The sequence below is a fragment of the Photinus pyralis genome, unplaced genomic scaffold (genome assembly GCF_008802855.1).
Source record: "Photinus pyralis isolate 1611_PpyrPB1 unplaced genomic scaffold, Ppyr1.3 Ppyr1.4_LG7, whole genome shotgun sequence".
Lineage (NCBI taxonomy): Eukaryota > Metazoa > Arthropoda > Insecta > Coleoptera > Lampyridae > Photinus > Photinus pyralis.
In genome coordinates this window covers 38,920,551-39,059,580 of record NW_022170738.1, presented here as the reverse complement: position 1 = coordinate 39,059,580, position 139,030 = coordinate 38,920,551, and the positions used below count along the sequence as shown (strand labels likewise).

The window sequence follows — 139,030 nt, the reverse complement described above, 5'->3', positions numbered from 1 at the left end:
CCGATACAAAGAAATGATCGAAGGTCCTCAGTATTACAATCACTATTAACGACAATTATTTTAATCTTACAAAATACATTTTAGTTACAAAAATGCATCAAAATTAATGTCTTGGCATTTGAGATAATGCCTTTGTTTTTTTTGCCCAACGATCTTGGTGCTAATAACGATTTTTGACATGTTTTGAATAAAACAATGTGGTCGCAAAAATAAGATCAAATTCATGTTCTTTGGTTCATTGAAATAATGCTCTGGTTCTTTTTCTAACCATCTTGGTGCATAAATAACGATTTTGACATTTTTGATCAAAATCCATGTGGCCTCAGAAAAATAATTTAAATTTTTTGAATCACAGCACTTGGGGTTATTCAAACGCTGCACGTTATTTCAAACTTTTCAGCATCAAGATAATGCCGTTGCAAGAGCTTTTACAACTCTAAATTCATGTGTAAAGGTACATTTTTCTCTTCTAAAACTTTGACCTAGACTACAGAGAAAGAGTTATATTGAATATGTTACACTTCTAAGGTCATAGGGAATAATCTAGCGAAAGTCCGAACTCGATACATGACCTAGGGAATGAAAATTTGTTGATTTCATTATATTGAGTTCGCAGTTTTTCCCTGTTCCCGATTCACTATCCAAGTCTATAACTTTTGTTCCCTGTTTGAACCAGCTTCCTGGAAAATCATATAGCGTCAGCGTCCTTAATGTCCAACGTCATCCTCACCAAATTCAACGCAATCGGCACTTTTAAAAGAGTTAGAGCGCACACGAACGGATGGACGCAATACAAAACTATAAAGGAATTCTGAGGATCCTTTAATAAAAAATATAACAAGAAAAAAATGGGTATGAAAACACGTATTACAATGCTTTATTTTATACTGAAGCGGAGCACGTGAGTGTCCCACAAGGATAGTCGTATTAAAAGGTCGCTTGTTAACACTTGTCTTTCAATTATACATTTTTTGCTAAAAATGTTACACTTCGACATATCAACTTTTTCACTAACGAGTAAAATATATATATATACCTTTTTTTTTAATAATTGAGCTTATTCAGTATTCACCTAGATTAATATCAATATTCAAAACTGACAGTTGCAAACAACGTATAAAAATTCTTTACCTAAGGGATACAATTGTTATATCAGAGAATTCAGAATAAATTCTTCTATCGAATAAGGAAATACAAGTTAAAAAAGTAATCGTAAAACGATTTACATAAAAGCCATTTCCCATCGCATTCATTTCCCATTTGTAAGATTGCAACTTCTGTTAATCGTAAAAAATCCGGCCCAAATATGAAAGATAGCGTTTGCACATGGGCAATCCATTTTTGACATGCATACTTCAATTCTTTAGTTCAATTGAGAAGAATTTCATTTTCAATGCTTTTCTAAATAAGAAAGTTGGAACTGCGCATGCGCAAACTAAATTTTAAAACTAATGTTTAAGAATTTTTCTTTGTTCATTGCGCCTAAGTATCAATTTCAACCTCATATAATGGGCTCCATAGATTAAAAAAGTTGCACTGCACATGCGCAAATGAAAATTTTGAAACTGGCCTAGATTTTCCTTTATTCCAAGTGCCTATGTTCACATTTCATTTAAGTTTCATTCCAAAATAAAAAGTTGACACTGCAGCATGGCGCAAAACCAAATTTTGAATACGGCGTTTGATTTCCCTTTATTGCAAGTGCCTTATGATATTCAAATTTTCGTTTAAATTAATTCCTAAAAATAAAAAGTTGGCACTGCGCATGCAGCAAAACCAAATTTATGAAATTGGCGTTTGATTTCCCTTTATTCGACAGTGCTTATGTATCAAATTTCGTTTAAATTCTTCCATAAATAAACAAGTTGGCCACTGCGCATGCGCAAAACAAATTTGAAATAGGCGTTTGATTATCCCTTTAATTGCAATGTGCCTATGTATCAAATCTTCGATTTAAAGTTCTCCATTAAATAAAAAAAGTTGGCACTGCGCATGCGCAAACGCAAAATTTTTTGAAACTGGCGTTGATTTTTCCTTTATCTTCAAGTGCCATGGTAATCAAATTTCCATTTAAATTCTTCCATAATAAAAAAGTTGGCACTGCGCATTGCGCAAAACAAATTTTTTGAAACTGCGTTTTGATTTTCCTTATATCTCAGTCCTATGTTATCAATTTCATTAAATTCTTCCATAATAAAAAGTTAGGCACTGCGCATGCGCAAACCAAATTTTGAAATTGGCGTTTGATTTTCCCTTTATTCCAAGTGCCTATGTATCAATTTCATTCAAATACTATTTATAAGGTAAAAAAGTTTGCAATTCGGTTAATAATGGTCGAGATGCGAAAGGGCATGTGAATTTTGAATCGATTCGATTCAATAACTTTTGGCATTGCGTATCTGATATCGGCTAAAGTATGGCCCATATTGAATTTCATGCAATTCAGTTTCATAACTAACGGAGATGTAAAAGCGACGAACATTTCTAAAACACAAGTTATCGTTCACACGGACAGATAGATGGACAGACAAAGGAACGACGGACAGACGCAGACGGAACAGAAGCAATGCAAATTTAATAAACGATCTCTAGGATCGTTAATAAACGGCAACAAGTGTAAATATTAGGAACATGTAAAACACGGTTTTTTTGTTTTTTTTTAGAATAATTTTTTTTTGTAACGGTACAGGAAAAATATTCCTTTCCTTGGTGCAAGACTCGACACCATAACGAACAGAATCACGAAAAAAGGTGAACAATAGCTCTAGAATAAAGACTAGTAGCGTCGGGCAAAAACGAAGCGGCACGGACGGACGGACAAAGTGGCGCCATAGCGGCATTTGTTTTTTTATGTTTTGTAAATGCGCTAAAAAGATATACTAGTTCCATTCTAAAAATTCAAAGTCTGATATCTACAGTAGGTATGTTTAAGGTATGCACTTTAGATTTTGAATATTGATGAGCCTCTTTTTGGACTAGCGTTACTGTAGCGTTGGCATCTCGTCCACTTAGAGAATCACCCGTTGGCGACTTTTATTGAGATTATGAATTCTTCTGTTCAATTTCCAAACTTATTGTCGATAAATAATAAGTGACGGTCACTATGGTTGGTACCAAGAGCTTTTTACTAACTAATGTAAGTTGGAATTTCCCGAGTTTTGTCAGTTATATAAATGCACCATTTGAGATCGGAGCAAAAGCATATGCGAGTTGATCGAAAACCCATTACAAGATTAATTTAGTTCCCTCTTTGCATAGCTACTTGTAGTTCGGCAGTAATAATGGGCAATAGAAATTGTAACTATCTAAAAAGCTCTCTCCACATCCACTGTGTCCTGTACTATATTGAAGTGATACCCAATTATAAAGCAGAAATCGATGTTGCTTTTCCTAAGATATTGTGAATATCGAATTAGCGTTATTTGATAGTTTGAGATAAACAGGGATGTGTATAACCATTGAATTTATACTATATAAATTCAATTGGTTGATAACTACTTTCCAAGAATATTGGTATAGGTAATAACAGTAGTAAAACGCAAAATGAGCTCACTCACGCCCTGTAAATTAAAACGCTTGAAGGGTGGAGGAATTGCAAAGCAAACTGCCTTTGTGTACGTGTTGGGAACTTATGAGAAAAAAAAACCATCGATAAATTAACTATTTAGTAATAAGTACTATCGAAATGAATCAACTATCGAATGAAATTTTTTGAATAATTTTTTTCCTTTAATGTGTATTACTTATACAATACAATGGATCTATAATTAAATGTATAAATTGAACAACCTCGTGAAACAACATATCGAAATAAAAAATGGTAAATCACTCGACTTTTTTCACTTTGCTTATGCGTATAAATTATTATAATGCGTATTGTGTATGAGTAATTACTACGAGTATTAGTAAACGACGCTTTATATGTTTATGTAGGTATTAAAAATTTTAATTCCAATCCCAAACGTGACAATGGATTAAGAAATAAATAAATATTTACATTTTTCAACGTAACATAACAGGTATTTAGTATTTATGAACTGTGTGTGCAATTGCAAATAATTCGTTCATTCAGACAATTCATTCATGAATAATTACTTGTCCACTATCGAACTTATTCGAATTGGTTTTGCGACTAGCGAATAGTTCGATAGTTTTTCATCGAATGCGCGCATCACTACTTTGTTGTAGGGATTAAACAAGTTAAAGTCAATGTTGAAGGCATTGATTTTGTATTAGCCTCCATATATTCACCACCACAAACATTTTACCGGCTATCAATTTTTCGTTAAAAAATCTAATAAAATTAGATTGTTCTATGCGCGAGAATAAATTTACATTCAGGTTCTACCCTGTTTAATGTCGACGTATAGCAACTATGCAGAAAATCGCGATAACTTTTTTTATCTCAATTTCTAAACTTAATGCTATGGCTTGCATCACAAACGTTGGAAAACGGATTCAATTTTTATTATTTTTAGGAATAACGAAAATGAATTCATTATTGAACAACTTTTCCATTTCGCGGAATTTTGGATATTTCTTGAGATTAATCGGCACCGTAAATTTTTCCGAGTCGACTTTAAAATAACAGCAAATAACTTGGGTGATTTGTTATTGATATCTTGTCTTTATATTCTGATTTATGTTTCACATTTTATTGCTAACCTCACCCATTATTTTGCAAATTTGAACACTGTACGTAGATGCTTCCTAGGAAACATCAGCTTACGCTAGGTAAGTAGGGCCTTTTTATGCGAATACTTAAACATTAATTATTGTCATACTTGGGCGTCACTCCAGAGCTCACACTGTTCATTTATGATAGCTTCCTCCGCTTTCATGGAAAAATCCTTATCTTTTTCAATTTCGGGTTCGGATATTGAAAGAATAGGAATTTAGAATGGACCAGAAGAGATTGTGCAAACGGTTTAGTGGAATATGTAATGGGGAAAGAGCCGATATTCTTTGTCTTCTCACATGCACCCACTTCCAATGAGAAATAAGTGTATTGTAGATTAATCAGGTGAAAGAAATTTCAGTTTTCGATATCTCGGAGAGGCACTTGAATGTTTTCGTTGCCGTGATAATAATTTCTTAAGTACTAAAAAATAACCGAAATTAACACGAATTACTGTACATCACGCTTGATCTTCTTAGCTCTTATATATAATAACGATTCCTCTATATAATTTCAAGATTTGCGTCATTATAGAAAATACTATGGCGCTATTATCCAAGGTTTGAAATTAAAATTTACCCCTTAGAATGGAATACTGAAGTAAATTAATTCCTTTTTCGTCATTGTGTCAATGAGTTTTTCAACAATGATTCAGCTAATTCACAGTCGAAAAAATCTATTTTCTAAAAACGGAACGGTATATTTTATCTTATTTGATTCTGATCATAATTATTACAATATACCATCCCACGGCCCCTTACAATCTTTGTCTACTATTCCCTAAGTGAAATTGAAAGAAGATTGCGAAAATAATAACATTTCGAACAATTGCCGTGGATTCTCTGTAGGGTTAATAGTGCCGTTTTACTCCAAAATTTTCAAAATTTTATATTATTAAAATTCACTATCAGAGTAAAATTTACAAATACTGTAAAAAGGAGTATTGTTGAATTTTTTGAAAACGAGGAGAAAAGTTTATGGCAATTTTGAAAAGGTTGACCACTGTGTGACAAAGCAGCTTTGCACAATTAGGTTTTTATGATACTTTTGATTGTAGATCTACACATAATCGTGTTCAGGGTTAACGGGATCCATCTCAAAAACTCCACCTGATGTGAAGTTGTAGTGAAATGGGCGGGCACATAAATATTGCGAAATTTGCAAATGCTAACGGTCTGACCACGGACGCAATCGATATTAAAACTGTTAATTATACTCAGAAAGATATCAATAATTCGAATGACTTGACACTAGGAAATAAGCAAAAATTTTTTAGCCGAAACACGGTTATCCTTTACAATTGTGTTATATGTTACGCGGCAAACTGCGAAATCTGGCATTTTGCAAATCCCTAGGCAATTTTGCAGAAATGGGCCAATTCAGCAGGCAAGCGATAAAATGTAACTCGGAGTTCGCACTTCTCCTGCCTCTCTTTAGGGATTCGCAAAATGCCTAAACGTTCCAAGGGGCCCCCAAAAAAGTGGGAAGAAAAAATTCCTCGGGGTTTATTTTTTTCCACAGAATTGGCGGCGACAGCGGTGCCAAAAGTTAAAACCAGTTCGCGTTAGTAACTTCCCCTTCTGATATATTCTCCACAGCCAAATCCAAAGCTTGACTCAACAGAGAACCCATAGAAAATTGCAGTTATAGCGTGAGCGGCAATATTTAGCGAGTAGGTTACTTAAATAAAATCGCAATCGTCGGCGTCATTTTACCAATCCAATGGGCAACTGCTGCATGCGCATTCTGTGGGAAATGACGAAGCCTTCGTACTTATGCCTGCATGTTTAGGCAATTTGCGAATCCTAAAGAGCGGCAGGCAAAGTGCGAACTGGCAGCTCAGTTTCCCACTTTGTCTGTTGCATTCCTCATTCGCGAAATGCGGATTTGGCAGTTTTGCCGGTAAACACATACCATATAATTTTAATACGCTGCCAAATAACTAAAGTTTAGAGCAGGTGGGTAATTTTAGGCAGTGTGTGATTATATATGAGATCGGGTATAAGAGTCTAAATACTTATTTAACCAAGTCAATATATGTTTAACGCGGTCTTAAAATAATAATAAACCATAATCTTCCTCGCGAGGTCTCAAACGAGATCTGCACTCCCAGACGGAGACGAAATTAACGCGGGCGTCTTGAGAAATGTCTAAAAACAAAAAAATGATTTGCTCAAATAAAAAATAGTTATTTGTTTCATTAGTCAAACAATGTCAGTTTCGGACGAGGAAGATAGTTGCTGGACGACGCGTTAGCGGAGTCCAGCAACCTTCCGAGTCCCGAAAACGCATTTTTTGTACGAATAAACATAAATTTTTCTCCAACCCTCTTTACTTAAATTATATTCGAGTTTATTCGTTCACAATTCAAACTTACTAGTTTGAGAACTTCTGCTTTCGTTGTCTCACGTGTCATTTGCCATCTTAGTTTTTTAGGTTAACTTATAACCTACTATTCGTTCTTACTTCTCACCTCTCGCGACTTTGTAGGGAGGCAAAATCTTAAAGTACAGTTTCTGGCGTTTCTATAATTTCTGGCGGAGTGCAATAATCCAATGTCGCTATCAGTTTCAGTCCATTTCTATTGTAGGCTTAAAAATTAACATTTCTTATATTTTGTATTGAAATAAAAAAACTTACCATACAGTTTTTTAATTAAAATAACTTGCAATTAACCTTTTTCAATTTTTGATTCAAAATGGACAGATAATAGTGCAATGGGTCTGATAGTAGATGGCGTACGCGCGACGGCGTGGTTGTATACTATTAAAAATTACGTTCATCGAATTATGTAAATGACGTTACACATGGTTTAAGATAAAAATAGGCGAGCGTAAATCAATTTTCAATTACATGTACATACGTGAGGTAACATAATTATTTGGCATTGAATATGCCAAAATATTTGATATGTTTTGTATAGAAATATCTTACAACCTTGCAATGTAAAACGCATTTCAATGGTGACATTATCTCCGTGATTGGTAATTTTTTAATTTGGCAACTTTATCAAGGTCAATTTCTTTTACTAGGACCAAAAGTATCAAACTTTTTGTACAGTTGCCATAGTGAATAGCGATTAATCCTGAAACGACCAACCTTTACGTACCGAACATGTCACAAAATTACGTCTTTATTCAGGTGGGTTGGAGAAAAAAGTTTTTTATTTATCGACGCTGGCATAAGATTAAGTAATGACTGCTATGATTTAATCATTCGACTACGGGCCAAAAATAATGCCAACACCGATGAACATTTCCGTGCATTAAATATTCATAAATATAAATTTCATTTTAATTCCACTTCAACGCCGCCGGCCAAGGAAATTACGTGCGAAATATTTGTTATCACCTTTAAAAGTAACAAATTCCATATCTGTTTCAAATGTCAGTGAGTTTTATGAACCTGGGATTCATCTGCAGGATTAAAAGGTGCTTTGTGTCCGTTCTGATTATGACTTTAGACAATATGCGAACAACAGAATGGTGCTATAAACGAGATACGGATTAAAGCTGTTTCTATTGCAAATACGTTACCATCATCAGCTTTGTGACGTTTTCGCATTTTAATTGTAATAGTAGCCGAGAGCTTGAATATTCATCAATCTCGATCTCAGTTTCAACCTCGATATTAAACTCAGAAGTGTTCAAATCGATGAATTCTCTGTGTTCAAAAGTTTGCTAATTTTATTAACTTATAGACTGTCAGGGGAAGTTCACTATTTTTGAATTTAGGCGTACTTTTAGCTGTAATATTCTTGTTACCGTCATAAATATTATATTAGGTATGGAGTAAAAGAGAATTTTCTTTTTAATGGGACAAACCTCAAAGCTTAGAGATGGCACTTAAATAGGCATATAATAACAACATGACAGTCAACATTTATTTTACGTTGACATTAAGGGTTTTCGCGTTCTTCATAAACAAGTTTCAAGTAAATTATTCACGTATCATTAAAAAAAACTATTTGAAATTAATTCACCTTAATTCAAAACCTAATTCACGTACATTCAAATTCATTCACGTTAATTACAAATTCATTCTCGTTTAATTCAAAATTTAATTTTCACGTTTAATTCAAATTAATTTCACGCTAAATTTTCAGTTTATTCAAATTAATTCAAGTTAATTCACTTTATTCACAATTGCGTCGTAGAACTTCGGCTTAATGTCACATTTGAACGGCGCGTGCTTTACCCTTCTATAAGCGTCTGATCGAAGTTTAATATGCAAATTCCAATCCGAATCTTTTAGTTGACGTTAACGCTTCCTTCGATCGGATCAGGAAGAGTTTCGGCGCTTCCGCGGCGTGCAATGAAATGGCGAAACTAATTTAGTGAGGCGGACTGTTAGCGTGAATGATATTGCAAAAAAAAACATTTAGAAGTAAATTTTTTCAGTTGTTTAAACAATTTTTAATAATTATAATCAACGACTGCGGGAGCCACTATTGAACGAAATTTGATAAAAACTATGACATCTTTATAAATACCATCGTTGAAAGAAAGAAAAATAATAGAAAAATATTTAAAAAATTATATATATTATTGACTCGACTATAGTGGTGGGACCGGACGGAGATCCTTGCCCATCACTCTTTTCAATGAACCGCGAGCCTATTGCCGTGTCTGCCTAGATTTACAATATAAAAAATTAATTTAAATGTTTTCGTAAATACAAAAGTTGGTATGCGCGCGCAGAACAATTTTGGAAATGTAGATATGCGTTTATTCTACGTATCAAATTCATTAAATGCTTTTATAAGAAGTTCCATACGCACAATCCTTGCACCAAGCCCTTTCAAATGAGCGGTGTACTCGACAGTACTACGAGTACTGATATATGGGACGTGATAGCTATCGTGTACTGGATACCTTCCGATCACGCAGAATATTCCCAAAGTATAGATGCCAGAAGGATATGGAATTTCTAATCGCATTAATAGGTACGTTGCGTTACGGTTCGGCATTTTGTTAATAATGGCATTTCCTGTGTTGACGTATAGTTATTTTTTCATATTTTGCATTCAAACCTTCTTTGTTCATTTTTGTTAGTGGGTAATAAGGGAATTTATATATTTATTAGATGACCCTGGGGTATTACTTGCAAAGCTTTCGAGGTACTACATTATTTAGCGCATTTTTTGAAAAAAAATTGCGCTATTATATCGTTATGGCTGACTGGCTGGCTTGTCGGCTGAGATCTCAAGGATTACAATTGCTAGGACTTTTACAATTTTCCACTAAAATTCTGTTTAGTGTAGATGTGCAGGCTCTAGGTCTATTTTGAGATTTATCGTGAAGTCGCTATTTTAAACTACTTAAAACCATGATCTGCATTACCAAAATGCGCTTTATTCATGCATATGCTTAATTTACACTTATTTATTTTTACATTCCAGAAGGATCAGTTATATATTTTCAAATGGTATTAAATCTCTCTTTTTATTCGTAGATACATTTATTTATGGTGGATGTGTAAACTGCTGATTTGGAATGTATTAAGTTCTTCGTGTACCAAAAATCAAGGAAAACACATAAATTTTACGTAATTTGATTTCACATCTGATGATTTGACGTTGACGTCTTGGCGAACTGCCAACTTAGAGATGAAAAGTTACCAAAAACAATGTTACAATGGAACTCATTGAAACACTGTTTTTGCCGAAAACAGTTGCACAAAATTCTCATTGTAACACCGAAATAGAAAATAGTTATTTGTGTACCAAGGCCGTAAAAGTGATCTTTTTTGGCCGAAGCTGCTGTTTGTGGCCGAGGCGGTAGCCGAGGCCGCAATTCAGATGAGGCCTAACAAATCACTTTTGGCCAAGGTGCACACAACATTTTTTAGGCGATCATCAAAAAAGAATTCAAAAATTTGCTCATAAACATATTTTTTCTGAAAATCATAGTTATCTTAGACAATTAAAAACAAAGCATTTCCTGTCATATGTAATAAATTATAATTAGCATCTTTGCGTGTGTTTTGTGCGTATCAAAATGGGTGATAGCGACAGTTCAGATACCCCAAATGAAATTTTGGAAGCTGCAAGCGTTGCGACCCTAAGTCATATAGGTATGATATAAGAGCAGGCGTTTGAGAGTAAAAGTACAATCGCAACTTCCTCCGTTGCACAAGATTTTAATAATGTCAAATGCAATAGGTCCTTCGTAACTGTGGCTTCCAAGACCTTATAGTTAACATGCTGTACAATTATTAGAAACCTGATTACCTACTTTGATGGCAGGTATAGGTAGCTACTTGTGTTCTCGGTTAATTGCTGGTGATTCTTCGCATAATAATGTAAGCAATAACATCTTCCTCATGTTTTGGTTCTACACTTCAAAAAGGTCTGCAAGCAGCAAAGATTGAAACGTCAAACTATAATTTTAAATGTGAACATTGTGATTATGCAAAATAGTGTGAAACATTCCTACAAGTCCGAAAATGAAAAAAACGCACGTGGATGGCCCAATCCTTGATGGGGCTAGACCAGATAGACGCTTTGTATTAAACAGATTACTGTTTCTCAAACATCAGTTTCAAATAAGTACAGTTTGACAGATGTGTACAATAAAGTAAAGTTTGACAGAAGCGTACAATAAAGTAAACTTTATGGCCGCAAAAGCGTCCACAAAATCAACGTTTTTGTGATGATAGCCTAAAAAATATCTTTTTATTATACCTGAATCACAATCTCCGTTTTAAACACTCAAATGCGTGCGAAAAAGGGCCTTTAAAACACACGTGCTTTAAAGTTGCTAAGTAACGATACTTCAAGTATGACTTTTGAAACTTTGCGTCGTGCCCTTAAACTCGTTGCGCGTGCTTTAAAGACTTGATTATAACACTTGTATCTTAATATACTATTTTTCACGGTTAAAATATATCGGGAGAAAATACAGTTACAACCTCGTTAATCCGAATTGATTCGGACCACCGACCTTTCGGATTATCAAATTTTCGGATTATCGCGAAACTAGTGAAAATAATAAATTTGGACACAAGCATTAAGAAATAAACTTTATTCTTTTCAACAAAACATAAATTTAACAGACCAAGGACAGAAGTCAGTTAAATACTGCACGTAAAACAAAATTAAACTTTGTCCTTGTAAAAAAGCTTAAGTTAACATTCATATGTATTTATGAGTACAGTATGTACTATACACATAAATCTTTCGGACTATCGCGATTTCGGACTAGCGTGTATTCGGATTATCGAGGTTACACTGTATTCTAAAGGAGAAGTACCAACTAACATACGCTGAAGTCCTAAAGTTAAACTTTTTTTGTGTTAAAAGAAATCACTCCGGCAATTTTCAAAATTTCAATCAGGGGTAATTTGATTTTTTTAATGGAACTACGAAGTTTTTTTTATTGCATGAAATGTAAAATTTTATTACCTTTCTAACGATATAAGCAGGTCGGTATGTTTCTCTTACCCTTACCTACCTATTTTTTGTAATTCAACAATTTCTAATAATACAGTGTTTTTGCGATTTTAAAGCTTCTCGGTAATCAGTAGGCCGTTAACAATTAAGAACACCAATTTAAATGATAAAACATCATTTACCCCCAACAAAACAAAACAAAAACTTTTGTTTGTCGTAGCCCATTTTGTTTGCATTTAAACTTAAACCAATGCGTGAACTTATAAATAAATCAATTTGAATAGTAAGCCACGAAAGGTCATATTAGAATCAGTTTAGTTTATTAGCATTTACATTTCTGTTGTTGATTGTTGTGTTAGAAAAATGGAGTTTAAATAACATATTTTAAGTAGGTACTCTTTTTTTTGCTCTTCTTCAAAATGTTCTGGTGCACATTGTAGAAGAAATGTGGTTTCACCACTATGGTGTCCTACCTCATTTTGCTATAAACGTTAAAGAATGGCTGAATCAACAATTTCCTGGGAGGTGTGGTCTTGAACATTTATTGAAATAATTATTTTTCTCTTATTTTTATTTAAACTTTTTATTTTGATTTTTTTAAGTATTTTATTTGGAGTAAATTTTTTATAAATTCAATTGTTTATAATTTTTAACGGCCTATTAATTACTGAGAGGCTTTGGAAATCGAAAAACACTGTGAATTATTAGAAATTGTTGAATTACAAAAAATATGTAAAAGATAAATATCGACATGCTTATATTGTTAACAAGGTAATAAAATCCTACATTTGATGCGATAAAAAAAACTTGGTAGTTCCATTTAAACAAAATCAAGTTGCCTTTGATTGAAATTTTGAAAATTGACGGAGTAATTTCTTTTAAGACAAAAGAAGAATTTAGTACATTTCATGATTAGTAACCACTGCAAAGTCAGGGCCTTCTAAGTTTTATGATAACTGCGATATTCAATTTTTACTGGACATCTACTTTTTGAAAAAACGACGAATTGCGGCTAAACGAATCATTTTAGACATCATGTGTAATACATAAAGTCACACTATAATTGATCAAGGAATCCAAATATGTAACAATATACAGAGGGTTCCATTAAAAAAAATGAAAGTTTGTTATAAATCACCCTGTATAACAATTGCAATTACGTTGAAAATATTGTAGGTTGTAGCCTGAAGGGTCTTTCAACATTGCCCCACAATGAATTTTAAGTATGCGCGTTAATAAACCCACAATCTTCCACCCACACACTAATGGCCCACCCTGTATATGGAGTATAGTATATATCTCGGTAAATATCAACTGTATACAACATTTTTCTATATGCAAGTTGTTTAACATTTGATTTCCCATACTAATGCAACATTCAGTTGTTTTTATTTCAGAAATCAAATGAGTAACTAAAAACAATTGAATTTTGTTAAATGGCAGTGCACCTTTTCATTAGGCTCATTTGATAGAGATTTTTTTCTCTTTTCGATGATAGGTATAACATGTTAGTACTCTTATACAAGAAAATTTTTCAAAAAAATTTATAATAATCACATCAATAACATTAATCTAGATATCCTACATCAAAATAAAACAAAGTGTACGTGTCTTATTAAACCTTGAAGGCAAAATGAAATTAGCAATAAAATGGTAACAAACGTACACATTCATTTGTTTTATTTTGATGTAGGATGTCTAGATTAATGTTCTAGATGTGATTACAAGTTTTTTTGAAAAATTTTCTTGTATTAGGGTACTAACATGTTACATCATCGGAAAGAGAAAAAAAATCTCTATCAAATGAGCCTAATGAAAAGGTGCACTGGCATTTTAAAAAAATCACTTTTTTTTGGTTACTCATGTGTTTTCTGAAATAAAAATAACTGAATGTTGCCTTATTATGGAAAAAAATTGATCACAACATATGCTTTTTAGGGTCGAGCTGAATTTTACAATAAACCTAATTAAATACCCGATGCCCCCCACCTCATCCCCCCAGCTATAAACTCTGTCGCATAGCTAACATCAGATCAATGTATAAGACGAGGAATAAGAGGTTGGCACAAAGCCAGAAACTGGATTTTGTGTGGGAATCGGGTGGTAGTGGAGACAGTGTTTAATAACTCCCGAGGTTTTATCCCTAATTAACATTGGCTCAGTAAAATGGTTCAGGGATAATTCAGAAATCGTCTCCGTCGAGGTCTCCGTGATACCTATGTGTTTAAATCAGGCCAGAGGCATTATACGACTTTGAGGAAACGTGATTGTAGTGCAAAAGGAAGACATCCGAAGATCTGGAGGTTTAAAATTGACACTATTAACCAAAAACGTAAAGGAGGAAGGAGAAATGCGTAATTGGTGAAAATAACGTGAAAAACGCGTAACAAACATGATGAAAGAATGCATAAAGAAAGCACACGTGAACGAGGGGCGAAGAAGAAGTGAAAACGTTGTAAAGTGGATTTGGGTAGTGGTAAAAGGGGGAGGTGAGGAATTCAGGCGTGAAGAAAAGGAAGAAGTCAATGAATAAAGAATACCAGGAAGGAGAATATCAACAATATACATGCGACCACGATGGCTTTTGCAAATGGCGGACAGTAGTTTCCTGTTCCAGTGGCGTACCTACCTTACAGTTGTAGAAGGATACAATTATAAAGAATTTTACACGAAAACAATGTGTCTACTCCGCCTATGACTTTTGTTTAACTAACCTCAAACTACATTCCGATAAAAAATTTGTAAATTTACATGTACCTACTATATAAAAATAATATTGGTATCAATACTTACACATGAAATGTAATTCCCAAACTTTTATTTTTTTCCGTTTTGGAGCAACCACAAGCACAACAACTAACCATTATTTTATGTCACTGCAAAAACCACAACAAAAATGAGTCATAAGTGGCTTTTGCAAATGGCCGACTTCCGTCTCACTCTCTCTTGTATACAACCTGAGTAATGCTCCTTCCTGGTATTCTTCATTCATTGGAACAAGTATTAGAGAAAGAAAAGCCTGGAGGGGAAAAGGTGTGAAAACAGGAAAAACGTAAAAGTGGGAAGTGAAAGCTTAAATGTCCGGGAAGGAAGGGGTGAGGGTACAGTTTTCAGGTAAATTCGTACATGACAGCCAAATTAGAGTACAAAACAAATACAATTAAACTATTTACTTAGAAAGTACCATTTACTTAGGTATATAATTAGTTAATTCACGAGATATGTATTGGACGACACCCTTTAACCTTTCAATTTCCCCACTTAAGTGAAATCTATAATAAAGTAGCGTATCGTCAGAAAGAAGCGTAGTTGCTACTCCAACAGGTTCGTGATGCTCAAAACTTGCTTGTTACTGTTGTTGGTAAAAATGTCGATACAGTGTGAAGTTCCCAGTTTCAAAAACAATATAATAGTGGCAAATGGTGATACCCCAACAACGATAAGCGGTTGTATTTCGCCTGACACCATTGGATTTACATCAATTTTCCGAATAAGTGCAGAAAATCAAGCTATTCAAGATTTAAATCACGGTGCAGTGCAGGGAATTTCGAGCAAATTTGAGATCGACTTTCACAATACCAGCGTCGAGATTATAAGAGAGGGGGCCTTTTTGGATCTTCCCCAACTTATTCGAATATATTTCATGGAAAACGAACTCTTCTGGATCAGTGAAAGTGCATTTCGGAATTTGCCTTTGTTAACTGAAGTGCACCTGGAACATAATAAGATCACAGATGTGTCGCCGCGTGCCTTTAATAATCTTCCGAACTTAACCACAGTGTCTCTTGAGAGAAATAAATTGGAAAATTGCGACCAATCTTGGTTTTATAAAACGCCAGTGCTTCAGTCCTTAAATTTGGGCGAGAATCGCTTGCGGAAGATTCCACGAGCTGCCTTTATCAACCTGCCCTCAATTCAGAGACTGTATTTGGATCTAAATCAAATAGAGATCGTCGACAAAAACGCCTTTATGGGATTAAGAAATTTGAAACGTTTGGATTTGTCTGATAACAAATTAAAAAGTTTTGAGTTTAATTTCTACGCCCCTTCGAAATTGACGTTTGTTTCTATTAACAATAATAACATAACGTACATATCTGATGAAGTGCTGGACGTAATACGACCCCAATTATCGGAACTGATCATAGTCGATAATCCTTTGCAGTGCGCATGCTTGGAGAAAATAATAAAATGGAGTGACACCTTTAATATAAGTGTTCCACAGTGGGAATTTGAACAGTCCGGCGCAGTTTGTACAGTTCCAAAGAGAAAACCAAGCCAGTGTCTTGAAAGAGGTGATGATGATTTCGAAGAGGGATTTTGGGTTAGTTTTGTACGTGAACGCATACACGTTGTTAAATAATTCCGATCAGAAGTTTGATCACAATAACATTGTATTCTACTTCTGGTGGAATTCTCATTTGTTGTCCATTGCGCAATAGTGTTAAGCAAAAGGGTTGAATTCTGAATATTAAAAAGTTATTTCTAATAGTTACTTGTCTTGAAAATAAATTATAATAATTTATAAAGTTGCTCAATGAATGTACTGTTGGTTAATAGACTAATAGACAGACTGAAACATTCCAAAAAATAATCGTATCCGCATTTTTTTATACAGTGTGTCCCGCACCATAGAATATGCATTTGAAGTTAGCGTTCAACGTACGTTATTGCTGATTTGGCTGATGCTAGAAAGAGATTGGAGTAGTAACGTTGAACGCTTTCAAAGGCCTCTTGAATACTTCGCGAAAAAATACGTTGCCGTTTCCGTAGAGAGATGGACTAGCTCCCTTCGCTTAAGCACATCTCGCACAAAGTGATAGCGTATGTCAATCTGGAGTGATAGGTTCGATTCCCTGCTAAAGCCAAAGAACCACGATTATCACCGAACACAATCAAATCGTATGAATTGCTAAATCCTAGTTTGGCAAGGAATCTTCTCAAGAATATGGTTTTTTGACACCCTCATATAAAGCTCCCGGCCCTTGCGCAACGGAAGAATTCAAGATTGCGCCTTGTTTCGTTTCCGTGGAACACGCGTTTTTGTCTTCTCTGCCCTACATTCAAATGGCCCATAATTTACAATAACATCATAAGGCGAGACAAGGGCAGTTAATGATACATATCGACCGATGACCGCGCGTCGGTATTAACAATTTTCGTCTACGATTTGCTTAAAGGTGAAATTTAGACAGAGGTATTTGTGGTTTTGTTGAAGGCAGAAGTAATTTTTACGTTTCGAATAGTGACGTATTCGATTTATCTTTACGCCTAATGCATCCATCTAGTAATTATATGATCGTGTTAGATTATTTGGGCAATTAACGCCATTCCCGTACAGCAGGGGTATTGTCATTTATAACTCATTCTAAATACAAATGCCCTTGTATGGGTCTACTGATCATACTTTGAATTAAATGCAAGATTCGATTATGTTTTCTACGTAAACATGTTGGTTTTCAATTTACAGTATCCCTTTGTTCCTAGTGCTGGTTTTACCTGCCAACCCGCAATATGAATTACTGACCGATTTACGTTTTTTATTTATATGTGATACAGTATGTTCTCTTAGGGATGATATTCAATACGAGTATGCAGAATTAAACGATGTAATAAATATTATAGCGATTCGTGGAAGATGCTGTATTTGGAAACACCGATACTACATGTTTAATTTATAACTGAATTTCTTACAGCACACTTCCTTTCTTTTACATGAATTTGTTATTGTTTATTTACAGGGTGCTTCGTCTGGGGGCGAGTGACGTACGTTAGGTTTGTTACATATTACACTTGGCATTGAGAATTAATTACTTTATACTAATGTTTTGCCACGACTGTTTTGTTGTAATGTGATACTTAACGTTATGCTCCTACTATTTATTTGAACCGGGTGATGTACTGTGCTATATTTGATATCGACAATTAATCTCGAATTGACGTAGCATATAAGCACACTAGACACTTGCCTAGGGGCGGCAGTATTAGGGGGCGGAATTTTTTTGCACTATATGTATTTTAGCTCGTATTTTAGATATTTTAAGTTTTAAAATAAGTCCCCTAACAAGTTACAAATGAAAAAAATTTTAATTAAAATTATGAAATAAATTGGAATTGGTAGATAGTTCAAACAAACTGTAACTATAAGAACGATAATCGACAATGCAAGTTTTGCCGTGTGTGAAATTGTAATTAGGTATACTGTATTTCTATTCATATTAGTTTTAAAAATTTCAAGTTATAATGTGATTTTTATTAGCATCTTAAAATTTATTGAAATTTAAAGATTATTTTTCGAAGGGCGTATATCATTCGGTGTGCCTAGGGGCGCAAAAAATTTAAATCCGCCACTGGCACTGGCTAAGCCCGGCCTCACTTGCGCAAGGACGAGGGGGTAGTCTCTGGTATTCCCGTGGTAGTTTCTGGTATTCCTGTGGTAGACACTGGTATTCCGAAGGTAATCAGTGGTAGTCTCTGGTATTCCCATGGTAGTCAGTGGTAATCGCTGGTTTTCTGGTGGTAGTCTTTGGTATTCCTATCAGCATTTACTAACTTTTTTTATTATTTTCCATTTTGCTTGTATGTAGGTAGGTATTTCCGGCATAAACTATGGTTTTTGTGATTTTGTCTATCAAATCGCATACTTTTTAAATTAATTGGATTGATTATTGCAGTGCTGGTGATTGAAGGTGACGATTCAGTTTTAAAGGTGGTAGCGATTCAATCAGTAATAATGTATTTGTGTTGTATGTTTAAAAACATGCCAAGGTCGAGGCCAACGTTTCCATGATAATCACATATATCTTAGATCTGGATCTAGACCCTTTTTAGAAGATGATCTTGTATCTAGATCTAGATTATATTATAGTAGACGAGATAATAGATCTTCCACTAGTAGATCCAAAGATCAATTTTAATTTATTTATGTTATAAATGTTTTTAACATTGGCGGAGTAAATCCTTTCTATCTCGCCTTTCTATATTAAGAATAAATGTGTTCCATTCAAGTTTTTGGGATTTACCATCCTTTTAAGAGTAGACAGCTTTAAGCAGAAAGTCAATACTCATTAGCACAATGGGTAGTTTAGCTTAGGGGGTAGTATCGGTAATTGTTTACAGTACAGGGTGAGTCAACGATTGCGCGGAATAACTTAATGCCTTGAAGATAAGATTTTTCGATAGAGTGCATTTGTATTATGATATGGTTGAATATTCTCCACATTTTAAAAATATTTGGAATTATACAGGGTGCGCCCACAAAGTAGGGCGCCCAAATGGTACATTTTTTAAAATAGAACCCCCTGTATTTGAATGCATTTTTGAATTCTACGTGTAATTGTACGTCTTTTTTATTATATGGTTAATATCCGAAAAGCTAGTAGTTTTAAAGATAATTCGATTTTTAAGAAAAATTGGGCATTTGCAAGCGTCAGTATATTGTCATATATTACTTAAATTTTGATTCCAGGTTTTATATCTTATCCTGGGTTAAGTAAAAGTCAAATAAATACATCTACTATGAAACATTAAAAATATAGCTTACAGGGTGTTTTTTTTGGTAGGTCCAAAGTTGCAAAGCTTCATATTAAAAAACCTCACTTTTTAAATGGAACACCCTGTATATTTTTCTGTCAGCATTTAGCTCCTCCAAAAACCTTCAACTTTTGATAATAATGTCCTATACATATCTCTGATAGTTTTCGAAATATCATGGTTTTCCTGGGTTTTATATTCTGATCTTAAATAAGTTATATGTAATTTACATAATAGTGAGGTCATGCAAAAAAAGGCAATTTTAATCTATCTCGTCCAAAACGAAAATCATATCGATTAATTTATTTTTCAAACAATTTATTTTGAGTCCAAAAACTGGAGAATAAGTAAAAACATTTGACTACAAAGCAAATTTATTTTAACTTCTAATGTCATCCAGTCAGTGATATTAGTTTCATTTTTTTTTCATATTCAGCTCGTTATTATGTAAAAGTAAATTAGAACTTATTTCAGATTAAAATATAAAAAGTAGAAAAACTAACATATTTGTTTATGTTTTTACTATCAAATTTATTCTCTAGTTTTTATAGACTTAAATAAATTATTAGAAAAATGAATTAATAAATATAATTTTTTTAATGTTTTATAGTAGATGTATTTATTTGACTTTTACTTAACCCAGGATAAAAGATATAAAACCTGGAATCAAAATTTAAGTAATAATTTTGACAATAACCTGACGCTTGCAAATGCCCAATTTTTCTTAAAAAAATGGAATTATCTTTAAAACTACTAGCTTTTAATAATAATATATTTGCTTATTATACAACATGTACTCACAATAAATTGTCAAAAATATATAAAGTATATAGGTACAAATCGAGGTACAAATATAACAGTTGTGTAAAGTAAAAAACATGAACATTATGATATGACAAACTACATAGAATACATTAAACAGATTTATCACACTTTATCACATATGGTACTATTTAAGAATTCTTCACAGTGGTAGCAAGGATTGTTTAGCAAGTAACTTTTGATTTTACTTTTGAGACTGAATTCATTAAGTGTGCGCCAATTATATGGCAATTTATTGTATAATTGGTAAGAAAGGTAAATAGATTGAGTTTTTGACATTCTCTTAAAAGGAATGTATGTTCGAATATGAACCATGTAATAAAAAAGACGTACAATTAAACGTAGAATTCAAAAATGCATTCTAATACAGGGGGTTCTATTTAAAAAAATGTACCATTTGGGCGCCCTACTTTGTGGGCGCACCCTGTATAATTCCAAATATTTTTAAAATGTGGAGAATATTCAACCAGATCATAATACAAAAGCACTCTATCGAAAAATCTTATCTTCAAAGCATTAAGTTACTCCGCGCAATCGTTGACTCACTCCTCGACTCACCCTGTACAACTGATTCATGGGCATGCCGTCGCCGGTGTACCCGAATTATCCGAAAAACACTTTATTGTTATGTAGGTAAGCACACCACTTTGCCTTAAGTAGTAATTCAGATGTAGGTGGTAATTATAATTTTCAAAAAAGGACTTTTTCACAAAAGTTGACGCACCATTTTTCTTGCTGTTTTGCGAATTTTGCATAGATAAAAGTAAAACCTGAAGGGGTTACACAGAATGAGAGATAGATAAGTACCTAAGCATTTTCCGAATAATGAATCAAATCCACCGATGTAAATCAGATTTACATATGAAGGATCTATAAAGGATCTAGATCATTCTAGGACGAACTTGATCTAGGTGCGGATCTTTGATCTGGATCTAGATCATTCAATTCAATTTAATTCTTTTCCTTTGGCATACAACAGTACACAGGACGCGTCATACATAAAAAAAACATGAAACTCATCATGATTTTTAATGTATCTGGAGGTGTATCTAGATCTAGAATTAAAGGATCTTACCCAACACCGGCCGCCAGTCCAGGTACAACTCCTTATCTCGCTGCCACCTGTGTGGTAGTCTTGAGTAATCACTGGTATTCATGTGGTAGTCTCTGGCATTCATTGGTAGTCTCTGGTATTCATGGGGTAGTCTCTTGTAGTCACTGGTAGTCGTATGGCAGTCTGTGGAGTCTTTCGCAACTGGTAGTCTTTCGTACAACATTTTGCTCATGTATTACCCCCTCGCGCAAGGATGTGCTAAAAGCGTGCGGCGTGTTCTCATTGTGCCCTTTTGTTTTTTGTATCCTTCCTATGCTCTTCTGAGAGGCCAACTCCTAGCGTTTTCCTACAATGCCATAACCAGACTACTCGGTGTGAGATTTGGACTGGCCATCCAATATCCAAACTTAATATGCGAATTTATTGTAATGTTTTAATGATTGTTTTTTTTATATTATGTGTCAAATATTAATTCTTTATGGAATTCCAGTGGAGTCTATGATGATTCAACATTATATTAAATTACTTGACAACCATCATAATATGCATTCATGCCATTACAGACAACTAATTTTGCTATACAGTTTAATATTAATTTGTTGGCTGGTTTTTTTCTCGGTCAGTTCTTTTTTTCCCCAGCCTATTGCTCTGTACTCGGTCAACTACCATTTTCTAAATTTAATCTTGCAATGTGAATTATTTGGATTAAATCTCCGTTTTTAAAGCATGTATTTGTATTCCTTACTTGATCCTCACTCTGACAAGCATCACATAGCTTGCAGCGGCTCTTAAAAACACAACGTAGTAAGTAGTCCTATTATTTTGTTATTCAGGTTAGGTAGCTTTGTCTCATGTGCCACAGGATTCAGTTAGTTTGGGAGGGAAAGTTTTGAATTTAAATCTTGAGTTGCGCAGTCTTTCGGGGCTGGCCTGGGTACAACCTTTACCGATGTAGAAGAAACATGGATCGGACTTCGATGGAATGAGACCTCGAATGAGACCTAAATTCTTCATGTCTTTCTTGTCACCACTTGTTTCCGTGACAGTTGCGTCACTTGCGAGTTTAAGCATGCCGCGTCATCGCAATACTGCGGTTCATTGGTCGCACCACTGTCCACGTTAATACAGACGACATCCACCAGACCACCACCATCCCGCTCTCTTTCTTGTGTTTCGGACACACGTTTGTTTTGTGTCCTGACTTTTTACATTTAAAACAACTAATCGTTTTTGTCATTTTGTGGTCGTCACCTTTTCGTTGCGGATTCTGCGACCCGTCGTATTTCTTTACAAACAAGGTGCCCGACGTTTAACAGGCAACGTCCATGTTTATCTAATATATCTGGAATATTAGGTAACGGATAGCGATCATCTTACGTTACATTATCCATATTTAATGATTTGATTGTCGAATGATTCCGTCCTGTAACATGTTGCCTGTTTACTTCTTGTTTATGTATGTACGAGTACCTGTAAGACTTCGTAGAAACCGGTAGTTCGTCTGTTGTTTTAATTTAGTGATTTGTTTGATTAGTGAATGTCAAATGGCCATTGTCTTGGTGGAGCTAAAGTTATTCTTCGGCATTCAGGTGTTCAGTACGTAAATTGTCTTGATCAGGAACGGCTTCGAACTTCAATTCTGCCCACTTCCACGTTGAGTAGCTTCGTTTTTGTGGGTATAAGATAAATGGTGGAAACCAACGGTCAAGAACAGACATGTTTTAATTCTACCTACCGATTGCGCCAATTATTTAATTGGATTTAAAATTAACACGTTCGCTTTGTAATTTATTTAAAATTAATAGATCGTATATATTTGCTTATATGATAAACTACAGTGGCAAAAAGTTCAACTCGTGCCTGATAGTAAAATGAGAGTACAAAAGTCTACAAAAAACAATTTTCTGTTATTGGATAACCTTTAAATTTCCCCAATCTGATAAAATCCACAATAAAGTAGTGCATCGTCAGAAAGATACACAGTGCTAGATTTCCAAATGTTTCGCTATGTTCAAAACGTGGGTAATACTGTTCTTGATAAAGCTTTCGGTGCAATGTCAAGTGCCTAGTTTCGACTACAACATGATGGAGGTAAACGGTGAAAGTCAAGAAATAAATGGTTGTATTTCACCTGACAAAATTCTTTATAAAGGTGAAATTTCCAATATAAAAGTAAAACATCAAAATATTCAAAATTTAAATTACGGTGCGGTTCAAAAAATTTCAAGCAGATTTTTTATCGACTTTGTCAATACCAGCATCGCGATTATAAGGGAAGGGGCGTTCTTGGATCTTCCCCAACTGCATCTAATAAATTTCGAGGGCAACGACCTCTCTTGGATTAGTGAAAATGCATTCAAAGATTTGCCATCGTTAACGGAAATATACCTGGACCATAATAAGATCCAAGATATATCGCCACGTGCTTTTAATAATCTTCCAGAGTTAGCTAAAGCGTCCCTTAGGGGAAATACATTGGCAAGTTTTGACCAATCTTGGTTTTATAAAACGCCAGATCTTCAGTTTTTAAATTTGGGACAAAATCGATTGCGCAACATTCAACGAGGTGCCTTTATCAAGCTTCCATCTCTTACGCGTCTATGGTTGGATAAAAACCAAATACAGTTTGTCGACAAAGACGCCTTGAAAGGGTTAAAAAATTTGAAATATTTGAGTTTGACTGAGAACAAATTAAAAAATTTTGACTTTAATTTCTACGCCCCTTCAAAATCAATTAGTGTTTCTACTAACCACAATAACATAACGTACATATCTGATGAAATGCTGAACGTAATAGGATCCAAATTCTTGTACCTTCTCATAACCGGTAACCCTTTGCAATGTGCCTGCCTGGATAAATTAATACAATTGAGTGACACCTTTAATATACATGTTCCACAGTTGAAATTTACACAGTCCGGTGCCGTTTGTACAATTCCAAAGACAAAACCAAACCAGTGTCTTGAAAGAAGGGATGATGATTTCCAAGAAGGATTCTGGATTAGTTTTAAACGTGAACATACATCAACCGAGACTCTCGATTAAAAATAAACCTGATGACAATAGTAGTGTTATTTCTGAGTTTGTGAACGTGTCACTAATTTTGACTGGTGCTCCATGTCTTAAAAAACTAAACTGCGTGATGATGGACCATTCTAATATTATATTGTTATATATGTATTGCTAATGTTTTTATTTTGTACATTTACAAATATGTTCAAGGATATTTTATAACGTAGTATAAATATTTAATTATTTAGTTAATATTTTCCCAGTTGAATGTCCCAATATTTGTAAGTATTGCAAAGATATTCAAAATAGGAATTGAATACATATGAAACAAGTAAAACCAAAACTAAGTACATGGATATTTCCAGCGCAACCCACTATCATAGGCGCCGCGATACGAGGTACGATTTTGACATTTTTTTTGCCAAAAATACACATGGATCACTTTTTGGGTAACGGTCGAGCAATCGAGTTTGGTTTTTTCCCAAGAAAATTGATGCATAAATAACGAATTTGACATATTTTGGGTAAAAATGTATATGGATCACTTCTTGGGCATCAGGAATAGGGTTTAGTCATTTTCCCAATAAACTTGATGCATAAATAACGATTTTGACAGACTTTGGGCAACAATGTGATGGATGCCGAAGTTAATTTTTGATAGTTGCACATCTGGAACGCCTAAGGTTTAATATATGGAAAACACGAAATCGATACGAGGTCTAGGGACTCAGCTATGGCGCGAAACGACGGACAGACGGTCAGATGTAAGTACAATACTAATTTTGTTCTTGGGTTGTACATGTATATACAGGGTAAGTATAAAGTCGTCGAACATTCGATTATCAAAGCTCTCACGCTCGAACCGTTTGAAATTATTTCACATCTCATTTCACATATTTTGAGGATAAAAATGACACATGGTTTTTGAGTGCGACCGCCATCTTGCATTTTTTTTAAATAGCAACATAGGTCATGTGAGACGTCAGTAGGAAGCCAACTTTTTTCTCTTTCTTACTACCTTGAATCATAAATGTGTTAATTTAGGAAATAATGGAGAAAAAAATCTGTCAAATGTCCATAATTTCACAAAATTTAAGATTTAGTTCTCACGAAAATTCAAGATGGCCGTCGCACTCAAAAACCGTGTGCAAAAAATGTTTTTTACTTATCTCAAAATATGTGAAATAATTTCAAATGGAATCACTTTTCGAATAAAACAAAAACCGAACATAAATAAAACTTATTATCTAGTTTGTTATTCTGCGTCCGATAACAATAAAATACACAGGGTGTTGCATTTAATAACAAAAAGTTAAACCCGAAGTCGAAAACAGAACACATTACGATTATTAAATGCACCAATATTTGTTACATAAGCAATTGTTAAAAAAATTGTTTCATCAAAAATGGAGATAATAATAATAATAATAATAATTGTACTTTATTGACTGAATATATGTAGAATACAAAAAAAAAGACGTATATATAATGTGTAAGTAAACAATCTCAGCCAAAAAGATCAATTCGCCTAATTGCAGAAAGGTCTGCATCAAGCGTTCTACCATTGACCTTGACAAACGAAAAAAAAAACAAAAAAAAAACTCGATACACTCGAAAGTAAAGGAAAGATAAAGAAACAAGAACAAAAAAAAAAGAAACTGTTGACAGTAATTCATACTGGTCGTGTAGCCAATATATGCGTTCCGAGTTTTTTCTCGAGTTTTTTTTAACTTGCCCTGTATATTAAATGATTGCAAAAATTGTGCATACTGATTATCAAAGTTCAACTCGTGCATACTGCATTACAGTAAAATGAGAGTGCAAAAGTCTATACAAAAAAATTTGTGTATACAGGGTGTAGCATCTAAGATCCCTCGGATCATAATTCCTTTACCATAAAAGATATTGAAAAAAGCAAAATTGTACACAATTACCGTCGCCATGTTTCAAAACTATTTTTGGCCATGGGCGTGCTGTACTCCAGTGGCGTATCCAACTTGCATTTTTTTAATGAAACACCATATTGGATTGCAGATTTAGAAAGTACTCGAAAAGTAAGTATATATAACTTAACTTTGTAACTTTCTGCCTCCAGTCAACCTGAATGGCATCAAAATAAACGAATTTTCCCTCGTATTTTATTTCTAGAACGCGATGTTGCGGGCGGCTAATATTTATTCAATACATACTAACGGATGCAGGTATAAGAATTACAGGAAGATTTCTCCTCAACTTTAATTTCAAGTTTTTACTGGACCCGGCACAAGTGCATATAACCCAGACAGTAGTTCACTTAAAAGGAAAAGAATATTGCCTCGATGGTTCCCAAATAAGGTCGGCAAGGATTTATCTGACGACAGCCCTTAAAGTAAACTTCCGCCCGGTTCAAGCGACTCCTCCTCAAAGTCAGTTGAATCGAGCGGCAAGCACGGAGATGATACTTGGGTTCAAGTCTACAAACAGTCTACCTACAAAAAATAAAACGGAAAGCTCTCTGTGAATACAACAAAACAGGTTTCTAATCTGGCTTGGAATATGGTTCTGGTTTCTGGTCGGTAAGAGGTGCAGGCATTAAGATCCGAAGTCTTCACAGTCACATTTTTATAGGAACAAGGAGAAGCACAAAACAAGAGGGGAATTAAAAAGGGATTAATCGGTGACATCTAACGGAGGAATTTTACAACACATAATACACCTACCGATTGCGCCAATTAAGTTTTATTATTTAACTGAATTTAACATTGACACGTTCGCTTTTTAAATTATTAACGATCCTCGAGATCGTTTATAATTTGGCGAGTAATTTGGTATTGCGTTCTATCTGTCTGTGTGCCCGATAAGTTTATTTACAAACGTCCGATGGCTTTGAAAATTGTACATACATTCATAAGCATATAAGAAACGTCGCTATTGTTTTGCAGCTACGTAAATTAACGAGCCAAAACGTGACAGCCCAAAAACTGCGCAAACATTTAAAAAAATGTGTTTCTTCATTCTTGTTACAAAGAACATATGAATGTGAATATTACCAGCGCAACCTACTTAAGTACATAGGCGCCGGGGTACGAGGTCTTTTCCCAAGAAAATCGGTACATAACGATTTTGAGACATTTTTTTAGCCAAAAAGACACATGGATCACTTCTTGGATATCGATCGAGCAATCGAGTTTGGTCATTTTCCCAACAAAATTGATGCATAAATAACGATTTTGATCGGCTTTGGGCAACGACGTGATCGATGCCGAGGTTACATCTGGAACGCATAAGGTTTAATCTCGGTCAGATGTGAGTACAATACTAATTTTGTTCTTAAGTTCTACATATATACACGGGTTAAAGAGTAAAAGTCCCGGAACATTCGACTATATCCGTTATTTAAGCATTATCTTAAATTATTGCTGGGCTTATACAGGGTCGCTATTAAAGATGGAAGCAAAGCTCTCACGCTCGAACCGTTTGAGATATAGACATAAAAACGAGCATAAAAATTAGAACACTTCCATTTGAAATTATTTCACATATTGTGAGGTTAAAAATTTGGCTTTTTGAGTGGGACCGCCATCTTGAATTTTTTAAAATAACAACATAGGTCATGTTGTACGCAATTACTGTCGTAATGTTTCTAAAATATTTTTGATTACCAGGGTCGTGCTGTATCCCAGTGACGTATCAAATTTGCATTTTTTAAATGAAACACCCCATATTATATTGTAGATTTAGGAAGTACTAGAAAAGTTATACCTGGAGTGTTCCATTTAAAAAAAATCGCAAGTTTGATACGCTACTGGAATACCGTACGCCCCTGGCGATCAAAATTATTTGGGAAACATAGCGACGGTAACTGTGTACAAGAATTAAACAAACAAAAGTTGGAAACGGTTGGTTTTAACAAGATGGCGCACCCGTAGACAACGCCCTAATCGTTTGAGAATACCTATCGGACCTATTTTCCATTTTCCAGGAAATTTGTCCGATAGGTATTCTCGCACGCAGGCGCACCATCTTGTTGAAACCAACACTTTACAGTTTTTTTTGTGTGCCATATATCAAATTCGTAATAAAAATGCTACACAATACAGTATGTACTTTTTTTACGGACCATATATAAAAATAAAGTGTTTTTTTTAGAATATTTTGAGAACAAATTAAAAAGTTTTGACTTTAATTTCTACGCCCCTTCGAAATTGGTCAATGCTATTATTGAGAGTGACTGATTAGTTCTCGATCGCCACTTTGGGTTCAGCGAGCACTATTATATTTTGTACAAAAGCCCTTGAGTTTCAGGGAGGTGGTGAAAACTCGAGGGAAACTAATATTGTGAAGACAACACTTACCTTCGGCGAGTGCGTAGATAACGAAATAAAAAAGCACAATAACTTAACACAAAAGCATTTGTTGTTGCGGTTTTAAAATCATAATAGTTAAACGTTCGCAAAATGTCCTCCATTGTCACATTTACAAAATTTTTAAAAATCGTAAAAGTATTTTTTTTCTAAAACATTTCCCTCATATTTTCATCACTTTTGAAATATTTTTAAATTTTTTTAAATATGTACATCTCGATGTACATATTTCCAAAATATCATTTTGCACCTTGCAAACCGATTTGCAAACATTTTCTACACGTTTTTTGAAAAGTTTCCAAAACGTTTTCAAAATTGTTACATATTTTAGATAATTTCTAAAATCTCCTGCACAGTTCCAAAAGTTAGACACATTTCTTTTAATTTTTTTTAACTTTTCCACAATATCGTTTTTATACGTTTCTAAATTTCTATAATTTCACACAAATTTCCCAGCATTTTTGAAACACTTTCTAAGTATTTCCAAAAAATTTTAAAGATTCTAGAAACATTTTCAAACCTTCCTGCATTTTCTTCTTATTCCTAGTGCATTGTACATATTTTTGTCTCTAGGTCATAATAGAGCAGTCCAGATTTGGAACACGTTTTGAAAATTTTTGAAACCTGTTAAACATTTCCACCCTACTATTGCATTTCTGAAAACTGAAGCATTTTCTCAAATTTTCTAAGCATTCTAAAACACATTTACAACTTGAATTAATCCTAGATTCTTACACATTTCCAAGATTTTTTGGCACATTTTTGAAATATTTCCAAAATTTCCTACACATTTTGAAACATCTTCAATATGTGTACAAGTTTCTGATATACCGGGTGGTGCACGGTAAGTAGGAACATAGGGATTTAACATGGGAAATTAGTTTTATGCGAGGTTTTATGCAATATCCTGCCCTCCTGTACATTTTACAGAAAAAATGTACAGTTTAAAGTTGTTCATAATTAAAAGGTGCATACAAAACTGTTTTTACATGTTTTATTAAGCTTTTGGTATACCGGCAAATTTAAAAATTTCAACATTTCTGTTATTAATAGCAATAGCCATGACTTTTGTTGTTTTATGAATTGCTACTAAAGATATGTTGAAATTTATTTTTAAATTTGCCGGTATACCAAAAGCTTAATAAAACATGTAAAAACCGAGGTAAAAACAGTTTTGTATGCACGATGCACCTTTTAATTCTGAACAACTTTAAATGTACAGGAGGGCAGGATATTGCATAAAACCGAGCATAAAACTAATTTCCCATGTTATATCCCTATGTTCCTACCTCGGTTCCTACTTACCGTGCATCGCCCGGTATGTATTTCCCGAGGTATTTCCGATACAGATATGGCGAGGGGTAGGACACTGATTGTTGAATAATCTCCCATTTTCAAAAAAGTATACGGGGTCAGGTAAAAAAGTTATTGGACCTAACCTCATTTTTTTAGTGCAATATCCTATATCTTTTATTCTAAAAATAAAATTCAGTATTGGTTCAAAAATGCGAAAGACTTTTCAAAAAATTAAATATGTCTAAAGCCGGCCATACACGGCCCAACGCCGTCGTACGATCTTGTCGAATTCGACTAAGTTGTACGATTTTTGATTGTGTATGGGCACATCCGACTAAGTTGGTTGGATGAGAATGAATATCAAACTTGTCTGACTGCTGCAGTACAATCGAGTTGTATGCGACGCAGTTGGACGAAATTGGATCGTGTATGCGCGCTTACAATCAAGTCGGTCCGACAGAATCCGTGTACACAGCGAAATTAAAAACCTTTATTATTATCATATTGTGTTAATCTGTTGAGTACAGTGTGAACGATCTTTTAAAAAAAAATCACATCCAACTCTATCGTACGACGTTGTTGGAGCGTGTATGGTTGTATTCAATTTTCACGATTTTCGTACGACAATTCCATCCGACATTGTTGTACAACGGCGTTGGACCGTGTATGGCCGGTTTAAATCATATGAACATTTTTTTTTAAATCTTTGAAATTCCTTGGATCACTTGTATTTTTTTAATGTCATCTCTAGTGTGATATTTTTACAGAGAGAATTTAATATGCTTATCCTCGTGCTTATCTTTAGTTCAATATATACAAAATATACTTATCGAGATACTTATTTTGAAAACGACAGATTATTCAGCAAGTACTTTTGTAATAAACCGAGCAATAAACATTTTTGCTATTTAGCGGAATTTAAGTGCATTTAATGGAATTTCATTGTATTTAACGAGATTTAAATGTATTTAAGGGAATTTATACGTAATTAACTAATGGGATTTAACGTATTTATTGGATTTAAATGTATTTATGAAATACTTATATTTAATACTTGGCTACACAGGGCTTAATGTCCACACTAGGTTTTTTGTGAGAAATAATAAATTGATGTGTCCGCGTTATTTTTTAATCATCGTTCGTTGGTTGCCAATTTTTTCAAGCGGGATCGCTTTAGTTATACGCATACCGGTGACGACGTCACACTTTTGCCAACTTTATGGATCAGACAAGTTTAACTGCAGGAGCAAGAAAAACCAGCCTTTCCATTTTTTGAAAGAATTTCTTTGAAAGTCCCTAACGACCGGTTGCAGGAAAGCGAATTATAATCAAATCCTACATTATTTGCCAAATCTGAGTTTAAACAAGAATTTTGGCATTTGATTGGCTGCCTACTGCAATATAAAGTCAATCAAATGTCTTAATACCGGATTAAACAATAATCCTGGATTCTTTTTTTTGTGCAACTGGCCGTAAGATTTCAAAAATTCGGTTTATAAAAGCCTCGATAAAAGCCCAAGAATGTCACATCCTAAAATGTTTTGAAAAAGGTGTTTGTACAGGATTACCCTTTTATCGTCTTAAGGTTGATATTTCGTTTCAAATTGTAAGTGGTTCCGGATGTCACACGTGTTTATTATCTAAAATGATTTTGGGGCAGTTTTCGAGCCTTCGATTATTTAAATTAAAATTTTAAAACAAAATAGAAGCCTTATTTCAAGGCAAGCTACGACCCTAAGAAATAAACCGGAAACAAATGAATGAAGAGCTTTACGCGATTTTTTCACGCACTTCGTAAAAACAAACCCTTCAACCCCATTTCTCAGGTAGCTGCTCTAAATATAGATAGGTACTCATTTCATTCTATAAATTTGATTCCATTCTCCGAATAGGTATAGAGATAAAGAAGCTCAAACAGAGCAGATAAGGTACACACAACTAGATCACTTTACGAGTGCGATAAGCGATAACAAAACGACACTACGCTATTAAACTAGTTAACGTTATCTCACACGTTAAAACAAATAGAAATGCGATAAATACACAGCCGGCATTTTTGAAACGCTTACCTGCTAAAGACGAAGTTAAAATTCCGAAGATCAACAGCAAACCATACAGCAACGACTGAGAAGCCACAATTTTCTTCTCGATAAAAAATCCCTTGCGCCTTTCCTTCTCTTCCATAATAAAACTTCTGTGTTCCTCCGCCGCTTCGCACATAACTAGAATTAGTCAAAATTGGCACTAATAACTAACTAAAAACACCTCGTCGTAGTTAAAACAAGAAATTTCACTCTCGCCGTTACTAAAACGTGCATTTTAAAACCGCCGCCGGTAACCATAACGACTTTGTCGTCGTCGGCAAGTTTCAAACAGCATTAAACACCTGTGGCATAGGTAGGTAGAAGGTACGCGATCACCGTTACCGATCTCTTCATGCCATTACCGCACTTGGCACATTATTTTAACGGACGCGACGGCTATCAAATACGCTTGAGCTGAGCAAGTTTAATAATTTTTTGCGGCCGTTTCGATTCGTCGACGTAACATTTCACGCGCGAAAGAAGGCAATAAATTACACTACCATGACGACGTGCACAGCGCGAATGCACCGCGAGCGCTTAACAAACTTGGTGCGCGTGCGCGGCAGCTGCGAACTTTACAACTTTTTCCAATGTGAATGCCCCCTAGCGCACAGGTAATGTATTAATTTTCGTAATTGATACTCCCGCGTTTATCATTTACAAAGGGCGATCAATTTGTTACATAATTTGACAATTTCGATTATATCCAAGCTGGTCCAAACCAGGCCCCCTCTAAAAACTATGGATTTAATGGTTCCCTTCTTACAGAATACGAAATGTAAACCTACCTAACGGCCAACTCGATTTACAAATTACAATTAGACTCCAAAGTCAAACAAGGAAGCAAAAACAATTGATGTTATGTAAAAGTGAATGTTTACAGAAAAACTTGTAAGTTTTGCAATAACGAGAGAGTATACCTTTTATGTGCGCTAAACGGGTGGCTTGTGGTTCCTGTAAACAAAATCAAACAAGGAAACATAAATATTTGCAGTACCAACAAAATTACAACCCTGAACCCTTACAATTAATCGGCGAATCGTTACGTAAAAGTAAATTGTTTAATTGTTATTCATACCTACCGCCTTTGGGAAATCGTCGTTTTTCCCGTATACCCCATTCCCGTTTTTTCCTCGTTCCCGTGAGCACTTCAGGAAGTCTCTTTCGGAGTACACCTTAATGCCTTCAAATGTAAATAAAATCAAACAAAGAAACATAAATATATGAAGTACCACAAAAATTACAGCCCTCCCAATAAACGAATGGTTATGTAAAAGTGACCTTACATAAAGAATTTATAATTGTTGAAATGGGGGGAGGTTATAACGGGCGATCAAAAAAGGATCGACGTCGAGTCGCCTTTGGAAGTTCAAGTTAAATATGACTTCCCATGCGAACAAAAATTCCAAAGGTGACTCGACAGAAACTCTTTTTTGATCGCACAGTATACAGGGTGTTCATTTGAAATCTTCCCACTACGGATTTATCGCAAACCACTGATTAAAGGAAATAACACCGAGGCACGCCAAAAGATTTGTCAGGGAGGGACAACTTTTTAACCAAAAACTTCATCCCCTTTCACGCTCTGCCCCTCCAGGGTCATTCCCCTAAATATTTTAAATGACAAGTGCTATCGAGTAATAAGTTGTTTAAAAGGTCTTTCGAAGTCCTTTATTTTGACGTTTGATTTTTTTAAAATCGGACGATTCGTTTTCGAGAAAATGAGATAAATATTTATTTAATTTATTTAATCGGCCTATCAGGTAGAGAGTGAAAGGGAGTAAAGTAGTTTTTGGTTAAAAAAGTTGTCCCCCTTACCAAATCTGTTGACGTGTCTCGGCGTTAATGAAATTAAACAATAAAACAGAAATAGTACCACAAAAATCACAGCGTTCGTAATTTACAGATTGTTAGGTAAAGTGAGTTTTCTCAAAAACATTTTTTTTGAAACAGAGAAGACCTATACTTTCATGTGCATTTAAAGGGAGAGGACTAAACAAAATCATACAAGAACCTCTTAGAATAGAGCAATTACCTATGTAGATCATTTACTGATCTTATTAAACTATCAAAACAAAGCGTTTGTGAATTACTAGGTATATGTATATGTATAGGTACCTAGGTTGTCACACGACACGGAAGTAAATGCCAAGGGGCCGAACCTAGGCGACCTTCAAAACAGCAATTTTTTTCCTAATATACATGGTTTTTGAGTGCAACTCCCATCTTGAATTTTTTTTAATGGTAATATATAGGCCTTGTGATACGTCGTTAGAAAGCTTATTTTTTCTCTTTCTTACTACTTGAAACATGTAAGTATTGCTGTATGGTGTTAAATTAAGAGGCAATTCAGAAAAATTAGAAAAACCTTGCCATAGCTATGGTTCAAAGCTGGGCAGCGCTTGAGGGCTTTATGCTTGTAAAAGGGCTTCAAGTCCTTTCAGGACTTTCAAGCCCTGAACTTTAAGCACTTTCTTGTGTTTGTAATTAGGACTTGGTAATTGAATGACTTTTCCAAAGTGCTTGGGGCTTTGAACTTCAAGGAAAAGTGCTTCAAGCCCTTTTTTCCTCTACAAGACCTTTGCGCTTGGAAAAGTGTTCAAGTCCTTTCAGGGCTTCAAGCCCTCAAATTGTGAACAAGCCTTGTCCTAAAGTGCCTTGTGCTTAAAGTTCAAAGCCCTTTTAGAAGTAATTTGTAATTTCAAGTCTTTCTGATGACCGGTAGTAATTTGGGCTTGAGTATCGAAGCACATTGACTAAGGGCTTTGTGCTTAGAGCTTCAAGCCCTTTCAGTAAGGGCTTTGCCCAGCTCTGCTATGGTTGGATAATGCATGCATTGCACTTTAAATTTAGATACCTTTAAATTAACAGAACGTCAAAAATTTCCAAAAAAGCAATGAGCAGGTGTTTAATAAGTGACAGAAACATAGTATGTGAGAAATAAATCTGAATTTTGTGAAAAATGGACCAGAGTTTTTTTCTCTTTCACTTTCCAATTTAACATATAAAGCGAGCTAGAACTCCTCAATCCTCTTTAAGTCCTCTAGCAACAGCGCAACCACTTCACTCTGTCGAACATGCCGACACAGTTTTCTCTTGGTTGGCATTTGTTTCCTATCTGGAGAAACGTTTAGTGCTCTTTCACACGATCAGGAGCGCACCGTACGGGGCTCGCCTGATGCGGCGTTAGGCTATGGGAGTAGATGAGTTGTTTCACACAACATCCGGCGGGCGCCGCATGGTGCAGACGCCGCGCGGCTCGCAAATTCCCGCTGGACTCCCCTACGCCGGACATGCGGCGTCCAGCCAGTATGTCGATTTTGAAGCAATGGGTGACTCCAAAACCGTCTATTTCTTCCTCTTCGCCGTCTCCATACCAAGTACATTGCTTGCACTTTCTTCTTCCGCGCTGTTAACATTTCAATAACTGAGCCTCAACTGAGTCTAAATACGGGAGCGGCGCGCGCCGGACGAAACCGACGTCGTATGAAAACATCACGCTTATCAGGCGTGTGCCGCGCGGCGGTCTCCGCAAGACGCAGGCCGGTTCGTGTGAAAGAGGCTTTAGCCGGACGGATGTTTCGGAGGAACGCGTTACGGCGGATTATATACAGTGATATTTACTAAGAAGTAGACATAATGTATTGTTTTTCCCTATATCTACTGCTTTTAAATGACAAAATCGCTTCTGACGGCCGCCTAATTTTATGCAACCAAAATAACTTCTTAAAACAAATGAAGATCTAAAGATTCTATTTTTATTTTCTTTCGTATGCGATGCATTCAACTGAAGAACAAGTTAATATTGTCAATCGGCGTAGTGCTGGTAACAGTTTAACGAAGGTTAGGGATTTATTTTATGTAAAGGCAAAGCAACAATTCAAATTAACAGCCAGACGTTTATTTGTTTCAAAAATCTATTATGGACGCATAAAGTTAAGCGCCCTTTTTTTGCCTTTTGAAAGTAGAAATAGGGAAAAACAATTCATGTAAATCCCTATGTCTACTTCTTAATAAATATCACATGCTGATTTAGAGCAATTGCGAATTAACCAATCGCATTAGGAATAAGCTTGAGTACTGGCGACAAATAATCCAACGATAATCCGAATCCGTAGCCGATCACATACGGATTGATGGCGTTGGAATTATGCGAGTCAAAAATTTTAATCCTAATCTGATCGACGATGACATTGGAATTATCTATGAGTCTAAACGTCACTCCCGCCAGAACGCCTCGCCGCTGGACTGCCTCGCGGGCGAAACGCGCACCATGCTGAACGTTGGTGAGAATGTGAGTACCTACATCATCCTCAATACCCACGTCCTCTATCTCGACTTCGGTATCATCATCATTCATCATCATCATCAAACGCAAATCTCGAAATCTGCCAGTTGAGTGTAAATTCATTTTTACCACCCACGCTTTAGTAAGGGAGGTATTGCACTGGAGTGAAAAATAACCTTCCACTTTTTTACGGAAATATACGTTTTGAAGCACCAGGAATCCGAATCAAACAAAATCTCGATGATGCGGTCGATCGGTCTGTCTGCCTGTACTCTCATTTCCGGCTAAACGGCTGAACCGATCTAAACCAAATTTGGTACACGCATATTCTTAGACATAAAAGGAAGCGCTGAATAGCTTTTGGGAAGAATCGCGCATGCGCAAGTGTGTCAAACTCTTATTTCCGGCTAAACCGATTGGAACCAATTTGGCACACATATTCTTATAGACATAAAAGGGCAGAATCATGCGCATCAGGAGCGCGGGTGATTTCTGTGACACCCTTGAGATTCTTTAGTTTCTGTAGATCTTTCAAACCCCTCAAAACGAAGAGATTATGGATACTTCCGTTTCTGTGCACTTTTCAAACTCCTTCCGTTGATAAGATTCATTTCCTCGGATGCTTGATATTCTTGAGTTTTAGACTCTTCGGATTTTTCAATTCCGGTAGCTACTTCGAGTTCTTAGGGTTTTCAGATTCTTTTTTCTGTTCCTCAGATCATCAGGTTCTTCGAATCAGGCATCTAAGGTGATCGCCGTACTATACGCGGGCTCCCGGATGACACGGCCGCCATCTTGAAGTGCCTCCAGAATTAAAATCGTAGTTTCAGGACACAGTTCCGTTTTTGTCTCCCCACTAAAGATCGGAACCATTGACATCACTATATAAAATACATTTTAACGTGAAGTCTTGAATAGACGAAATTCTAGTCCATAACTTTTGATTGAGACGTCCGATCGAAAAAGTACGAATTGTTTTGGATTCTACGCACCAAAATTAATAAGAAAAAGTGTTTTCCCCAGAAATTTTGGTGCAGTCGATTTTTGGTAAAAAAGGAAGGTTATACACTGCCTTTTTTTGAGCCCCGAAAAAAAAATTGTCTCAGATCGACCCGAAAAAAAATTTTCTTATAGAATGTGGCCTGTAGAATCCATAATTTCAAACAGTTCCAAGATTGGGCTACTAGTTCAAAAGTTACAGCCCTTTGAATTTTCTTTCGAAATTGGTTTCTAGTCCCATAACTTTTGATTGAGAAGTCTGATCGAAAAAGTACGAATTGTTTTGGATTCTGCGCCCCAAAATTAATAAGAAAAAGTGTTTTCCCGAGAAATTTTGGTGCAGTCGATTTTTGGTAAAAAAAGAAGGTTATACACTGCCTTTTTTTGAGGTGATGTGGGTTCAATGTTTTTGGGGATGGGAAGATTTCTTTCGATGTGGCTAGTAATATGAAGTGCTTGCGTGGGGTTGCAGATATTTAATGGTGAGAATACCTTTTCTAGGTGAGTAGCGAACGCTTCGGATTTTTCGGCATCTGTGCTAAATATGTGTGTTCCAGAGGTAAGGGTTGGCATGGCAGTTCGTCGTTCTGTTTTAGTATTCGTTTAGTGGTTTTCCACATCCCTGGATCTCCGGGGCCGATGTCTGCGATGTATTGTTTGTCGCTTGATTTCAGGGTTTCGTGTTCGTTGCCACTGTCTTTTTACTTGGCTCTTCTCTTTAATCATACTGATTATGTAATTTGGAGGACGATTGTGGTCCGTCCATGAGCGTCTGATGGTGATGGTTCAGATGGATGATTTTACTGCTTCAGTTATTGAGTTCGTAATGTCTGATACCGTAGAATCAATGTCCTCGTTAGTGTTTAGATTATTAGGCTTCTTTAGATTTGCATCTAATTGATCTTGAAAAACTTCCCAGTTTATTGGCCCGCATTGATTAGTTTAAGAGGAGGCTGTCTTAGTTGGGGTATGCTTAGGAAGGACACTAAGACGGGTAGGTGGTCCGAGCTTAGTTCGGTTATTACTCTTTGGCTTAGTTGTTTTGGGAAATTTGTTTGTAATACAATATCCAGGATGTCTGGTTTGTGATCGGTACGATACGAATAATATGTATACTCTTTGGGAGTCATGACCTGGAAGGTGTATTTAGTAGAAAACTGCTCTAGCTTGATGCCTTCCGTATTGGTTGCTCGGCAGCCCCATAGTTTGTGCTTTGAATTTAGGTCTCCTATGATTAATGTTTGTTCTCTTGTGTCGGAGTAGCTGTTTTAGATCGTTCTCGATAAGTTTCTTGTTAGGTTGTCTGTAAGTGCTACGGATTGTGAGTTGGCTGTGATTGCTGAGTTGTAGTTTGATGCCGGTGGCACAGATAAGGGTATTTTATCTGTGCCGGTGGTTTCCAGGCTGTTATTGTGTAGATCAGGAAGTTTGGTATGTTCCAGGTCAACTAAAGCAGAAAAGCGTGCCTCATATAAAAGAATCTATTAAGCCGGGTTTATTTAAGAGGTCTCCACCAGGTGGAGGACTCCCCTTATTATAAGAGAGGGACAGCCAAATGAACCTATATTGGGACTTATGTCGATAGAAGAATTGAGTCTTATTTTAATGGCCGATTTATGTTTCAGAAATCTTGTGGCTCTAAGACTTCAGCCGAAGGATGGAGCAAGCACTTGCTGTTCTGGTAGGCCTTACTATCCCCCGTAACGCTCAGAAGAGGTTTCACCTACAAGGGAGCTAGTTGGTTTGAAACTGTCCAAATAGTGGACTCCGTCTTGTGAGGTTGACTCTGATGCCAACGTAGCCCTCTAAAGGTTACCATAGGAATATTATGTTCCAACTAAACCTGTTAGAGCGGCTGGATGGACAGCCTTTGCTCTGTCGGAAAGCGGGGAAGGTGGAAGAGCTGGCCGTTAGGCCGCATTATACTACAATATAAGTCACAATAACAGCATCATAATATGATAGCAGCTGTAAAGCGTAGGTAGACCATTCAAGAAATGAAGAGAACACCTTGGTGAACTCGGATCACAAAAAGGTTAGCAGGCTGCTTAATAGGGCTAACTCAAGGTCCATTGATGCTAGCCCTAATCATGGGATCAATGCCCAAAATCGATTACCAATAGAAAAAATTCTTTCCAACCTTTGGAAAGACAACGGGACAAAAAGTGGTGACACCGAGGCTTTCATTGGGCAGATATACGCCTGATACGAATAAGGTCCTCACTTGTCTCTTGGAAACACACTTCCTAGGCTCTAGGGACCGTATAACTTCGGAACCACCAAAAAAAAGCTATCCAGGTTCAACACATTTAGCTATTTGCTGGTTGGCTATATCTGTAACTTCACATGGCCACCTTCTCTTAGGTTGAAGAAAATTGTATTTCTTGGACTCATTTAAATTGATTGAAAAAATGCAACACAGAAAATACAAAAAATGTTTTTTTATTGTCAACAATTACAAATTAAGTTACAAAAATATAATGGAAGAATTAACCACTTCAATTGTCTCAACCCTTCCCACCCTCAGCATAGAACTCTAACATTTTTTCCATTATAGACATGTTTCTTTGAACCGTACATTTGCCTATGCCTATCCATATTATCTTTTCGACGAGTTTCATATCCGCATTGCTCACATCTCAACAAAGTCGCAAGGTGTTGGGTTCTCACATGCATCTTTAAAGCGGTACTGGATAGCGACGTATAAATGCAATGTTCACACTTAAACACCACCACACCGTGTTGTCTCATGTGAAAAGTCAACTCATATTTTAGCGCAGTCCTATAATTACACTGGTTGCATTTGTGTTTTTCTAAGTTATGTTTTTGTCTCAAGTGAACATTCATATGATCTATTCGATGAGTTTCATATTCACATTGCTCACATTTTAACAAAGTCGAAAGGTGGAAGTTTTTGATATGTTTCAATAAAGCAGCTTTAGACACCGACGTATAAATGCACAGTTCACACTTAAATACCACCGAACCGTGCTGTTTCATATGAAAAGTTAATTCATGTTTTAGCGCAGATGTGAAACTACATTGGTCGCATTTGTTTTTTTGTGGGTTATGTTGTCGTCTGATGTGTTGAATTAGAACAAATTTTTGGGACGTTACGTATGGGCAATGAAAACACTTGATTACTTTTCGACCGTGAACTGATATTCTGTGTCTAGCTAGATTTCTTTTCAAATTCGTTGTGTAATCACACTGATCACATTTCACTCTTTTGCAATTTCCATTTTGTAAATCGTGACATAGACTGTGTTCGGCTACTCTTCTTTTGAGCTTCGCCTTAAAAGTGCAATGTTTACAATGATACTCCATTGATCCATGTTGAACATGGATGTGAGTGGTTAAATTCCTGTTAGTTGCCGTCGTATATTCGCATTGGTTACATTTAAGTGTTTTCGCACCATGGCACGCTCTCCAGTGTTTCATTAAACTCTTCTTTAATTTTGTTATGTAATGACAGTCATTGCACAGGTATCGTTGTAGACCGTGTATTGTTTTTACGTGCTGACGAAATGTAATTTTCCTACCAGTTACGTAATCACACTGTTCACATTTAAACTTTACTAAACTGTGATGCATTTCGTTGTGCGCCACTAAATTGCTCCTCACTTTCGTGGCGAAATCGCAGTGGTAACATTTGTATTCTATTGAACCATGTTGTCCTAGGACGTGACGTTTAAAAGCATTTTTCCACACCGTTTTGTAATCGCATTGTCCACATTGAAATCCGCCTGAGCCATGACGTGTTGTAATATGTTGTCTAAAGCACTTTTCCGAGGTGGTTTTATAACTACAATGTTCACACTTACGTTCGATCACGTCATGTCGGTTTTTTATATGGTTCAGTAAATAACGTTTCCGTGCTGCTGTATAACTGCACTGAGTGCAATGAAACGGTTTTGAATTCTCCTTTTCACACTTGATTGAACCACGTGGTATGTTTTTCCATTCGGTTGTAACACTCTGACCCACTATTGAACTTCCTAGCACATGCTCCTGCTTAACGTGTTTACTGTTTGAGGTAACGCCATTGAAGCTGGTCGAATTGAACACATCCAAGTTGTACAGTTTTATATCTAAATCCTCATTGACGATGAAGTTATCTGGTGAATGCAACGAAATTGCTTCATCTTCCTGCTCCTGTTTAATTTCAATTTTATGCAAATCTATTTCTGAAACTGGAAACTTTTCTTCTCTTTCATCTTCCACCTCTTGTTTAAATACAGTCTTTAATACCTCCATTTCGAATTCGAGTTTTGTCACAGAATTACAAAAGAAAAGATTTTCCCCTCAACAACAATAACAACCGTTACTTTTCGTTCATTTTGCCCACTAACACATTAGAACTACCAGATGCTAAAGAGAACTACTAACCCACGACAAATTATACAGGGCGCGTCATAGTAGAATGTTCTTAAGCTCTTCAGACTAATTTTCATGTTTTAGTGTTTGACTACAGAAATAGAAAACTCGCAAGTACTCGTGACCCCACATCTAGTTGTACCTCCCTCTTAAGAAAGGGCTATTAAAAGAATTGAAGTTTTACTAACTTTTTTCAACCCCCACTCCTATCAACTTTCCTTATACGTGGTCATATTATTATACAAAACATGTTTAGGGGGTTTAAATTATGTATATATATTTTGGGACAATGCTGATCAACCCTATTATCATAGCATAAGTACACTAATCAGTATAGTGAATATGAAAAACATACAAAGCCAGTTGCACAAAAAATCCAGGATCATTGTTTAATCCGCTATTAAGACATTTGATTGGCTTTATACTGCAGTATGCAGCCAATCAAATGTCAAATGTTTAAACTCAGATTTAGCAAATAATGTAGGATTTTGATAATTCTTTCCTGAAACCGGTCGATAATTGCATATCAATATCGGGCATTCTCTCCTGACAAGCATAATAGATCTCCATCACTATTAATTAAATGCCACTCAACAGTGGAGAACAACTGTTTATGGAAGGCAATTCCGTAAGACCTACCACGTTTGTATTGAAGTCAAATATATTAATAAAGATGTTTTATTTTAATTAATCATACATTAAAAGAAAAATCCCAGTATTTTGCCACCAAGATGTTTCCTTCTAGCTTCCTCGTGGTCCATAATACCTCCACTTGTGGTCAACACAATATAACTAAAAACACACATGAAACCACACTATAACATTACGACTATGTGCCACTTACCCGAACTGACGAGACGGCAGTAAGTTATTCGTCCACTTTTCAATATGTGTAATCGGTACGTCAAATCTAGGCGAAATAACACCACATTTATTTAATCTACCGGTTAGATTAACTACAACCTTCCCCGATCTGTGATCGTCGACAATTTCGAATTCGCCGATGTATCCATGTTTCATCATAACAGTTAGAAACTTGACGATTACCTTCGAGCACGGGCGAATTAGCACTTGTCTTTTGCCACGTTTTTCGGCATTATTGATCGATTTAAGGGCGTCACTCAATACGTTCATCCGCACCATGGCTAAAAACAGGTACACTTGTCATAAAAGTAATGGAAATTATGGAAACGGGGCGAACATGATTTCTAACCTAAAAGTGATTATTTATATCGACACAAATGACTGAAAATATTATTAAAAGGGGTAACAGGAGGGTGAATCTTTGGGTTATTTGATGTTTTAATTATAGGATGATTGAAAAATACCGTAATTACCTGCGATTTATTTTGTATTTACAGCAAAACCATTTACTGTTTAGAAACGAAGGAAAAAGGAAGTTGTTGACAACCTGGACGATGGGTGTCGCTGCTATCGCGTGACTATTGCTACGTTCAACTAGCATATCGGGATACATTCGGTTATGCGTATTAGGACCTGTTCACAATGCGCTATTCACATACGTTCATAATTTCGAAAATTAAAAAAACTAGTCGCAAAGCTTTGGAAGTTTTCTATTCTTGAAATTTTAGTGTGTAGTATGGTGGAGTCATGTCCCGTTGAAATAGAACCAAGACAATTTTATGGTCATTTTTCACTCTCTACCGGATAGAATACGCCATAACCTAGACAAGGGGAGACTACAATCCAAGGTCAAAGATTTTTTGACCAAACATGCTTTCTCAGTATTGCTGAATTTCAGGCTCAGGCAACGGTGGAACCTGTCGCACATGGCCCTTCACTGCATTTAGGCGGCTATTTGTATCGGAAAAAGGGCTGCCATCTTGTCTTATGGCATCTACCGTGAGTTTGAAATTAGTGAGGTTTACTGAAACAAATTCAAACTGAAATTGCACAAATTTATTCCAACTGGTACTACTATCAACAAATCGGCACAATATAAGTAACACGGGATAAAAATTGCCCTTAATGATTAGAAAAATATAACTTTAGGATGTGTTCATGTAACAATTTCGCTTAAAATCTATATTATTTAAATATTTTTGCTCTACAACTAATTCACCGGTATCACACACACAAGCAATCATCCTTACCCATTACAGAACACATCCGACTTTTTTGAAAATTTTAAAATCAGATTTGATTTAACTGATAACAAAAAGCAACAACACAATAAATTAGTTATAAACTAACTACTACAACAACGCACCTTAAGACTAGACAAAATAAGACAAACGCCGCCGTACGTGATGTCAAATCTTACATAATTTACAAACTTAAGACTAAAACGGTTAGTATACAAAAATAATATTGTCGATTCCTACAGAATTTCTCAAATATTAGTGTCAAATTTGGCGACCTCTACCTCCTATATTACATACTAGGCGACCAACTTTGCCCTAATATTTAAACACGATCTACACCAATTGGATTAAAAATGAATTTGTACATTTTTCGACTTCCGCCTCGTTTACACTACCTCAAAACTCTCTCGGTAGTATTTAATACTTTCACGACGAAAAATCCGAAGGCGGTGGCGATTGCGATACCAATTCCAGCTTTCCACCAGGCGGTCGTATCAGTAGGCACGAGACCGAAGTTCCGAATGTTCCTTGGAAATTGCAAACAAGTTTAGTAATTCGCATTGGCGCACCGATCGGCATGCGGCAACACTAACACTTAGGACTATTTTTAAAAAATCAAAAAAGCGTTAAGTTATTACAAAAAAACCACATGCAACACAACCTGTTAATAAACTAGCTAACGAAATTATCACACTGCGCATGACACATTAAGAAATGCAATATATTTGAATAATAATGGTAACCTGTAAAATTGATTAAACCATTCTGATGGTTGAGGTCGTAATAATAGCATATGAACCATGCGACGCAGTGGACTGGAAATAACGTTTTGTTTAAGAACCTACACATCGTTTCTCTTCGGCAAAAGGAAAAACAAAATCGGTGCGAAAATGAGAAAACATCACGCAAATTATACGAAATGATCTTAGTAGAAAGTTTGGAAACAAACCTGTGTCTATAAAACAATATCCACGCCGCTTGAAATCGACTAAAGCAAATAAGTTTCTGTGTATTTTTTGTTTCGATGCTGCTCCCTGAATAACTCAATTTCACGCCCCTTTCCCTTACTAAAGCAATGGTAAAAATGTCAAATTGAGTTACACAAGGTTGCTTGTAATGAAATGGCCAAACGCGATTGGTTTGAATTTGCACGTGCGTTTCGAAAATGATGAGACAAAAGCGACGAATCCCGAGTGTTTTAATCGTAAATACTTACGGGAATGCGGCCATCGTGGCCAGCTTGACGTAAACGTCCTTCCGCACGTGTCCTTTCGCGCTGAAAGGCTGCGGAGGCAGTATTCGATATTTCTCGCAGAACGCCTGCGGTTGGAGCAGATAGTCCTGCTTCTCCTCCGGCAGATCGCTTTTGCCCGCCACGACCAGCACGGGTATCTTGCTTTCGGCGAAGTATTTCTGAAAGTTTTATCAAAGCGGGCTCGCAAAAAAAAATCAGCTCACAATGTAAATCCGCGCGATGTACTCGAAGGATTTCGGGTTGCTTACGTCATAAACTAGACAGGCGACGTCGCACTGTACTTCGTGGGGGAGTAGGGGATCGGAGACGTTTCGCACGTTTATATCGCGAAGGACCATTATTTTGTCTTGACCGTAGACTTGGACCATATTTACAGTGCAGTTGGGACTTCCAGTGATATCAACTCGCGGGTTTTTCTATAAAGATTAGTCTACATTAAATCAGGCGAAATTTTCATTGAAGCAAAACCAATTTTTTTTTGTTATGTAACGGGTCGCCTTGCTCATCTCGCATCTTACATTATTTGCAATGAAAAAGCAGCATTTCTCTTCGAAAATCCGCCGCCGCCAGACCTTCGTCAGATTGCATTTCTCCAGAGAAGGGATTAGCAGCCTTACAATCGCTTTCGAAAGCGAAGATTTAACATCGTCGGCGCAGACCAACAAGAGAAATCATTTCCGGTGGCAGAAGAAAGTTTGTTGGAAGACCGTTGACCAATCGCGAACCACACCACGTAGGTAGGCTCAGAAATTTTACATTTTCCAAGAAATTTGTCCGATATGTATTCTCGCATGATTAAGGCGTTGTGCGCAGGTGCACCATTCTGTTGAAACCAACACCCTTTTGCCCCCCCCCCCTCGCCCCAATAACCTATATGTTAACTCTATCTCGGAAATACAAAGAAATACAATCAATTAAATAAATAGAACTGCCCGCCCAATTAACGTTTATTTTATAGCAGATGTTAAATTGACTATTTAGTAGGTTTGAATGAGTAGCGTAAGTGTCTTTTTAATCCTAAGGGTAGATAAAGTAATCACTTTAATGGCAAGGGTAGATAAAGTGAAACAAAGCCTTGTGCATTCCAATAACATGTCATTTTTATTAAAAATGGGACGCTGAGCACGAAATAAAAAATTAAGTTCGGAACATAATACAATATTGTTTCCATGGAAACGACAGGAGAACCCAAGCTTGCTATTTTGGAAGCCGAAATTAAATACCTATAGAATTTTTATGCCTTCTGCTATTAAATACAGTTTTGTATTATACACGACGATAAAGGGAAACTAATCTCGTGAAAGTTAGTTCACTTAAAGATTAAAACATCTCTTGATCGTTATGTATAATAAAAACTATTCGAGATTATTCCAAAACTAAAAGACGATTGCGCGAAAATAAATTTTTTTCATTTTCACTCAGAAACCGTAAGAGGTACAAACCCGCTTAAATGGGAGAGGTATAGAGAATTTTATGGTGATTAATTTTCCCTTTAAAAGTTTCTTGAAGGTCTGCAAATAGCGAAGTTATGGCCAAAAAACCGAAAAGTGTCATTATCGATATTTCGTTGGCATTCATTTATTTTCAAAAAACAATTCTAACAAAATTTTTCTCAACTTTCTGACGGTGCTCAAAAAATTGTTATGAGTTATGGCCCATAAAATATTATAATCAGACATTGCAGCCATAACATGAATGGTTTTTAGTTCATACGAGATGTCTTCTGTTATAGCACCATCATAAATCGCACGTTCACTATCATCTGGCAACATTGTGCAGCATCAGTACTTTCATCGGCATAAAAATCGAATTTACCAAATTGCAGATATGTTCTTATTTGTGTAAGAATTGATCAAATACAATTTTACATAAAAATATACCTAATATAAGTATTTTAAAGGTATATATTGCCTCAAACACATCAGGGATCTTGCGCCCCTCTTAACAGCACCTCGGCCCCCCCCTCCCGCCTCCCAGTTGCGGGAAACACTTGTCTAATGCAAAAATGTTGGCATGAGTACAAAAAAACAAATTGCTTTTTGTGATCATAATACAAACGCACTGCAACAACATCCAAGACCAAATCTCAATGTATTTTAAGATGATGATGAGATCTTTACAGTATTTTAAGTTTCTGATTTTGACCTTTACTCACATCTGTAGGTGACCTAATAAAATTCCGACAGAATAGCGATTTTCCAGAAGACGCCGGCCCGATAACGTGACACTGATACACGTTCCGACTTGATTGCTTTTTGGCCAGATCCAACTTTTTCTCCCTCGTCACTGAAAAGCAAGCGGCGTTATTACCACACCCGTACACACACACCACCCATTTACCTTGCACAGCAGTCACTTGACAATCATTTTCGTAAATATTATAGCCGAGATAGGCGAGATATTCGAACGCGCGCGGCAAATCGACGAGCGTCATTAGCGCCCACTGACACATATACCCCTGATATGTTATCCAGCCCCTCTCGTTTGTCGGCACCATCGCGCTGACGTCACTGGCCCAAGCCGGCGTGGGGCACGTCGAGAATAAGTCCTCGTACTCCCTTGGCGAGAGCGCCTGGTCTCGATCCTTGTCGTACCTCTCGAACATGTGCGATAGAAACTGCTGCCCTCTGTAGGATAACTCTGTCGTACAACCCGAAGGGACCTTCAACCTAAAATAAACTAGATGATAAAACGGTGGAAACCGTTAAGAAAGGTTTCCCAATATAGTTTCTAAACCAGTTTTCTGTCATAATGGTGGTATCCCTAGCTACATGATTGACCTCTTTGAATGAAAACTGGTATAAAAATCAAAATTTACATCACCACTCAGGAATCTGTTATAGAGAAACTAATATAATTGGCATTAATTATACCAGTTCTTTTCTACCGCAGCTATGAAAAGCTGAGTCTATTTTATGAGATTGTTGGTATACGGGCGCCTACCTTCTCGAGTTGGTTTCTATTAAACTTTTCCGTAAGTTACACAAATTTCTAAATAACGACTGCAAATTTGGCAAAATCTTATACATGTATAAGCGAGCTGTGGTGACGTGGTGCACTGAGGCGAGCAACTACCGATTTTCATTTGGGATATGATTCATTTATAGCTCGCAAAAATTTGGAATTCTTTTGATAGTTGTGTCAAAGCAATTTATTGTATCAAAAATCAATAACTAAATCTATATGCTTACAAATAATTTACAGTGGCATAATTAAGAGGGCCACTTTTTTAATGGAAAGCACTATTTTTCGTGAGGTACTATTAAAGAATAAACCTTTTTATAATATGATACATAACATAAAAAACATGACATAACTAATAAAATTATAAAATTAATTAACACAACTATTTTCTCATAAGTTCCATTATGTAATATAAGTTTTTATGCTGCTACTCTTTAATATGTAATGAAAGCTAGATATATTTCCTATTAAAAAAAAAAGCCCCCCTTGTCTATGCAGAAGTACGCCACTGACGGCAAATTTAAAGCACGTAGCTTTCAAATTTCAAAATGTTCACTCAGTTGCTATTTAAAAAAAATATGCCCCCCTTGTCTATACAGAAGTACGCCACTGACCGCAAATTTAAAGCACCTAGATTTGTAGCATATTTCAAAATGCAAAATGTTCACCCTGTATATGTACATTAGACAAGACATTTTGGAGAAGTCTAAATTTGATCACTAATTGCGTTATGGCTGTGACAAAATACACTTTATTATTAGTAAGTAGGATTTTTTTTGAAAAAACACAAATTTTTGGCACCCCACGAAATATTTTGAACCCTTTGTTTATTTGGAAAACATTATTATAAACAATTGAATTTATATTTTTCTAACATAAGAACAGCAGATCCATATATCATACTAAAGTAGCAATGATACTCTGTTTCTGCCACAGATTGACCAGCATGGTTTGCGAACCTATACCGAAACCATATATTGTGTGGCGCAGTTCAGTTAAAGCTGGACTGTGGTGCTAAGGGTCCCTGGTTCGAATCCGGGTTCGGGCATGGATATTTGTAAATGTATAGTGGGTTGGGTTGGTAGAGCAGCCTTGGCTGAAACCCCGCCCACTCAAAAATAAAGGCAAAATAATAAATAAAAAATATACGCCACAACAAAATGGCGGTGCCGAGCGAAAGAATCGGACGCTGCCACTATTATGTTGCATGGTTCTGGATTCACACAGAAATTTTGGGCTGAGACCGTGATGAGAGCTGCGTGAAAAAGGCATTCTGGAGTTACTTTCTTATAGCTTTGCCATGGTTTATGTCTATTCTTATTGCGTATTAAAAAATAAAAAAATATACAGTATGTTGCAATAAAAATTAGTAATTAGTGGGGGCAATTTTCAATTAATCCGGAAGTATTAAAAATTGACATTACAGATAATAGGTACATTCTTCGTTCTTCACAAGATAAACGTGCCAAATTTGAAAAATATTGATTTGCATATAACGGAGGTAATTGATCGTTCCAGGAGTTCTGCATACCCTGTTTTAAATAACTAACCTCCGCTAACTGTAACCGGTGGTCGCTTTAGAATTTCAGAAGTATTTTTTTTCGAATTTGTATTTTATTCAACATAGGAAAATTTACACATATACCGCTTCACAGCGAACGTGAATAAAAGTATGTCTGGAAATAAAAAGTGATAACGCGTGCATTTTCGAGTTATAATGTCACGTACCATTTTAGGTGCGCTGAAATTTTCGTTTGATGAAAGTTTATCTAGTAGCGGTAAGACATTGCCAGCTTTATTTTTAGTGAAAAAAAATACAAGAACACTGCAATTTTTCGTTAGCGTTAAATGAAACCAGATTTGTGACAAGTGCGCGTTACCGGCAAGCTTGGTTTTGCGTAAAGACCCTAAGTACCCTAATTCGTAACACAGCCGTTTATTTACGAGTGGTAAAAATTACGCGAAGGAACATTTTCGAGTCGCAAAATAGAAACGGGATTAAATAAACTAAAGATTGAAATTCATAAACAACGAAGTTTTTTCGGATCGCTAACAGTAACAGTTGATTTAAAGTCAGTTTGCAATAAATAAAAATTGTGTGTACAAAGGCCTGCGGCAGGGAATTTAAAGACATTTGATCAGTACATTTTACCTACCCTGAAACCTAGTTAACAAATTGGGCAAAATAAATATCAACACTCAGTAGCGGTCCCAGGATTTGGTAAAGGGAGGGGCCCAAACCCGAACTTTGTCCCAATACGGAAAAAAATAAAAGAAATCTGATGAAAAAATGGACAATGGGGGGGCCGGGCCCCCACGCCCCCCCCTCCCGGGGCCGCCACTGTCAACACTGGCTTATTCACTTCTGTGCATAATCATGATATCGAGTACCAATTTTACAAAATTGAAGCCAGTCTCATTGAACTCGGGATTCATCCGAATTTTTCTTCTGTTCGTCACAAAGATAACGTTACCAGGGTGGTGCAAAAAGTCAATAGGTCCGACTCTCTGCCTGTACCCTCATTTCCAGCTAGACCGCTGAACCGATTGGAACCAAATTTGGTACACATATCTTTAGAGATGAAAAGCTTTTAGTAGGGGAGCCCAATAGGAGATTTTTGGGATTTTCTCAAGCGCGTCAGATTAAAGTAAGGTGGGTTAACTACATGTTGAAAAGTGTGCACTTCAATAATTTGTAAGAATATGTAGCTCACACATGACTTTCGGTTTATTAGGGAAAAATTCTTGTTTTTTTCTCCTTTACCAACTAATGCTTCTTTACATACTTACAGGTTACCCTTTATATAATTCCTGGATTTTCAGACCTTTAAAGGCTACATGACAATTAAATGTATTTTCTTGGAGCCTTTTGAAAACTTTTGTTTTAAAGACTCAAAGATTCATAAATATCTTTAAAGGCCCCTGGAGTTTCTTCAAGCTTTTTTAATACTTTAACACTCTTTTTACTATGCTGTTAAACGTGAAGGAAGAATGCACAGACTGATCATTGTTAGCTAGTTTTGGAGACCCATAAAACCTCCTAAAGACTCAGCTCTTGCAAACTCTTAAACCATTAATAACCTTACAAGCCCTGCACAAATAACAAAGTTAATTTTTTTACGACAAGTAGACACAAATTATACCACTTTTTCTCTACAACAGAATCCCCTAACCCGTGAAGCAGACTTACAATGGAAACAAGTAATCCTTGGACACGTGCAAATTATCATTATACCCAAACTTCCTCAGCACAGTCCAGGTGGTTTCGTTTCTACCTCTTTGAATAAATAAACTGTGAAGGTAGAGGAATCCCTTTAACGTGACACTGTTGTGATGTATCCCATCGTCGAGGTTCTTCCTCAGTACTCCTTTCACGTCGTCTAATACTTGCGGTTGCAATGGCGCATTAAAGCACCTACTTTGGAAATTATTAAGCTCTATATCGTTTAATAGTCCATCATTATCGATGTCACAAATTTTAAATATACGAATTAACGCCTTCTGACAACCCTCGGTTAACTATAAAATTATGTAAGTAACACGATTGGAAACGGGGACACTTACGTCTGCTTTCTCAACGTTATACAGTGGACCGGTGGGATGCAAAACGGCCTTTTGTGCGTAATAAAACATTTCTGATATATTTTTTAAGGTTTTTGCAGAGCATTCGATACAAGTTTCTATCTCCGCATAATCTTCCATTAACGCATAGACACCCTACGAGAATATTAAACGAGGCTGCGGTCAATCAAAGTACTTACTTCAATAGTCGAGTAGTCGACCAGATCAATTTTGTTCCCGACAAGCACCACCGGGCAGGTGTAATCGGGATGATGTTGTCGAATCAGCGGTAACCAGTAGGTCGACACACGGTCTAAGGAGTCGTCATTATCAACGGCGTACACCACACAAATGACGCTGGCTCTCTTAATTTGATCATTGAGCTGATCGTCCGTTTGCTCGATGGTCGAGTAATCCACAATGTTGGTCGGGACCTGTTCGGGCGTAACGTCGGCGGGTATCGTGATCTCCTCGGCCTTGGCGGGTACAGTTTCGGGGAACTCCTCGCTGACGAGCGATAGGATTAACGACGTCTTGCCGACACCTCGATCGCCCACCAGGAGAATGCGGACATTCCGTTTCAACGGCAGTTTTACAACCATAGCCTGGCGAATTTTAATTATATAACGAATAAAAGGAAAATGTAAACCTAACTGTTTATTTTGCTCCTTTGCTGCTTGTAATTCACATGATTTTTAACCGTATGATTTAGCTCGCTATAACGGTGAAATTTGGTCCTGTGAGTCGCTGTAATTAAACAGATTATTTAAAAAACGGTGGTGGAGTTCACGAATTTTTAAATAAGGGCAAAAACTACCACCGTCGACCACCTACAGCTCGCTTTTTGACATTTGAAAGAGAAAGAAACAAAACGCGCTAACAATTTTTATACAATGTACTTGTCATACATTGACATTACACCTACAATACGATCAATGCCTTAGTTAGATCATATGATCTAAGATCAATGCAATGAAATTATTTAAATAAAAATAAGTTATTTATGTTTAGATGAAATTTTTAACGTTCCTTAAATAGATTGATTTATAACAATAACAACCCAATATTGTTATCTAAAATGGCAAAGGTCACTAAACCACCCGCACCAGTCCAGCTAGCTCAATATTAAGGACATGTACTAATAAAATCTTTAAAAAAATATATATAATTTTTTAAAGGCACGTCCAGCTTCCGCCACGACAAAAATCTCGATATTAATCAATTTACAAATTTTCAATTAACACCTGATGTATATAATTCTGGGTATGAAATAGAAAAATGCAACTTGAGACTCCTTATCTGGGGCGTAATTTGCACTCTATTAATCACAAAACCAACCATTACCAGATGAACAAATTTATTCGAGATAAAACAATCAAATAAACTGAAAGAAAAACAGTCACTCAGTGCTAGAATAACACACACACCGCACGCAACCATAGAACAATTAATTAAACAAATCTCTTCATGTAAAATCTGATCCCACGAGAGAACTCTTTCAACAAGACCTATTATGGTAAATCGGTTAGCTATAACCGATGTTACATTCACTCCCTTAAATAGATGTTACCCTTCCTCCTCTCATATTTTATACTACTGCTAGAGCAATATGTGCTGCATCAAAATAGATGCAAAATTAATACAAATTGTGTGCAATGTATTTATGCTGTTGTTGGGTATATTTTAGGAAAAAAGACATTTTTTTTAACTTAATCATGAAATCGTACGCCCTGTATGCGCAACCTAAAAGCTTTGGAAAAATAATTTCCAGCCATTTTTCTTAACCTCTTTTGTTAACATTTTTTTTCCCGACCTGTGTTCACATAGTAGGCGTGTGACCATATTGAGACCCACTGTAACACAGTAGTGCACAGTGAAATGTTCCCATCAATGCCCTTTAGAGTGTTACTCAGTTGAGCGGTGGTTGTGGTGTTTCCAGTAAAATGGAGGGGGGGGGGTGGTCCACGGGTCACTCATGAACCGATTTTTTAAAAATTTGATACGAAAACGCAGTTTCAACGCTCAAAATTGTTAAAAAACGTGTTTGCCGGATAAAATACGAACTTCAATTCCGCCTTTGATGATAATTATATGTCTAGTGGGCTTTAATTGAGAGCCTTCCAAACTGCAGTCAATAATATGAACCATTTCAGTAGGCGACCTTACTACTGTCCCTGTCCCAATAGCCGATTGTGTAAAAAATTTGGGCATTTCTATTGATTGTAAATTAAGGTTTACTAAGCACATTGACAACCTTATTGCTTCGGCTTATTATCAGTTAAGATGCTTGTATTCTAGTCGTCACATTCTTGGCATCAAGCAGAAGGCTGTTCTTTGTGATGCACTGGTTCTATCACGGTTCAATTATTGTGACGTGGTATATGGACCGTGCTTATTACTCAAAGACTGTGATAGAATCCAGCGTGTCCAAAATTCATGCTTGCGCTTCATATTTGGAATTAGGAAGTTCGAACGGATTTCACATACCTTACCAATGCTAGGCTGGCTCAATATGATGGAAAGAAGGCTAGTTCACTCTTCTTTATTTTTTCATAAAATATTAAACAGTAAAATTCCCCCGTATCTCTACCGCAAAATTACCTTTCGTACAGACGTGCACCACTTAAATTTGAGGCACAGGGGACTTCTATCTGTTCCTATGTTTAAATTATCATTATTCAAACGATCTTTCTTATTCAACATCTGTAAATTTTGCAACAACCCCAAAAATACAAAATTACTGTATCTGCCTGCTGCAGTCTTCAAAAGAAACATCAAACATCGAATCATTAGAGAGCGAATGTTAATGCGAACGTAATTGAAACCACTACGATGTTTCCGTTGCATTTCCAAACGATAAGCTGCCTGTCAATAATTGTTTACTTTACAAATAACTTAACTATTGCAGAATAACTTTATTTATTTGTATTTACACAAGGGGGTTTCAAGGGGAAGAACAGGTGACCATATCAACGGGTTTACCTGACCTTGTGCCCATTGGTTATGGTGTAGGAACCATTATTTAACCAATAAAAACCATTATTATTATTATTATTATTATTACTGTTCCTTTACATACTTATATCAGATAATTTTTTTTTCATTTTTCAAAAAAAAGGTTAAATGTTTGCATCACTAGAAAGAGAAAACAAGACGCTTTCCAATGATGTATCGCATGACCCATGTTGTAATTAAACAAAATTCAAGATGACGGCCGCCCTCAAAATTGGGTAATGCAGAAATTTGTTTTTCATTCCGAAACATGTATGTATAACAATGTCCTCCAAATTTGAAATCAATACCTCGAACCGTTTCAGCAAGAGAGCATTGTTCCATTACTTTCTAACCAACCACCCTGTATAGACGTGCACATCTTATATGCTTATTCGAAAAGTTCGTATTTACCCATTTCAATAATATAAATATTTCAGTAAAATTAATTGTCTGTTACTCCATTGCTCCGTATGTACCTACATAATCAACGAACGGCACTTATTTGTGAGCGCCCCTACCGCCCCCCACCCTGGAATCAGCGCCCATTGGGAGGCGGTATCATCCTCGTTGGGAACCTAGGCCCTATGGGCACACCACTGCCTATGCAAAAAAAGGCACTTTTTTATGTACACCTTTTAACTAATAAGAATTTCTGTACTTAAATGCAAAGTAATCGAAGAGATGGCGCACCACGTCGTCGTGGTAATTTAATGCTAGCGCGACGCATGCGCGAACATGCAACAGGCTGGTTAGAAGATACGAGTATTGCCGCACTAGTATTGCAAGAAGTTGTAATTTGGTCCGTCTTAAATTTGCGTTTAAACCAGTTTCGCGAAGTATCTCTCGCCAATCGGCCTTAAGCGAACAGGTGCGAAATAAATTGCAGAAAAAAAAGTTACGTGTGCTATAAAGGTCGTACGTTACGTTCGCGCAGAAAAGTGCGAGTGCGAATTTGATTTTTTTAAAGTGAGAAAGTGAACTAAACTTTTGTTTGTTAAGTTTGGGCAATTAATGAAAGTGCAAATTGAGATTTTCTTTTTTTATTCGCCGCCGTCGCTTGTTTACTTCGTTCTAAAATCACGTGATGTTTCGAATTGCGGCCGCTTTTGAAAAAGTTCACAAGAAAGTTGATTAAAGACGACGTACGCCCCTTTGGCTGTATTTATATTTCTAAACACATGGTAAGTTGACAAACTTGTCTTTATATTTTTGTCTCCAAGGTCAGCAACGTTTGCCCTTCGACTAAGTTTACTGGAGTTTATCGTAATTATTAGTATTTCTGTTTGACCTGCTGACTGACGTGTTGTTTTCAATCTTGTCGGCACGTGGAATTAACATGTACTATCATTTACATAAAGTACCATTTTTGGAACGTGCCCATTTCTCCCGAAAAAATCGGTAGCGGGGAAAATCCCTATTCGAATCTGCTTCATCATCTTACATAAACATTCTAAATTTAAACAGGCGAAAAAACCTACGAAGAAAAATGAAAATTTTGTAGGCCTAACCAATTAAGTACGCTATTCGACGTATTACTCACAATAAAGAATGAGGTAATTAGTCGCCAATTAAACGAATTTACTTAAAGATACCGATTGTACGGTTACGAAAGTACCGCGAGGAGCCAAATGTAAAGACGTAGTCCGCCCGAAAAACAAACAACTTTTATTATTTTTTTAGGCCATATTTTGCATCGTAAATTTGTTAATTATTCGCGCGATAAAGCTATTCAAATAAGATATCAATTGTATCAGTTCGATTATTGGGGCACGTGCCGGATTAAAACCCCTTTTGTTTCGTATATTTAATTAAAAATACCAGAAAGCCAGAATTTGGAAAACTCGCAGAGAAATGACTGGACTACTGCGATTGCAGATCCACTATAGACATCGTAGGGGAAGATCGGGATGATTGGGTAAATTGCAAGAGAGAACTCGTTGATAGGGTAAATTCGTGCCCGGAAAATTCGTCTCAAAAGGAAATTCACACCCAAGAAAACTTTCCTCGTGATTTTTATGTAAAAGTAGTTTTTTTTTAAAATAAATTATGCAATTTTACATAAACAATGCGTTTCTTTCTTATTTCATTTGTTTTTATAAATGGGGGGGGGGATTCCTAGGTAGACCTTCAGAGATAAACAATTGAAGTATTGCAAATTATTTGAGTATTTGACACACTCCATGAAAATAGAACAGTTCTATTTTTCCTCATCTTTTTCAGTCGATTTTTCATCATCAGTGCTACCAACCAACAAATTTTGTTAGAATAGGGAGAGTGAGGGTATGTTCTGCTATTTACAATTGACAAATGCTCATATGGCCTTTTTTAAATTAATTATGCAATTTTACAACGACAATACATTTCTTTCTTATTAACGAACTCCTAAGCGAGTTCATGATTTTGGACTTTCTGTCCAAAGGAAGAACTCATTAAATTTGCAATGACCCGGAAGCTCGTTTGCTATATTTGGTACAAGTTTATTTGTTTTTATAGAAAGGGGTTGCAAGTGAGACCTGCAGGTGTAAACAATTAAAGAAATAACAATTTTTGACACTCCCAGAAGTTAACCGTTAGCAGTTCTTGATTTTTACGTAAAAGTAGTTTTTTAAAAATAAATTATGCAATTTTGCAACAGTGCGTTTGTTTGTTTTCATAGGAGGGGGTTGTTAGTTGGACCTGAAGTAGTCAACAATTAAAGAATTAAACATATTTGACACTCTAGACGAGACTCTAGACGTTAACCACTAGTAATTCGTGATTTTTATGCAAAAGTAGCATTTTTTAAATAAATTATGCTAGCTTGAACTAGGTGACTATTGAGATCACCGTTTTTTTGGACATATCCTCGGACATATCAATATTTGTACAATGTGTGTGTTTCATACCTACTAATCTATGATTTTCTGTGTGACTTGTCTATTGTAAAATAGCAACAAAGGTTTAATAAATTATTATTATTATTATTTAGATATTTTAAGCAACTTTTAAAGAATAATTTTTTCCATCTGTATGTATGTACAGTTGTTCTGTTTCATAATGGGAGAAAAACCCTACCCTAAAATTTCAGGATTGGTTCACAATAACGAATGTGGGTCTGGATACGCGCAATGTTTTTAGTCAAATCGGATTGCGCATGAGCAAAACAAATTATTTGATTTGGAATTGGTTTCACCTTTATTCTAGCCTTTATTCGAGATGCCTGCATACAAAATTTCATTTAAGTATTTTAACAAATAAAAAACAGACCGACGGACAGAAAGACAAATAGACTGACAGACAGGTAGACAGCAAAAATTCCTGCCTTGGTGTAAACCTCGACACCATAACGAACCAAACAGTGAAAAAAGTAGAACAATAGCTCTTAAGATAAAGACCTAGTAGCGACCGAATGACCGTAGGGACGGACAGACGGAAGGATGAATTAGCCACAATAGTGCATTTTTTTAATTTTTGCGCCAAAAATATAGACAAATATTTATTATCGTTTATTATGCTATTCAATTCAATTCAAAGTAGGTGTATGAGCGAATGTGTGGGTATGTATAACAAACTTCAAGACGAAGCATTTTTTAAAAATCTTTATCTTTTTGCCATTTTTTGTTGAAACATCGTATACCTTTGTAGCTTGTTGGTTCGCGTCACCGTTAAATGAAGATCATTCACATCAGTCGAACAACCAAACACTGCAACTGTTGCATATGGCCCGAATTTTTTTTAAAAAGCGTTTTTTTGATCTTATAACATTTTGAAAACATTTTGCAATAAACTCGATGTTCAAAAACCTAACTGGCCTACAGTCTTTTGTTTTTGAGTTATGGACTAAAGTTGAATTTTTGGATTTTTAGATAAAAGCGAGGATAAAAGCGTATACTTTCTTTTTTTAATTAAGTTATAGAAAATGTGTTTATTACAAAAGTTTCTTTGTAATAATTGTTGCATAATCTATCGTTTTCAAAGTAAGTATGTATACGGGATCAGGTAAAAAATGTATTGGCGAGGGTATTGGACCTAACTTCATTTTTTGAATTCAATTCAACAAGATTAAAAAGAAGTTTTCAAAGAAATTAAAAAATTCAAAAATTGTGCGAAATTTTTTTACATTTTTTTAAATCATTTGAACCTTTTTTAAATCTTTTTTTGAGTTCCTTGAATCATTTTTTTAATATCATCCGTGATGTACTATAGTTTTGAGGTCTGTTTCGGGTCTGTTTAGACAAAATTATACAGGGTGTTGCATTTAAAAAATGAGGTTAGGTTTTTCGGGTTTTTTACTTGGCCCCGTATATTTATTTCGCCGTCAATTTTTTTCTATCACTTATAGTTTAACAGTTACCCATAATAACGACCAAATTTGGCCACCCTACACCTACAGAGAAAATAATTTATGCAGAAATGCGAAATTCTCCAATTTTAATACCTAGTTGACATAATTCCGAATACCAAGCAACTTTCTTTATATTTGATCTCGATTTGATCATTTATGAGCTTGCTATATTGCATCATATTGTAACGTAAATTTAATTACGTGCCTTATTTATTACAACTGATTAACAATAAATATATAACAGCCTTGAAATTGATTATTAATTTATAACAGTAAAAATATTATTCATCACTCACGAACACCGTGAACTATTTATTACTTCGGGGTCGAAAATGGAACTCACTGGAACGCAATTCGATTCGCTTATGTAGTAAACGCCCCCTCCTCGAGCGCTTCCGAAGGCACCCGACTATTCTAGAAGGTTCTCAAATAAACACGTCATATTTTTCGGAAAGATTACGTCACATCCACATAATCTCTCATGGCGCCTCGACGTCCATCGCGATTTCTGGAATATTTAAGCAATTTTCAAGAGCGAGAAAAGCGGGTTTCCTGCTCTTGTTGGCTACGGCCTTGAGAAATACATTGTTCGCCGAAACTAATCTTTCATGGCGCCTCGATGTCTATCAGGATTTCTAGTTTATATTCGGCAAAGCTCGGCCCCAAACGATCCTCGAAACGATCATAACAGAACTCGCTTTTGAAATCGTGTGCCAAAATTCGCTTCCGAATATTCGTCCTCAAAGGAACTCTTCTCTATGTACGTAAATACGCCTCCTTGATTTTGCCCTTGCAATAATTACTTGCTACATTCTACAAGACAAAACTAACCCCTTCCTTGAGTTTCGGAAAACTATGAGGAAACTTCGTTTGAAACCATCTAAGAAGAAGTGAAGAAGTGACATTATAATTAAAGAATCCACATGGAAGAATTAAATGAATTCGAAGGAACAGAATCGGAAGTTAAAATTGAAAATTCAATGGCATAGAAAAAGTCGAAAAATCCAGTGGGGCCTGAAAGATTTGGTGGATAAGAATAGTGTGAAGAATCTAAAACGTTTGAAGAAAATGGAAAGTATCCGATGAAATGAAAGATTTTGAAAGAACTGATGGATGGGAAAATTTAAAAAACCAATAAATTTAAGAGTGAACACAAACATTGAAAGGAGGATGTGGATTTATGGCTTGAGAGTAGGTTTTATTTGACTAAAATCGAATCAAAAAAAATTTCAAAAACCTCTGTTTTTTTAATTAAATTCTATACATTTGGTCATGGGAATTTCAGAAATACCCCCATCGCCTTATGCAAAAGTGCACAGTTTAGGACGTATGGGCAATTTTTCATTTTTTTAATTTTGCGTCCCTTATAAAAGATGTATTTTTTTATTAATAGTTAAGGTATTCGAACGATTCATATGGGCGTTCCAAAAAGAAAGCATTGGACTATCATATGGCACATAAAATATTGAAAAGTATTTTCGCAAAATGGCACCAAAGTGAAAGTGAAAAATTTAATGGAAATGGGCATTTCCAGGTGGAAATCTGTGAACTTTTGGACTTTGGCGACCACCTCTTCAAAAGACGCTTCTCACTTGGACAGTACACTGTCCCAAGTAGGTTAAATCTGTCCATAAAAAATTTAGAAATTCGATTTTTGCTAAAATGGCCGTTTAACCACGAAATTAAGTGAATGCAAAAGTTTGACTGGGATTCGAGATTCCTGAAACACATTTTCGTGGTCTGAAAGACTGATATTGACAAAAAATTGGATTACGTTTCAAATGATCCGAGATTGAAGGTCAGTCTGACGGGAATAATCCATAGTGACACATTGAACATGTTTATTTGCAGAATCCGAGACGGCGAGTTGAATTGAAGTTTCCATAAAAAGTCACTTTATGTACGTGGTATTGAATTGAATAAAAAAGTCGTTCGCAATCGACAGAAAAAAAAACTGATACAAAAATGTTACTACCGGCACGTAAGAAGGCGAAATATGAAGCATCCCCACTATTCTTGCACCGCCACGGAGCCAGTTGGCTCCTCCTACAGACCGTCGTCTACCTATTACTGAAAACAGAATTGAAAAATTCGAAACAGTTCGCGAGTTACCACGTACACAGACGGACGGACAGAAAGTCCACATGCCCAAAATTTAATCAGTTAGTCCCTTGAACATCGTCTTCCTATTATTAAAGACAGAATTAGAAAATTCGAAACAGTTCGCGAGTTACCACGTGCACAGACGGACGGACAGAAAGTCCACATGCCCAAAATTTAATCAGTTAGTCCCTTGAACATCGTCTTCCTATTATCAAAGACAGAATTAGAAAATTCGAAACAGTTCGCGCGTTACCATGTACACAGACGAACGGACAGAAAGTCCATGATGTAATGGAATGTCAAATATTTCCTCTTTTCTTTCAACGTAAGTCTACTTGATCTCGCAATCGGAATTAGTCAATTTTTCCCCTTTCGTTCCATAGCCACCTTAATAACTTAAACGCCCTGGGTAGGATTGTGCTGTTGAAACATTTTAAAGAAGTAATTATCTATTAATGTTTAACTAAAGCACTCTTTCCTGTATAAATAAAAGTAGGTAATGGACCAATTGCCCAAGGCGCTTGTGTAATTTGAAGATTCAGCGAGTGTATTTTGTTGGGGCGTGGTTAAATGCAAAATTTTAAACGGTGATTGGCTCATTTCTAAACGAACTGGTCAAAAAGTAGGTGTCCGGTGTGTTAAAAAGAACGTTATTATCACCACGTAAACACATTTAACCACATTTTTTATTGCTATACATTAGTGACACAAGCAGACTGTAGGTTTTATTGCATAAGTAATCAACCCTTTGCAATGGAAACAAGGGTGCGAATTAAGTACCAAGCGGCGGATTACGGCAACCGCATTTCTTTCAATATGGAAGAACGAATTACGCAAGTTTCTACCCAGCTCTCTGTTTCCAAGTTTAAAATTAGCGATACAACCGGAAGGACTTCCTTTTATTATTTACATGAATTAAATAGATATCTCGAGAAAAATACATAAAAAGGTGAGTCAACGCGTGTCTCTAGCTTTTCTAAGTACAACGTAATAGTTCTTATCTTCGCGTCCAAATTTAAAACGCCGAAAGGAAACTGAAAACCTCTAAACGTGACGTTCGCGCGGAACCGCAAGATGACTGTTCGGCTCGAAGGACCACGCTCGCCCTTTTTTTTTGGTCGACGTTATTTTAAAAATCGATCACTCGCACGTCGGCGGCCGTCATTTTCGCTTACTTCCACCCGAATAAATCGCCGTACTTTTCCAAGACACGATAATTGATCCGCAAAGAAAAGCGCCGGGCGAAAAGTAAATGTTTACACAAAGGATTTCTCGTCCGAAATGAATTTATCGTTTGTTGACCAAATACTACGTGCAGGTCAGTATTAAGACGGTTTTTATAAGCGCGCGCGATACGCAATAAAACTACTCGAGGCGGCTATTTTTAGCCGCATAAAACTTGTTTGTTTAGAAATGTGTGGGAAGGAATTAAATTGTCACAGAGAAGAGAGTGTATAGCGTAGTAGAATTTATTAAAATCGTTTAATGGTGCGCGCACATCACGCCAAGTACGAATTGGACACATTTACATACACTTCCATGGTGTAAGTGTAAGCGACCTTTATACGACCAGATAAACCAAAGCTAATAATAAACTGCAGCGCTCTTCGTTACGCGCGCGGTTATGCATGAGAGTTTTTTGTACGCGATTTTAATGTCGTTATCGAGGAGTGTCTTATCTCTAACATGTTTTTCAATGGGAAACTTGTTCGATCGATTCCATTAGCGTTACACATTAAATATTTACACAAGCAAAAAAATACTCATCGATTCTTCAGTTTTTCTATACATTATTATGTATTACATATTTTCGGTTTTGCTGTATGTAGTTCACCAACGGCCTCCTTGGAGGAGAGGGTAGGAGCACCCTGGGCTTGAACGAAACGGGACAAATCATGAATTCGTATACTGAATATTCCGGCGTAGACTAGCTAGGAAAGTCAGTGTGGGAAGAAAACATGCTCGAGGAAAGAAGAAAGTTCTTACGATTAGTTTTGTCGCCCGAAATTGACAAACGTTAGATATTTCTCGCACTTTATATGCCGCGCTATTAGTCTTATCTCTTTTGTTTTGTGTTTTATCCGATTGCAGATTATTGGCAGAAAGCGCCCTTCTGAATTCAGACGGCCGTAATCTACAGATACCAACATTCTAGCCCTCGTATCATAATTCTGGTTGAGATACTTAAACAAAATAAAGTTTACGAGGTGTTCAATAGCGTGTAGAAAGAAAAGAAAATAATGTATTCCTAGATGATCATCTTTTACATCTAACTTGACTTTAATATCATAGTCACTTTGACTCTTTTTTTAATCGCTGTTAAACCTAAATGGGAACGAGTTCACAAACCGAAGCTTTGATATGACGAGGAATTACAACTCGTTAAAAAGAACCATTCTCAATTAACGAGATTATTTGAATACGCCGTAGATGTCTGGGGATTCCTGCGGTATGAATACATTACTCCCATGTGGTGATCATAATATTCGCCAGTGTATGAAGGTTTATAAACAAAAGCGTACCACAAGTCCATTTTATCTTTAGATCATACATATTAACGTGGATGGAGCGATACAGCTACGCGAACATGTTCTGATTCAACACTCTACGCACTTTTGTGCTGTATCTCTCTTTACAATTTGTATGTTCTTATTGCACATACAGTTGCAGCGATGTAACCAGTCAGAAAATCTAAATCCTTAACCTCAGAGTGTTAATAATAAATGCAATATTTATTTTGTAGGGTAAAAAAATGTTGAATACATGAATAAATATATCTTTATATGGAAATTTACTGATACAGAACTGTATAAAAATTTTACTTTGATATAATCATGTCATTTCAAGCGAGGTTCTTCCATCGAAAAAAAACACGTCTGCATTACCTCTGCTACTATACCATGGTTCTTTCTGATAAATTAACGCGCCATTTGGAACCGATTAATTTCTACGTCGCGGATTATTTATCATCTCTACCTGGAAAAAACTGCACGGTTCACAATTAAGTCGCTTCTCCGAACTTTACACCTTAACCGTGTTTTGTCTTCACTCGACTCTGCTTTTGCAACTATTAAAACGCGCGGACGAGATGTACACTTTCACAGATGCTATCTGGCTGTGCGTTTCGCTATTTATATTGAGCCCAAAACGGAACCAACGGAATTACCCCAATCGGCGTCCCGTTTAAACGAATACTAGACCAGCATCTTTTGTTTATACTGCAATTTTGTCTCGCCCTAGACTCATTGAAACTCCATGGGATCATCAAGTCGAGCGTCAAGTAATAAACCTGTCTAGTGATAGGACCTACGTCGTGTTGTGAAACGAGTTGCTCGAGGATGTGTGTGTCGCTCGGAGGATCGTTTAAATAAACATAAATAAAACGCAAGAAATTGAGTTAAATCAGTATTCAAATAACAAAAATGTTACTTGGCATTTATGCACAGTAAGATAGTCGCAAAATACCACCGTTTTGTATTGCCATATCAACTTCAAAAGGAAGGTAACGCGATCATAAATTTCGAACAGGGGTGAGGTCTGTTTTCTATCGAATCAGGAAGAATGATTCTCATTCACATGCCCGGTCAGTTCTGAAATTGCATTACTGGCAACCATGCTAAGGAGATCTGAGGGTTTATTTTGAAAAGCTCGAAAACCAATTATGGCTATCTTTCAACAAAATTCGACCCATCGCCCAAGCCGATAACATAAATCGTTACTTTCCTGCGAGTTGTTAAAATATAAAATGCTAGGTACGCATGGGGAAAAATTACACCCTATTTAAGTACACGTGAACGTATCTATGGAGGTTTTTTTGGGCTCGATTAGAAAGGCAGGGTGAGGAATGAGTTGGAGAATTAAAAAAGAAAGTGAAATTGGTTGGGTGAAGTGTTGACTGAGGGACCTGAAGGAACTGTGGGCGGAAAGGGGAGTAGATGAAAAAGGATGATAGATAGATGCTGTGCAGAGATGAAGGGGAGGGTACGTAACAACGAAGTACAAGATCGAACGAGGTGGAGGAAGAGCACTAGGACCTCGACTAGGACTTACGATGCAGAAAACTGATGATAATGACAAAATAGGAAAATAGGAAACTCCCTTTTATAATTCTGGGTCAGGTTTAAGATAGTGTTAGGATGTCCCCCCCTCCCACATCAGAAATTGAGTGTGTTGCTATTTTTTTTGGTTCTGTCAATATTAAATCTATTTTGCAAGTGCACTTTGTTTGTCACTGCGCTTGTATTCGGGAACCAGACTTTTGATCCGGCTCATACTCAATAGCACTGATCTTTGAACTCGTAGAAATCGATCGGCGAAGGTTTGACATCGCTGTCTCTTTTCGTTCTTCGAGTTGGACGAGGAACAGACAGACGGACAAAACCATCACATATAAATATGTAGAATTTTTTCCTTTCGAAAAATTCCCCTAAAAAGTAACTATAAATTTAGTTTATGAGGCAAAATGTACAGGGCGTTCCAAATTCGCGGGGGTGGTAAAATGAAAGCCATACAAAGTCTGTTAAATGAAGGCGCATTTTGGTGCCGAAGCTTGCACTGATTAGAAATACAGCAGAGCCCCGATTATCCGTGCTTCACGAGACCGGACGAATCATGGCTAATTGAAATGCACAGGTAATTCAAATTAATATTTATTTCTTACATATGAACATATTGTATACATATACTATGTATGTACCGGGTGACCCAATAAGACTGTTCCTCGGCCATATCTCGGGAACCGTTCGTCGTATGACTTAGGGGTAAAAAAAATTATTGGGTAAATCGGTCATGAAGAATCGCTGGAAAATATTTTCAAGTTCTAAAAATGACCACCAGAGGACGTAACTGCCATCTTAAATTTTAAAATTGCATTTTCTTTAAATTTCGCATAATAAACTATCATTTTCGTAAAAACAAAAACTCACTTATTTCAAAAACAAACATGGCGTGGCGCGTTCAATTGTTTTTGCAATAACCTGCTTTAACGTCTTAACCGTTTGATCGATTTTAACAAATTTGATATGGTTGAAAACAACATTCCTTGGGCAATGAGAATCAAAATATAGTTAATTTAGTTGAATCCTTCTCCGCCAGGGGGCTAGTTTTGACACTAAATCCTAAAAAAATCAAATGGAATGATCTGACTTTTTCTTTAGGAAAAAGTAGCCAAATAACATCCAAAGAGGCCAGTGAAAACCGTTTTTCAAAATCTCGTTCATAACCTCAAATATAGAGAAGATGAGATTAATTAATTAATTAATAATGTATCTTAAATTAATTTTTGCTGTTTCCTGACCTGGTATCGCCCGCGGTCTCGAGGGTGATTTCGCAGCAGGTATCGATGGAGATCGTAATATTCGTAAAGATCATGTAGAAAAATAAAGGAGAAACGGGAATGAAAGGGAAAGCGACGGGCCTAAAAGTTTGTTTTACAAGTCAACCAGACTCTGGTTTTTGTACAGGAACAGTTTTGTGCAAGGGAAACGCCATGGAAGGGAAAATCGATCAATATGATCGAAGTACAGATTGATACTTTGCGTGATCTCTAGTGGCAGAATAATGAACTCTACACCAATATTTACCTAAAAATTGTACAGATGGCGTAAGGAGTATCTGAAATGGTTATTTAAATGGCAAAAATGTTGAACTATAGTCGGAAGCAAGAAAAAACGCTACAAATCTTGAGAGCACCAAAGTTTCAAGTCCCAAGATACGTCAACACAAACACTGCTAAAACAACGAAGACATTTTTAATTGAATACCTAAGGCCGGCGCCATTAATTTTTGACAAACTTTTCGTAACAACATCAATTCTTGAAATCAAATCACAATAAAAATAAAGTTACCACTCCGAGTTGAGCTGGAAAACGCGAGGGAAAGGACAAGGTCCTTCAAGTAGAACAATTACAAGAAACGAGAATCGGAGAATTTTTAACTAAGTTCAATTAAACCGGCCAATTTATAATTTAGACCGATCAATCATGTTAAAGAAGTTATTTAATGCCAAAATGGTTACGTAATATAAATTAGCATGTTCAATGTGACCGCTTCAGGGAAGAAGTAATTACCGCTATTTACTACATAGAAAACTAATTTCCCTTAATGAAATATCAAGGTAAATAAATAAACTTGTATAAGAGGCCGAGCGATAACTTCAAAGTTGCGTTTTATTTTAATTAAAATGGCGATTAATGGAGAAAAAATCGGTTATGGGAGATAGAAGCGCGAAACCCAACAACACCCACATCCGGTGTGATATTTCAACCATTACTTGCACCGTAACATCATGCTCCATAAAATATGCATCGCGGGATTAAGTGCACTTCGGATTGGAAAAAAATATTAATATTATGTATTGCAAATCTACAGTTACGGAACTCCTTCGGCCGGCCGTCCGATCGACGGTAGTTACGCCACTCCTCTCGGAATTATACAACTTTTTCTTTTTCCCAGGTGTTCATTCCGTGCGCATTCATTGATTTATTTATTCCGACTTGTAATGATCCGTGAACAATGGATTTTCCGGCCATTTGTTGCGACAGTAGCCGGTCATCGCTCAGGAATTGTTACGGAGAAACAAATGACATCAACGAGTCACATTACACCAATTTTTGGAAACCAAGCCAACCGAGAGAGTCTTCTTACCAAGCGACTACGAATCTAACCGAGTGCTAAATCGGATTAACTGCCCAAAAACCTCAGCATCACCCGGGCCACCTTCTGGAATCATCAGACCATACAGAGCGTGTCCAGAAAAGTGCGTGTCGCGATCCATCACCAAGCCCGCCAAAATTCACCCTGGTAAGTTCGCTCTCGGAAGATTGGTTCTCGAAAATTTTAACACAAGTTTTCTTGTGACCCAAAATACCGGAAACCAATTTACTTGGAACCAAACCTTCCGCACGGTGATATTCCCCGCGCGAATTAGTATGGGAGAATCTTCATGGGGTAAATTTATCGCACGTTGTTGTCACGATAAACGGGATAAACATATGCAAACACAAAATACAATTTCAGAAGGGAACTGTCAAAATCAGGGTCTCCTGGACCTTTAAAAAAATTGGACTTTAATTAAGTAACGTGCGCGTTCGAGCCCGTGGTTCCGATCCGATCGTCTGCACGCTTGCGGTGCCTAGGCTACCGCTACAGTACCCCCTTGCTGGTGACCCGGTGTCAGAATTTTCTTTACTTGTCCCTCGGCTCGTGGTTTGGTGTGGAGGTTTCTGTGGCTGGTGTGTTGTCGGCCACGACGAACTTTGTCTGCAGGTAGGATTACCTTTTTTCTGTTCGTTTGTATTGAGAACTGTTGTTTTGTTGTTACGAATATTTGTCGTAACTGTGCTGTGTAAGTTTTTGGATCTATATCTTGTTCTCCGATGTGGGTTGCAACGGTTTGTTACAATTGTGATTTAAATAAACCACAATTGTAATGTAACGGGCAATTACAAAACCAGGACAGAATTGACCACCCGCTCTATTACTTTTGAGTTTAAATAATCTGTCACGAACTTTGCCGGTAAGTCATCATAAAAATCTGGGATCTGGGATTAAGCGCGCTTCATTTGACACAATCTAATCAGACGAGGTTTGCAGCAACACATCTGATGAGCTATCGGTATTTATGCTCACTCAAATGGCCGGGTTGAAATTTCGGTAGTCCAGTAAGGCCCAATGTTAATTGGAATTTTTGGTTCAAGCGACAGGATCAGATTTATCTAAGTGTAAGCGAGCAACTATGCCGGTTTCTATCCTAGTTTCAAATTACCAGGAGCAGCTAAAATCAGCCAACATTAATTACCGGTACTGAGATTGTGTAATGTTAATTTTTCCTCTTCTTCCAATTGAAGATAACTTTCGGATGCTGCAAAGATAATCTACGGGAACGGCTACAAACGGCAATTTATGTATAGTATCTTGATTTCCTTATCGGCGGCTAGAACGATGCTACAAATTAAAGCATTTACTTTTACCTTCTATTTCCAACTCCTAGAAAAGAAATACATACGTCCGGAAATTCAGTTTTTCCTAATGAAGCGTCCGCTTGATTCCATCCATGTACCGGGTGTTCATTCAAGCTGGTAGCTTTTATCCATGTACGGTGCTGTATGTTAAATTTGTAATGTTAATTTTCCCTCTTCTTCCAATTGAAGATAACTTTCGGATGCTGCAAAGATAATTAAAATATCTTTACGGGAACGGCTACAAACGGCAATTTATGTATAGTATCTTGATTTCTTTATCGGCGGCTAAATTTAAAGCATTTACTTTTACCTTCTATTTCCAACTCCTAGAAAAGAAATACATACGTCCGGAAATTCAGTTTTTCCTAATGAAGCGTCCGCTTGATTCCATCCAAGTACCGGGTGTTCATTCAAGCTGGTAGCTTTTATCCATGTACGGTGCTGTGTGCTAAATTTGTAATGTTAATTTTCCCTCTTCTTCCAATTGAAGATAACTTTCGGATGCTGCAAAGATAATTAAAATAGCTTTACGGGAACGGCTACAAACGGCAATTTATGTATAGTATCTTGATTCCCTTATCGGCGGCTAAATTTAAAGCATTTACTTTTACCTTCTATTTCCAACTCCTAGAAAAGAAATACATACGTCCGGAAATTCATTTTTTCGCCTAATGAAGCGTCCGCTTGATTCCATCCATGTACCGGGTGTTCATTCAAGCTAGTAGCTTTTACCCATGTACGGTGCTGTCTGCTAAATTTGTAATGTTAATTTTCCCTCTTCTTCCAATTGAAGATAACTTTCGGATGCTGCAAAGATAATTAAAATATCTTTACGGGAACGGCTACAAACGGCAATTTATGTATAGTATCTTGATTTCTTATCGGCGGCTAAATTTAAAGCATTTACTTTTACCTTCTATTTCCAACTCCTAGAAAAGAAATACATACGTCCGGAAATTCAGTTTTTCCTAATGAAGCGTCCGCTTGATTCCATCCATGTACCGGGTGTTCATTCAAGCTGGTAGCTTTTATCCATGTACGGTGCTGTATGTTAAATTTGTAATGTTAATTTTCCCTCTTCTTCCAATTGAAGATAACTTTCGGATGCTGCAAAGATAATTAAAATATCTTTACGGGAACGGCTACAAACGGCAATTTATGTATAGTATCTTGATTTCCTTATCGGCGGCTAGAACGATGCTGCAATTTAAAGCATTTACTTTTACCTTCTATTTTCAACTCCTAAAAAAGAAATACATACGTCCGGAAATTCAGTTTTTCCTAATGAAGCGTCCGCTTGATTCCATCCATGTACCGGGTGTTCATTCAAGCTGGTAGCTTTTATCCATGTACGGTGCTGTATGTTAAATTTGTAATGTTAATTTTCCCTCTTCTTCCAATTGAAGATAACTTTCGGATGCTGCAAAGATAATTAAAATATCTTTACGGGAACGGCTACAAACGGCAATTTATGTATAGTATCTTGATTTCCTTATCGGCGGCTAGAACGATGCTACAATTTAAAGCATTTACTTTTACCTTCTATTTCCAACTCCTAGAAAAGAAATACATACGTCCGGAAATTCAGTTTTTCCTAATGAAGCGTCCGCTTGATTCCATCCAAGTACCGGGTGTTCATTCAAGCTGGTAGCTTTTATCCATGTACGGTGCTGTCTGCTAAATTTGTAATGTTAATTTTCCCTCTTCTTCCAATTGAAGATAACTTTCGGATGCTGCAAAGATAATTAAAATATCTTTACGGGAACGGCTACAAACGGCAATTTATGTATAGTATCTTGATTTCCTTATCGGCGGCTAGAACGATGCTATAAATTAAAGCGTTTACTTTTACCTTCTATTTCCAACTCCTAGAAAAGAAATACACACGTCCGGAAATTCAGTTTTTCCTAATGAAGCGTCCGCTTGGTTCCATCCAAGTACCGGGTGTTCATTCAAGCTGGTAGCTTTTATCCATGTACGGTGTGTTCATTAATTCTGATCGAGTTTTTGTAGGCCACACACGAAACACCATACAATTTAATTTCTTTAACCTGCTAAAGCAAATGATCGAATCTTTTCCCTAATTGTTTAATTGATTAAAATTTAAATTTGATTGATCCACTAGGCTGAGCCAAATGACGGTCGATATAAATTTCTAGGTCTCGTATAATGAATGACACCTTTGATTTGAAGTTCAAATACGGTCACCCAAAATTAGTCGATCCGACGGTAAATATCAATAGATGAAAACTACCCCTTTTTGCCAAAACTTGTAAAACTACATAGTGAAGCTTGAGTAATGATTGTTAGATGCTTTGGAACATTAATATAACAAATATTATTTGCACACAGCTCCAGATGTGCGGAGATTTGTGTTAGGAAAGTATATAATTCCGTTCACCTTTGAAATATTACGATGGTAAGGTTTAATCTCGTGTTTCGATTTTACGTCGTTGTCGGTACTCGCAACAGATTCGCCATTTTGTAATTTAACTTTATTCAAAGTCACAATTTTAATTCTTTGTGGGTTTAAAACCATCGCTAATCTTCGTATTTACCGTAATAGCTTCTAAGTCGTAAATTATCCCTTGGAAATGAAGGTGACAAAACACTGACGGGTTTAAACTTCCATTACCGTTCGAATTTACCGTAATAGTTTCTATACAATTTGGCGGTATCGAAAGCCATTGTGCACAAACGTTAGCTCATGGAGTATCAATGAAAATAAAAGATCTTACTTGGAACTCTTATTGAACACTTTCCTAGGCCCTTTCTTGGAATTCGGTCAAACCATCCTAGAAATTGGTATTACAAACTTTCTTAAAAATTGATAGTAAGCATGGGGGTTACCCGAGCCTGGGAAAATTGTTTGGCCCGTGTCGAATTTTGGCACTTGGCACAGAGTGAGCAACCTTTGGACTTTGACCGGCAACCAACTTTTGGACTTTGAATGACGAGGAATGGACTTTGACCGGTAACCTTTTTGAAATTTACACCAGCCTTGCATCCAAGATGGCGGGTCAACGACCGAAATACTCCGGACCAACTGCTGAAATATCCCGAGGCCGAACTCTCGAAATACCCCCGGGGGACCAACTAGGACTTCGCGCCCTGGGTCAACTGGCGAAATATGATCTCGTATCCCGGACCAACTGCCAAAAGTTGAGCTTGCGTCCCCGATCAGGAGCAACTGTCAAAATTTGATCCAACAATCCCCAATCTCCGGCTGATTTCGGTCCCTCCAAGGGCTCAAATTCTTTCGTTTAGGATCCATTAACCATAGACTATTACGCAAAAGCTACTAGCACATATTCGTACGGATCCGTCACTGAATATTGAACGTTGTACTGGATTGAAACGTGTTTACGTTATAAACCAGTATTAACAAATCCAGTGACGCTGGATCCTGGTACACAATTATCTTATGTTATTGATAGTTTATGTAGAGATGAGGTGCGAGATGGGACTAACGAGGGGTCGGGCACCTATACCTGGGGGCTAGATCAGTCCAGCCTGCGAAAAAGTTCGTGAATATTGCAAAAAATCGCGCGTAATTGTAAAATTTCAACACGATCAATTAAAGTCGGTTTTCAAACAATTTACTTATTCACTCCCACATTCGGAACGCGCTCGGAATTGTAACGATACAGAAATGAGTACAGCAATTAAATTACAAGCAAGCATAAGTTGGCTAATAAAAGGCGCAATGTCCCGAGCCCACTAATTAGATAGCGTGCATTGTTGTGAGAGTTACTTATTTATTCTTTCAATTACGAAGATGCTATTTTTAGGAAAGCGCAGTCGATGTCTCCGAGTAAACAACCGCTTTTAATAATGACACAAACTTACAATTTCAATTAACACGTCGTCCACAACAACGGTTATAATTATTGCAAATTAAAAACGCATCGCATTCCTTGCGCTTCTGAGATTGGTCCATTGGAGGTATTGTAGAAGTAGCTAATTGAGGGTTTTCATGCGGGCTTTAATTTCTCGACGATTAATTAACGCTTGATTAACGTCTTAACTGCTCATTAACTGTTATTTTTATAACCCTGTAAAGAATTACGTATATAAATTTAACCGTAATTAATCAACACAATTAGTTTCTATTTCTATAAATACTAAATACTCTTGTAATTATACTATTACATCCTGTCTTGTGTATCAATAATGTTAATATTCAATTATGCGCTATTAATAAGCCTATATAAATATAAAATGTTGATAAAGGTTAGCGGCTAATTATACTTTTTAATGGTCGCAAGTTTCGCACATAACTATTGCGTTTTCGCATCGCACGCCGCTTTCGATTATTACGAAGCCTGTGCATTTTCACTTTTAGTTGCCGTAAGTCGTCGAAATGTTTCAAAAATGCAGAAAATCGCAAATTTTCGATTGGGCTCAAAAGACCAATGTGATACTGACGAAATTGAAGCTCGAAAAAACATCTCGACAGTTGTCTGTAGATATTTTTTAGCTAGCGCAAGGACTTACTAAAGCCTTTAGAAGCTCTAAGCTCTCGGTAACGATTAGGGGTTGCTCTTAAGAGCTTCTTAAACCCTTTTAAAAGAGCTTAAAGACCCATAACAGTTGCTGCAAGGGCCTTTTAAGGTTCGGCTTTTACAGACTAAATGCCTAGTAAAGGTTTTAACATCTTTTTGGAAACTTTCCAAGGCTCTTAAAGACTCTCAAAGGTTAGAAATATCTTTAAAGAGCCGGCCCTTGCAGGTTTTTAATTGTTAAAAATCCTTCAAGGCTCTTTAAAGCTATCAATGGCTCACAAAAACCTTAAACCATCTTACAAAGGTTCTCATGAACTTTTAGACTAGGTATTAGGTATAGGTTCTTGAAACTTGACTCGATGATAGACTCTTACAGGGTTTACAAAACTCTAAAAGCCTTTAACAGCCCTTTAAATTTTTAAAGACTCTTAAATGCGCTTAGAGAGCCTTAAATCTTGTAATGGATTTCAAAATTCCTATATCCTTTCGACAGTTTTTTATCATGAAAATATAGTATGAGTTTCTACTCCTGATACATGACTAGGTACGTCAGAAAAATGGTATAAATTTTCTCTGCTTACCAGAAGAGCATAATAAGTGAGGAGGTTTTTTTCTACTTTAGAAGGAATAATTCAAAAGTTTTGTATCGGGAGATTATAGTATGCGCGAAGGTGATTCTACTCCTGATACCAGGAAAACATCATACGGTGTTTCTACTCCTGATAAATGTATGTAAGACAAATGTTCGCTACTTGCCAGAAGAAGATAACCGAGGAAGTATTTTTCGACTCTACTACTCCTGATAAATGTAGTAGTCGTCAGAAAAAAAGAAACATTTTTTTCAATTTTCTCTGCTTACCAGAAGAACATAATAAGCGAGAAGGTACTTTGAGTATAAAGAGGAATATTTCAACTCTTTAATTTCGCTTTACATTTTCGGAAACTTTTGTATCAACAGAATATAATGTATAAGGAGTTATTCCTATTCCTAATACTCCAGAGTATCCGCGTGAAAATGTATATTTTCTTTATCTACCAGGAGAACATGATAAGGGACGATTTTTCTACTGTAAGGAGAAATATTTTATCAGTTTTACATCGGAAGATTTTCTCTGCTTACCAGAAGGGTATAATAAGTGAAGAGGTATTTTTCAAGTACCAAGAGGAATATTTCAACTCTTTAATTTTGATTCATTTGTATCAAGAGAATACAATGAGATATTTCTGTTCCTAATACTTAAAGTATCCCTCGTGAACATTTTGTAACTGTTCTTTGGTTACCAGGAGAAATGAGAAGTGAGGAGGTATTGCTCTTAAGAGAACTAATTCCACAGGTTTATATTAGACGAATATAGTATGCGTGAAGATGTTCCTGCTCCTGATAGAGAACTACTCACAAGAAAAGTTTTTGTATCAAGAGAATATAATGTGCAACGAGTTACTGTTGTTCCTAATAATTAAAGTACCCGTTGTGCCAATTGTACCAGGAGAATGTCAGTGCGCACGGGAGAAATATTTTAATAGTTTTGTATTAGGAGGATACTCATACATCAAATATTCGTCAGAAAATGTGTGCCAATTTTTTCTGCTTGGCAGAAGAACATAAGCGAGGACGTAATTTTTACTCTTAGAAGACATAATTCAACGGTTTTGTATCAGGAGATGATAGTATAGCTAATATTCCTGAAATCCCGATAGATATCAAGGCCTCATGAAAGAGTCATCATCGATAAAGAACGAAAGCGGATGTGACGTAATCTTTCCGAGAAATATGACGTGTTTGGTCGAGAAAGAGGCGGCGTTTGCAATATAAGCAAATCTAATTGCATCCAATTTCAACGGAGAAATAATAAATAGTTCGCGCTGTAATAAATTGTGCATATGTGAGTGAAAAATAAATACTTTCAAGACTGTTGTAAATTTATTGTTAATTGGTTGTAAATAAATAAATTACTTAATTAAATGTACGTTGCATGCGGGAAGGTGTTTCTACCCCTGATACATGGAGTAATCGGTTTGTTTAACAGAAGAACATAATAAGCGAGGAAGTATTTTTCTACTCTTAGAAGAAATAGTTCATCAATTTTGTATCAGGAGAACATAATATGCGTAAAGCTGTTTCTACTCTACTCCTGACACATGTAACATTCGTCAGTAAAAATTATAAATTTTCTCTTTACCAGAAGAATACAATATGCGAACTGTTCTACTCTTAGGAGAAATAATTGAACAGTTCTGTATCAGGAGAATGCGTGAAGGTGTTTCTACTCCTGATATATGGAGTGTTCGTTAGAAAAATTTTATGTTTTTTATGCTGGCCAGAAGAACATAATAAAGGAGGGGGTATTTTTCTACGTTCAGGAAACATATTTCATCCATTTGTATCAAGAAAATATAGTATGCGTGTTTCAACTCCTGTTACATGGCGCTTTCGTAAAAATATTGTGTCTATTTCCTCTGATTACTAGAACATAATAAGCAAAGAGGTCTTTTCTACTCGTAGGAGAAATAATTCAAAATGGATAAAAGATTATAGTATGCGTGAACGTGTTTTCGGAGTAATCGTAGTTAATCTCGATCAAATCAGGCCTCGAAAAGTATATTCGTCGACATCGACAGAAGCAGCATATGCAAAATCATATGTATGGGAGCAATTTACGAGATCGTTAATCTCTAAACGGATTAGTTATACTTGCGGTTGCAATTCGGGAACAATTATCGAAGTGCAGGTAAACAAATTCCATGTAAGTGGTTCACCAGGTTAATGTTGGTAGAATCACATGTTTGGTTTCACTGAAATAGCGGTGGAATCTTCACTGAAAAGGAAGTACAGCGAATGCGTAAGCAGAGAGAAAAGAAGAGATGGGATTAGAAATACCAGGGAAAACATCTGTACGACCTCGGACGGCAAAACAAAGAACTATTGTAATAAGAAATGTATGACTGTATAAAGACAGTGTGGCCATAATTCTAAATGTTGGCTATGTTTTTTTCAATTTATCATTGAGCTGATTGGTTTAATCAACGTAGTAGATTTTGCTATAGAAAATAACTAATAAAATAAAATAAGTTTTTTTTTAATCTCAGGAGAAATATTTCAACAGCTTTATAAATCTTTTCTGCTTACCGTACATGATAATATGATAAGCGAGGGCGTATTTTTCTACCGTTAGAAGAAGTAATTGAAAGGATTTGTATGAAGGGATTATGGTATGCGTGGAGATGTTTCTACTCCTGATACATAGTGTTCGCCATTTTCTCTGCTTACCAGAATATAATAAAGGGGCAGGTATTTTTCAACTTTTAGGAGACAACAGTTTTGTAACAGGAGATTATAGTACCTATGCACGAAGGTGTTTCTACTCCTGATACAGTATTCGTCAGAAATTTTCTCTGCGTTCTAGAAGAACATGATGAGTGAGGAGGTATTTTTCTAACTCTTAAGAGAAAATAATAAGAGAGATACTCCTTAATTTCGCTTACACTTTCGGGAACTTTTATATCAAGAGAATATAATCTTCAAACTTTTGTTCTTAATATGTGAAGTACCTGTTCTGCAAATTTTGTACTTTTCGTTTGGCTACCAGGAGATTGTGATAAAGTGAGGCGGTATTTTTCTAGCGTGTTTTGAAAAAAATTCTAAAATGCAGAATGCGAGGAAGAATGGTACATCTATCCGGTAGGCAATTCCTCTCTGTCCTTAGCCATTCTGAAGAGAAATACGTAAACTGCGATTGCTTTGACGAACGTTTTTAATTAATAAACTCATTATCCCGTGTGCAATTACGTTACGATTAATTGGGAGAAAATTAAACACCGATAACTTACGAATTAAGTTAATTAGTACTGTTATAATCCACGGATTAAATTCGAAGAGATTAATTCAAACTTCTAGAAAATGGCGAATAACATGGGCGCTATCAATAAAAATCTTGTATCCATTAAAATCGTATTGTCCTTGCGGAAAATGGGAATATAAAACTTAACCTTGCCATTGCGGGTGGTTTGTGCCTTTCGGGTTGCACAACGCTCCAGCACCATATAGCGATTGATGCGTACGGCTTTGGGGAGTTGCCTAGGATTTTAGGTGGTGTAATCCCGTACTATTACATTTGAACAGATGCTATTCTATCTCTTTGTTTATGTAATAACATTGTCAGATACAATCACTGACAGAACTAATCAAGGGCAATTAGAAATTATGAACTGGTAATATTGGAAGATACGAATTTGTGACATTGTTGTTGAATGTGTCTGATAGCAACATGGATGACCAAAATATTGCATTTGTTAGAAATACATTTAGAATTGTTGAGCGAACGAATTACTTCGTGCGTCGTTCCAAGCAAGTTACGTAATTGTGCTAAGGATGCAATATAACATTCGGGTTACATATGATTAAGTGGCTAATCGGCGTGTCGTAGAACAATAAATTAATTTCGCCCCGTAGATGGCGCTGCGGCAAAGGTACAATACCATCCGGTTCTAAGCTGTTTGTAAAGCAAATATTTTGTTTTGAGTCAGTGTACGTACAAAGTAAGCTTGTATGAACGCGGTTATTTTGTTCCAACTGGAAATTATCTTATCAGCAGAGATTAGGTTTATATATACTTGTACACTAATTTTAGCATCGTGAATACATGAAAATGTAATTAAAAAAAATATATATCGATATACATAAAACATGTCGCCCGCCGCCTTCCTGCGCCAGGAAAAAAGGGGCAGCCAATTTAACAATAAAATTACGGCGCGCTTAAAAAAGAAGCAAGTCGAATCAATTGAATTTGATGAATCTATTTTACGAGCAATCGAGTTACTTAGTAAAATCAAATTAGCGCTATTAACTTTATGAGGTTCACAATTAAATGACCTGTCAATCGGTTTAATTTCTCAATTTGTACTTAACGGCTATCAATTGGCAATTTTGGCAATTCGTAGATTTATTCGCGCGAGTTTCCAGGCGTCCCGCGATAACCTCGCTCGACCTCGGCTTTTTAATCGAAAATGAATTCCTACCTATAGAAAAGGACTCTTCATTTTGGTACGGTTTTTGGTAAATAAAAGAGAGAGAGATTATGTGAAGCACCCTATTTGGTTTAAGCTCCTCATTTCTGATCAATTACAAACTTCCAGAACGGATAGGATTCTCTTAATTCGAGTTTCAACCCTATGGACCACTGGCAAGACTTTCGGAGGGCAGGCTGTTTACTGGTGGCCATGGTCCATATGGTTCTGGACGCTTAACAATTGAGGGGAGGAACTCGTTCCGATCCTTCTCAATCAGAGCGGATAGGATCCTCTTAATCTCGACGTTAAGAGGAAGTAGTAGAGGAGGACTGCATACTCGGAACTATGGAAACAGCGTCCATTTCGTCCCTACACATTTTCAGCTGCATTGCCAAAGTCTCTCGTGGCGCAGTCGAAGAGAGGATCGTCCCTACTGTGTCGATTGCCGTGATCTACGAAGTCGTCCTCAGCTCTTTTCCCGATTTTGAGAGGGAACGTGAGTAACTCATCCGTGTGACAAGCAGTAACAGACCTCCCCCAGCTTTCTGCCTATCCGCGACGCTATATCTGGGATTAACCTCCTCGTCCAGGAATCTCTCCTTTTCCATTCCGACTACCATGGTTTTATTGGGTTCGCTTTCTGTAGTTGAAAGCTCTTAAAGCGAAAACCTTTGGAGGCTCTTTGAAAGGTAGTAATAACTACTGCCTATGTTTAAAGGCTCCTTTAAATTGGGAGGTGAAACACAATCGGGAAGGGAATCGAATAAAACTAAGAGTTTTGTGCGTCCGAAGAGATAATAAAAATGTCATGTTAAAATCACACAACCATACCACACATACTAAACACAAGAAATGTTAATGAGGGGACCCCCTCCTCGTATTGCTAAGACACTAAGGTTACAGTCGGCACGAGATGAGGAAGTAACATGATACAGCGAAGAATCGGATCTGTATGAGGCACTTCTCCACGGAATAAATGGTTATTCGACTTATAGTGCAACATCACACTGATAATATACTTTCACGTGAATACAGAAATAAATACTACCTAACCCTAGCTTCTTTAAAATTCGTCAGTACGCTTAAGGGTATCTAAAGGGCACTATTTAAAACTTTTGCAGAGAACACCTTTGTAGACTCATAAAAACTATTAACAGTTTGAAGGTATAGAAACTAGAGGCAACTCCGAGGGCAACCCTTAAAGTCACAATTTTAAACGACAGTTGACTAAATCCTGGGAGAGGCGTCGACGCCAGGCATATGTCAAAGATTATTCAATACTTGTAAAGACCTTGAAAAGGTTTTAACGTTCTAACGGTCACCAAACGACTGCAGAAACTATTAAGTACTCGTAGGGAGAAAACTTTAGAGGCTTGTGGTAAAACTTACAAAGGTGTGAAGGTAAGAGAGAGACTACTGGTAATCTGTAAGGGCTTTTCTGAGATCTTAAATGGTCTTCGAGACCCTTACAGGTCATGAAGGGTTGATATAATTTAAGCATTTTTATTTATTTTATTTTTTTGAGGTTAGGAACGAGATTTTGAAAAACGGTTTTCACTGGCCTCTTTGGGTATTATTTGGCTACTTTTTTATAAAGAAAAAGTCTCGGAAAAAGTATCATTCCATTCGATTTTTTTAGGATTTTGGATCATAGTGTCAAAACTAGCCCCCTGGCGCAGAAGGATTCAACTAAATTAACTGTATTTGATTCTTGTTGCCCAAGGAATGCTCTTTTTAACGATAACCAAATTTGTTACAATCGGTCAAACGGTTAAGAAGCTAAAGCAGGTTATTGCAAAAACAATTGAACGCCCCCACGCCATCTTGGTTTTTGAAATAACTGAGTTTTTGTTTTTACGAAAATGATGATAAACTGGTTCTCTTTAAAAATGTGAAAAAAGAATGTTAAGTGCATTATGCGAAATTTAAAGAAAATGCAATTTTAAAATTTAAGATGGCAGTTACGCCCTCTGGTGGTCATTTTTAGAACTTGGAAATATTTTCCAGCGATTCTTCATAACCGGTTTACGGATTTACCCAATAATTTTTTTACCTCTAAGTCATACGACGAACGGTTCCCGAGATATGGCCGAGGAACAGTCTTATTGGATCACCCGGTACGTAAAACCGCAATAACAATAATTCTCAAAAGGTAATCGGTAGATAATACTTGCAGTTACAAATCAGGAACTGTAATTCAAGTCTTCAGGGTAAATAATTTGTATGTGGGTTAGTGTAACAAGATATCACGTGATGTCTTCCAATTCAAAACTCAAAGGCGTAGATGTAAGTCGAAATCTACAACGAAGTAACAGGACGAAAAGAATAAACTAGAAATCTTCATCATCATTCGGCCATTAAATCCATACTTAAAGGTAGTGACAAAGTTTGTCGCAATGTCCCCGCAAATGTGGCGGCGTGTTCTTTCTTACAAGTTACGATCGTATCTGTTCGATAGTACAGGGAGTGCGCACGCAAGCGTTAAGAGGAGTAGGAATATGTATAACCTCTAGCAGTAGAATAAAGAACTAAGAAGTGAAAACTTTAACCAACTTACACGAGCTTCCAAAGAACTACACAAACTTGATATAATTCTTGGGCACGAATAGTAAGATCTGACATGAAAACTCAATCCGGTTCGCACAGTGGGTTCGATTAAACACCAAGAAATTAAAACCACGATGCTGGAAGAAAGAAAATCATTCAGAGCTTGTTTTTACACATGCCACGTACACAGGCGTTCGATAGACAATTAAATTAAAAAATCTTTATTACAGAGTTTTTTAAAATAGTCTAATCTGTTTTCTGGTGCACCAATAAATGAATAAACGAACGCTTTAGAGCAAAAAAGTGATCAGAACACAAGTATTTGAAGAATTTAAAATGTGCACAGTGTTCTCATGCAAGGAACGACATATCAATTATAAGTAGATATCTTTAAAGGGCACGTTTATATCGCCAAGAGCGGCGATGCACGAAACACTATTTCTTCATAGGATTTAACATATGCGCAGTGTGATTATACAAGTAGGCATATGCTAACTCACAATACTTGCAAATTTTTAAAATGTGCAAAGTGCGATTTTGTAACACACTACCACCATGTTCTGAAACGGCATCTCTCTCACTCACAAAACCGCAAAGGACTTAAAATATGTATTATATCATAATTTTAGGCAATGGCAATGTACCTAGGTATATAATAGTCATGTATGTTACACCACTTAGGTATAACATAACTCAAAAAGGGTTGGGCCGATTTTCATGCTCTTTGATTTACCGCTTAAACATACGCAAAAGATTTAAAGTGTACGCCGAGGTGTACGCATTGCTAGTTTGCAAAATTCTGCATCATATTCTAAAAGTGTTCAACTTCAAATGATTTAAAATGTGCATAGTGTAATTATGCAACGAACGAGAAAACAAATTTAAGTAGGCGTCTGTTAACTCGCAATACATACAAATATTTAAAGTACACACATTTTAATTTTTAAGCAAATCTTCGCCATATTTTGGAACGACACAATTCTTTAAGGATTTAAAGAATTGACGTAGGCGTATGTTAATTCACAATACTTTCAAATGTTTAAAATGTACACAGTGTTAATTTGCAACCGAGTTTGTAACATATCACCACCATGTTTTAAAGCGGCATCTCTTATCATAAAACGTCAAAGAATTTAAAATGTGCACACTGTAATGACATTATATAGAATGTCAATCAATGTAGCCATATATGCGAGGTTCGCCGGAATATGCGATACCATAAACCGGGTCTATTATTATCTATATAAATAAAAATGAATCGGTCTGTCTGTCTGTCTTACGCCTATTTAAATCGTTCATCCGATTGCGATGAAACATTGAGGAGTGGACGTATGCCCGCGAAAGTTTCTGAGTTAGTAAAACTTTTTCCGAAATTCCACGGGAACGGGAATTTACGTTTTTCAGTTGAAAAGAGACTTGACATTTAGAACTTAGGTTTTTTTGAACGAGATTTGCCGAAGTTCGTCGGGACCGCTAGTTATCTATATAAATAAAAATGAATGTCTGTCTGTCTGTCTCTCTTAATGTCCGGAAATAATTACTGCAAATAGTAACTAATTAGTTTGTAATGGAAAGAAAGACCGAGCGAGAGGATCAATCATTGTTATTAATTGTCGAAGACGTTCCACTGCCATGACTTTGATTGAATGATTCAATTGCACCTTTCAGTCCGTCTTTTTTCCGCCGATAGAAATAGTATAATTGTATGCACGCGGAACTTTTTGCTTCCAATCAAAGTCCTTGAACAAAATACGTTGTGGGCGGATTTGCACTTTACATATTTGCATTACACTCGTTCGAATACATTTTTTATTGCACAATTAGGCATGTTTAGATAAGATAAGTTTGCCGTTATAGGTTTTTATAAATAGAATTTCGATCATAAAATCCTAGCGTAAAGGCGAAGTTATCAATAATCCGGAATGGTACTGTTGGACTTCGGACAATTTGTAATTGCTTTGTTTGCGACCCTTTCATTTTGCAAAATGGCAATTCCTTGACCCATCCCAGTAACTTTCTGTTTTTTTTTCGCGCCCGTGTACATGGGTTAGGTTAACAAAAGGCGCCCCTCACGGGTTCGGCCCGGGGCCTATTCTGTTTAATAAACAATTGAACCAATTGTCCGAAGAGAAAAGAAACGAGAAACGCTCCCATTCTTTGTTTTTAATCGCGATAATTATCTCATTGTAAATTAGTTTAAATATTAAAATGAATTATGTTTGTTAAAAAGTTAGTGTGTTTAATGCCTGAAGCATTCGACTGGCCTTCGAGTCTTTACGTCTGAGGCTCGAGTTATTTTTAGAAACATGCCAGTACAGATTATTATAGCCTGCATTGTAATGACACGTACATTTCAAAACGATCACGATGATGCTGTTTTTTTCATCTTCCACCACTTAACACCCCCCAATTTAAAATGAACGATCGAAACGAAAAATGGAATGAAAGTTTGGGCTATTTTTAGAAGCAGGTGAACTTAAAGCTGCCATGTACGTAACGTTCAAGTGTATAAATAACATGGAAATTCTTTTGGCATTGGCTACAATTAAAGTATGGGTGAAAATACTCGGACGTATGCGGTAATTGCGTTTTGTTACACTTTTGCCAGGAGCGGCGACATCTCTCGACAATTTTCGGCAGAGTGCCGTTCACCGAGACGCATTGTTAATTTATGAAAAATTTAAAAATACCCATACTTTACCTATTTGCCATGCGCAATTAACCAACATCCTTGATTAGTATAATTAGAATCGGGATAAAAATAGCCGCTTATCATTTGTTTCCATGGCCGACTATGTTTAAAAATACACCTTTTTGTTTTTCCACGCTAATTGAGTTTATTTTTGTTATATGTCCCCAACATAGACGGCACCCACGAAACTAGGAGACGAAATCCTACCCGGAAATGTAAACGCTTTCATTTTACTGCTTTGCACCATTTTCTATGGTGTTTATTATTTTGTTTGAAAATTGGTCGTAAATTTCACTTTCGATGATTCATCGCCGTATACCAACACAGTACTTGTTGTTATTGGAATTATTCGTTTGAATTTTTGACCCAAAACATGTTTGAGAAATTCGCAATTTGGAAAGAAACTAGTAAAATAACCAGAACTAGGTGTTACTAGTACCCAAGTACTGGTAGTAGGTACCAGGTACCGCAATCGGTATTAGCTAGGTATGTTCAGTACCTTTGTAGTGGATAGAGTTAATTGAAGCTGGAGAGATCCTTGACTAGTTCGGGATCATAATTAATAGCATGGTACCCTCTTATTTTTGCCTTTTCTCGTTACTACGTTGTGTAACGATACAACGGGGGGCATTGTGTAATGTGTTTAATTCCTTTGTAGGTATGTAAATGGGTACCCAGGTATTTTACATACAAACGATAAAATTATTCAAAACCATCGAAAAATCGCCAATTCACCATTCATGGAAATAGCGCAGTAGAAGTACCTGTTCGTTGATCGTCTGAAGTGCTGAACCATTGCTTTTTTATGGGTTGGATCCTTTTTTCCTTTCTCAAATAGAGAATCTCTAATGCGCATCAGCATTACCTCTTGCAATTGCGAAATACTCGAGACATATTTCGTTTTTGCTTAGCACGTGGAAGAATTGGCCTAGACTTTTGAGTACGCCCTTTTCGATCTTATGGACAAATACCAATGTCTGCGGTCTAATGTCCCCGTCCTAATGTCTGCGGTCTACTTCTTTTGCGGTCTATTGTCTTGCTACATAGCCGGAGGTCGGGTGTTCGAACCTGGGCTGGGGCAAGAATGTTTCATCTGTGGCAGAGATGGGCATTCCCTTAGATCAGTTTCGAGCATTCTGTCGGATACTACGAATTCGGTTTTCCTGCAGTTTTAGTAATTTGTAAGGTAAATACCGGAGTAGTATAGAACAACTTAAGACCTTCTGCAGGGGCACCTTTTAAAAAGCATTATTCGCGTCACTCTGTAATTGGGCGAGAGCCCGAAAGCGTGTTGAGGGAAGGAGGGAAAATAAATAAATAAACATTTTGAGCTCCTGGAAAACATGTTTACATACTTCTGCGCCCTATATATAAGTGAAATTGAGATATACAGGATGTTGAAATGTTTTTATTTACTCTATTTTTGGTCTTATTTTAAGTGGTTACAGTCAGTCAATGCTGCGTTACCAACTCAACCCACGCACATGCCCGAACCCGGATTCGCACCAGGGACTCTTAGTGTCGCAGTCGCTCTTCCACGCCATTGTGCTCGGCATATTTAGCATCATGCCGTAGGAGACGAAGAAACAAGGATTTAGCTTTCGGAGGAAGGTACAAAAAGTATGACTCCTCTCTCTTAGATCTTGCCTTATAGATGGCTTACGAGAGAGAGAGAATGAAAAAAAAAATGCATTTTTAAGAGTACTTTTTTAGTTATTTTTTTCAAAAGGGGGGCGAACCCACATGGCAATCCTCCCCTCGATTTGAATTTTCAAGTCGATATTTTCATTTCGCACATTGAACCTGGCGCTCTTATTTCCATTCCATCTGCACCCGGCGGATGGTTTGGTGCACCTTGACGGGTGATGGCGGTAACGGGTTCGGTCTTTAGACTGAGGAACGCTGAAGAGATTAAAAAATCCAGGCTAAATCACACTAAAGAACGCTACTGGGTCTTGACCTGAGAGAACGAGGTAAGACTGACAACTTCCACTTGGGCGTCGCCTTATAAAGCCGCCGCGCATGCGCGCTGTTGTGTGAGAGTTCTCATTTTTACAACAGATGGTGAGCGCGTGCGTGATATTGTGTGACGTCACAGCATTTACGCCAGTATTTGATTAAGGTAGCAGACTTGTCTGCCATTTTGGAGCCCACTGACAGCCCAAATCTGTGGTCAAAAAAACTGTTTAAGGTGTAATGTAAAGTCTTACCTTAAATAAACTTTAAAAAATCAATGGTTTTTCTTTAAATGATAAGACAATACATGCGAGACTTGCCACATTTTGCGAGCGTTAATTGTCAGTGGCCTCCAAAATGTCGGACGAGCTGTGTAATATTTAGAAGCTATAGCGTTGATGACGGATGGCGAGCGCATGCGATGTTACGTGACGTCACAGTGTTTATATACACTGTCCAAGATAAAAGAAGAAAAAGCACTTTCTCATTGCCACTTTTTGAGCTCTACAAGACAGCGTTAAGAGATTTTTAATACAACGTTTCGTTTCGGACAAATCATCATAAACTCAGACTGATATCAAGAGCGCAAAAGTGCACTTTTTATTTTTTTAAAGTGAAAGTGCACTAAAAAACAAAAGTTGCAAACTGTTGGTTTCAACAGGATGGTGCATTCGCGCACATCAGCTTAAATGTCCTTGATCGGACACACTTATTTTCCATTTTCCCGGAAATTTCTCAATAGGTATTCTCGCACGATTATGCCGTTGTGCGCGAGTGCACCATCCTGTTGAAATCAACAGTTTCCAACTTTTGTTTTTTTTGTGTGTCCTATACATCGTTGTATTCGTATTCAAAAATGCTACTCAATACAGTGTATACTTTTTTTACGGACTATATAAAACAATATACTTGATAATGATTAACGTTCTTATAGAGCTCAGAGAGAGAATTTTGAATCGCGGCCCTTAAATATTGAACCTAAATCCGTGAAATTTGAACTTTAATTGGCAACATTGAATATTGAAGCCGAAATGTTAATTTCGTAAATGATCCTTGTCGTTAATTTTTAGTCTGACGCCTGAATTATGAATCCTGGCCTTTAAGTATTGAACCTAAATGCGTGAAATTTGAACTTCTTTGGCAACATTGAATATTGAAGTCGAAATGTTAATTTCGTAAATGACCCTTCTCGTTAATTTTTAGTCTGACGCCTGAATTTTGAATCGTGACTCTTATATATGAACCTAAATGCGTGAAATTTGAATTTCAACTGTCAGCATTGAATTTTGAAGTCGAAATGTTAATTTCAAAAATGAACCTTGGCGTTAATTTTTAGTCTGACGACTAAATTTTGAATCGTGACCCTTAAATATTCAACCTAAATGCGTGAAATTTGAATCTTAATTGGCACCATGGAATATTTAAGTCGAAATGTTGATTTCGTAAATGACCCTTCTCGTTAATTTTTAATCTGACGCCTGAATTTTGAATCGTGACTCTTATATATGAACCTAAATGTGTGAAATTTGAATTTCAACTGTCAGCATTGAATTTTGAAGTCGAAATGTTACTTTCAAAAATGAACCTTGTCGTTAATTTTTAGTCTGACGCCTGAATTTTGAATCTTGGCCCTTAAATATTGAACCTAAATGCGTGAAATTTGAATCTTAATGGCAACATTGAATATTTAAGTCCAAATGTTAATTTCGTAAATGACCCTTCTCGTTAATTTTTAGTCTGGCGCCTGAATTTTGAATCGTGACCCTTAAATATTCAACCTAAAGGCGTGAAATTTGAATCTTAATTGGCAATAATTGAATTTTGAAGTCGAAATGTTAATTTCAAAAATGAATCTTGTCGTTAATTTTTAGTCTGACGCCTGAATTTTGAATCGTTGCCCTTAAATATTCAACCTAAATGCGTGAAATTTGAATCTTAATTGGCAACATTGAATATTTAAGTCGAAATGTTAATTTCGTAAATGACCCTTCTCGTTAATTTTTAGTCTGACGCCTGAATTTTGAATCGTGACTCATATACCTATGAACCTAAATGCGTGAAATTTGAATTTCAACTGTCAGCATTGAATTTTGAAGTCGAAATGTTAATTTCAAAAATGAACCTTGTCGTTAATTTTTAGTCTGACGCCTGAATTTTGAATCTTAATTGGCAACATTGAATATTTAAGTCGAAATTTTAATTTCGTAAATGAATCTTGTCGTTAATTTTTAGTTTGACGTCAGAATTTTCAGTCTTGGTCCTTAAATATTGAATCTAAATCCGTGAAATTTGAAATTCAACCGTCAACATTGGGTATAGAAGTCGCAATTTTAACTTCGTGAGTGAACCTTGTCGTTGATCTTTAATTTGACACGTGAATCTTGAATATTGATAATTAAATATTGAACCTAAATGCGTGAAATAAAAATATCAACGGTCAATATTAAATAATGAAATCGAGACACTTCAGTTTCTAGAGCCAGGTTGGTTTCTAAGCGCCAAAAGTCTCCCGAATGCTTTAAATGAAGACTGTGAAAAGCACTCGAAGGCTATGGAAAGTCTTCTAGGTTTTTTTAAGTCTGATAAGTGCTTCCCAGAGCTTTCTTGTGTGGAAGAGCAATAGAATGCATTGGAGAGGTAGGTTCATAACGTTGTGAGGGAGGAAGCTCCGTTTATGTTACCATCAGAAATCGGACCTTTTCTGATTTTGTTGTCCTTATTTTGATTTGTTTAATATTGGCCAGTTCCTTCGATGCTTAAACTCTTTTAGTGTGATTGGCGACTTTAATTCTTTGTGTTATGAATCGGTCTTTTTTAATGTCTTTCACTGCAGAAGTGTTAAAATTACTTAGCGGCATTCATCTCGAAATGCAACTTCAGTCTAAGGTTACCGTATCCAGGACCTCCACATACCGTTTGGATTGGAGAAGGTCCCGCTAATTAACAAACTATTTCATTTACTTTATGTAAGAGACTTCGGAATTTTATTTTTCACAAATGAGAAAGGAGTGGAATTGCTTTTAAATCTATTTGAGTTGGCTACTTTTGAGCATATCAAATTTTGTATTAGATTAAGTCAGATTTAAATTATTCAAATTCAAGAGTTACTTCCTCGCATTGTTAATTTTTGTATATTGCAGATAGTGCTCCAGTTTTTTCAGCTATATTTACCCTCCGTAAACAATGATTCAGAATTGTCTTCGGGCTGTAATTGTTAACTGTAAAACTGTAAAAAAAGCAGGTGCATTGCCCTTCGTAAATAAAACATTACTCTTTTTTACGTTTTATCTCTTCCTTTAGTAACGGAAAATATGAAAATAATTAATAGAAGCATACCATTGAAGGAGTTCGGCAATTTTTTTTAGAATTTTATATAAACGAACTAAATTGTTTGTACATTTTTGCCGGGACCCCTATTTAAGTCGGGGCCCGTCCTCATTGCGTACCTTTAAGGTATTGTAGTTACGCCACTGGTTACGACCGAACACCTCGATCGTCTAATCGTCCTAAATATTGCAAAAACTGCCCAAGGAAACAACGTACTACTCAAGTTATACGATTTAATGATATGAGTCATCGTCAACTTGACCACTTCATCATTGCTTTCAAAAAAATCGTAGCACTCGCGCAAGTGCTTAAAGGGAGGAAATTTATGTTTATTTACAACGTTTATTATCTTTAAATCAAAATCAAACTTCTCAAGTGTTTCCACTTTCAAGTAATAGCTACCATACAAGATTGTAAACACTTGAGCTTGATCATTGTGAAGTGTGACACCTACTTACGTGCTCTTTAAACACATAAATCATTGAAATATATTTTTCTTTTCAGATTCTCCGCATCATATAGCGAGTGCGTGGGCTGGCCATGCGCCTCGGCCTGGTTCTGCTGGTCGCGCTGTTGCTTCCTATCACATCGAATGCAAACTTCTCAAAGCCATCCATCGAAGATGAATCCTCGCAGCAACCCTACTCGACCGCCATCAGCTCAAACTCCGTCCACTCCTTCAATTCCAAGCCTACCAGCACGACCAGCAAAGCGCGTTATTCGAGTAACTCCATATCCTACAAAGACAAGTTTAGCCTCGATCCGAATGGAACTGCCACGAACTACATCAACGGCGATACGAACGTTTACGACAAATCGCGATACGTCACCGAGAAGATACCGACGAGCAGAAGTCTTCAGAAGGATCCCGACGGTAAACGCAAGAAGCTCACCGTCGGATATCTCACGGCGGTCAGAGGGGAACTTAAGGAGAGACAGGGTTTGGCGATTTCGGGAGCGCTTACGATGGCACTCGAGGAGGTAAGTCTACAGAGCTTCTCCACAACACTTCTCATTCTCTCCCCACTCTCCAGATTAATAACGATTCCAGCATTTTACCAAACGTGACCTTAGTGTTAAAATGGAACGATACAAGAGGCGATACGGTACTGACGACTCGTTCCATGGTCGATATGATTTGCGACGGCGTTGCCGTGTTTTTCGGGCCGGAAGGTTCGTGTTACGTCGAAGCGATCGTGGCGCAATCTAGAAATATTCCCATGATTAGTTATGTTCGTTAGTCTTAGTTTCGTTTGTTCTTCTTTAGTTTTGGTTTCTTTTAGAAATGTTCGGATTACAAAGCATCCAGTATACCAACGTTTGCCAGAACTGAACCACCTGATACACAAGTAAGTTGACAGTATTGCATAAGTGTTTCCTTATTCAATGTTCAAAAGCGTTGGGAGTATAATGGTGTGGTTTCAGGTGACAAAATCTGTGATATCTCTTTTAAGCTATTATGGATGGAATAAGTTTTCTATAATATACGAGGAGAATTGGGAAACGGTTGCGTATTCGTTAATCGATCAGGCTAAACAAAGAAATATGACCATAAATAATAAAAAGAGCGCCGTGGACCGACACAAGTGTTGCGAGGAGAAAATGGCGTGCTGCTCGACCGGTTACTGGTACCAGTTTATTCAGGAGACGAAAAATAAGACGCGCAGTAAGTGAGGGACGAGGAAAAAAGCGAGTAACGCGAACAATGCTTTCAGTTTACGTTTTTTTGGGATCGGCGTTCTCCCTTATCGATCTAATGAGCACAATGCAAACCGCTCAGTTGTTCGACAACGGCGAATACATAGTGATCTCCGTGGATCCGATGAACACGTATTCGGCGAAAGACGCGCACAAGTACTTGTGGAGTAAGACTTAACTACAAGTTGGCCTCAACCTCCATTGAACCATTTTTAGATACACACGTGTTTGACAAGTACACGTCGTGTGAAAGATACCAGAAAGATTTCTTGAAGTGGGCTCGATCGCTACTCGTCGTCGTGTCAACGCAACCGTCGCACAATTACGAACAGTTCACGAAATCCGTACGAGAGTACAACGCCAAGGAACCATTTAAATTCAACGTTTCGCCTTTCTTAACGAGTTACAATTTTCAGAAGTTTGTCTCGATACACGCCGCTTACTTGTACGATTCCGTAAAGTTGTACGCGAAAGCCTTAGATAAACTTCTGCGCGAGCAACCATTCCTTAACGACACCATTGTGGATGAAATTGCGAGTAATGGAACAAAAATTATCGAAGCCGTCATAGGACTCGGTCCATACACAAGTAAGTTCACTCTTCAAATTGTCTTCATTTTAAGTGCGAGTGAGATCATACATGTGCCATTCCCACAAACTTTCTGGTATTATCTGGGGGTTTTCGGTATTAGTAGTCGAAAACTTGTACCGGTGGTCGCTTTCGAATTTGTATTTTATTCAACATAGGAAGATTTACACATATACCGCTCCTTAGCGAACGTGAACAAAAGTGTGCCTGGTAATAAAAAGCGATAACAACGCGTGCATTTGCGATAAAGATGTGCATTTTGGAGATAAAACGTTGGTTAAACGAGATTAAACCTTCAAAGAAAGGAGGAGGTAGAACTTAATAGCTATGTTTCATGCTCGTATAGCAAACATCTGGGGGAATAAGTAGGTGGGAGTTTGTCGTAGGCTAGTAATGTAAGTCGGAGTATTTTGGAAGAATACTGACATCATTATGAATGGAAAGGATCGTCAGGAGAAAATACAAATTCAAAACCAAATTTTTGACAACAGTCAAGCGATCCCCCGTTACAGTACCCCTCCGGTTTTTTAAAACGAAGCAGTTGCGATTTGAATAACTACACAACGAACGGTAGCTTTGTCCTTAGTTAACTGACCTAACCAAAATAATTTCTAAACTGACTGACAAATCCTAACAAACTAAGAAACTCTAAACCTATTCCAAAAAGACTCTTCACTTCTAACCTTATCTTCTTTTAACTTCATTATACAGGGTGTTTTTTTGGGAGCTTTAGTTAAACGTTTCTGGGAAAGTAAAATAGGTAGGTTTTTGAACATTTGTACTTAGGAGTTACTCAGAAGGCCGAATCGATGTAAAATATTTTCAAAATGCCCGCACTTCCGGAAACACCGGAAGTAGATAGTCACTTCGTTATTTTAAATAGCAACCCCTATTTTTTATTGGTATTTTGGATTCTACGTGAAATTTCAGTCATTTGATACACATATGTCATATCTGCCATTTATGGTTTTTAAGTTATTTTGACTTGAAGAAAGAAAATGGCGGATGCAGATGGTACCTTGATAATTGATTACTTGAAAACGGTTGTAGTCATGGCAACCCATTTTTATCAGTGCATAGAGAATGAATAGGGCTTTCTTTTAGTGTAGGTACTTAAAAAAAGTTAAGTTGCGTACGAGAAAGAAACTTCAAAGTCTATAAACTCAGTTTTTTTTAAATGGAATGACCATGTTCTTACTACTGCATGAGAATGAGATAGAGAATCGAAATTGGCATATTTTGATATTACATGTTCCTATAGCTATCTTTAACAGTTTCTGATTTATTCCCATTACATTGAATTGATACCATTTTTTTTCACATTTTCTTTTTAGTAGTTGGCCATGATTTTATAACAATCGAATTTTAAACAAATCAAGGAAAGGATTCTTTAATATCTTTGATTCTAGTCTAAATAATTCATTATTAAATAAGTAGTTTGTTAAGGATATAGGACGGAAAATTTTTGAGAAATCTAGACAGAGTCGTTCAACTGAATTTCTTAAACAACGTATAAGTCTGGAAATTCAGAGAAGTAATGCGATGCAACAATTCCATAACCAAAAATGTTTCAACGAAGTTTTTTATATTTTGCATTGAATTTATTTTGTTAATCTTGCATTTGCAATTCAATTCATTTTCATAAATATTCTCTTGTAGAGCTTTGTATCACTTGTGATTCAACGGTTTGTAGTGCATTTGAAGGTACAAAATTTCCAAAATTCATACAATTTCGTTCCAGTGTTCGAATAAATGTATGTACGGCAAGCACATGCCGCGATTCTGTCCATTTCACCATAAATATCAATTAAATTCCAAAATAGGTGAAACCACTGCGAGTCATTTTTCGATTTTTGAAAAACTTATGTTAACCTATAACAGTAGGTGACGGATCAGTGTCACTAGATTTGTTTAAAATTCGATTGTTATAAAATCATGGCCGACTACTAAAAAGAAAATCCGAAAAAAAATAGTGTCAATTCAATAAAATGGGAATAAGTCAGAAACTGTTAAAGATAGCTATCGGAACATGTATTGTCAAAATATGCCCATTTCGATTCTTTATCTCATACAATAGTAAGGAAATGGTCATTCCATTAAAAAAGCTGAGTTTTTAGTCTTTGAAGTTTCATAAATTTGGATCTCGATAGGGGCGGTCGTACGCAACTTAACTTTTTTTTAAGTTCAATAAAAGAAAGCCCTATTCATTCTCTATGCACTGATAAAAATAGGTTGCCATGACTACAACCGTTTTCAAGTAATCAATTATCAAGGTACCATCTGCAGCCGCAAGTCAAAATAACTTAAAAACCATAAATGGCAGATATCGATATGCGGGTATCAAAAGAACTGAAATTTCACGTAGAATCCAAAAATCCATTTAAAAAATAGGGGTTGCTATTTAAAATAACGAAGTTACTATCTACTTCCGGCATTTCCGGAAGTGCGGTCATTTTGAAAATATTTTACATCGATTCGGTCTTCATAGTAACTCCTAAGTACAAATTTTCAAAAACCTACATATTTTACTTTCCCAGAAACGTTTAAAGCTCCCAAAAAAACACCCTGTATATATACCCTCGGACCTAGCTTCATTTATGATCTTCAATAAACGTCACTTACCTTTTACTAGCATTGGAATTGGACAAGTGAGCTATTTCTTCTTTTTCATCTTTTTTTTTTTCAATTTTGAAACTTTCTTCTTGTATCCTTCTTCATATATTTCTTTCATTTTGACACTCTTCCAGTTCTTCAATCCTTTGTCTTCATGACTTTTCGTCATAGGTATTTTTAGTTATTTTTCTCTGTAATTGTCCTCTGCTGTAAAAATGTTATAATATAATTCTTCTTTTCTAGGTTACTTCTATTTTTCTTATTAACCTCTTACGGATTTGACAATTTTGTTACTTCGCCAATTTCTCTCCTATTTCCAATAACTTCGAGTATTCTACTGATTATGTTTCCTTTTGACTGGTCATCTTCATTTAACTTTAGTTTATCTTCTTTAATCTTTACTTCTTGTAACTTCTTATACCACAATGAAAGTGTTTCTTCTTGATTATTCAAATGTTCTCGAACCAAAATAGCGATTCTCTCTTCTTCTTTAGTTTCAAAGTGAAATCTTGTGCTCTAATCTTCTTGAGCTTTGATTATCTTTTTGTTGGATACCACCGCTCTGTTTTTCCAAATCCTATCTTCTTTAGCTTCCTCTCCTATCCCCCTACCTCATCCAAGCTCTCTAAAATCACCTTTTACTTCATTTTCTTCGATTTCTTCTTTTTTGTCACTTTTGGTTTCTTCAATTTTAATTTGTTTTATTTCTCTTCATTCTTTTTCAATTGTTTTCGTTTCTTGTCTTGTTAATAACAGTCTTTTTAATAAAATGAATTAAGTCCCGGCATCCATTAATCTTCTGAAGGACTAGTGGAGCCCCATCATTTGATAAATTTAACCCCCTCCAATCATTTTATTGGACTCTTCTTTTTCTTGCATCCCTTCTCATATAGTTCATCTGCCTTCAGTTATTTCTTTCATTATCATCTCCTCTTGCTTCATTACTTCTTTCAGTCTTTTTTCTTTATTTTCTACTTGAATCATTTCAAAAACCTTTGTCAACTAGGATATTGTGGTTATTACTCTCGATCTTATTACCATATTCTCCTCTTACCTAGAGAGGTGACGGGATAGTGCGTCGACCAATTGAGCTCCTCGTATCGGCGGCTGTAAGTTGATTTAATTTTTTTTAAAGCTTCTTGAAACCTGACTGTAATTCCATGTACAATTTACCAAAAATCTACCTTGGTATCGTCCTAAATTCAAAAAATCTTTAAGAATATCCATCCTAACTTGCAGTAATTTTAAAAATTCTTAAACCCCTTTTCTAAAATAATTTACTCCGTCACTGGTAGCGATATCTTCAATCTCTTCTGCGATTACTTTTTTGTAATATTTATTTTTCGCTAAGTCTTTAACGGCTAATTAACCGATCGTATGCGCGCAACTAAAAAAATTTGCGTTTAAATTCAAATTCGCGTACGTGAATCCATTTTTGGTTTTTATTTTGAATCTCGATTATCACGTTGAGTTTTAATATCAGTTTGTTACTCGCGGTGTGGTTTTAAAATCAGTTCTCCGACTGGAAAATGTTCCTTCGTGAAAATTTTATCGGTATTAAATAAACGCCCGTATTACGAATCAGGCTGCTGAAAAGTTCTTCGTTCCGGAATTTACTGTAATTCGTCTACATTGCAGTTAACTCGCAATTTCTCGCAAGCCCGATTTTGCTTAAACTTTTCTCTATGACCTAGTCTTCTGAGTTCTTCTATTTTATTGTTGGACTTTATTTTTAAGTGGGCGGGGTTTTCAAATCCTCCACTCTCCCGCTTCTTTACCTATTTGAAATCTCACCCACGGGAAAACCGAAAGGGGAATTATTTCTGAACGCAAATGATCTCAACTGACGTGCTCTAGCAACCAATAGAAAAACCGCATCTCCGTCACGTGCTCAGAACAGAACGAAACTTTAGGTCCCAGGAGACCGTGGTAACCGCAATAAGCTTTTGTTATCCCCAGACATACTTTCATTCGGGTTCGCTATGAAGCGGTACATGTGGAATTTTCCTTATGTTGACAAAACCAAATGGACCAGTACAATTTCGTCACTGGAGTCAATTCCTTTGGTATTTATTCATTTGAGATTGGAATTACTTTATTGGCACATGTATTTCCCTCTAGCAAGACTACAAACCAAACATCGAATATTGGTTAATTGAAGAGAATTTGCAGGTATAACCGGAGCGACAATGCAACTGGATAAAAACGGCGACTCCGAGGGTAATTTTTCCGTGTTGGCCCTAAAACCGAGCGACACGCCCGACATGCCGATCGTTAAAAATTTCACCTGCAACTACCAAATGGTGCCGGTCGGTCAGTTTCGCGAGGGCGGCGAGTTTCCAGTAAGTGTTTCACGTATAGTGTCGACATACTCGAACTGAATACCTTTGTCGGTAGAGTTATAAGATACATCGACAAGTCGATTGGCCAGGTGGCGTGATACCCGCCGACGAGCCGAGTTGCGGCTTCGAGAACGAACTGTGCGCGAAGCCGGACACGCAAGTGAACAGTATAATTGCGGGAATTTTGGCGGTCATGTTGTTTTGTGCCGGAGTTATTACGATTAGTGTTTATCGTAAGTGGAAGATCGAGCAGGAGATCGAGGGGCTGCTTTGGAAAATTGACTCGGCTGATATCCATAACTATTACGATAACGATATTGTAGCGTCGCCGAGTAGAGTGAGTATTTCAATTCCTGCTCAAATGAGAATGAAAGAATTTGTTTGTAGTTGAGTTTGTGCAGCGCGAGCGCCACTTCGTTCGAATCGCGCGGCGGCGCCCAAGTGTTCGCAACTACCGCACTGTACAAGGGCGTCGTCGTTCGGATCAAAGAGTTGACGTTCTCGAGAAAAAAGGACATTTCTCGTGATATGATGAAAGAAATGAGGCTTCTGCGTGAATTGAGACATGATAATATTAATTCGTTCATAGGTGCATGCGTGGAACCTATGGCACTCTTACTAGTCACTGATTACTGTGCCAAAGGAAGTTTATATGTAAGTGATACGTCCTAGGGGGGAAACAACTTTGAATTTATGGTGTACACCCCTCTGAATTAATTTGAATTAACGTGAATTAATTTGAGTTAACGTGAATTAATTTGAGCTAACGTTAATTAATGTGAATTAACGTGAATTAATTTGAATTACCGTGAATTAATGTGAATTAATTTGGCTTAACGTGAATTAATTTGAATTAACGTGAATTAATGCGAATTAACGTGAATTAATGCGAATTAACGTGACTTAATTAGAATTAACGTGAATTAATTTCAATTAACGTGAATTAATTTGAATTAACGTGAATCAATTTGAATTAACGTGAATTAATGTGAATTAATTTGAATTAACCTGAATTAATTTGAATTTTTGGTATACACCAAAAATGGTACTTGTTTCCCCTTAGGATATATGTCAGTCGCCATTTTGCTAAACTTCTAAAACTTTGCAGGATATTGTAGAGAATGAAGATATTAAATTGGATAACATGTTTATTGCTTCTCTAGTCCATGATCTCATTAAGGTAAGTGCCAATCGTGTGGACTGTGATTTATTATTTTAATCAGGGTATGCTGTATATACACAATTCAATGTTAATCGCGCATGGAAACTTGAAGTCTTCGAACTGTGTCGTGACGAGCAGATGGGTACTCCAAATAACCGATTTCGGACTGGCAGAAATTCGGCACTGCGCCGAAAACGAGAGCGTCGGCGAACATCAGTATTATAGAAGTAACTATGGCGGATTTCGCGCGATCGACAATGAATTTTAATAAAGTTTCATTCAGATCTGTTCTGGAAGGCGCCCGAGATCCTGCGTGACTTCCCGCGCTATTTGCGCGGAACGCAAAAGGGCGACATTTACGCGTTCGCGATCATTCTGTACGAGGTCATCGGACGACGCGGGCCCTTCGGAAATACGGCCTACGAACCGAAAGGTAATCGCCAACTGCGCATGCGCGCTCGCCTAACAGTCGTCCTTTCAGAAATCATAGATCTGGTGAAGAGGTATCCGATGGACGGCGAAGAACCGTTCAGGCCCGACTTTGAAATGCTATACGACTGTAAGATGGCGAATTTGGACTACGTAATTCAGTGCATGAGGGATTGTTGGTCGGAAAATCCGGAGCATAGGCCCGATTTCTCCACGATCAGGAGAAGGTTGAAGAGAATGAAGGAGGGAAAGTAAGCAGTCTTCATTGTGGTTTCAAAGTCTTGACATGTTTCCCTTTTAGGAACAAAAACATAATGGACCAAATGATGGATATGATGGTTAAGTATGCTAATCATTTAGAAGATTTGGTATCGGAACGTACAAGGTTATTGTACGAGGAAAAGAAGAAAACTGAGGATCTCCTGCATAGAATGTTACCTGAGTAAGTTACAGATGGTGGATTTACAGGCACTTATTTGTATAGCTTTGATGTATACTTGGAATTGCTAACGGATGCGCTCACGTTTGCTTCACGACAGGTATAAATTAGATGAAAACGAAAGTTTGAAAAATTGGTTTCAGTATCTTCAATAAGGTTGGGCCACAATTTTTAAAGTATAGCTGGTGGTTTTTTACGAATGAACACAAAATGTGATCGTTTCGATTGAATTTGTATTTCAGTTTTTGTGTTTTCCTTTTAGAAATTTGTGTAGATGCGTTATTTTCGTTTTAATTTTATCGCTTTTGTAAATTGTTCATTTAGATAGAGTGAAGGGAGTAAGACACATCTGGTCGAATTTTGCGTGATAAAAAAAGGTTATATCGGGTCGTTTGCGATTGGCTGTTTCATTGTTAGGCGAAATTTAATTAATGCACATACGGTTCTGGTAAGAAGATGGAGGTGTTTTACGAAAATGTGTGCGTTTTTCGGCGTAAGTGGGGCGCATTCTGTCGAAGCTGGCCATATTCGAGTCTACTGTGATAGGCGGATTAGTTTATGAAGCCTTGCAACAAGGTTTATGGTTCATTAAAAGTAAAAGCGTTCTACTCTGCAAAAAGCCAGCAAATTTTGACATTTAATTCAACAAGCCAATTATTTTTAGCTTCCTAGCATGAGCTATGGTAGCTATGATGATCGCCGTTTTTTTGGAAATGTCAAAATGTTCAAATGTTCCTTGACGTGCTCCGAAAATAGGAACTTTGAGTCAATTCTCAGTCTCAGGTACTTGATGGTACCTTCTGCCTTAAGCTTAGTATCGTTTAAATTTAGCTCTGATGGTCGAGAAAGGTTAGTGACGCTTCAGAACAGAAATGTGTTTTCTGCTATTTTTGATTATGGGTCTGGTCGAGGCCTACGATACTTATAATATACTTATAATATTATAATATAAGTATCGTAGGCCTCGGTCTGGTGCCTAGTAGGGTTTGGCATTTTTAATAATAATAATAATAATATTGCCTTTATTTGAGGAAATAGAAAAAAAAATAACCAAAGGACTTCCTAGCAAGGGCGAAGTTCAGTGCAGGAGAAAAAACCGCTGCCTGTTCTTACACTTTACTACTTTTAATGATCTTGTGTATCTCCTCCCAAGAGAAGCTGTCGTCTGGCTTCCCCAGTATGTTTGACTGCACCTCCTCCTCTATGCCTATACAGGGGTCTGTACACGAACTTATAAATGAAGATGGACTGCTAATGCTGAATTGACAAATGACACCTACATGGGGGCAGCCATGATGTGCACTCACTTGGGACGAAATTAAAATCAACTAATAAACAAGCATTAACCTCACGTTTTCTAAATACATTACTGTGACACATGTCATTTTCCAAGGCTGCAATAGTCTCAAAACTTGAGCACTAGGAAAAATTCCCTAGAAAATAACTGAAACGTGCACATCATGACGGCGCCCATGCTAGGGCCATTTTAAAGTCACTAGATATAGAAAGTACCGCAATCATCCGCCATTTTTGGGCAAATTTGCTGCCAACTTAAAAAAATTGAAAAATAAAATCTGAATAGCTGTCATTTTTCATAACCTAACTTCATAGTACTGTCATGTTTTATAAAAATATATACAGATATCTCCAAACAGGTGGAACAATCCCTAACATTAAAGTTACTAGAATCTGGTAACTTCCGCCATTTTTGGGCAAAAATCATGCGTTCTCTCTCTAACACACGAGCCCAATGGATTGCGGTACTTTGTATATTTAGTGACTTTAGATTCCAGATTGCAATTACGCCCCCTAGCGGCCATTTCTGAAACTTAAAAATATTTTCCAGGTTTTTCTCGTGGCCGTTTTAGTGAAAACGTTTTTTACTGCAAGCCTCTACGATGGACAGGTTCCTAGATACAGTACCTCGCATTCTTATTTGGCCACCCTGTACATTGTAACAAGTGGTCGTTTTGATTTTATAAATTTGCCAGTATAGGAAATTTGACGTATACCGCGTCATAGTGAAAGAGAACCGAACTAAAATGCAATAGAATGAGGTGCTTTCAGATAAGAAACGAGTGTGCAAGACCGTTCTTACGGGGCATGAGGAACGACTTTCTGCTCGGTTTGCGCTGGGTCCGTTTCGGATTTTTGAATTGGCTAGTATATTAGGACTCATTGTCGTGTGCGGCATTTTAGATAGAATTTAATAGAAGATTCTTCGTTGAACTTTTAATAATAATAGTTTATTGTCCAAACAGAATAGTTCCATAAACTAGGACAATATTAGGTAAGATATACATGTAGTGCGAATAATAAGGCGAACCTTTGTAAATCGAGCGCGTAACATTTATTTTTGTGTAAAAGTTTCAAGACAAGTTCGTATAATCGAGGGATACAGAAGATTACACAGCCGCGTTATCGTACGTGATTTTTTATTGCTAAAGTTGAAGTTAATCGCCCTGTAATCGGAAAACTGTGCCGTCAATTCGACGAAATTATTGTTATGTGAATTTAAATTCGTTGGGAGTTGCCATTACAACTTCGTTTGTGTAGCGGAATCGACTACTGGCTTATTTATTTTCAACCGTGAATATTGAGCGAATGCGTTGCCTTCTTAATACGCGTTTAAATCAATTTTACCACGAAAGCGTTGAGGTCAAGGGTACAGAACGTTCACAGCATTTTATTTATTTATTTGCGTTTAAGGAAATGCGGAATCTGAGATCAAATTTGAAACTGCTTCCTTTTGTATTGTAATCACGTGGGCGTAAGCTTTCTCCTTTCCAAGTATACATTTCTTTTTAAGTGTAAATACTAACAGACAGCATTTAATGAAATTTTTTATATTTTAAGTATAGTCAATTTTTTTTTTAAATTTTATTTATTTAATGCTTTTAAACAATTTGATTTGCAATATGGTAATGTTCTAACCTTTCGTTAAATTCATAAATGATAACAAATTGTGACAAGAAAAAAAAAATAACCTACTCGAAAATACTTTTAGATCTGTGGCTGAACGTCTAACGATGGGTTACGGTGTGGAGCCCGAATCTTTCGATTCGGTTACCATTTACTTTAGTGATATTGTCGGTTTTACCTCGATGTCGGCCGAAAGTTCTCCATTACAGGTACCGCTAACATTCTTTACGTTGCGCTCACTTTTAGATTGCAGGTTGTGAATTTTTTAAACGATTTATATACCGTTTTTGATCGCATTATTAAAGGGTACGATGTCTATAAAGTAGAAACGATTGGAGACGCTTACATGGTGGTACGTAGCGGTATTTGTAACAAGTTTTTTTGTTTAGTTCTCACATTAAGGTTTCTGGGCTTCCAATTCGAAACGGAGATATGCATGCCGGCGAAATTGCCTCTATGGCGTTAGATCTTCTTTCTGCGATCAAAAATCACGCTATACCTCATAGGCCAAAGGATATGTTGCAACTGAGAATTGGAATTCATACAGGTAACTATCCCCTGCCTACTAGATAAAAAGGGATTTTATATCTGGTCGTTTAGGTATGGTCGTCGCCGGCGTTGTCGGGTTAACGATGCCAAGGTACTGCCTCTTCGGGGACACGGTCAACACGGCATCGCGAATGGAAAGCAACGGCGAACCCCTAAAAATCCACATCAGTCCGCAGTGCAAAACTGCGCTGGATAAGCTGGGGGGATACGTAACGGAGGAGAGGGGCATCGTGAATATGAAAGGTAAGGGCGCGGTGAAGACCTACTGGCTGCTGAGCGCGACGGAGAAGGCGATTCAGAGGCGAGAGGTGGATCTCGGCGAGTTACCTCCGTTATTTTGCCGGCCGCGGCGAAGTCCGAAGTTGAATAACGACTCGCGACAGGCGTCGGTCTGCGGAAATATGGGCGTGTTTAGTGGATTAAATAGTCGAAGACATTCCAGTGTGCCTAGAGGTGAGTTACGCCGTTTTCGTAGGCTTCATTAACTTGGGCTCGATGGGAAAAATTTTCATCTTCTTTTTTTAGCGTAGGTTTCTGCCCGGAAGATATTATCTTGCGCACTTCATTTGTAAAACAAAAAGTACCGGATAGGGGGGGGGGGGGATTACTCTTCATTTGTAAGAGTAAAGGGTCAGTTGGGGGGGGGGGGGCTATATCTTTTGAACTTCTACCAAAGTTTTGTTCTAGATATGTGTTAATTTGTATTGTGAAAAAATTCAACATGTGATTTTCCATGTTACTTCATTTTACAAGAGGTTATAAGTCTAAGATCCCACATAAGGTCGAAATTCGTCCATCTGTTTTTGCAAATGAGTTGCCTGAAAAACTAAGCCAAGACTACCCTTCACTAAAATTAATGTAAGTAATATTTCTGTCTGCTTCTATCACATTGAGAGAGATCATCCTTCTCCTTTATACAGAACAGTACAGTTGTCACAATTTTAAGTAGCGCGCGCGAGAGAAACATGTATTATTCCGTGTGAAAGAGAATGACGCGCCGAAACAGTTAATCGTGAGAGAGTGCGCATGCGCTCTCACCATGTGATAGAGGCAGACAGTAATATTAGGTAATTACATTAATTTTAATTATGCGTACTCTTGACTTAATTTTTTTAGGCAAACTGGTGATGCATACATGCGCAATAAAATATTTGATTGACAATCATAGAAATCATAGACTTTTTTAGGATCTTCCGGTAAACGCTCTTACAGTAAATGAAATTCACATTCAGAAAGGCGCGCCTTATAAATTTTGTGCATCCAGCATGTCCATTTCTTTCCTTGTTTAGTTTCTTGTTTAACTTCTACCACCAAGAAAGCATTCCATCACTAGGTGAAACCATGTTTTAAAAAACTGAACTGAATCAAGCCGCTTGTTCCCTCACCAATTTGTCGCATCGCGCTGTACTGTTTATATGAGAATTGAACCTCACAATCTATGTAGCTACGCGTCACTTGTGTGAGAATGGACCTTTTATGCGCCTATGCACTGAAATACAATTTCTGAATATAATCTAGATTGCCCAGATTTATTGAAAAGAAAGAGGAGATTTATATATATTTGTTCTTTTCATCTCCTTACATCAAGCGTGCGTTATTAGTATCAAAAACAAGTCAAATTTTCACAAAGTGACACTGAATTTTTAATCAAAAATATTGACAATATGTTTAACTTGGAGAATCGAAATATTAATCATGCTTGGCTGTGGCATTTCTGTTTAAGAAACAAATAATTTTCCTGCCACGCTTTTTTGGAGCATCCTGTATGTACGTACTTACATTTTGTGTCTAAATATATGCGCAATACAAAAATAAAATCGACGGGGCCGAACGTATTTTCGAACATACACATACACAACCTTGTATACAGGGTCTCTATTAAAAGTGGACCCAAAGTTTTCATGCTCAAACCGTCTGAGAAATGATAACGTTTCTATTATTTTATATATTTTGAGATTTCAAAAAATTTTGTTTTGACACATGGTTTTTGATTACGACCGCCATCTTGAATTCTTTTAAATGCAACGACGGTCGTATACACAAGTCTGGAAACCCTGTCGTTTGAGACGAGTCTTACGTGTCTTCAGTCCCTCGCTCAGCTACCAGGTGGCGCATGGATCGAAGTATGTTGTCAGGATTAGGCGCCATATCGTATAGCCAAAGCGCAGACTTGAACGCCGACTTACGGGTTAGAATTTCGGCGCGCGCGCATTTTTTTTTACTATACGTTCATTAAATTTATGCGACAACTTTTTGAATTACTTATTTTAATTAAAAGAAACGATGATGGTTATAATGTCACAATGGCAAAGGTACTACCGAAGACTTAATTCATACAAATAGATAGGCGGCTTAGTTGTAGGCGAAAATTAGAGGTGACGGGTAAGGTCAAACGTCGAAGGTTTTTTCATTATAGTTTTTTGAGGCCACCTTCTGAATATAGCTACATTCAATGGAGAAAATTTGCCTCGAATGCATCCGCTTTTTCATTTCCGAACTTTAAAAAAGGAAGTTTTTTTGTTTTTAACACTTTATTTTTTTACTGTTTTTTAAACATGTCATTTCAAAATTTTGAAAAATATGATAAAATATATATATAGAAAAAATATAGATTGTGATACATCAATTGACGTTAAAATATACAGGGTGTTGCATTTAAGAAATAGCAATATTTTTACGTAAAAATATCTAAAATAGGCAGTTTTTACCTTTTTTTCTATCGTATATGAGTAGATATTGATTTCACACTTCATATACCTATATGGTAGTGCATATATACTATACTATATGTACATATATGAAAAATGTGCATTATGAAAGTAAATATAAATATATAAGATATGATAACATCTCAAAAAGGCAAACTTTTCGTTTTCACCCTGTATCTCAGAAACAAATGCCTCCTGAGAAGTGGCTCTTATACTTGAATGTCCTTAATAATTAATTTATATACAGGGTGTCCCATTATTTTGAGATAGTCGATTATTTCAGAAACTAGCAGGGATATCAAACAATGATTTACATAAAATGTTCTTAATATGGAGGGGCCCATTAAATGATGCTATGCACGTTTTCACATAACTGTCCCTTAAGCGTCAAGCGTAATACAACTTAAATTTTTCAAATCATTCTCTTATTCTACATCAGAAAATAATAAACTTTCGGGGGGACGTTTTTTCCCTTCACTTACTATTTTTTGAACACATTTCCAAAAGCGCCATTTTTGATTTGAGCTAGGAAGCTGTTCTATTGAGAATTTGGCACATTTTTCAATTAAAGATATAATAGTCAAGTTAATGGAGCCGCTTTTGTTCCAGTTTAAGTAATCGCCTTTCATTTAGGAACCAGCATGGAAGTTGAGAGCAGTTCGACCGTTCACAATAATAGTCCTTTGCCCTCTCGTCATCTACTAAACAAACTGGCAAAGCACATTTTGCAGGTACCGTCGACGACGTCGGTCAACTCGGCGTTTGGGCCTGAGTGCGACGATCAGGAACCAAAGAAAGCGGCGCGCCCCCGTCGAATTCTATCGAGCATCGCGTCCAGCTCGGACGATCACAAAAGTCTGACGATGTTAAATAAAATCCGCGAATCGAAGTCCCTCGATTCGTTGCCGGTAGTCAAACCGCACGAGCGCGCGATATCCCAGCAGCTTCTCCAACTGTTAAAGCCGAACACCCGCTCCTTGGAAAACTGCGACAAGTGCGGCAATTTCAAGATCATCGCCATTCCCGACGATAAACTCGTGAACAACAATTTTCCAAACGGTAACATTGTAAACATGAAACCGGACGATCGCCGCGCCAAAGACGACGTAGAGGAACCTCTGCTTCAGCACACCGCACCGAGCATCATCCATCGTAGGAAAATCGGAAACGGCACCGACGAAGACAACGAATACACTTCGAAGAAGTGGAAGTCCTTGGAGACGGTGCCCGGTTCTGAGGATTATTCCGTAATAAATAATAAAAATTTAACTCCGCGCCCCTCGATTCGCAGCTGGATCGTCGGTTTATTTAACGGAAATAGGATAAGGTCAAGTGATAGTTCGTTAAGGAAAGCTGTTTTACCCGAGTATAATAATTTACAAATGGAAAAGGAGAGTATTGTTTAAAGAGTTCTTGTAGAATTTATTTTATACAATAAGTTTACGTTGCATTACAAATTAGTGCCGGTATTTATTATGTTTTAACTGAATGCAGTGATTTGGCTATTAATTAGATGTTATAGATTTAATTCAGGTCAGTGATTTATTATTTGGATGGCTGTGATTATATCTCCATATGTATGTAAATATTATATATTATAAATATTATACTTATAGTATATTTCTTGTGCCATTAATTTATATGTTAGAGAAAATGTATGAAGCGTAAAATGCTTACGTAGCATCATCACAACGATCTGGGGGACTATCTGAAAGGGGGGTAGTCGTTAAACCAAAAATTAAAAAAAAAAACCATTAAGGACTATGGAGTTGGAAAATTAATTTTATGCAATAGAAAATGCAATATCTGTAACAAATAAGCAATTATAATTTATTTCTTTATATTTTGCTCATTTTATTTTTTTGACTTTATAAAACAAGTAGGCAACTAAGCATCTGCACACGACTTACTTCATTTTCATCATCAACACTATCAGTCTTGCAATTTATTATTATCATACCCTCATATTTGAGTTTTGGGGCGCCACCTTTCGGTGGAAAGTTGAAATAAAATAAAATTTGACAAAAAATTTACTTCAATAAGATATTAGTACATACTACGTAATTAAATGGTGATCAATGTTTACGTTTCCAAGCTCCTCTCTCTTCTTTGAGTGAAGGCCCAACTTGTTAATGAGTAAGGATTTTTGCTTCTGTCTCTGATTGGCCCTCCACTAAACAAGTATAGCTTCCATGTCTGCCGCAAATTGACGAGAGTCTGGGAAATGAGTACTCTAAGGGTGCGCTATGGGGCTGTTGCTGGGGCGTACTGATGCCTTTGCAGAATTCTCCCAAATTTTTTCTTTCAGACCTCAGTGGTTGTAGTGGGCCAAAGTGGACCAATACGCATCTAATGAGTCCCCCTCGCTTCTACCTTATTGTTTTATATACTTTTTCAAATTCTCCATTCTACCAGAGCACACTTCCTGTTTTTTTTTTGGCAACAGCTGGCTTAACATGCTCCATGTATGAATTTGTGTACGTCGGAGAGAGGTATTTCTAGGTCCTTTGTGTTTCCATACTGGTGGATTGCATCAACTTTAGATTTAATATGCACTTCGTACATATTGTCTTTTTTAGACCTTCCCGGCCCCTGGGTAGAAGTTTTGGAGCCACTGCCTTTGTAAGTAGCTGTCTTCGTTGGGACTGTCCCTTTGGCCTTCTTCCGCCTTCTTGAGACATGGGCGGCTCCTCCCGCCAAAGGGTTTCAACGACTCCAAAGATCTTGGAGAGGATTTGAGAGCTTTTAATTGGCCCTAATTTAAAAGCCCCTTGAGGGCGTTCAATACGCTTGCAGCTGCCTTAAAAAACCTTTGAGAGCCATATTAAGGGTCGTAAACATTTTTTAAGACCATCATCCTCGCTTAGGACTCTAGAAGACTGTAGAAAACTTTAGGCAACCTTGGACGCTCTCATAGGATTTAATGGCAAACTTTTCAAGAAATTTTATTAGTTTTTAAGAAGGCTAAACATTCATGTTCCTTGATATTTTCTGTTTCTGTTTACTGCAGAAACGATGCATTGAAATTCTACAAGCTGAAGTGACGTTATGGATAAACCCTTTATTTTTTTAAATTGAAACCGTAGTTGCTTATTGATCTAACGTTATACAACTACATATAATTATTTATTTAACAATTTTTTCCGTTGACTACGGCTCTGGTGAAACTGCTCTCCCACCAGATAAAAACAGGTCAGTGCGCCACTGCACCATGCGTAATTTTTTTAACCTAACCTAACTTTTTTGTATAGTTAATGATTGTAATTTTAAAAATTCAATGTCTTTTATTACTAAAGCTATAGTGAATTCGTTACATGGTAAAGTGGTTTATTTGCAAAGGATACAGACCTACGCAAGATGGTCACATAGACGACCTCGAAAGGTTTTTTCCGAGGATGGTGAACTTCTGCAATCAACTGCTACTGTTGAGACACCCTTAGTAAGTCCACCTCCGCCTCGTTCCACGCCTGAGACCCCAGAGCCTGCACAGCCAGAAATTCAGGAAGTAAAACAGAAACGACGAAAACCCAAATACAGTCATGCAGTTAGCAACTCTCGAATCACCGGTCTGCTGGAGACTATCATTGACGATGACGGTAACCTCGTCTATACAAAATTAAAAGATAACAATTCCGCTATCAGGTATGTTCTCGCATTAATTCCGTTTGTGTAAACCTAATTTTACAGTCAGTTACTCTTAACGGTGAAATCACGTAGGGACCAAATCAAGAAAGATTTGGCCCTACTGGAGGGAAAGCGTCTAATTAAGGAGGCGTTGGAAGCGAAGTGCACGTTAAAAAGTTTATTGTTCAGCAGAAAGAGCGACGTCGAATATCTGAAACCCTATCTACCGAAAAGCGGCGCGAAAGTGTTTAAAATTCCCTACCGTGAAATACAGTTATGGTCGGACCTTACCACGGCACCCGGCCTTATGGGTAAGACTTTTAGCTGAGCTCTCGCAAACGTTTTTTTAGGAATTTTTAGAACTCCCGACGTTTCAAAGTACGGCGCGACCGACTCGCTGCCAATAACTGTGATCTGTGATAACATTCGTGAGCCGGGCAATTTAGGAGCGATCCTTCGGACGGTTGCGGGAGTTGGTGTGGAAAAAGTTCTTCTAACGAGCGGTAAGTGATTGGCATTATTCGAGGGGTGTGTAATGTTTCGGTTTTAGGGTGCGTCGACTTGTGGGACACCAAAGTGTTACGTAGTGCGTGTGGTGCACATTTTCATGTCCAAATTCATAGGAAGCTCGATTGGGCGGAAATTTTAAACATAGTTCATGAGATGCAAAGTGTCGTCTTTCTGGCAGACAATAAGATTGTTTCACAAACTGAGGGGCAAGATGAGGGTGTGCCAAAAGCACGAAGCTTAGAGGAGATTGTCGCTCATATGCAATTATTACCTTATTATAGTGTACAGTTTGCAAATTTTCAATCTGTTGCTTTAATAATCGGCGGTGAAACACATGGACTTAGTGAGGAGTCTTTTCGATTGGCTGACAGTGTTAACGGAGTGCGATTGCACATTCCTTTGAGCAACAATATTGATAGCTTAAATGCAGGTACTGCTTTAGGGGTTATTTTGTTTGAAATCAAGAAACAATTGCTGCTTGCAAAGGCTGTGCAGCAGCAAATAAAAAATTGATCTTATCTGACTTTTATTTTGAAAAATATTACAAAACTTTAAAACAAATACAACTGGTATAAGTAGTCTTTTGCTACTATACGAGTTTTATTCACAATAAATGACAAAGTGTTTGTCATTCTGCAAGGCAGTGGCCTAACCTATCACGAAAAGCTTGAGAAACACAAAAAATTCAATTGTTTTTCGTTGCCCATTTGTTTTTTGAAATAAAAACAACTGAATGCTGCCTTATTATGGAAAATAAACTATTAATCACTTTTATATAGAAAAATTTGGTAGTAATTATTTAGCAAAATATAAAGTGTTCCTATGTCTACTTTTAAATGACAAAATCCTTCTGAATTTTATGCAACCAAAATAACTCATGCACACGCATTCCTCACGGTCATTCTGGATTTTACAAGAATTGCATTAGTGACGGTATGATAATGGCAAAAGTTTACCGCACCTCCCTAAAAGAATTCGTATCTTTCTGTCAATAGCCTTGCTTTTTAAATAGTTTGGTTGGTAGGTGGGTACTTAAAAAATCGACACTAAAGAGTAGTATGCTTTTAGATTATGATGATCCGCTATTTCCTTTAAGTTTTTCATGGGGTTCTCTTCCACAAAAATTAAAATGTTCAGATTTTGTCATTTAAAAGTAGACACAGCGAAAAACAGTACACACGAATCCCTATATCTACTTCTAAATGAATATCACTATATCCTATATTCCATACATAGTGGGCATCGTGTATATCATACCCACGTAATTGCTAGTATTTCTGAATTAATCTTTTGATGCCTTAATATGCGGACTGCATACTCATTATGAAATTTTAGAACAATATTTTTTTAAATATTTTTAGTATTTAATACTTTAAAGTATTTAAATATTTGGTATTTACTTTTCTTAATATTGTATTTGAAAGCGCAATTATTTTTAAAGGTATTTAGTATTTAAATACTTCTGGAAAGTATTTAAATATATTTAAATACTTTTGGAAGGTATTTAAATGCTCTTGACGGATATTATGAATATTTTTTGAAGAATTCAAATACAAAGTAAACAAAAATTGAGTCATCCGACTCGAAAAACTTAGATAAGTAAACAGGCGTAAATTTATTAGATACTTGAATATGATCGAATTAAAATAAAGTTGTTTCAGATATAAAGATGCGTGCGGTCCAACGTAGTACTACATATTTATCTTCTTTGACGCCTTTAAAAATGTTTACATTCAAAAACCGTCGCTTTGCTTATTTATTTATGGATACCTACCTACTCCAAAAGCAATATTGCTATATGCATATCAGTAATATAACATGGCAATAGACATGTTTCATTCATTGCATTTTATGTTCATATTGTAACGGAAACGCTCCAGACATGACGTCGCCTTTGGCGCTCTGGAATTTTCTAGGCGCGCGATAGTGGGAATGTTTGCACCGTATCTGGTAATTACGCGAATGTTCTGGACTTACATTGCTTGCGTGTATAAATGGTTGCGGACCGAACATCGCGGCAGTTTTACTACCGAACGAGATCGAGTACGTATGAAACATCGAGCGCGGAAATATAAATTGCGAAGTGTGTGATATAAATAGTGGATATAAATTGTACAGTTTGTATAGTGTTTTAGTTTTGTTTAATAAATATTGATATAAATCGAATCCGAATTTATAAATCACGTTACAATATACTGATATACAGGAAAGACGGTATGCTCATTTGCAATTATAATTTTTACAATTTCGCAACGTCTCCTGGCATAACCCACACAAATACTACAGCAACAAAATGCAAAAGAAAATACACAAATAAAACATACAAAGACACATTAAAACACATGTATGATCAATTGAGAAAAAAGAACTCATAAAGTGATAAATTGCATGTACATCAGGGTGAGTCAACGATTAAGCGGAGTAAGTTAATGCTTTGAAGATAAGATTCTTTGATAGAGTGCTTTTGTATTATGATATGGTTGAATATTTTCCACATTTTAAAAATATTTGGAATTATACAGGGTGATGGTACATTTTTTTAAATAGAACCCCCTGTATTTGAATGCATTTTTGAATTCTACGTGTAATTGTACGTCTTTTTTATTATATGGTTAATATCCGAAAAACTAGTAGTTTTAAAGATAATTCGATTTATAAGAAAAATTGGGCATTTGCAAGCGTCAGTATATATTGTCAAAATTATTACTTAAATTTTGATCCCAGGTTTTATATCTTTTATCCTGGGTTAAGTAAAAGTCAAATAAATAACTATGAAACATTAAAAATATAGCTTACAGGGTGTTTTTTTTTGGTAGGTCCAAAGTTGCAAAACTTCATATTAAAAATCTCACTTTTTTTAAATGGAACACCCTGTATATTTTTTGTCATCATTTAGCTCCTCCAAAAACCTTCAACTTTTGATAATAATGTCCTATACCTCTGATAGTTTTCGAAATATCTTGGTTCCTGGTTTTTATATTCTAATCTTAAATAAGTTATATGTAATTTACATAATAGTGAGGTGGCCATGCACAAAAAAGGCAATTTTTATTTATCTCGTCCAAAACGACGATCATATAGATTAAATTATTTTTCAAACAATTTATTTTAAGTCCAAAAACTGGAGAATAAGTAAAAACATTTGACTACAAAGCAAATTTAATTTAACTCCAGTCAGTGATACCATGCAATCAAAAATGAGTTGCTGTCTAGTCACCTTTGGAATTTTTGTTTACATGGAAAATCTTATTTAACTTGAACTTCCAAAGGCGACTCGACAGCAACTCATTTTTGATCGCCCGTTTTTAGTTTCATTTTTTTTCATATTCACTTCGTTATTATGTAAATTAGAACTTATTTCAGATTAAAATATAAAAAGTAGAAAAAACCAAGATATTTGTTTATATTTTTACTATCAAATTTAATCTCCAGTTTTTATAGACTTAAACTTTCTCGTATAGCTTACGCGCCGTCCGGAAGCGAGTCACGAGTAAGAGGGCAACATATGCAGCGAATCATCGGACTAGATCAGGTACTCCCTTCGCGGACTCATACAAAGAACCAGCAAATTAGTGAATCCCCCTACAAGATACAAGAGCTATAGCCCGCAGGAGATGAGCAAGCAACACATACAGTAAAAAATTGGGCTGTATGAGGTTCTTACTCCACGGAATAGTTAAATTGAAACATACAGAGCGACAGCACACTGGTAATAATCTTCTTCCTGAATACATAAATAGATACTGTAATAGTTATTTGTACAACTAGTTTTGAAAGTGATACTCTTTTTCATGAATTTGCAGTTTGATTAATGAGGGCGAATAACCCACAATTGAATGATTTGATTGACATTCACGATTTACTGTCACTCAAAAGATAAAACAAACACGATTTTGAGAACGGTACATAAACAACAGTTTGAAGTACACCACGGTTCTATAACAGTATTTTATGCAAAATGTAAATAATAATAACAAATATATGACATGAAATTCCATTATTAATAGTTGAAACTTAAAAATATAATTACTCAAATCTAGCTCCGCTTTCGAATACCGCTAAATGATGCCTGATCTTCTCCCCAAGCAAGTCATAGACAATCCCCTGCGCAGAACAGTCGAAATCGAAAATGTAGCAAGATTGGTTTCAGATGAAAAGGTGTGTTGCCTATCAGTAGGGGTAGGTTACCACATATTCTTAAGGTTCTTGACCATTTTTCAATATTTTTAAGCAAGCATTTTTTAAGGATTAAAAAAATGCGCTATTAATAGTTTGTGTTTTGTCGGTCTGTCCGTCCGGACCCACTTATGCGGCTTTGAACTATTTTTAGGGGAATGGTCCTAGATTCCTGGAATGTTTTGCAATATGTAGCCTCTTGAAGGTGTAATAATAACTTTTACATGCGACCAATTGGTTTCAGAATTTACACACTCATGCCTTAGTAGTGCCAAGTAAAATGGGGTGGGGGGGGGGGGGGTCTACCCTTCATGGAATTCTAATGAAAGGTCTCCCCGAAATGAATTGAATTGACCTATAACTTTCCTGCGCTCAGATCAGTAGGAACTGTTTTCTACCAACTACCGCCCTACTTTCTGACCCCTTACCAAAAGAGGGGGTTTGGGGGTAGGGGGTGGAACTGGTCCGTCATGGTACTCTAATGAAAGGTCTCAACGCAAGGAATTAATATCTACCAACCACAGCCTCCTCCTCGACCCCTTATGGTGATTGGATATAAATTATTCCTTATCTCAGGAACTGTCATCTATTGGCGAGGTCTCCCCATTAATCATCTAACAAGAAAAAAAGCATGCTACTGACTAACGCAACCATTTACTGCTATTTCGGTTTAAAAAAATGCGCTTTATGTGCACAAGAGTTTTAGGTTGGTATTAGCAAAATTTCACGTGAAAGTGAAATAGAATTGCAGCAAGTAAAGCACATCTGCTACTTCCAAAAATTCCAGAAAGTTATTTCACTTTCGATTTAAATGAAATAACTTTCAGTATGTTAAACGGGCTTTACACATGTTTATTGTACTATAAGGGAATCGGTTTTCTCAGCGCAGGGGTTGGGGAAGGGGGGGTGCTGTCTTAAAATTGATGGCAGAAACAAATTGTACTTATCTATCATACTTAACAAGTCTTTATTGATGGTGGAGTCGAATCCACAATGCTCGGACTGGCGGGGGGTAATACTATGAAAATAAAGGAAACTAATAAACGACAAAAAGTCTGATCGAAAAAGTACGAATTGTTGTGGATTCTACGCACCAAAATTAATAAGAAAAAGTGTTTTCCCGAGAAATTTTGGTGCAGTCGATTTTTGGTAAAAAAGGAAGGTTATACACTGCCTTTTTTTGAGCCCGAAAAAAAAAATTGTCTCAGATCGACCCGAAAAAAAAATTTTCTTATAGAATGTGGCCTGTAGAATCCATAATTTCAAACAGTTCCAAGATTGGGCTACTAGTTCAAAAGTTACAGCCCTTTGAATTTTCTTTCGAAATTATTTTCTAGTCTATAACTTTTGATTGAGAAGTCTGATCGAAAAAGTACGAATTGTTTTGGATTCTACGCACCAAAATTAATAAGAAAGTGTTTTCCCGAGAAATTTTGGTGCAGTCGATTTTTGGTAAAAAAGGAAGGTTATACACTGCCTTTTTTTGAGGCCAGAAAAAAAAATTGTCTCAGATCGACCCGAGAAAAAAATTTTCCTTATAGAATGTGGCCTGTAGAATCCATAATTTCAAACAGTTCCAAGATTGGGTTACTAGTTCAAAAGTTACAGCCTTTTGAATTTTCTTTCGAAATTGGTTTCTAGTCTACCGAGGCACGTGGCGCCGTGGATGCGCTCACCGATGCTATTCGGGAGGTTGTGGGTTCGAATCCCGCTGCCGACTGCTCTGTCTGGGGTTTTGTCAGGGGGTTTTCCTCAGACATACGTAGCTTCGCATAATGCTAGCATTATGTTGAAATCTACGAGGCGAATGCTGGAGCAGTACTCTCCCCCTCAGCACCCTAACTCCGTTTCTTCCGTTCCCATCCCTAACTTTACCCATCCTTACAATCCCGTTCTCTGGCTGAAGAGGGCCAGGAAGCCCTGAGCAGCCCGCCTCCGGTATCCCTGTAGTCAGGGGTGCCGGAGGAATGAAACACGTTGGCCTTTTTCCTTTTTTTTTTTCTAGTCTATAACTTGATTGAGAAGTCTGATCGAAAAAGTACGAATTGTTTTGGATTCTGCGCACCAAAATTAATAAGAAAAAGCGTTTTCCCGAGAAATTTTGGTGCAGTCGATTTTTGGTAAAAAAGGAAGGTACACTGCCTTTTTTTGAGGCCGGAAAAAAAAAATTGTCTCAGATCGACCCGGAAAAAAATTTTCTTATAGAATGTGGCCTGTAGAATCCATAATTTCAAACAGTTCCAAGATTGGGCCACTAGTTCAAAAGTTACAGCCCTTTGAATTTTCTTTCGAAATTGGTTTCTAGTCTATAACTTTTGATTGAGAAGTCTGATCGAAAAAGTACGAATTGTTTTGGATTCTACGCATCAAAATTAATAAGAAAAAGTGTTTTCCCTAGAAATTTTGGTGCAGTCGATTTTTGGTAAAAAAGGCAGGTTGTACACTGCCTTTTTTTGAGGCCCGAAAAAAAATTGTGTCAGATCGACCCGGAAAAAAAATTTTCTTATAGAATGTGGCGTGTAGAATCCATAATTTCAAACAGTTCCAAGATTGGGCTACTAGTGCAAAAGTTACAGCCCTTTGAATTTTCTTTCGAAATTGGTTTCTAGTCTATAATAGGAAGAAATATAATAAAAATGGGATATCCCAACTTGGGTGGTTTTATTCCATATATATTATATCAGAAATTCAGCTACTTTTAGGGCTAATTTTGATCCGGGAAATCAATTTTGACGCCCACTAAACTTTACCGGACTCCAAATAAACTACTACAAGTGCCATTGATCTAAAATTGAACGTGTAGTTTGCATTATTTCTAGGTCTCCATGTTTTATGACCAAGAGCGAATCCTCCTATCAATTATGAAATAATATCGACTTTTCATTTGAGAACTGTGTATTTATAGAATCCAACAACGTACGAACAGCGTCCAAGACTAATAGCGCATTAAAAATTTATATAATGTACCTATAATCACTCTTTTTTATCACAGTGCTTCCCAAAATTGAGCACAAGTAATCAGTCCGACCGCAATTACCGTATGAATTCTTGATGAGGTCGTCCTAAAATCAAATTATAAATATTTTAAAGCAACCACGGATTATTCTTTGAGAGAAGGGGGTTGTTTTTCCTACTTCGTGATAGATTCAAGTTGTTAAATAAATAATTTAGCGCGCTCAAATCGCTCCTTCGAACGTCGACCTTCGCGTTGTTCTCATTAACGAATAAGTCACTAGTTAATTTTGACCCGAATACTTTAATATTATCACTTTTGCTCTTCGTGTAAGTCTTATTTAAGTCGTCTTTGGGTTTGATGCAGATAACTGGGTCGAGCACTACGTAGGTGTTACACCTTACCAACAAAGCGGGTCGGGGTTCTTCAGCTTCTTTCGGACCGAACCTGACGCTACCCTTGTTCACGCTGTGACTTCTCAAAATGGGAATTTTGGAACTCGCGCCACGCACTTTGAGCGTATCGGAGTCCGAATGGTAATTTGCCGTAAGCAACTTTTCTCCAATTGCCGGGATCTTGGTGAAGGGGGTGAAATGTTCGCCGTTCGCTTTCAGTTTGGCGGGCGAGTTGATGTCATTGATCCAACTGTTTTTGCGTGGAACGAATCTGGGCAGTTCGGAATCGCTTTTACTTTCGGGAAAGGACGGAAACTTTTTTAGCCGTTTCCGTGCAGCTTTGCCATTTTTTAATCCCATTGACACTGTGCGCACGAGCACCGGAGAAGAAAAATCGCGCGTCCTATTCGGACGTTCCTCTGCGTTTCACTGACAGTTTATTGGATTTTCTGATGTTATATTTGGTACGTCCCACTTGCGTGCCGATAGCGTGTTAATAGTATCAATGTCAACAGAAAAGTAATATCGAATGCAGATGATATCAAGATTAATCCATTTCAATGCTTTGCATTATCGATACGTGCAAGATAACTTCACAGTAATATATTCAGCACCATTGGCGGGTCTAAGGCGATCGATATTCTGAATCTCCGACTCATCTTGCCAACGGAAATTATATTTTAGAAGGTGGACTTTGCCGTTTCTTCAACAGAAGGGGAAGACAAACATGTCAGCGGTCGAAAGTGTCAAAGAAGTGGAGGAAGCCTATAAGAATCTGGAAAAGATGCCAAAGGAGGCAACCTAAGGCATCGAGGACCATGAGGAATTCACAAAAAACTACGGAGGCAAAAAGCAAAACAAGTATAAATTGTGCAACAATTAATTTTTTGTACATAATGAAATAATTAATACCACGGCTAGCTCAGTAATGACTCCAATACTCCAATACCATGGTCCATGGATGCTAAATAAAATTCAACCCTCACAAAAGAATGGTATTAATGAACTTAAAATTCAGCTTCGCAATTAATGACAAAAAATTTACCAATATCTCTGGTTTGGGTTCACTTATCATTCCTAAAAAAATACACAGTTCGTAAGATAAATTTCCGCGAATCGACCTCTCGACGTTAGAATGACTTTAAGTGCAAATTTCTTATACAAAATCCTTCAACACTCCATTCTGCAGATATTTGCACGTGTTGTTTCGTCCTGACGTTCCACTTGCCTTTTATGAGTACCCTTCGTTGTCATGGTATTTGCTTCGATTTCACCAATAGATGTGTCTCGTCCAGGCCATCCGTTCTGGAGATATAAAGGGAATATATCCAATCACAATGGAGGGGGGGGGGGGGTCGAGGAGGAGGAGTATGGGAATATATCCAATCACGATAAGGGGGTCGAGGAGGAGGAGTATATGTGGTAGAAATTAATTCCTTTCGTCGAGACCTTTAATTAGAATACCATGAAAATTACATTCTACTACTTTGGAAATGGGGCGGGGGGAGGTTATCACGCGTTCTGCCCTTCATGGTATTCTAATGAAAAGTCTCATCGAAATAAATAAGACTGTTCCTCGGCCATATCTCGGGAACCGTTCGTAATTTTTAGAGAGAACTGAGAACCAGTTTATCTATCATTTTCGTAAAAACAAAAACTCAGATATTTCAAAAACAAAGATGAATCAACCAAAATGTAGTTAATTTAGTTGAATCCTTCTCCGCCAGGGGGCTAGTTTTGACGCTATGATCCAAAATCCTAAAAAAATTTAAAAAATCAAATGGGATGATATGACTTTTTCTTTATGAAGAAGTCGCCAAATAACACCCAAAGAGTTCAGGGAAAACCGTTTTTCAAAATCTCGTTCCTACCCTCAAATATTGGGAAAATGAGATTAATTAATTAATTAATTAAAATGCTTAAATTGTATCTTATTTGACGTATTTCCGGTATTTGTCGATGGCGCGAAAGATTGTTTGGAAAAGGACCCTACACTTTTAGGTAGGCCTTGGAAAATTAAACAAATGAAACACGATGCATTATAAAATAATAACAGCCGTAATTTGTAAATTATTCTGCTGTGTTTACATTCAGAAAGTGCAGTTTTTTGAATTTGTAATCTTTTCTAAAATGCCGATTTCTAACCAAGAAGCATTTAATAAGCTGGCGATGGTTCGTGGTCGATTCGGATAACGCAAATAGAAGATGCGGGCAGCGATGGTCGCATTTTGAAAATACTCAAAATATATCGCCAGCATATTAAATGCTTCTTGGTTAGAAATCGGCATTTTAGAAAAGATTACAAATTCAAAAAACTGCACTTTCTGAATGTAAACACAGCAGAATAATTTACAAATTACGGCTGTTATTATTTTATAATGCATCGTGTTTCATTTGTTTAATTGAGTTTTTGTTTTTGCGAAAATGATAGATAAACTGGTTCTCTTTAAAAATGTGAAATTAGTGTATTATGTGAAATTTAAAGAAAATGCAATTTTAAAATTTAAGGTGGCAGTTACGCCCTCTGGTGGTCATATTTAGAACTTTCATTCTTCATGACCGATTTACCCAATAATTTTTTAACCCTAAGTCATATGACGACCGGTTCTCGAGATATGGTCGAGGAACAGTCTTATTGGGACATCCGGTACAAACTATAACTTTCCCGCGCGATTTTAATGGCTGCAGGAGTAAAAGGATAAAAAGATAAATCTCAGCAAACGAGTAGTTACTTAAACTACGCCGCGTTGAAATTTATCTGTTAACAAGAGGGATTGTTAAGTTACCAAAAGAAGCAATAATCGTTTACTAGCGGAGAGATATGGAACATGATTGGTATCCGCGAATTGCATTTATCACGGTATGTGCTAATTTTCGGAGAGCATTTATCTTGTATTTAAAAATGTCTATACCGAATGTCCACCATCGAAAAATTCAGTGGTGACCATAGACATAATGAAAGAAAGTTGGAGTTCTTCCGCGGCTTAGTGCCTGAATACACTATGCGTTTTAACCGGTCCCGTTTGACCGGACCGTTTTGAACGGATGACTGCATCCAATGGATTTAAATGCGAGCGTTTACACTTATCCGGTTGCGTTCCGGTCGCCGCAAGTAATGTAAACGCACAAAACCTTCCGGTTTCGCAGGATGCGTTTTGGAAGGATGCGTTTAAAACGCATAGTGTATTCAGGCACTTATATAAAGGAGCTGCAATTACCAAAGAACGCTGCCCTTGTCCTAGGGTAATAAAATATCCATCATCCGGAAATCTCTGACGTTTTCAAGTAATACGAACTAAAAGAGGTATTGTGAGTCCATTTTTTGTATTTCCTACCAGTTAAAAGTACCGTAAATCATTACAGGGATGTGTAAAGAATTTCAAATAGAAAATTAAGTTTGATATTTTTATGTGTATTTTAACGAAACTTAATTGGGCAAGGTACTTTAATTGTTGCGCACTGACACTGCGCATGCGCAAAAACAAATTTTGAAACTGGCGTTTGATTTTCCTTTATTCCAAGTGCCTATGTATCAAATTTCATTTAAATTCTTCCATAAATGAAAAAGTTGGCATTGCGCATGCGCAAAACCAAATTTTCAACTTTTGGTATTGCGTATTATATGGCTAAAGCTATGCCCATATTGAATTTCATGCAATTCAGTTCATAACTAACGGAGATGTAAAATCGGTCGGACATTTCTAAACAAAGTTATCGTTCACACGGACAGATAGAGGGACAGACAGACAAAGGAACAGACGGACAGACCAACAGACAGACGACAGACAGCAATACAAAATTATAAACGATCTCTAGGATCATTAATAAACGGCAAAAGTGTAAAATTATGGAACATGTAAAAAACGGTTTGTTGGTTTTTTTACAATAACTTTTTTAGCAATAAACGCAGAAAAAATTCTAGTAGCGTCTCATAGAACGAGCGGACGGACGGACGGACGGACGGACAAAGTGGCCACAATAGCGCATTTTTTTTATTTTTGTGGAAATGTGCCAAAAACTATTCCTCAATTTTGTTCCTGAACTCATCAAGTATGAATTCTCTTCATTTTCGTTGTCCGGCCAAGAATTGCAGTGGAATTTTTTTTCCAAATTTTCAAAAACTAATAATACCTAATTTCAGATTTTCGTGGTAGAAATTTTGAAAAACAATTTCAAAATCGGATGGGGCATACCCGAAAACCTATTTAAAGACGCGCCACCAGTCTTTCTAACTCTTATGGTCGTTGAGAAAAAAATTAAAAAATAAATGCAAATTCCACCACTTTTTTAGGGGTGGCTCCCAAACGAAACACGTTGGACCTTCGGTTTATTTGAAAAAGTTGGTTGTTTTGATCCAATTTTACTATGTTTTATTGTACAATAACCATTTCTATCAGAAAGTTTGGATAAAATTCAGTATTCTACGTTGGAGAATAATTTGATGTACGGACGGAGAAATTGGTCAAAATGCCGGTTTTCCCATTTAGGAAAATGATTGAAAATAGAAAACTGTATAATTTGACTTATTTTGATCCAACTGTACTCAAAACGCGTAATCAACAAATGTTTTCTAAATTCGTGAATAAATTTCACGTGCCAATCGCAATTAGAGATAACAGTGTCGACGTGGAACTGACCTCTACTCAAGAAGTTCGATAAGGTACTTTTTCTCTGTCTTACCTGTCATACGCCTATCTCAAAATTCCCAATTGCAGTATCGTGCGAGAATTCAAATAGTGCGGTAGTGTAGTGATAAGCGTCTTCTTCCAATGGTAAATGGTAACGGTTTTTCCCTTGGAGCGACTGAACTAATCAAGCTAAAGGGTGAGTTCTTTGTTTTTTTGAATTCGGCGGAATGTAAAAAATGTACAAAGGAACCCAAAATGTACTCCCAAATGCAAATGAAAATTCAGAAATGGGTTTTCAAAGATTTTTTAGTGGATTTCGTTTTTTTAATCGGTGGATTAATGCATTATTCCCAGAAAATATCATTTTATGAATTTTATCATTGAATAATTTTATTATTCAATGATTTTATGCATAAGTAAGTTCATTAAGATCAGGATGTGATCACACACGGGGTGACGTGAAATAAAAAAAGTAGGTAATTATTGGTCATAAGTCCAGTACGCATCGTAGGTAAATATACTTTTTCCTATGATGATCATATTGTCAAATTAGAATAAAATCGGAAACTTTATTGTTACCTATAACATGTGTTTAAAGATAACGCGCCACGTCACTAACGCACCTGCAGTCGTTGTAAAGCAAAGTTCAGAAAATCTACTGCAAATGATTGCATATAATTGCAGATATTTAAATTAAACTTCTTTGTGAGAAATTCAAATTTTACAGCCAGTATCAGACCGTCCCTTTTCTGGACATGCTACTAAATTATTGCAAAAAGTTGCCATTAACTTCAAATTTTATAAACATAAGCATGATCTTATTTTGAACTACCTTACAAAAAGTATCTCTGTCTTCTACACTTCTTCTGTTTTCTACCCACTCTTGCCTTTAGCTAACCTTTGTGTGAAGTTACAATTAACTTTTTAACAAAAAAACAAAAAAACATTTTTTTGTATGTATATCCAGTCCACCTTTTGCTGGAAATCGAAATTTTAAAAATAACCGCCCTCTTGTAGGTACTGCACGGCCTACAAGAAAATATGTCCCTTGTCTTTTGCTAAATTGTTGCAGGAAGGTACCATTACTTAACCCGAAATTTTGAAAATAAGCGCTTTTTTGTTCTGAACAGGCCACAAAAACATTTCCACCTGGGCTTTGTTATATCTAGGTACTTTTGCTTTCGGCTAAATTTTTAGCTCCATTCATGATTTCGAGTAAATTTGTACTGGAGAGTGGCATTATTGATAGCCATTTTGTAAGTACATATTTCTGTTCGTACGATTAGAACCAAATTTAGTACACATATTCTTACACATAAAAAAAAGGCTGAAAATCTTTTGGACAAAACGCGCATAAAAGCGCACAACGAAAGTATTTCCTCGTATCGTTCTTCTAAGTGCCTACTCCTACAGCTAATATAATCGTGAAAACCATTATTAAAAATACTTGTTTTTTTTGTACTGATGTGTGCCTGTTGCTATTTTGGTGCGATTTTACGAGTGTTGTCCAGAAAGTAGCAGACGTTTTGGAATACAAAAAACTTCTAAAGAAAATCTACTATTCGATCAAAAATGAGTTGCTGTCGAGTCACCTTTGGAATTTTTGTTTACATGGAAAAGCGTATTTAACTTGAACTTCCATAGCCGACTCGACAGCAACTCATTTTTGATCGCCCGTTATTATTATATACATTTGGGGGCAACACTCTTGGGCTATTTATCAACACAAGCGCCATTCAATTGAGGCCCTTATCATAGCGTGGCACAAGTGTTTTGATTCCAACTTTAACCACTGGTTATTGCCGGCTTGAAGTTCGGCATCACTGTCCATGTGCTGTGTTGCGAGCGAGGTCTTCATCGCTGGGAAGAGGTGGAAGTGGCTTGGCGCTAGATCGAGCCGTATGGAGGGTGATCCTTTCTCCCATCCAAAATCATCCAAGAGCTGTCCAGTACGGTTGACTGTGTACGGGCGGGCGTTGTCGTCGAACAACAAAACTTCCACCTGTTCCCAGGGATGAAGACCTGGCTCGCAACGCAGCGGTTCGATAGGGACGCCGAACTTCATGTCAGCGTTACCCAGTGCAGATTAATATCTCAGGCGGCTGATTTATAACAGTTGGAATCAAAACACTTGAGCCACGCTATGACAAGTGCCTCAATTTGAATGGCGCTTGTGTTGATAAATAGCCCAAGAGTGTTTCTCCCAAATTTATTTAATAATAGATTTTCTTTACAAGTTTAAAATTTTTTATTTCAAAACGTCTACTACTTTCTGGACAACCCTCGTATTACTTTTAAGGAATGAGAAAATTTAGTTCCATAAAGATCGCGTTTACTCATAGAATAGGTAGCTACTTAATTAGATTGATGGCATTTTGAACTTCAGTTTTTAGCGCATTATTTAAGAATTAAAAACAAGTATAAATTGTGCACAGGTCTTGTGCAGATAAAGCGCATTTTTTTTAACCGAAATAGCTTTTGTTTTGACGTCACCAGTGGATGTATTTCCTGCAGACGTCTCAATCGCCCTTTGTGAGTACCCTCTTCCGACAATCCGTTCTTGAGGTATAAGGGAATATACCCGATCACGATAAGAGGTCGAGGAGAAGGGCTATGTTTGGTAGAAATAGCTCGTACTTTGATAAGAGGACAGAAAGAAGGGCAGCAGTTCAGTGGCGTACGTAGAAATTTATTCTGGGGGGGATTAAACAAGTTCGTGGCACATACAGTCACCCAGTGCGTACTAGGAGGGGGGGGGGGGGGGGAAAAAAAAAATTGGGTTGCACAGGCGAAAAAGATTAGATTAGAACGGTATTTCATTTCTTACTGCTGACAGGCCTCTTTATGGCTTTTGCTTTAATTAGTCAACGAAAACTTTGAATAATATTTATTTGTATTTATGGGCAAAAAACCAATTTCAACAAAAAATTCAAAGGGCTGAACTTTTGATCTAGTAGTCCGATCTTGGAACTGTTTGAAATTATGGATTCTACACGCCACATTCTATAAGAAAATCTTTTTTCCCGGTCGATCTGAGACAATTTTTTTTTCGGGGCTCAAAAAAGGCAGTAATAACCTTCCTTTTTTACCAAAAATCGACTACACCAAAATTTCTCGGGAAAACACTTTTTCTTATTAATTTTGGTGCGTAGAATCCAAAACGATTCGTACTATTTCGATTAGACTTCTCAATCAAAAGTTATAGACTAGAAACTAATTTCGAAAGAAAATACAAAGGGCTGTAACTTGTGATCCAGTAGCCCAATCTTGGAACTGTTTGAAATTATGGATTCTACAGGCCACATTCTATAAGAAAATGTTTTTTCTCGGTCGATCTGAGACAATGTTTTTTTGGTGCCTCAAAAAAAGGCAGTGTACAACCTTCCTTTTTTACCAAAAATCGACTGCACCAAAATTTCTCGGCAAAAACTTTTTCTTATTAATTTGGGTGCGTAGAATCCAAAACAATTCGTACTTTGTCGATTAGACGTCTCAATCAAAAGTTATGGGCAAAAAATTTCTGTTTTTAAAATTTAACATTCTTATTTTCGTCATTTCGTGAAAGGCAGGACGCAGGTACCTCAGTAGCAGTACTAAGTACCTGATACCTGAATAGTGAATACTGAATACTACAGAATATTTAGATTTTAGTGACTTTAGATTTTACTCAAAACCAAAATTGCTCTCTATATATACCTATATATTATTGCCTTTATTTTAAAGTGGGCGGAGCGGATAGCGGAGTATTACCTAAATACCTAATAGCTATGATGATAACTCAATTCTTCTGGGTAAATACGCACGCCACTGCAGCAGTTGGTAGAAAACGGTTCCTTTCGTTGAGATCTTTCATTAGAGCAATGTTTCTCAACTTTTTTTTTACTGATGGCCTACTTGTGAATTTTGTTATTTTTTAATTATCAAGAAACCATTTTCAAGCTCATTTTGTTTTGACGCTGAAATTTAAAAAAAAATGCATTTTGAAAGTTGTAGAAAAACTAATCTCTACAGAAAAATAACCCTGATAGGCGGTAGAGGGGTGTTATTCGTGTTAGAAAAAAGAACACATATTTTCCGGTATTGCGTCTACCAATTGCATTGTGCGTTTGCCAATTATAAACATTTAAATTTAAAGGTTCTTTCTAGGAAAGGTACACTGAGATAACATAAACAATGATAAAGGGTTATTGTGGTATAATTTTTGTGCTGACCATTTTTGGTAAATTTATTTAATTTTAATATTTCATTAAGATATTGTAGGAGTAAATTTTCGTGGCCCACTGAAAAGTTTCCGTGGTCTACCAATATTCTGTCTTTCGTTTGTGGCCCCAAGAAATACGCCATAGCCTCCTAGGGGGGCATATGGCCTCCGTTGAGAAACACTGCATTAGAGTACCATGAAGGATAAAACTAGTTCCTTCCCCCCTCCCTCCGCCCCGTACTTAGAAGAGGACAGAAAGACGTACTTAGAAGAGGACAGAAAGAAGGGCAGTACTTAATTAGAATACAATGAGAGATAAAATTAATTTATACCCCCCCCCCCCCTCAGGCACCGTCGCTCACTGATCTCGAAAAAAGTCACACGGGAAAGTTATACTTTACAGTTTTTATCGATTAGAGCTCAATCGAAACGATAAGGCGCCAAAACTTGATTCTGCACCCCTTCAAAAAATACCTAGTTACGCCACTGCTTTATATCAATCACTATGGCTATGTATTCATAGTCATACTAGTTTTTTGAATAAGCGAACATACCCGATAATTTGTTTGAAAGAGAATGATGGGGCCTACTTACTAATCTTTTCGATTGTTCGCAGCCCCAGAAATGGTTATACTTCAAGACATAGCGCGCGATCTCCATCTCTGGTGAGGGTCCAACTTCTGACATGGAATACATTAGCCTGGGTCCTGCGGTAAGTCTAATAAAAATAAACAGACTTGGTTTGCGCAAAACTTCTTAATTTCTTTAACGTTGCATATTGCCTTTGTAAAATAAGTAACTGGCTTTGGTTTCATTTGCAATAGGTGTCGTTTTACACATAAATCACTAATCAGCACCAGCATGGTATCAGAGCTTTTTGTAATATGTACTTTCTTCACATTGCAGATAGGTGCCTCCAACTAGTCATACCTGTTTGTCAGTAATCTACGAACAAGTGCGGGGGGCAGCGTGTCGTCCCTCCTGTGTTCGTGTTCCTTCCTGGGCGAGACCGAAAAAATAAGGCTAAGGGTAAGTTGCCAATTTTTTATTATGAACTTGACATTAAGGGTAAAATTTAAACAAAAGCAAATGTACCTAAGGGTAGTCTGTTCAAGAAATGAAAGATCTGTTTTTAGTTCAATTTTCTCTTACGGGCTCTCAAAAAGTATTGGACTAAGCATAATTTAACTTCCCTTTCTCCATATTTTTCATTAATTTTTTGTTTCAGATTCTAGATGGGCAGCCTTATAAAGGTAGGATTTTCTTTTCTATGCATGGGCTATTTTTTATTTTTTATGTATTTAGCAGTGGGTGAATAGTGCATACAGTGATTAAAGTGAAAATTGGCTATTCTTTTAGCTATCCTTCGTGTTGTCAGTCTAAATCGGTTATGATTATTTCCTCGGCCCATCATTTTGCTGACGTGGGATTCACTGCAATAATTCTTTGAATGGACGGCAATCAGTTCACTTCATGTAAATCAGTATGACTATGAATTCATAGCCATACCAGTTTCGTGAAGTATATTGATCTTTTCTGCGAGTCATACTATGAGGAAGTAATGCAGTTAATTGTTACGTTCTCAAGATGAATGTTTTCGAGGATAGTCATAGCCCATTTATTACTACACGAAGGTCGATTTATTCGTTTTTAAAAGAAGGTGAGTAATTAAATCGTTAACTAATTAGTCTTGTCCTAACTCTTCTTTCATGCGATGAGACTGATTATTAAACGAATATTATTTACGAGTATTTGGTGGTCGTACTAATCTCATCAATTGTTCACAGGACCATCTGCATTTCCTGACCAGGATTGATCATTCTCAATCCTATGCTGGACCTGATCGGATTCAAGTCTACTCTCGATTCTGGTGATGAATCTCAAAGTTTAGTCGAACAAGGCGCAAAACAATTCGGATTGATTTGGATTTCATACCTGGCATAACGTAAAAAACAAGGAAAAGGATTTTTCCTCTTAAGGCAAGTAACTTTACTACATTTTCGAAAAGCCATACGGACATAAGCAAGATACAAACATCCTTATGCGTTTTGCGCATATTTGATACATACTAATACACGATATATGTGTTTTTACGAGAAGGATCTATAGTTAAAATTTCAAAAAATATCTTAGTAAATAAAAAAGTTGCGCATCGCGCAGTTTGCGCATGCGCACGATCTGGTTTTACGATGCGATGTGTTGGACTGTACTAGAAGCATGTGATCTGTGGTTAAAATTTTAAATCAATGTGTTTATATTGCGCATGCGCACACTAATCTTCAACATTTTTCTTCCGTTGACTGATTTTTTTTCTAAATCCGTATTAGTTTTACATTCCAACCGCATACAAAGTTTGTATAAAGAGAAGTATCGTAATCGTGATAAATTTTCGATATGCCGTAGAAATCATGGAAAATTCAAAAGTTCAAAAATTGTAAAATGTTTGATATCCATTGTGGAATACGGTTATTACGGTCGAAAAGGCGTTTGATATTTATTTTTCCTTTTTAAGTAAAGATTTGCGTCAAAATAATAAAATAAGGCGTTGGAGACATTAATTTCCTATTAATACCTTCTTCTTGTGATCCGGTTACAATAATCGAGATTTTAAAATCTTCTACGATTTAAAATATAATATTATGATATTTTTGTTATTAGATCTTTGGACTGGAACCGCGAGTTGTATTTCTATTTTTTGGAAACTTAAAACCTTCTTTTAAATTCGGGAATGGTGTATCATGTAGGCTTAAATTTGAGAGTCTCATTTTTTAGAATTTCTTTTTCATGCCATCGGAAGATTTCTGAAAGTCTTGAAAAATGAAAAAAGTAGCATTCGGAAGGCTTTTTAGAGCCGCCCAGAGACGTTCTAGATGGAGCTTCAGACATGTAACGGGAGCTCTGTAGCGTATTTATTTAATTGGAATTGTTCTTAAATTTTTTCGAGTATTTGTGAGCTAACGTTCCTGGATACACTCCAGTTGAATTATTTGCATATAGCTTGAGTCGCTAGGTAAGATAAAATTAGAAAAGTAGAGTACAGCTGAATCACATCCTGTGATTGATAAGAGAACTGTCAACTTTTTGCCGAGGTGTAGGAGAGATTCGTAATCCGTCGAATAGCGCGTAAAATTTTCAATGAGTTTTGAGCCGGCGTAGAGCTCACGTCAAGGTATTAGAAGAGAGGAAAAATAAAAATTGGTTTTGAGCCGTCGTAGCAATCACGTGAAAATAAACAGTTTCAACACAGAAAATCAAGTTCAATTTCTTAACAAAAAGTCACGTTGCAAAAGCGGGCGTAGAATCGGCCTCCGTAAGAGGTAATAGTAGTAATAATAATATTTATTGTGCTGTTGTGTTGCTACACTTGCACTTGTCATGGTAAAAATATGTATACAGGGTGCCCATTATGTATGGAATATAGTATATATCTCGGTAAATATTGAATGTATACAACATTTTTCTATTTGAAAGTTGTTTAACATTTTATTGCCCATAATAAGGCGGCATTCAGTTGTTTTTAGTTCAGAAAACAAATGAGTAACGAAAAATAATTGAATTTTTTTTAATGGCAGTGCACCTTTTCATTAGGATCATTTGATAAAGGTTTTTTTAATCTTTTCGATGATGTTAGTATCCTAATACAAGAAAATTTTTCAAACAAACTTATAATCACATCAATAACATTAATCTAGATATCATAAATATCAAAATAAAACAAATGAATGTGTATGTTTGTTACCATTTTATTGTTAATTGTCTTCAAGGTTTAATAAGAAACGTACACGTTCATTTGTTTTATTTGTATTAGAGTACTAACATGTGACATCATCGGTAAGAGAAAAAAAATCTGTATCAAATGAGCCTAATGAAAAGGTGCACTGCCATTTACAAAAATTCAATTGTTTTTCGTTACTCATTTGTTTTCTGAAATAAAAACAACTGAATGCTGCTTTATTATAGGAAATAAAATATTAAATAACTTTCATGTAGAAAAATCTTGTATACATTTTATATTTACTGAGATATAAACTATAGTCCATACGTAATGGGCACCCTGTATAACTATAGTCCATACATAATGGGTACCCTGTATAACTCGTAAAACAAACAGTCGGACTTAACCATTCTAGTATGTAACTTCAATCAATGATTCACCACGAATCCTAGATAAAGGATGAACCAATTCATGATTGAACTGCTCAGATGAGTAGATTTAGACGCCGTATAAATATGATAAATTGTATTTATTGCTATTTGTATTCAATACGTCCGAACCGTTCTTCTTTCAACCACTTGGAATTTTGACGTTGATGCAGTAATGAAAAAACGACTCGGTCTAATGATTGTTGTACATGTCGGATTTGTTGTGAGAGAACTTTACCATTTGTGATCTATTGTTATAAAAAGAGAATTATTTAAAGTAGGAGTTGGTTTCATCGAGCTTTCTTAGCAGAATCTCGCCTCCGAGATAGGTAACTCGCCCCCCGTTCGTGGTATCCGAGTCTACAGTTGAGAGTCGAGGTCAATCACGACATTCGGTGTCGTAAGTTATAGTGGTGGTGCTCACTTCATTTCAACTTCAAGCTAGAGAAGACTAATGATCTGTGTCGGAACTGAATTGAAAGACATTTACATCTTTATTGTAGGCGATACCTTACGTGCGCAGCAACACATTTTTATTGTCACATTGTGGGCTTAAACTTTAATGACTGTAAGGGTGGATAGTTCTAATTTCGTTGCATTAGAAGTGTCCAACCTTACGTAAGTAACATCGTTTTACAATAACCGAGTATCTTCACAACTCGGCAGCTTTCGATTTTCCAACGACGACGAATATCATCTGTAAGGCTACCGTGATCTTGGATATGATCTTCTGGTACCACCACGGCTTGTTCTTCCACATTATTAACGCGACGTACACGGGAACCGACGTCAAGATCATAAGGAGACCGATGCCGGTCTCGACGGGACTAGCGATCATCGGCACGGCGGTCACGAATATCGTCGCGAGCAGGTAAATGATCGGCCAGATTAAGTTCACTTTGATCGGCCTTTCTAAATTTGGCGCTTTCCATCTGAGCCACGGCAGGCACAGGACCGACACTCCGATGCTCAACTGAAAATACCGCATTAAAGCGTAGACAGTGCGCCTTGAACTTACCCAGGTAGCGAATCCGACGTAGTTAATCAGGGCGAAGATATCCGAAACGGTTAGGTATAGCATCGACAGCAACGCCTAAAAGTGTCTAATGAGAGAGGATCGGCGAACGGTCCAAGTTACCATCGCCAAAACTGCGGGCGTCGGCGTCAGCCGTTTCGCTTGGATCATCGTCAGGATTTCGGGCATTTGGCCGTGACAGGCGCCGGCGTAGAACAATCTCGAGGAGGTGAGCAAAATTCCATTAACCGCCCCAAAGGTTGACAACGCAACGAAGATTGGGATGGAGAGTGCGAATGGGCCAAACAGCTTGTTGGCGAACGAAACCGCTACCGCCTCCGATCCTAAGACTTCCGCTGGCGACAACGTCGTATAAAAGGCAACGTTAGTGAGCACGTACACGATTGTGACCAACGTGCACGATATTGCAATCGCTAGAGGAAGATTTCTGCAAAACGGCAATAAGAGCTAGGGTTAAGACGCGCATGTAATACCTCACTGGATCCTTTAGTTCTTCTATTATGAAATTTAGGTAATTCCTGAAAAAAGTCTAAGCTGATTAAACACTTTTGACATCACAACACAAAGATTAAGTGGTTCCAGCCCAGCAATTGCTAAGGAATGTTATACCTTCCATCATTTCCCATACTCTTTTTTGCAGTGTGGTGCTAGACGGTTTGGTCGCAACGATCGCAAAACACGTTTCCTTTTATTTATTCGAAAAGAACTAGGTGCTCTAACTATCCTGACTAGGTGGTCCACCAATAGATATGTTTTGTCCAGACGTCCCATTTGCTCTTTGTAGATTCCCCTCTCCGACACTTTCGTTCACGAGATATTCATTTTGACTTCACCAAGGGATATGCTTAATCCAGATGTTCCAATAGCCAATTGTGGGTACCCTCCTCCAATATTTCATACTCGCACTTAACGTTTTGACATCATTAATAGATATGTCTCCTCTAGGCGTCCATTTTGTTCTCAAGATATAAGGAAATATAACTTATCTCGGAAAGATACTGGAGAGGAGGGCAGTAGGAACTAATTCCTGCTGTTGAGACTTCTCATTGGAATACTATGAAGGATAATACCAGTTTTTAACCCCTCCCCCAATTACAAAAAAGTAAGGATTTATAACGGATCCCGATAATAGGTCATAGAGGAAAGCGAGAGTTGGTAGAATAAATTCAGTGTCTCTCCCGCCCCTCCCCCTCAATTTTGATAAGGAGTAAGAGAGAAGGGCGGTAGTTGGTAAAAACAGTTCCTTTCGTTGCGACCTTTAATTAGAGTACTATGAAAGATAAAACCAATTTTTGCCCCCCTCCCCCTTGATCTCGAATAAGAATCGCGGAAGACTGTTATACTTTGTAAAAATCAATTCCTTTCGATGATACCTTTAATTACAATACCCTGGGCCTGGCCCTGGAGGGTAGAACGTGTGTATTTTAATTAATTGTTTAATTTCAACCTTTCCTTTGAGATGTCTCCGAATTAATTAAAAAAATTATTTCTTGACTTACGGGGTGGTTGTAAAAAAAACTGTGAGCTAGGTGATTAAGAGAAACGTTCGATCTATCATGACGGTAACATTTTTTTCCCAACTCTCCTGCAATTATTTCAATTAATTATCTAATTTCCACCTTTTCTTTGAGATATCTCCGAATTAATTAAAAAAAAATTATTTCTTGATTTACGGGGTGGTTGTAAAAAAACCTGTGAGCTAGGTGATTAAGAGAAACGTTCGATCTATCATCCCTGTAACATTTTTTCCCAACTCTCCTGCAATTATTTCAATTAATTATCTAATTTCAACCTTTTCTTTGAGATATGTCCGAATTATTTAAAAAAAATTATTTCTTGACTTACGGGGTGGTTGTAAAAAAACTGTGAGCTAGGTGATTAAGAGGAACGTTCGATCTATCATCCCTGTAACATTTTTTTCCCAACCTCCTGCAATTATTTCAATTAATTATCTAATTTCAACCTTTTCTTTGAGATATCTCCGAATTAATTAAAAAAAAATTATTTCTTGACTTACGGGGTGGTTGTAAAAAAACCTGTGAGCTAGGTGATTAAGAGAAACGTTCGATCTATCATCCCTGTAACATTTTTTCCCAACTCTCCTGCAATTATTTCAATTAATTATCTAATTTCAACCTTTTCTTTGAGATATGTCCGAATTATTTAAAAAAAATTATTTCTTGACTTACGGGGTGGTTGTAAAAAAACTGTGAGCTAGGTAATTAAGAGGAACGTTCGATCTATCATCCCTGTAACATTTTTTCCCAACCCTCCTGCAATTATTTCAATTAATTATCTAATTTCAATCTTTTCTTTGAGATATCTCCGAATTAATTAAAAAAAAATTATTTCTTGACTTACAGGGTGGTTGTAAAAAAAACTGAGATAGGTGATAAAGAGCAACGTTCGATCCATCATCCCTGAATCATTTTTTCCCAACCCTCCTGTAATTATTTTAATTAATTTTCTAATTTCAACTTATGGTTTGAGATGTCTCCGAATTAATTTAAAAAAATTATTTCTTGACTGACAGGGTGGTTGTAAAAAAACTGTGACATAGGTGATAAAGAGGAACGTTCGATCTATCATCCCACTCATCCTGCAATTGTTTTAATTAATTATGTAATTTCAACCTTTCCCTTGAGATGGCTCCGAATTAATTAAAAAAAAAAGATTTCTCGACTTACGGGGTAGTTATAAAAAAATTGTGAACGGTGTGATAAAGAAGAACGTTCGATCTATCATCCCTGTAATATTTTATCCCACTCCTCCTGCAATTATTTGAATTAGTGGTCTAATTTCAACCTTTTCTTTGAGATATCTCCGAATTAATTTAAAAAAATTATTTCTTGACTTACGGGGTGGTTGTAAAAAACTGTGGGCTAGGTGATTAAGAGGAACGTTCGATCTATCATCCCTGAAACATGTTTTCCTAACCCTCCTGTAATTATTTTAATTAATTATCTAATTTCAACCTTTTCTTTGAGATATCTCCGAATTTATTAAAAAAAAAATTATTTCTCGACTTACGGGGTGGTTGTAAAAAAACTGTGAGCTAAGTGATTAAGAGGAACGTTCGATCTATCATCCCTGTAACATTTTTTCCCAATTCCTGCAATTATTTCAATTAATTATCAAATTTCAACGTTCTGTTTGAGATATCTCCGAATTAATTAAAAAAAAATTATTTCTTGACTTACGGGGTGGTTGTAAAAAACTGTGAGCTAAGTGATTAAGAGGAACGTGCAATCTATCATCACTGTAACATTTTTTTCTCAACCCTCCTGCAATTATTTCAATTAATTATCTAATTTCCACCTTTTCTTTGAGATATCTCCGAATTAATTTTTAAAAAATGATTTCTTGATTTACGGGGTGGTTGTAAAAAAAACTGTGAGCTAGGTGATGAAGAAGAGCGGTCGATCTATCATTCCTGTAACATTTTTTCCCAACTCTCCTGCAATTCTTTCAATTAATTGTCTTAATTTCAACCTTTTCTTTGAGATATCTCCGAATTAATTAAAAAAAATTATTCCTTGTCTTACGGGGTGGTTGTAAAAAAACTGTGAGCTAGGTGATTAAGAGGAACGTTCGATCTATCATCCCTGTAGCATTTTTTTCCCAACTCTCCTGCAATTATTTCAATTATTTATCTAATTTGAACCTTTTCTTTGAGATATCTCCGAATTAATAAAAAAAATTATTTCTTGATTTACGGGGTGGTTGTAAAAAAACTGCGAGCTTGGTGATTAAGAGGAACGTTCGATCTATCATCCCTCTGTTATGTAATTTCAACTGTTCCTTTGAGATATCTGCGAATTAATTACAAAAACATTATTTCTTGGCTTACGGAGTGGTTGCAAAAAAACTGTGAGATAGGTGATAAACAGGAACGTTCGATCTATCATCCCACTCATCCTGCAATTGTTTTAATTAATTGTGTAATTTCAACCTTTCCTTTGAGATGTCTCCGAATTAATTAAAAAAAAAAGATTTCTCGACTTACGGGGTAGTTATAAAAAAATTGTGAACGGTGTGATAAAGAAGAACGTTCGATCTATCATCCCTCTAACATCCGTCTCCCTGTAACATTTTTTCCTAATCCTCTTGTATTTATTTTAATTAATTGTCTAATTTCAACCTTTTCTTTGAGATATCTCCGAATTAATTAAAAAAATTATATCTGACCTTACGGAGTAGTTATAAAAAATTGAGAGCTGTGTGATAAAGAAGAACGTTCGATCTATCATCCCTAAACATTTTTTCCCAACCCTTCTGTAATTAATTAATTGTCTAATTTCAACCATTCCTTGAGATGTCTCCGAATTAATTAAAAAAATTATATCTGAACTTAAGGGGTAGTTATAATACAATTGTGCGCTGGGTGATAAAGAGGAACGCTCGATCTATCCTCCCTGTCACATTTTGTCCCAACCCTCTCCGCAATTATTTCAATTAATTGACTAATTTCAACCTTTCCTTTGAGATCTTTTCGAATTAATTAAAAAAATTATTTCTTTACTTACGGAGTAATTATAAAAAAAATGTGAGCTGGCTAATAAAGCTGAACGTTAGAACTATCCCTGTAACATTTTGCCAACCCTCCTGTAATTCTTTTGATTAATTGTCACATTTCAACCTTCGTTTCGAAAGGCTTCCGAATTATATTTAAAAAACACTTGACTTACGGGGTTGTTACGAAGAAATTGACTGTTGAGTGATAAAGAGGCACGTTCTATCTATCATCTCTGTAAATACCATTCCTGAAACCCTCTTGTAACTTTTAAAAATGTAAAATGCCAATTTTGCTTTGTTTGGAGGTTTTAATTTTGATTCTCTTATTTTAGATTAACAAAAACAGGCACTGAATTTCTTTAATCTAATTTTTACCAAATAAAAGGCGTCGTTCTGCAATGGTCTTTGGGAAAGTCAATTTTGCCCCAGAAAAATTACCACCCTCTTTTAGCTAATTTACTTGGTCGAAACGAGCAATTTTTGACACCTTTAAAATTGCAACTCCGACATGAATGTGAAAGTTGCGACAACCCCTTGTAAAAGCACGTCGTAGTTAGCACAAGGTAACGTGGTTTGCGATCTTTGCCAATCATTCAAGACAAAGGCAAAAATTGAGTTTATATTTGAAAGCGTCGCTGCACAAATAGGAATTTAATACGCCATTCCTTTCGGATTGGATTGTGAAATCTCTGACAGTCTAATTAAAAATAAGGGCGACGACGTCGGTTTTATTGTTAGCGAAAGCAGAACGAATTCTCTCGGGACACGAGATTTGTTCTTGAGAAATGAATGTGAAGGGATAACACTTGGTCGAGCTGTAAATTTGAAATAAAAAACGAAAAAGAGAACGGTTCCTTAGCAAGTGATCAGTCTAGAATTCACATTAAGCGTATATTAAATTCAATAGGCCTTTTTTTGTCTCTCACCAGCCATTGTAGGCGAACAGGCCGGAATAGAATGATAAAGCCAGGGAAGTAACCTCGGTCTTTGTGTTGATGAATGTAAAGTGCTCCGTATGTCCTGGAATAATTACGCATGTCTGCTCGCAAATGATTTTCATCTTAAATTAGTCTCTCTTCCATGGGCGTCCATCGAATTTGAGGAAGCAGGATGGACACCCATGAACTCACCCCAATTGTCTCGTCGCATAAAAAGAGACGATTGGGGGTTGTTACATGATAGAAGAATCCAACCTACCATTGCAAAGCTGGTATCCTCCGGCTGCGATTATTACGAATAGGGCTAGCAGTTTGGCGTATGTGAATACGTCTTGCACTCTCGTCGCCCATTTCACATCGTAACAGTTGACAAATGTGAGGACACCTGAAAGGAAGAATAATTGTTCAAAAGCGAAATCTTTCTTTGACGTGCTGGTCATTTTATGTGACAACAAAACTTCCGACTTACCTTGTATATTCTACGACTAATTTTAGTCAAGTATTGCTTGCATTTTGCGACACCTTTGCAAAAGGTTGCCAACAGCGCTATCAATGTCTTATTTTGAGCTGGAAGCTAAACGAACTGGACCCGTTATTTGGGCTTCCCCCTTTTGATTAGGCAAATCCTAGGCAGATGCGGCATCCCCAATATGGCCATGGGTCTTTCAATATTGGGAATGCTCACAAATTTTGCAAAAAAATGGAAATTAATTCCCCATGTGCATAGTCTATTTTGCAATGTATGCGCAAACTTTTCCAAGTTCTTTTTTGCCTCCACCATGCACGATTCTATTAAATAAAAAGACCCAGAAGTTTCTACGTAGTTATAGTGCTGAGATCTTAACCCCTGTGACGGCTGGACGATAGCCGATCGTTCGCACAAGATACATTGACTTGTTTTTCTCTGTCTCTTTCCGAAATTATACTGTAGCGAATATTCTATAAATCTAGAGAGACATCGGGGCGCCATCAAGTCGGTAAAAGATTAGTCACTGGCGATACGGAACGAAAGCGGATGAGACGCATTCTGTCTATGAAATATGATAGCCGACTTCGAGAATGTTCCGTAATTTTTATAGAAATTTTCCGTTTGCTATATAAGCAAATTCAATCGTTCCAACATCGATGCCGAATTGATGAGCAGTGATAATAATTTCCTGTTATAAATCAATGGTTCTTAAATAATTATATATAAATTACGTAATGTGACAATACAAACTGCTCTATTCACAATGACTTAAAATCTTTTTGTCTTTTGGAGTCAGCGGTATGTTTCATCTCTCAAAGAAGAAAATTACATTTTGGGTTGCATTCACCATATACCATCGGGATTCAAACCGCATCAACGTGGAACCAATAGTTGTCTATTTAAGAAGAATGTTAAGTTGTGGGGCTTTTGTTAATTCGAAGTATCTAATGGATACGAAGAAATTGAAGGGTCTCAAGAGAAATAGAAGTAGCCAAAATCTGACATTGCAGAATCCAAAGGAGCCAAAGAGATGGAAAAATGAAGAATCTAAAACACACCAAAAACTCCGAAACAAAGAAATTGAAGAACGCGATGTATACATCTAGGCACGATGCATCTGAAGAAACTGAGATCTGAAATTAAGGAATTGAAAGAATTCCACGAATTGGAAAAAACGAAGAATTTGAAGAAAATGAAAAAAATTCCAGAATAAAAAAATTTGCATGTTTTTGTTGAAGTGTCCCTAAGGATCCAAAGTATCTAAAGAATCAAAATAATGCGAAATCTGAAAGTAAAGAATCAAAATAATCGGAAGATTTTGAAGAATTCGAAGAATCGAAATAATTAAAAAATTTCAAAAAATGGAAAAACCGAAGAACCTAAAAACTGGATCTGACAAGGGCCTGAAAAATTCGAAATATTTTGGAGGGTGCGAGAGCATCTGCAGAAACGAAAAAATCCGAAATGTAAAACCAAAAAATTCGAAAAACTGAAACATTTTTAAGCTGGCTCAAGAATCGAAGAGTTTTAAACAATTTAAAGAAATGAGAGGAATCCTAAAAAATTCCAAGAAATTCAAAAAACGAAGAACATGCACAGAAATACTTCGGAGTCGTGAACATCCGTATAGTTTGAAGAAACCTAATTATCTGAAGAACCTGAAGCTTCCGAATATTTCCAAGAATGGGAAGCATCTGAAGAAACAGTAGAATTCGAAGAATCGAAAGAATGAACTTTCCCACGAATCTAAAAAACTGAGGGATCCGCAAAATCCATACAGTTTGAATAATCCGAAGCATATCCGTAGCACCTTCAATGGTGAGAAGTATCTGAAGAAATCTGGCACTTGCCAATCCAAGGAATTCGAAGGAATGAAAGATTTTGAAGGATCGAATGAATCTCAAAAAATCGAAGAATCCGAAGAACCTAAAAAAAGTGTGAAGTATCTGAAGAATTAAAAAATTCAAAGAACTGGGATATGAATTTGAAGAACCTAAAAGGAACTGAAGGACCAAACAAAATCCGAAGTATCTCGAAGCGTGTAAACCACCAAAGAATCCGAAATATGCAAGTACAGACTCCAAAGATTTTGAAGAATTCGAAGAATCGAAAGAATTGAATAAAATTTCAAGAAATGGAAGATAACCGAAGAACCAAAAAAACCGAAGTATCTCGCAGGGCACGAAGCATGTGAAGAAACGGAAGAATCAGTACCATCGAAACGTAAAAGGTTCCAATAAATAGACAAATGCGAATAATCTAAAGAACCCAAAAAATAAGGAACCAGAAAAATCATTATTGGAAGAATACGAAGAATTTGAGAAACTGAAGAATGCGAAATCTGATATTAAAGAATCGAAAAAATTTGAAGAAATGAAAAATTAGATGGAAAGAATTGTAAGAAATTCTAAGAAAAAAATGAAGAGCTAGAAAATTTAAGGATCACAAAAATCTGCACAGTTTGGGGAATCAAGTCGAAGCATGTGAAGAAACTGAAGAATTCTAAATTTTAAAAATAAAAAATCTAAAGAATCCGAAAGTCCGAAGAAACAAAATCCCAAGAAAAGAAGAATCTGAAGAACTCGAAAACTGTTGGATCGGGTTTATGGCAGTTTACGGTCATGCCGTTTGGTTTGTGTAACGTCCCGGCCACGTTTGAGAGATTAATGGAACTGGCCTTCAGAAGTTTCCCCTGGAAATCGTGCCTTGTGTATTTGGACGACGTGATTGCGGGTGGGTACAAATTGGACACTTTTTTTATGGAAACACCCTTTATCTTTAGAGATAGGAAAAAATGGAACTAGGAGTCTGG

General features: G+C 36.6%; 7 protein-coding genes and 1 long non-coding RNA gene across 12 annotated transcripts; 5 read left to right on the top strand and 3 right to left on the bottom strand.

The window, feature by feature from the left end:
* Window positions 1–15,394: 15,394 nt before the first annotated feature.
* Window positions 15,395–16,525, top strand: LOC116176739 (connectin-like). Its single transcript, XM_031495498.1, has one exon. It carries the CDS (start codon window positions 15,403–15,405, stop codon window positions 16,432–16,434), a length of 1,032 nt encoding a protein of 343 aa, XP_031351358.1. The 5' UTR covers window positions 15,395–15,402; the 3' UTR covers window positions 16,435–16,525.
* A 6,923-nt stretch (window positions 16,526–23,448) lies between these two features.
* On the top strand, window positions 23,449–24,711 carry LOC116176935 (insulin-like growth factor-binding protein complex acid labile subunit). Its single transcript, XM_031495777.1, has one exon. It carries the CDS (start codon window positions 23,488–23,490, stop codon window positions 24,523–24,525), a length of 1,038 nt encoding a protein of 345 aa, XP_031351637.1. The 5' UTR covers window positions 23,449–23,487; the 3' UTR covers window positions 24,526–24,711.
* A 17,830-nt stretch (window positions 24,712–42,541) lies between these two features.
* Window positions 42,542–43,361, bottom strand: LOC116175830 (40S ribosomal protein S15Aa). Its single transcript, XM_031494151.1, has 3 exons — window positions 43,217–43,361; window positions 42,724–43,024; window positions 42,542–42,671 (listed from the first exon to the last, which is right to left on the bottom strand). The coding sequence occupies exons 2-3, from the start codon at window positions 43,020–43,022 to the stop codon at window positions 42,578–42,580; spliced, it is 393 nt and encodes a 130-aa protein (XP_031350011.1). The 5' UTR covers window positions 43,023–43,024; window positions 43,217–43,361; the 3' UTR covers window positions 42,542–42,577.
* A 423-nt stretch (window positions 43,362–43,784) lies between these two features.
* LOC116175829 (mitochondrial Rho GTPase) lies at window positions 43,785–52,611 on the bottom strand. Of its 5 annotated transcripts, none has more exons than XM_031494147.1 (11): window positions 52,414–52,611; window positions 51,965–52,369; window positions 51,768–51,920; window positions 51,394–51,722; window positions 47,580–47,908; window positions 47,395–47,525; window positions 45,443–45,655; window positions 45,201–45,397; window positions 44,934–44,972; window positions 44,728–44,799; window positions 43,785–44,511 (listed from the first exon to the last, which is right to left on the bottom strand). In XM_031494147.1, exons 2-11 carry the CDS (start codon window positions 52,364–52,366, stop codon window positions 44,376–44,378), a joined length of 2,001 nt encoding a protein of 666 aa, XP_031350007.1. In that variant the 5' UTR covers window positions 52,367–52,369; window positions 52,414–52,611; the 3' UTR covers window positions 43,785–44,375. The 5 variants fall into 5 exon arrangements, with proteins under 5 accessions (XP_031350007.1, XP_031350005.1, XP_031350009.1 ...); XM_031494145.1 differs by having other exon boundaries at window positions 52,419–52,611; XM_031494149.1 differs by lacking the exon at window positions 44,728–44,799 and having other exon boundaries at window positions 52,419–52,611.
* A 2,899-nt stretch (window positions 52,612–55,510) lies between these two features.
* Window positions 55,511–106,473, top strand: LOC116177537 (receptor-type guanylate cyclase Gyc76C-like). Its single transcript, XM_031496554.1, has 20 exons — window positions 55,511–55,939; window positions 89,685–90,161; window positions 90,215–90,412; window positions 90,464–90,529; window positions 90,606–90,846; window positions 90,896–91,045; window positions 91,095–91,466; window positions 96,252–96,421; window positions 96,477–96,758; window positions 96,809–97,075; window positions 97,530–97,601; window positions 97,645–97,810; window positions 97,867–98,016; window positions 98,065–98,263; window positions 98,314–98,454; window positions 101,459–101,582; window positions 101,627–101,725; window positions 101,776–101,920; window positions 101,974–102,375; window positions 105,264–106,473. Exons 2-20 carry the CDS (start codon window positions 89,721–89,723, stop codon window positions 106,034–106,036), a joined length of 4,458 nt encoding a protein of 1,485 aa, XP_031352414.1. The 5' UTR covers window positions 55,511–55,939; window positions 89,685–89,720; the 3' UTR covers window positions 106,037–106,473.
* A 1,359-nt stretch (window positions 106,474–107,832) lies between these two features.
* LOC116177370 (rRNA methyltransferase 3, mitochondrial) lies at window positions 107,833–109,282 on the top strand. Its single transcript, XM_031496340.1, has 4 exons — window positions 107,833–108,272; window positions 108,318–108,565; window positions 108,605–108,757; window positions 108,805–109,282. The coding sequence occupies exons 1-4, from the start codon at window positions 107,908–107,910 to the stop codon at window positions 109,275–109,277; spliced, it is 1,239 nt and encodes a 412-aa protein (XP_031352200.1). The 5' UTR covers window positions 107,833–107,907; the 3' UTR covers window positions 109,278–109,282.
* Window positions 109,283–121,009: 11,727 nt separating this feature from the next.
* LOC116176025 lies at window positions 121,010–127,090 on the top strand. The gene is made up of 4 exons (XR_004146405.1): window positions 121,010–121,112; window positions 125,734–125,829; window positions 126,024–126,146; window positions 126,346–127,090. It is a non-coding gene; the product is annotated as an uncharacterized LOC116176025 (long non-coding RNA).
* A 2,641-nt stretch (window positions 127,091–129,731) lies between these two features.
* LOC116176024 (Y+L amino acid transporter 2-like) lies at window positions 129,732–136,134 on the bottom strand (the record flags this gene model as incomplete). Its single annotated transcript, XM_031494454.1, is given in 6 exon segments — window positions 129,732–130,233; window positions 130,279–130,353; window positions 130,399–130,723; window positions 130,770–130,814; window positions 135,738–135,831; window positions 136,009–136,134. Coding segments are annotated over 6 exon segments (986 nt in total), but the record flags the coding sequence as incomplete, so codon positions are not given.
* Window positions 136,135–139,030: the final 2,896 nt, after the last annotated feature.

Bases quoted from the DNA above. Each gene is read 5' to 3' on its own strand.
- LOC116176739 (XM_031495498.1), top strand. From the start codon at position 15,403: ATGCTCAAAACTTGCTTGTTACTGTTGTTGGTAAAAATGTCGATACAG.
- LOC116177370 (XM_031496340.1), top strand. From the start codon at position 107,908: ATGTCTTTTATTACTAAAGCTATAGTGAATTCGTTACATGGTAAAGTG. The intron at 108,273-108,317 runs GTATGTTCTCGC...CTAATTTTACAG, and splicing joins GATAACAATTCCGCTATCAG to TCAGTTACTCTTAACGGTGA. The intron at 108,566-108,604 runs GTAAGACTTTTA...ACGTTTTTTTAG, and splicing joins CACGGCACCCGGCCTTATGG to GAATTTTTAGAACTCCCGAC.
- LOC116176935 (XM_031495777.1), top strand. From the start codon at position 23,488: ATGTTCAAAACGTGGGTAATACTGTTCTTGATAAAGCTTTCGGTGCAA.
- LOC116175830 (XM_031494151.1), bottom strand. From the start codon at position 43,022: ATGGTGCGGATGAACGTATTGAGTGACGCCCTTAAATCGATCAATAAT. The intron at 42,672-42,723 runs GTAAGTGGCACA...GTGTGTTTTTAG, and splicing joins CTGCCGTCTCGTCAGTTCGG to TTATATTGTGTTGACCACAA.
- LOC116175829 (XM_031494147.1), bottom strand. From the start codon at position 52,366: ATGGTTGTAAAACTGCCGTTGAAACGGAATGTCCGCATTCTCCTGGTG. The intron at 47,909-51,393 runs GTAAGTCTGCTT...AGTTTATTTTAG, and splicing joins AAGGATTACTTGTTTCCATT to GTTGAAGGTCCCTTCGGGTT. The intron at 44,512-44,727 runs GTTACCATTATT...GCAATTTCCAAG, and splicing joins TGGTTTAATCAATTTTACAG to GAACATTCGGAACTTCGGTC.
- LOC116177537 (XM_031496554.1), top strand. From the start codon at position 89,721: ATGCGCCTCGGCCTGGTTCTGCTGGTCGCGCTGTTGCTTCCTATCACA. The intron at 90,530-90,605 runs GTAAGTTGACAG...GTGTGGTTTCAG, and splicing joins CTGAACCACCTGATACACAA to GTGACAAAATCTGTGATATC. The intron at 98,455-101,458 runs GTAAGTTACAGA...AAATACTTTTAG, and splicing joins CTGCATAGAATGTTACCTGA to ATCTGTGGCTGAACGTCTAA.